The 121,896-nt window shown below is 38.9% G+C and overlaps 2 protein-coding genes and 1 long non-coding RNA gene across 15 annotated transcripts; 2 read left to right on the top strand and 1 right to left on the bottom strand.

The window, feature by feature from the left end:
- Positions 1-1,068: 1,068 nt before the first annotated feature.
- On the top strand, positions 1,069-9,377 carry LOC121393340. The gene is made up of 2 exons (XR_005960995.1): positions 1,069-2,652; positions 4,693-9,377. It is a non-coding gene; the product is annotated as an uncharacterized LOC121393340 (long non-coding RNA).
- mrtfa.S (myocardin related transcription factor A S homeolog) lies at positions 7,953-76,708 on the bottom strand. 13 transcript variants are annotated; one of them, XM_018259481.2, is made up of 17 exons: positions 76,556-76,708; positions 70,799-70,856; positions 57,604-57,868; positions 32,424-32,489; positions 27,780-27,835; positions 27,126-27,201; positions 24,723-24,884; positions 23,993-24,162; positions 20,636-20,758; positions 19,999-20,249; positions 18,997-19,165; positions 16,136-16,915; positions 13,396-13,479; positions 13,059-13,190; positions 10,649-10,801; positions 10,506-10,566; positions 7,953-9,338 (listed from the first exon to the last, which is right to left on the bottom strand). In XM_018259481.2, exons 2-17 carry the CDS (start codon positions 70,826-70,828, stop codon positions 8,854-8,856), a joined length of 3,063 nt encoding a protein of 1,020 aa, XP_018114970.1. In that variant the 5' UTR covers positions 70,829-70,856; positions 76,556-76,708; the 3' UTR covers positions 7,953-8,853.
- A 14,142-nt stretch (positions 76,709-90,850) lies between these two features.
- On the top strand, positions 90,851-109,766 carry LOC108715728 (protein shisa-9). Its single transcript, XM_018261144.2, has 4 exons — positions 90,851-92,031; positions 99,539-99,660; positions 101,210-101,359; positions 108,226-109,766. The coding sequence occupies exons 1-4, from the start codon at positions 91,520-91,522 to the stop codon at positions 108,585-108,587; spliced, it is 1,146 nt and encodes a 381-aa protein (XP_018116633.1). The 5' UTR covers positions 90,851-91,519; the 3' UTR covers positions 108,588-109,766.
- Positions 109,767-121,896: the final 12,130 nt, after the last annotated feature.

Here is a 121,896-nt window from a genome sequence, read left to right as displayed (position 1 = left end):
TGTTGAGAGACCACTCGCCGTGGTCTATGGTTGTTCTGCTTAGGTAGTCCGCTTCCCAGTTCTGGACTCCTGGAATAAACACTGCTGATATTAATGGAACTGTCCATTCTGCCCATGACGGGATGCGTGCTACCTCGTTCATTGCCCCCCTGCTGCGAGTTCCTCCCTGTTTGTTGATATACGCCACGGCTGTGGCGTTGTCGGATTGAATCTTGACTGGCAAAGAAGTTAATAGTGGTGTCAATCCCTCTAGTGCTAGGGCGATAGCCCGCAGTTCGAGCACATTGATGGGAAGTTGACTCTCCAGTGGAGACCAAATCCCCTGAAGATTGTTTGCTCTGTAAACTGCTCCCCAGCCTTTGAGGCTGGCATCTGTAGTTACAATCTCCCACTGGGGAAGAGACCAATTGCGGCCTCTTTGTAAATTTTCTGGTGGGGTCCACCATGTCAGTTTTTCGCGTGTTGTTTCCTCTATTGGTATCATTTGTAAATCCTTGTGGTTCTTGTTCCAGTGAGTTAGGAAGTTGTGTTGAAGGGGTCACATGTGGAACCTGGCAAAGGGAATGGCCTCAGGCTGATACCATGAGGCCTAGTAGATGCAGGCAGTCCTCTGCTGACCTCTCTCTCCTTGTTAAAGGAAAACTATACCCCCCAAACAATGTAGGTCTCTATTAAAAGATAGTGAGTAAAACAGCTCATGTGTAAAACCCTGCTTCATGTAAATGAACCATTATCATAATAATATACTTTTTTAGTAGTATGTGCCATTGGGTAATCCTAAATAGAAAATTGCCATTTTAAAAAATAAGGGCCTCCCCCTGAGATCGTAAGATTCACTGTGTAAACATACAAACCACATGTAAGGTCACATGAGCCAATTAACAGACAGAGTTCTGCCTTTTGCTTCAACACTTCTTCCTGTTACAGTTAGTGTTGTAGTATTTCTGGTCAGGTGATCTCTGAGGCAGCACAGATAGAGTCACGAAATGGTGGTTCAAGGCAAGAGATGTAAAAGGTTAATATATTATTTATGTAAATATATATTCCAGTTTGGTAAGATTCTTTAATATGTCATTCAATTTGATATAAACAATCTGTTTCTTTAAGTATTCATTTTGGGGGTATAGTTTTCCTTTAAGAAGGTCTGAGTTGTGGAAATCAATTTGATGATCTTCTCTTGAGTTTAGGACACTTTTTGTGAGTTGAACAAGAGTCCCAGAAACAGAGTTGTCTGGCAGGGTATTAGACAGCTCTTGTTGGTGTTGAGAATCCACCCATGTTGAGTGAGTACTTGTATGCACGTGCATACGTGTCCCTGGCTGATTGTACCTCTGATGGTGCTGTTATCAATAGGTTGTCTAAACAAGGAATGACGTATATTCCCAGGGATCTGAGGTAGGCCACAATTGGTGCTAGAATACGTGGTGCAGTACAAAGGCCAAAGGGCAATGAAGTGAATTGGTAATGTTGGTCGTTAATGGCAAACCGGAGGTACTGTCTGGACACCGGGTGTATTGGGATGTGGAGGTAGGCTTCTTGTAAATCTATTGACGTCATGAATATGTTGGGTTCCATGGATGCTATCATTGATTTTATGGACTCCATCTTGAATTTTTTGTTGTGAACCATGCTGTTCAGTGGTTTCAGATTTAGGATGGGTCTGAAGGTTCCCTCTTTTTTTTGGTACTAGAAAGAGGTTGGAGTAGACAGCAGTTTGAGTTTAGAAGCAGTGTCACCAGTCCAGTGGCAAAGCCAGAGTGCACGTCTTTCTACTGTGGTATTAGAAGTTGCCTTTGCTGCCAGCTTGACTACTTCAATGGCTGCCGCCCCTAGGAATGCCAGTGCTATTGCTAATTTGTCTACCTGCAACTGAAGCTGTTGTTGTGAGGATGGTGGTTGGTGTGCTAATTCTAGGGCCCAGTGTCTAACTGTATGGGCTAAACCCGCTGAAGCAACTGCAGGGCGTAATGTGGCTGCAGTCTGAATATAAGCCTTCTTTAATGTTGATTCCATGCGTCGGTCTAAAGGGTCCTTGAATGCGGCCTCTTCTGCCGGTAGTGCAGTCTGCCTGGAAAGGTGAGCCACCTCTGAATCAACTTTGGGAGCCCTATCCCCTTTCTTCTCGTATTCTTCTGGTACTGGGAAGGTGTTGAAGAATCTCTGTGTGATGGCAATGCATCTATCTGGGTGGCTCCATTCAGCCGACAGCTTGGGTAATTGACTTAAACACTGGAAATGTTGATTTGGACTTTTTGTGTCCCCCTAGGAGTTTATCTGTACTGTTTCATCCTTGATTTCAAGTGTCTCTAACATCTTTTGAGACTTCTGGGTTTACTAGTGATTGTTTCTCTTCCTCAGAGTCACTGTCTGATGTGGTATTTGAATTATCAGATTTGTCTGATGGTAGCTGAGGAAGTATCTCCTCCTCTGAGTCAGAAACCAACCCATCCTCTGAGTCTGATGAATCAGAAGGGATAGTTGTTTTACGCTTTCGCGGTTCTCTGGATGTGGATGGCGGAATCTTATTCATAATCCATTGGATAAAATCTACAAATTGATGTGGTGTTGGTGGCCGTGACTGGGGTACAGGACTAGGGTCCCGTAAGGTGGAAGTTAGAACGTCAGTGATCCCTGGTGGTAAAATTGATGTATGTAAGGGGTTTGGTGCGCTCAGTCGATACTCTGTCCCCAATACCTAGATAAGAAAAAGGTATATAGTGCAGTACAGCCAATGTTTCCTTATTCAAAAATGCTAAACGGAGCTACTCACAATTTTGAATTGATTAATAGGCATTGGGTTGGCTCACTCGCGCTGGAATCAGTCTTTGGTTCACACCTGCGACAGACAACTATAATGGTGCAATATTGTTACAGTAGCAAAGGTTTTTTTGGAGTTGGTAGTACTCACCGAGTGTCGGTTACGTATAAGCGTTTCTTAGGTGTGTGTTTGCAGCGCAGAATGCCGTCTCGCACTAGGTGTCTAGCGCGCGGTGATGGAGTCTTCACTTTCCGTGTTGTTCCTTGGCGCTATGGATGTTATTAGCCGCAGTGTTCCGGTATGATCGGTGAGTGCAGATCGATAGCTCCAATTTAAAACTTGGCTGTCAGCACGATGAATGGTGCATTCCTAGATGTCACTTACATGCGCCTCTGTAGCTGGGAGTCTTTCGGCGTGCTGGTGTAGATTCACCAGCGGTGTATTTGAAGCAGTGTACAAAAATTCTTAAGACTTCAAGGGGGATAGTAATCGACTTGGCTAGCAAATATAATAAAATTATTTATTTATTTCAACAAATAAAAGCCCAACGCGTTTCGTATATCATATACTTCATCAGGGGTAGACGCCATGTTTTTTCTTGGTGTATAAGTAGCTTCCATGATTGCTCATTTGCCTAATTACATAATTGATTCAATGCAGCTGTAATGGTATTAACAAATTGCATATAAAATTGAATTAGATTTATACATTATTGAAAATAGTAAAAATGTTAAATATAGTAAAAATATAAAACTGTTGTAAACTTCAGATAATAAGTCAGTCAGTTAGAAAACATTTCAAATCGATGTCTATATTTGAGTCAGTTAGAAAACATTTCAAATCGATGTCTATATTTAGACCTTGTGGGACCACAAGGTCTAAATATAGACATCGATTTGAAATGTTTTCTAACTGACTGACTTATTATCTGAAGTTTACAACAGTTTTATATTTTTACTATATTTAACATTTTTACTATTTTCAATAATGTATAAATCTAATTCAATTTTATATGCAATTTGTTAATACCATTACAGCTGCATTGAATCAATTATGTAATTAGGCAAATGAGCAATCATGGAAGCTACTTATACACCAAGAAAAAACATGGCGTCTACCCCTGATGAAGTATATGATATACGAAACGCGTTGGGCTTTTATTTGTTGAAATAAATAAATAATTTTATTATATTTGCTAGCCAAGTCGATTACTATCCCCCTTGAAGTCTTAAGAATTTTTGTACACTGCTTCAAATACACCGCTGGTGAATCTACACCAGCACGCCGAAAGACTCCCAGCTACAGAGGCGCATGTAAGTGACATCTAGGAATGCACCATTCATCGTGCTGACAGCCAAGTTTTAAATTGGAGCTATCGATCTGCACTCACCGATCATACCGGAACACTGCGGCTAATAACATCCATAGCGCCAAGGAACAACGCGGAAAGTGAAGACTCCATCACCGCGCGCTAGACACCTAGTGCGAGACGGCATTCTGCGCTGCAAACACACACCTAAGAAACGCTTATACGTAACCGACACTCGGTGAGTACTACCAACTCCAAAAAAACCTTTGCTACTGTAACAATATTGCACCATTATAGTTGTCTGTCGCAGGTGTGAACCAAAGACTGATTCCAGCGCGAGTGAGCCAACCCAATGCCTATTAATCAATTCAAAATTGTGAGTAGCTCCGTTTAGCATTTTTTAATAAGGATACATTGGCTGTACTGCACTATATACCTTTTTCTTATCTAGGTATTGGGGACAGAGTATCGACTGAGCGCACCAAACCCCTTACATATTAATTTAGTATAACTTTGCGGATCAGGTGGACCCGCATAAACCCTTTGGTGCAGAAAGCAAGAACTTGTACATAATTTGGACTGAGCGCAGCACTCACAACTACTGCATATAATAAAATTGATGTAGATAGAGTGATAGCTGCAGGTGGAGTGATACCACGAGTGCTGGTCCCTGGGGCAGGTGTGTTTGGAGCTGAGTCTACCCCATCAGGTTGCTGAAGGGGGTGAGGAGATAAGATTGGTGCTTCCAAGGAATCTGAACTCCTAGTGGTTCTGCAGTCAGAACAATAGTTCTTTTCAGCTTTTCTCAGGGAGTGTCTACATTTTCTGCATTTTGGCAACTTGTCTGTTTTTTTTTTTTTTTAAAAAAAACCCTTGGCTCCCTTTTCTTGACTGTGTGTATCTCTGCCCTTAATTCAGTAAGATAATCTGCCCTCTCCATGATCTTGTGCGGAAAAGGGTTAAAAACAGTGTAACTCGCAGTGCCCGCTGAATCCTGAGAAATTATGCCTGTGAAACTGGCCTCACGTTGCTTCTTCTGTATGGATATGCTCTTGTGCGGCTAAAACGAATGACCGCGTTACTGATCGCAGTTAGTGTAGTGCCGCGAGTGACATAAGTGCGTTATCTACGTGGTCTCTAGTTTCAGAGTGAGTTTAGTTAGACGCACCGCCCAATGACGTCAGTGCAGCTTTACCCGGCTCGCGCCAGGAACTATATCCCGGTACACTGGGGAAGAGTATTTACAGCTGCCTGAAATATGGATACCGTGCAGAAAGTACCCGCTTGTATCCCTTACCTAGTAAGTCTCCCTTCAGAGTGTCATGGGAATCTACCCGTGTTGAGTACGGTGGAGGGAGATAATGCCATTTTTACCCTGCTCTAGGCAGCATCAGCGTGCCCCAGTAGTAAATAGACTTGCATTTTCCTCTTTCTGCTACGTGAACAGCCCAGCGTGTTCAGCAGAAAATGGGCTCTAATTATGTGCCACAGTCTAGACAGCTCTGCGTGTCTATATATTTGCCCAAGTGTAAGTGTCAATTTTGCTCCTGTCACACTCCTATGGATAGCTCAGCATATCCTGAGTGTAGGCACTAGCTCCTCCTGTAAAGAAAAGTAAATAAAAGAAAATAATAAATGACAAAAGAACAAAAACATTTTTTTAAACTGTCCTCCACCTCCGAAGCAAGACAAAAAACTGGGGGAAGATGGTGGAGCCAACTCGTATATCATGGAGGAGGAGGAGGAGCCAAGAGGCATCAATCTTTCTGTCCTGCCTCCAGAGGTGAATCAAGACAAAACCCTGACGTCTGCACTGACAGGAGGGCCGACTAGAGAAAGTCATTATTTTTATAGGCAATCAGTGCTGTGTGTAAGTTCCAAACTAAAACCCCAGCATGCAACATCGGCTCTCCAGCTATACACCCCTGTAGCCTTTTAGAAGTGAGGAATTGCACTTTAATCCCCATGAGAGCAGGAGCTTTCAAACTGATGGAAACCACAACTCCCAGAATTCCACATCAACTTGCAGGTGAGGGAGAATGCTAGGAGTAGAATAGGTGGAGGGCCATGCGTTTGATACCACTGCTGCCTGTGTACCTGGCAGTGGGTACCAGAGTGGATCACAGTAGCGTTTTTACATGATTGCAGGGTTGGACTGGAGCAGGGCCCCCCCCCGCATACCGTGCATCTGTTTATTTGGGGCTCGGCCGATTAGGGGAACAGGTCTGGGCAGGAGAAGGCCCATGAGGGCTGGGGCCCAGTCCGACCCTGCAAGGTTGACCATTATAATAAATCATCAGTCATCAAAGGGGAAATATGAATACACAATATGTGACTTTTTGGCCCAAAATGTATCTGTACTATGTAAAGTTCCAGTGGAGACCTAGTTGGGTAACAATTTGTTTCTGCCTTAACATTCTAGCATTTATGTACATGGTTCCCTGACTACAGATAGGATGCAGGTCTTTAGCAATGTAAAGAGTTATCAGCAACTCCACCTCAGACTTCGTCACTTAGGGTAATGTTCCAATTGCTGTTTGTTTTACTATAGACTCCTGGAAGCTTAGTTTCAGCATTAGTTAAGGTGGATCTCTGTGACTACACTTTTTTACTTGGAACTATGGCTGAATATTTTAACATATATAACGTTGGTAGTAGCTAAGCTGGCATTGAGAAGACGTTGGGCTCTAAATATCCTGTGCAATCCACAGTTTACCAGATATTCATCACGTGTATAGCGAGTTCCCTATAACCTGAGTTCTGTGCTGCCCAAAGAATGAAGCAAATTAAAGATCGGATGGTAAAGGGGCCTCTGCAGATCTTAACATTTGCTGGAAAATGTCACATTTATACCTAAAGAAGTGATGCAGAGAGACATTGTATCTGCCCCATTGGCCCCTAGAGTTAGAAAGTGGCTGAACAGAAAATGGTTCATTTGCACCATATTCTGTATTTGTGCAGCTATTGGGGCCAGTTTGTCTTCCATAATTTACTTTAAATGGTTCTGATTTTGTCATTTTAACTAATACGTGAGCTCTCTGTAACCCAGGTGGCCAAGGGACAAATATGTAACTCAAATATTATATAAATATATTCCCCCAAACCACAATCTTACGACTAGAGGCCCAGTATCTCAGTATGGAAACCACAAGTGCTAAAGTAATTCAAGAAACTAGTCATTTTAGGAATTGTCCAAATACCAAATTTCTGTCCCAAATATGAGTAAATCTGTCCAAGAAAATACCTTTTTTAAAGGCTTTTTAAAACTTCACTGCTTGGTGCTTTGTATTTGAAAATCGTGTCCCAAATTTGAGTAATTAAACTCCTATAACTTTGCACAATCTGAAAATATATGTGTTGGCTTCAGTTACCCAAGGCATTATAAGTTGCACAACGGAGTCGCTACTCTGCATTTTTCAGCAGGTAAAGTGACGGCTTCTGTTTGGCGAGTCCCTGGTGAAACAGTTCAGGAGGCCTGTAGAGGGAGCCTGGCATTGTCTTTATTGTGTTTTATTCTTTTTTAACTTGGAAAACAGCTTCTAAAACAAATTCTAGATATAGCAGCCAATGAAGTAATATCCTAAACATAAAATATACTCAAGTTATATAATGAGGAGCCCTATATTTATCTGTCAAGGGGCATTCTCAGCAACACAAAGGTAAGATTTAGGCTGGTATAGGTTTAGTATACAATATCATGTAATATCTCCACATCAGACAGATTTTATGGATGGTGAAGACCAGAGCAGCTGTACGAGCTTCACAGGACTCCCCTACAACACTGTAATATTCTGTAACTTATACAAATTTAGGATAATGTTAACAGCAATGACACAATACTTTGTCTTGCCTTCCGGATAGCTCTTTATTCCATGTTGTTTATGCTTTTTTTTTTTGGTATTTTTCTTCCTTTAATGAATTTACTTATTTTTTTGCCTGTGCCTCACAACATTACTCAGAAATGACAGATGGTCATCTGCATTTTACATTCATTTCACGGATATGAGCAAGGATTCCAGGTACCCAGCATTTATGATGGGAAAACATTAAAAAAAATATATATATTTTGTTCACCGAACCAGAGGTTGATCTATAGTGAAAGTCCCCCAAACCTTTTGCAGAACATACCAAGGATATAACGGTCATGAGTTCAACAAAAGTTCATGTTGGGTGAACTGAAGTGCCATAGATTGAACATGATATGAGCAGCTTTAAAGGGAAAGAAGAGGGGTTTTGTTATGTCAAGAGTCATCACTAAACTTCTCAGCAGTTTCAAGTACCTGGGAAAGGGGACCAAAGATTTATCCAGCAGCTCTAACCAGTCTTTGGATATGGGATGCGGATTTCCCAGCAATGTAGTTCTACCCAAGAGTTACTTATGGCAAGATAACTTCTTCTAAAAGACTTATCATGGATAAATTCCAGCACTGGAGGGTTAGTTAGAAGTGCTTGGTTAAGTGGTTTTGACACAGAAAATGAAGGCAATCAGGAGGGTATCGGGAGTGGAGGAGGTTGTGGCACATCAAGGATGAACAACTGGTTAGACAAGGCTTAATTCTTGCTTACCCTCAACCTCATGTGTGTCTTTAATGAAGGAAGTCCGGGCCCTTCTGAAGAGTAGCAACCAAGGATTCTCTACAATTTGGCACCCTAAATGGAGCATTTTCATTCAGTTTACATATGTACCACCCAAGGGGATAAAGAAAGAAATTCCTAAAGGAGTCAGGAAAGTGCTGAACTAGTTCTTTAACCACATTTGTTTCTTAATGCCCAACAAAGAGCTAGGTTATAAACAGGAATCCCAGTGTAAGTGCAGATCATGGCTGTCCAAGAAATCCGTGGAAAAGACACTGGGGGTAAATGTGCTAAGTGGAGTCAGATTCATAGCTGGAGGCTCAGACAGCTCAAGCCAGTCCATACCATCCAAAGGAGGCTCTGAAATGTCTAATCCTAGGGAGTTTCCTATAGGGGAGAAGTGCAGATCGGATGTGTCCATAGGGGAGGGTGGGTGATCTAGGATGGCCAAGCTGCTCAGCATCTGACTATGGAGGTCATCAATAAGAGGCATAGAAGATGGACCATCTTGGTGCCCCCGTAGCAGTGGTGTGCCCGTTGAGCTCTCCAGGAAATCCTCCAGCCTTCCTAGTGCAGAGTGAATGGGTGAAGGGGGTGGGGCCATTTCAACCTGTGGCACCATTTGTGCAGCTTGGTGACTTGGAGATGTCTGTTTAAGACATGGCACCAGATAATCTTTGAATTCTGAAGGGATGTCTGTCAAAAATGTACAAATAAACAGTTTATTGGAAGGTTCGCCGGGATTCTGTCATGATTTTTATGATGTCGTTTTTATTTCTAAATGACACTGTTTACACTGCAAATAATTTTTTTTAGTTGTAATATTGGTGTGTAGGCAGTCATCTCAGGTCATTTTGCCTGGTCATGTGCTATCAGAAAGAGCCAGCACTTTAGGATGGAACTGCTTTCTGGCAGGCTGTTGTTTCTCCTACTCAATGTAACTGAATGTGTCGCAATGGAACCTGGATTTTACTATTGAGTAGGGATGCATCGAATCCAGGATTCGGTTCAGGAGTCGGCCAGGATTCGGCATTTTTCAGCAGGATTCAGCCGAATCCTTGTGCCCAGTTGAACCAAATCCGAATCCTAATTTGCATATGCAAATTAGGGGCAGGGAGGGAAATCGCGTGACTTTTTGTCAGAAAACAAGGAAGTAAAAAATGTTTTCCCCTTCCCATCCCTAATTTGCATATGCAAATATATCTTTCACAAAGGATTCGGGGGTTCGGGCCAAATCCAAAATAGTGGATTTGGTGTTCCCTACTATTGTGCGCTGTTCTTATATTTACCTGCCCCCGTGAGGCAACTTCGGAAAAAAACAAAGTGCCATCCTGTTGGCGATTTATATTTTAGCAGGCAGGAAAGCAGTTCGGGGAGATTAGTTGCCCGAAGAAGAGGTGATTCACGACTAATCTCCCTGAATCTCCACTTGTGTCTCTGCCCTTAGGCTGCTGGGTAGGAAAGGGAGGGGTAATATCACTCCAAACTTGCAGTACAGCAGTAAAGAGTGACTGAAGTTTATCAAAACAGTAGTCACATAACCGGGGGAGCTGGGAAACTGACAATATGTCTAGCCCCATGTCAGATTTCAAAATTGAATATAAAAAAATCTGTTTGCTCTTTTGCGAAATTGATGTCAGTGTAGAATTTTGCTGGAGCAGCACTATTAACTTATCGCGGTCTACAGCATACATGATTTGCAAATTTTATCTTTCGTATTTCTGTGGTTTTCAGTTAACACTTTGTTCTGCCACTGTCTTACCCTGACACTATCATGCGACTGCTCGAATGTGGCGTATGGGTAAAACAGGTTGTGGACCCCTACTCCAAATAACCAATTCTGAAGTGTAGTAACGTGCTTACCTAAATTCTTGATCAAAACATCAAAAAAGTCTACTGCTTGGAGGCATCCTGGGCGACCATCCTTAAATATAAAGAGAAGAATGAGATTAGAGCACAGCCCTGGGTACAGTCTGATTTCTCAGTGGTTCCATCAGGATGATTACCTCACAACTGTTGGGCTGCTGTTTCATGGCTTCATCATATCCAGGGGGATTTTTTGACCATTGGGGTGAAGAATGGGTCAAAAAAATACTGTGTGGTGGGGGCTCAGGCTCTGGTTGTTGGGGTGGGGTTGCTGGAGATTCATTATGCACCAGCTTCTAAGAAATATAAAATGTTACAATTGAAGACGGAAGTGTAGTGCATTAGAATCTCAATCATTAGGAGACAGAGATGATCGATAACTAAAAGCTATAAAATGGGGGGGGGGAATTACATCAAACTGCTGAAAACAAAATTTACAGGTGAAGAGAAAATAAATGAGAAGTTGGAGAAGAAAACAAACAGAAATAGAAGCACTGATCAATAAAGGAAAGGGAGCAGTCGAGTACAGGTATGGGATCCGTTATCTGGAAACCCGATATCCAGAAAGCTTGAATTATGGCAAGGCGGTCTCCCATAGACTCCATTATAATGAAATAATCCAAATTTTTAAAATTGATTTCCTTTTTCTCTGTACTAATAAAACAGTAACATTGTACTTGATCCCAACTAAGATATAATAAATCCTTATTGGAAGCAAAACCAGCCTATTGGGTTTATTTAATGTTTACATGATTCTTTTAGTAGACTTAGGTTAAGGGCACACGGGCAGATTCGGTCGCCCGGGTGACAAATCGCCTCTTCTTCAGGTTGACAATCTCCCCAAACTGCCTTCCCCTACCTTCCCGCTGTCTATAATGAAAAATTGCCAGTGGGATGGCACTCGTGGCACTTCGTTTTCCGAAGTCACACGAGGAAACTTTGGGAGACTTCGGAAAACAAAGCACCGTGAGTGCCATCCCGCTGGTGACTTTTTATTATAGTCGAGGGGAAGGCAGTCCGGGGAGAATGTCACCCCAAAGAAGGAGATTTGTTGCCGGGACGACTAATCTACCCGTGTGCCCTTACTCTTAAAGGGCATGTAAAGGCAAAAATACACAAAATCCCATTTTTACTTTTTTAATGAAAAAGAAACCTATCTCCAATATATTTTAACTAAATAATGTGTACCGTTTTTACAAGAAACCTGACTGTATGCAGTGAAATTCTCCCTTCATTTACTGCTGTGGATAGGAATAGTCAGACGGTCCCTAACTGCTGAGCAGGGAAACAATCATACTTATGAACAGCAGGGGGAGCCCCCGCCTTACTTCCCAGCCATGCAGAACTCAAGCAGCTTTGTTTGTTTCCATGTAGGGCAGTTGGCGACTGTGTAGAGATTTGTGTTGGATTTTATTTTTGCCTTTACATCCCCTTTAATGTTTCCAACTCCAGCTGCAGGGACAGAGATCATGGAGTCAGATTTAAACAGATAAACTGGGATTCTATTTGGAGGATTATTTTGCTTCAGCCACTGGTTCTGCAGAGTTGGAGAAAGTTTGTATCAACAATACAAAAACTATAAAATACACATTTGGTTACATGACAACACAGGACCCAGTGCAGTCTGTATATTCTGATTATTAATCAGTCTTGCTGTATTGGCTTCTGGCAGATATTATTTGACTTGTGCTGTTTTGATCATTTATGACGATCCCTAAGCAGCCCAGACCACACTGAGCATGTGCACAGTCTCGGTCTTGCAAAGATGTTTAAAGGAAAACTATAGCCCCCAAACAATGTAGGTCTCTATAAAAAGATATTGCATAAAACAGCTCATATGTAAAACCCTGCTTCATGTAAATGAACCATTTTCATAATAATATACTTTTCTAGTAGTATGTGCCATTGGGTAATCATATATAGAAAATTGCCATTTTAAAAAACAAGGGCCGCCCCCTGGGATCGTAGGATTCACTGTACTCACAAACATACCAACAAACCATACATGTTAGGTCACATGAGCCAATTAACAGACAGAGTTGTGTCTTTTGCTTCCTCACTTCTTCCTGTTACAGTTAGAGTTGAAGTATTTCTGGTCAGGTGATCTCTGAGGCAGCACACAGACCATCACGAAATGGTGGCTCAAGGCAAGAGATGTAAAAGGGCAAGATTTACTTAAATATATATTCCAGTTTGGTGAGATTCTTTAATATACCACTTAATATGATATGAACTATCTGTTGCTTAAGTGTTCATTTTGGGGGTATAGTTTTCCTTTAACAAAGTTACGAGATGGTGACCCCCTGTAGCCAACTTTGAAAGCATAAATCATTTGTTTAATTAGGCTTGTGGTGCAGTAAGTTCATGTTTATATTTAGTATACAAAATACAGCATTTCTAGCCTTATTCTATTTTAGACTTTATACATGCCCTTTAAGGTATGAAGATCCAAATTACGGAAAGGTCCTTTACACGGAAAGCCCCAGGTCCATTCTGGATAACAGGTCCTATACCTGTACTGGGAACAGGGAGAATAAAGGGAGACGTCACCTGCTTCTGTAAGGAGTCCGAAGCTTCCCCATGCCATTTCTGGAATCCATTCATGTTTAACATGGGCTGTAGATTAGAAGGGGACAATGACAAAACAGTTCCTGGCACAAGCTGCAGGGCAGGCTTCTGATTCTGTAGGAAGAGAATAAATCAAAGTACATTTACATGCTACATTTTTACTGCATCTGTCCAAATTTCTATGCACTTATTCACTCTTAGAAGATTTGCAATTATGCCGACAGAACAGAGCGAGTTGTTTTAGCAACTCCCTTGTATCTTTGTTTCTGTAGAAATAGCCCATGTTTAAACATGCAGCATTAAATGCGGGAGGGTTTACCTGGAGTGCACAGCAGCTGAGGAGCACCTCTTGCTTTGGCAGCGAGTTGTTAGGGTGGAGGGATGATGGGGGGGTCGGAACTTTCTGTGTAAGTTAGAAAATACCACAAGCTAAATAACAGCGAAAGCACAAATAGGGACATGAAATGTCATGTAGAAATATAATGACTGTTTCACCAAATAACCCCAAAAACGCGATATTACATCACAAACAAGGTTTATTGTTGTCCAGCTGGATACAAACATGAGTGGTGCCCTAGAAAATCCTACAAAATCCTGGATCCCTTGATCTGTAACTCCTTCACTAGGGCAAAATCTGAACTAGTACAAGTTACCCATGGCAACCAAATCTCAATTACCGCCCATGCCAAAATATGTCCAGTCTTAATAAATGAGTCAGAGCGTGTTCATTATTCACCCGTAACCTGTAATTTGAATTATAATGGAAGCTGTAGACACATTAGGGGTTTATCCCCAAATAAAAAATGTCCATTACGTTCAACCATTTGCTCAAATTATTGTTACCTAATTTCTAGCAGATCCAATGAAAGTAGCAAGACTGGCCAAGTGTGGTTACGGCATGCAAATCAATTGTACCTCATTGTTTTCTTGCTTTTCTATTGTAAGTGATATAAAAAAAAAAGTCCAAATATGGACACCATAAGTGTGTTAATACTACTAATACTACTGTTAATACTACTAGTCTAGTCTAGTTGACTGGCTGGCAGGATGATTTAATAATGTAGTCACCAGAAAAATGTTCTAGTGTTAAAATATTTCAAATAAATGCAGTGGTGAGCAAAAATTAAAAAAACAAGCAATTGTTTATGTGAACATGGCAATTAGGGCACTAATTAATGTTTTTTCTGTACTTTTGCTCTCTCATTTTTCACCTTGTAATGGTCAGGGACTCTGTAAACGGATACATTAGTTGATATATCTTATCTTTGGTGCTGCTGAGCTGAAATCCTTTCCGTTTCATTAGGGCAGAGACACACCTGGAGATTCGGGGAGATTAGTCGCCCGGCGACAAATTGCGACTAATCTCCCGAACTGCTTTCCCGCCGGGTAGAATCTAAATCGCCGGCGGGATGCCACTCTGAGTGCTTTGTTTTCCGAAAATGCCTCACAAGGAAACTTTGGCCGACTTCAGAGAAATTAGTTGCCCAAAGAAGAGGTGATTTGTCGCCGGGCGACTAATCTCCCCGTATCTCCACATGTGTCTCTGCTCTTTAAGGGCTGGGACACACTGGGCGATTTGGGGAGATTTAGTCGCCTGGCGACTAATCGCCGCGACTTTCCACGACCAATCTTCCCCTCTCTCTGCGCCTGGCTAAAATGAAAAATCGCCTGCGCTAATCACACGCGGCGATTCGTTTTCCGAAGTCGGCCCGAAGTTTCCTCGTGAGGCAACTTCGGGCGACTTCGGAAAACGAATCGCTGCGTGTGATTAGCGCAGGCGATTTTTCATTTTAGCCAGGCGCAGAGAGAGGGGAAGCATTCGGGGAGAAAAGTCGCTGCGATTAGTCGCCAGGCGACTAAATCTCCCCAAATCGCCCAGTGTGTCCCTACCCTAAGGCAACGGATATATTAATATAATATTTGTTAATAGTCCACAGATGCTGCTCATAAAACAGTTTACAGTCTGCACCTTAAATGACATGTCTCTGGGTTAAATTAAACCCATATCACCTCCATGCATGAGATTATCTATATATAATACACAAAAGCCATGAATATCCTGTAAATTATATCCTTATAAACGGTGAGTTCTGATGTCATCAGTTATAAACGGTGAGTTCTGATGTAATTTCTGTCACATGACTCACTGAAATTTGTGTATTATAATAAATAAAGTACCCCCAGTTGCAAAATATGAGGATATTAGAAGTTACCTCGGAGTTCCATGACCTGTATAAAAACACTCGGCCTTCGGCCTCGTGTTTTTATATGGTCATGAAACTCCTCGGTAACTTATAATATCCTTATATTTTACAAGAGGGGGTACTTTATTCACTATATATTAGAATCAAATTATAGACCAAACCCTGCAGTGCTTTTAAACGGCAACTCTCTCTTTATTTGGTACTAGTTGCACATATTTCAAGACTAATGGGCAGATTTATCGAGGGTCGATTTGAAAATTCAAATTCTCAAATTTTTTTTTATGTTCAAAACTGTCAAATTGGACTAGGGAATTATTCAAACTCGATTTTAATTTTTAAATAAATTCTAATTTAATTTTCAAGATTTATCAAACTCTGGCCCTTGAAAAAATTGAATTTGACTATTAGCCACCCAAAACCTACCGAATTCATGTATAAGTCAAGGGGAGAGGTCCACTGACCAATTTGGAGATGTTTGTAGCTTTCCTGTCATTCGATTTTTTTTCGGAGAATTTAAATTCAAATCTAATAGAGTTTTAATAAACTCACATGAATACGAAATTCCACCTTTGATAAATGTGCCTCTAAACACTTTTTCAAGTGTTCACTAGAAACAGAGCTAGTCTCGAAGTATGTTGTTTAACTCATCCCAAATAAAAGTAGCTGCAGTTTAAAAACAGTGTAAAGTCTGGTCCATTATTTGGTTTTCATAAATTAAAACAAAGTATATTTCTGATGAACAATCAGATAACAACTGAACTAAAAAAAAAAAAAAAGGTTTGTAAGCTGAACAACCCCTTTAAATCACTATAATAAACAAATATATTGGATGGCGAGGTCCAGATGGCAACTCACCTGTAAAACTATTTGCCTGTTTTCTTCAGGAAGCTGGCTGCTAGGGTTGGTCAGTGTAAAGACTAGTTTTGTTCCTGCAGAGTTGTCTACTTTCCCTTCAATGCCACTGGACACAGGACCTATTAAAAGCTGTGGTTCTTGCTGGCAAATAATAGCCGTGTTAAGCTCCTTTTTCACAATACTGCTTGCCTTTTTATTAATGGAGTCAACGGTAAGGGGTAGAGGCTCCTGTTTCACTGCAAGAATTAAAGCTTGCTGGTCATCGGTACTGTGTTGCGGTGTCCGTTTCTCCTGCTCAAGCTGCTGTCTGAGTCGTTCCACTAACTCCTGCTTTTGTTTCAGCCTCTGAGTCAACTCCTCAATCTGCCTGTCCTTCTCACGCAGCATAAGATCTTTGTCTCGAGCGTCTGGTGGAGACTTCTCAGCTGCAGGATTTTGCTGAACTTGCTGGGTGACAGGACATGCAACGGTCTCGCCTAAAGCATCGCTGATCATTGAGACCTCGTCCATGCTGACTACAGACACTTCTGAAGGACAAGGTGATCCAGGTGGCGTTGAGCTGGTACTGCAGAGCTTTATGGGCTCTCTTGTAGTAAGACAGGAGCTGGAGACAATAGGTACTACCTCAGGTGGCTTTGCCTGCTGCACTGGTGTGGGCTTTGCAGATGCTGCTGTGGCTGTGCTGGGGTCTTGTGATGCCTTTAGCCTCTCTATAAGGTCAATCTTGGTCCCAGACACAGGAAGTCCACGATGTTTTAACTCCAGCTTCAGCTCCGCTACCTGAATACGAAAAAGTAAATAAGGTATACACTGTAGAATACATTGCATAAACTAAATGATCATTCTTGTGATTGAAGGAATCATCATTTGTACCGGACAACTATATCAATTAGCTAAAAAGTATTTCATTCATATTTTTTTTTATTATATTTGTCAAATTAGCAAAGTTGACATAGCTGTTACGTAGAAATGATGATCCCTTCAATTACAACAATGACCCTTTATACAAATACTATCATCACAAAATGCGTCTCCTCTTATATAATATTGTACAGACTTCTGTAACAAAGTCCCATTCTTTACAACTACACATTCTCTTCGCTGCTTTCCTTTTCCATGTGCTGGGAAGAACTGCATGTCAAAATTAAGATTAAAAAAAAAATCTCTTTGCTTTTTTGAAAAATTATTTCAATGCAGGATTCCGCTGGTACACAATAACAGAACAGTATTAATTGATCCATTTAAAAAAAAAAAAAAAAAAAAAATTATATATATATATATATATATATATATATATATATATATATATATATATATATATATATATATATATATATATATATATATATATATATATATATATATATATATATATATATATATATATATATATATATATACATACATACATATATATATATTTTCCCTGTGATAGAATCCCTTTAAGTATGGCGTCTCCTGACAATTCAAAAATAATTTTCATGGTGGAGTACAGATCATCTATATACAACTAAAGATACTGCTCCTGTTCTCCATGTTCTTGGCACTAGGTCCTAGGCACAGCTGAGTTAAGGTAGAAACCAAGCCTGTAAGCAAGTGTGGGGAAACAGGAACAACAGGACAGCTGCTCCACCTAGGAAGAGATATGAGGAGCAAAATGACCGGGGCTTTCCAGTAGCACAGAACACAGTAAGGAAGTATTTGGAATATTCATTCTAATTTGTGACTGATCTCTTTGTACAGTGAAACCTAAATCTTTTAGATTCTAATGTGATAAATATCTCTAGAACAGACTTAATGACTTCCTCATGCCTCAAATGGTTGGAAGGATTTAAAACCTTGTTTCTAGAAATGTTATGTGTGTCTACAGGGAATGTCCATAAATCTATCTTCTGCACGCTAGGCTAAAACATTTATTTTCATACAATTTTATTTTGACGAATCAAAGATTGAACAAGCCCAACCCACTGTACAGAAAATAGGTAGGAAGCCTATAGATACTACTATTTTACGCAGGGGGGGGGGAGGTATTTTTGCGCCTAGGGGGTGGAATTCTCCTTTAATAACATTGTCCACAAAATGGCTCCTACGTACTTGCTATAATTAGGACATCCCAGACTGAAGGAAGCAAGATTCAAATAATTTATACAGTGTAATTAAAGTTAGTTTTGCTTGACTAATGTGATATAATATGATTTGGAATATTTTTATTGGGTGATGGGTCCCCTTTAAGGATGTTGCAGAGTGGGAAAGTTGGCACAAGAGCTTGCATTATTTTAGCTAAGGATTTGACTAAGCCCTACTAAAATGCTCAGGATCTTAAATGGAAAAAAGGCCTGATTAAATCCAATTCAAACAACCCACGTGACTAGATTGGAAATTGCTATCCCCCCCCCCCTTTTGGTCATGGTTTGTAATAATTTGCATATGCAAATTAATGTGTGGATTTGGTTTGTAATAGGGGCATGTTTACTAACATTAGAGATAAATATCTGGAGAGATTTCTGGAGATGTTGCCCATGGCAATCAATCAGCAATTAGATTTAAACTGCCACCTATAAAGAAAACAAAAGCAAAGATTGGTTGCTATGGGCAACATCTCCAGAAATATTTATATCCAATGTTAGTAATCATGCCCCTTAGTGCAAAATGCATCCCTCAAAAATGAATGCCTTAGAGCTGCAAGTTATCAAAATGGCATTTTGGGGTGGGAATGAATGGACTTCTCAAACTCCTGGAATTCCGCAGCTCACTTGCTGAGGTTGAATATGCAGAACCACTAAATGAGTGAAAATGCAAAACATTAAAATCAATCCTTAGTTGGGCCTAATCTGTAATAAAGATAAAAACAAGATGCCTACCTTCATCTCATCTAAATTGTGTGGCAATGGCCCAGTTCTTCCACCAACTGCTACATTGCTGTTTTGCCTGGTTATTGTTGGTGTGGCCAAGGTGGAAGGGGCAACTGTAGACATGGAGCGCACTGTGGTAGTGCTGGAGCTGTTTGTGTTCTGCTGGTCTGGCAGAGGCCTGAAATAAAAGGGAGCATGTGCCATGCATTTACTTTACTTTGCAAATTGTAATTTGAGAATCAGAAAAAGTAATATGGCATTTTAGTTTATATAGAGAATACCGTATGTCAAAGTTATTATAAAAGACCAAAGCTATTAATTCACAGTAAAAACAGGCAGTGCCTTTTACATATCACTATGCTTATCATACTGATGTAGAAGATCTGATGTTCAGGAGACATATGCTGGAATTGGCTCCATTATACTTCAAGTATTCATTAATGTTCATTCATAAGAAAGCAAAAAGCAGGAGGGTGAACTGATGGTAAATTTAGTGAAATAACTTCACTCCCTAGCAAGACACTGGAAATTGAAGAATTTCCAGCTTTCTAAACCAGTTCCTCCTTCCTTTTCTTAAAGGAGAAGGAAAAGTTAAAACTAGGTGAACTTTATCAGAAAGGTCTATATACGGTAAATACACCAGTAAACCCTCACAGTAATGCTGCAGAGTCCTCTGTCAAAAGAAACACCACATTTATTTCCTTCTATTGTGTATACATATGACCTGAGTGAGCAGGGAGACTCAGGAAGGCAGTGATGTCACAGCAAGCTAATATGGCAGCTGCTATCCTAAACAAACAGAGTGTCTAGAGCGGTTTAGTCAGGTATAGAAAAGCATTCTAAAGAATAAAAATGGCATTCTAACTTGCACTGTTGTGGCTAATGTAACTGCCTTGGCAGCTGTCCTTCTCCTTTAAATAACAAAAAACATAAGTAGCATTCAATAAAACAGAGGATAGTTTCCAGCCTGTGCTTTTAGCATTTAACTATGCTATTGTATAGAAAACTCACTTTGGAGGGGCAGGGAGAATAGTTTGGTAGTTGTAATGCTGATGTTGCTGTTGGTTTATGATCTGTAGCTGAAGGAATAGTTGCTGCTGTTGTAAGAGTTTGGCATAGGAAGAGTCCATGGCTGGAGTCCCCTTCTGCTTCTGATCAGGTGGAATATACTGATGATACTTCAGCTTCTTCACCTTGGGCTTGGGCTCTTTTGGTTTCTTGATGCGCTGGGACTTTTCAAAAGATGGTTTTGGTTGGCTTTGCTATGGACACAAGGGAAAGCATTTTGTTAATTTTAAAATGTAAAAATCTGAAATAGATCAATACAAAAGTACGTTTTCCACATTGTTGTTACAACAATGTGGAAATAAAGAAAGCCCTGATCCACCAAAGCATGCCTGTGAGTCACTTTAGCTCTGATGAAAGTTACTGAACACGTTAAAAATGTAAAATGACAGCTAGCAAAACAGGCAGTATGTGCAGAGATGATAAAATGTATTTACCAGAGAGGAGGGAAAAAACCATACCCCAAACAATACAAACCCCCCACACTCTCAACAAAACAAATATCCCCCTAAAATAGAAACTGTAAATGGAAAGTTGTTCTTATATAGTATCTCCTATATGCTCTTTTTGGTGGTCACATTACCTTTACTAGTGCTGGCAGAGATTTGCAGATAGAGGCAGTTAGGCCATTGCTGATGGTTTTTGCGGTGCTCTGCAAGGAATCTTGGTTAAAGGCGTCAGTGCCAAACTGCACACAGGAAAAAGCCTGCGAAGGGGAGACATGGATGTGAGACATAAGGCATGCTGTACATTACATTTAATACATGGAATATACTCATTTTGATTTATAATTGGAAGTTTGTGCTTTTTTTGGGAACACAAACATGTGAGATTAACCAATATAAGACCATAGCTATGACACCTGTACACAAACAGGAATAAATACATCACTATAATGGACCCAAGTCCTTCCTGAGAAAATCTTTTGTGCAGTTTAATCATTTACAAGGAGCTCAAATATTCTACTTGTAATGAAGTTATCCATATTGTGGGCCAATACTGTTAGCATGGATTTTGGCAATTCCTTCCACGCAGGGCTGATCCTATCAAATGTGGGGCCCAATTGGGACCATGTTGGCGGGGCCCCTAGACAAAGTGTTGCTGGCTACTGACACACCAAGTATTTAGGAAAATAAGGGCATACAGGCACAAAATAGAAAGGAAAGGGGCAGACAAGGTAAGAGAGTGAGAGGGATAAAATAGGGGCACATAATAGGGGCACACAGGGTAAGAGAGAGAGGGAGGAAATAGGAGAGTGGACTGGGTCAATTAGTTTGGGGCAGGCTGGGCAGATTCAGCTTGAGAGCAGGCTTGGTTGGATTGGGGGCAGGCAGGGCCTATCAAGGTTGGAGGAAAGCTGGGCCTATGAGAGTTGGGGGCAGGCTAGACCTATGGAGTTGGAGGATAGGCTGGCTTATCAGAGTTGGGGGTGGGCTGGACCTATGGATTTGGGGATGGGCTGGACTCTCAAAGTTGGGGGCAGGCCAGGCAGCATCATGTGCTGAGGAAAATATTATCTGTGCTGCCCTGTGGTGCGGGGCCCCCAGAGGTGCAGGGCCCTATTGGGCCCAATTGGTCCAATAGGCCTAAGGCCGGCCCTGCTCCCACGTGGGATTTCTCCAACATGCCAAAACCCAGAGGCAGCTTTGCTGTATATGTGCACATGTGTGATAGTTCCTACACCTGTGAAACTTACAGGTTATGGTTTCTAAGTACAGTTGTGTTCAGAATAATGGCAATCTAACATCACTAACCTGATCAATCACTGGTATTGGTATTATTGGTATAAATTATATTTCTACATGGCAAATAATTTAATAGTAGGTGCAGTAGAGAAATTGAAAACAACAGACCCAACAGTCATGACATCCATGCTGCTGACTGTGTAATTGAATCATTAATTGAGGCTTGTTCAAAATGATAGCAGTGTGGAGTTCAATTAGTGAGGTCATTCATTTCGTGAAAAAACAAGTGTCAATTACAGCCCTTATTTATATAAGTTTTTTTTTTAAAAAAAAGTTGGTGGTCAGGGCCCCCGTACAAGTTAAAAAAAAAAAATATTGGTCACCAGGGCCCCCCTATAAATTAAAAAAAAAAATTGGCACCAGGGCCCCCCTTGCAAATTAAAAAAAAATTGTGGCCCCAGAGAATATTTTTCAAAAAAACTTTGGTGGCAGGGGCCTATAGAGTATTAAAATAATACATTGGAGACAAGGGGATTAAAAAAATTAAAAAAAACCACATTGGTGTTCAGTAGAACTTGTGGCTTCAGGACTTTAATTTCGTCTGTTTTCGTGACTTTGGGTCTTTTCGCCGGTTCAGGACTTCAACTTCGGCTGTTTTTGGGACTTCAGGTCTTTTCGCCGCTTTGGGACTTCAGGAGAGGCGGCACGGCTTCAGCTCTGTCAAGAGGGGCCCGGCTATTTCCCAAAGTGCAGCACAGCCGGGCCTGGTACAGCAGTACCTCCTGATGGCAGCCCTGATCACTATATGGGGATGTTTCTCATACTATGGCGTTGGGCCTATGTATCAAATACCAGGGATCATGGGTCAGTTTCAATACATCAAAATACTTGGAAGAGGTCATGTTGCCTTATGCTGAAGAGGAAATGTCCTTGAAATGGGTGTTTCAACAAGACAACGACCCCAAACACACCAGTAAACGAGAAACAACTTGGTTCCAGACCAACAAAATTTACGTTTTGGAGTGGCCAGCACAATCCCTGGACCTTAATCCAATAGAAAACTTGTGGGGTGACAACAAAAATGCTGTTTCAACCAGTTCAACCTGTTTTCCAACCAGAAAATGGAGAATAACTGTAGTGTAACAGGTGCCAGAAGTTGGTTGACTCCATGTGCAGCAGTTCTCAATAACTCTGCTTATACAACTAAATATTAGTTCAATGATTCAAAGGAAAGCAAAACGTTTTTAGTTTACATAAACTTGATGTAAATATATGCACTGCTGCTAATCATTGAAATGATACAGCTAACATGACTTTGTCAGGAGATCCATCAGACAGAACCAGGAAAATTGTGTGATAATACACACACACACACACACACACAACCCTGTTGCTTAGAATCACTGTTTGCCTAAAGTAAGTACCAGCACAAAATGTTCAATAATTGCTAAAAAGAGTGTCTGTGCATATCTGTGCCAGGCATTGTGCTGTCATGGGTGAAACACAGATGGTTTGTGCAGTGATGAATCTGAAGAGGTAAGCCTTTGTAATGGGTGTGGCTATTCCAGTGTTTCTAAGTAGGGCAGCCTGAAAAGCATAGCGTGCATGCACTGTACTAGTAAAACTATCCAACCTGAATATGGCAGGTAGGAGTAGTGTCTTAATTTTGCTAAGGGCGAGGCAGTGCAGTAGTGAGCTTTCACCTGCAGATAACACATTCCAGTTACATTGTGGGTGTTTTCACAGGAAGTGGAGACTTAATTTTTACTTTACTTTAGTAGCATGGATTATTTTAGTACTGTGAAGTAAAAACACAGATGTAGGGCTGGACTCAAACAAAGAACATAGAGAAAACCAAGTAACTGTTTAAAGATAGCAGCATCGTACAGTATATACACAGAATGGGAAACATTGAATACCCAAAAGACTAATAATAGACTGCACCAACCAACGGAAATCTTCTTAAAAGCCTTTATTAATCTAAGGGTTCTGACCAGGGCACCAGCAGACCAACACCTGTCTTTTATCAAGCTTGAAAAAGATTAGCTTGACCGGTGTTGGTCTGAAACATTGCTGGTGCCCTGGTCAGAACCATTAGCTTAATTAAGGATTTTAAGAAGATTCTATTCAGTTGGTGTGGTCTATTATTAGTCTTTTGGTTATGCAGATGGACGGGCCATCATGTGACCTGCACCCATTACTGGTATGAAAAAATAGGTGCTGACAAGTTTGTTGTGTAAACCTCCACATCTTACATGGCTTGGAGACAACGCTGGTATCTGGGTTGTTTCACTAGGCCTGTTTTCTATAGGTGATGGTATGGATCCCTGGGACTCCTGGCTTGCTGGTTGTTCAGGAGAAAGAGCATCACTGCTGTCCTCATCGAAAGAAGAGTTGTCTACCACCTCGGGATAATCCACATCTGCTAAGCAGAAGGAAATGCCACACATTTACTAACAAAAGCCAATTAGTGGAAGTTTTGTTAAAAAAAAAGAGAAAATGTCTAACAGGAAAGTGGAATAATATATTCTGTTGACATTATTAAGCTTTTCACTTTGCATTTTGGCTAGATGAATGGCAAACTGTCAGATTTTATATAATTCCGTTCATGAGTACAGCCTCAAAAACTAGGCCCAGAAATGCGGTCAGGAGCATTGTTTCTCTAAATGCACACTCATAGCACATTACATTACATATACTTATTCACTGCACACAATGCTCTTCTATACTTAACTTTTAAGCATCAATCAAAACACATAAAAAGCTTACAGAATTTTCTGCTTGACAAGAGCCGATTCACATTGCATAATGGCGAAAAGATAATTAAAATATCAATATTCCTATTCTTTTTTTTTTTTTTTTTTTGCATGACATCACTTCTTTACACTTGTTGTTAAGACTAAATATAAATTCAAAGGAAAGTAAAAAAGCTGGCTCATACATTTGTCTGTAGAACATAACGTGTGTTGCCCTGTGCTTGCTCACCAATGATAACTTCTTTTAGACTAGTTTCCACTGGAAGAATGTTTTTCACCACTAATTCCATGGGACCTGGGCGCTGCGAAATCTTTTCATTGAGGTCATCAGCCAACCGTGCCCGTTTCAGTTTTATCTGCTTAGCTTGTAAAGAGGGTTCAGCGGAGGTTTCTGCAGAGAGAATCATAGTAGTCAGGATTTCATACACCAAAGTCTAGAGACTGCAGAGGGTGCTTGTATCAACACACAGGACCCACATTCATACAATTCCACTGAAGTTTCCAATCACCACTGCATAAAATTGTGCTATGCTGCAATGATGTGAGCAAAACTTCATTGAAAGCGAGTTCTGTATGCACCGGCATCAAAAGTTACTTGTAAAGTTTGGTAGACTGCAGTTGCATATAAAGTGCAGAAAATGAAGAGGCCTCTAAAACACAATCATTCAATTTAGAGTGCAGATATTTTCAGCATTAAGTGGGTGCTATTGCTTTAAGAAAGCGGTCATACCAATATGGTAAAGTGGGACTCTGAGGTAGGGAATCAAAATATGTTTAAAATTATGTTCAGCAGCTGCCTTGCTAATCCCCACCCATCCCTGGACCGCAAGTATTTAAGGATATGCCACAAATAAAAAGTGCCAATATAGTAGGAGAAGCAGCTGTGCATGCAGAGCAATTTAGTAAAGATCCCAAAGCTCATTGCATGCCTTTAGATCTGCCTTCAGTGGGCAACATAAATCAATGACAGATAGGGTGAGTAGGAATGCAGCTTTATCTTTACCTCACAGATATTTACACAGGGATATTTGGTGCAATATTCGGAGGATTGTCACACAGAGCTGGTTTCCTTCTGGCACAAAAGAAGTTTGCTGCGTATTGTCTGGATGCATGGAAGGGGCACCTAGCTTTCCCTCCTAGTTTACTATGCATAACTGCACTCTTCCAAGGTCGGCAGAGAAGCGATGTGTAGCATACTGAACTGGGCTTGCACTTACTTTCATGCACACTGGATACACTACACACTTCTGCAGCTAAATGGTTTTATTCTGTTGAATTAAATACTAAATAACAGTGTTCTTCTGCAGCAGCTTAGAGGAAATAATTTGTCTAAGGGTAATGCCAGACGAGTAGATTCAGGGAGATTTTGACGCCTGTCGACTTATCGCCACGTCTTTTACGCGACTATCTCCCCAAACTGCCTCAGCGTCTTTTCCTCATAGGCTACAGCGCAAAATCGCCTGCGCTAATGCACACGTGGCGATGCGTTTTCAATAGTCGCCCAAAGTTGCCTCAGTGAGGCAACTTTGGGCGACTATTGAAAACGCATCGCCGCGTGTGCATTAGCGCAGGCGACTTTTCATTCTAGCCTATGGGGAAAAAACGCTGAGGCAGTTCGGGGAGATAGTCGCACAAAAGACGTGGCGATAAGTCGCCAGGCGACAAAATCTCCCCGAATCTCCTCGTCTGGCCTTACCCTAACAAGTAGATCCATTTTCTCTTGCACTCGCTTCAGAATATGGCTGTATTAAAAAGGTAGTTGTGTTGTGAAGAGAAACAGTAAGCAAATGTACTATATAAAGCCTCTGCACAAGTTTGTGTTGAGCCAACTATGGCCACAGTAATATAATTTGCTTAGCATGCAAAATTTTGCTGTTTTTAAACTGTACATAGTTTGTATCTATACTGGTTGTATTTTATAGCTGTGCTTGTTCCTCATGGAAACAAAGTTTGGTGCCTCCTAGAGCAGTATACCTTGGGAATATACCCTAAATAGAGGATAATATCATGTAATTGCTGCTCAGGATCTTTATTAGTGTAAGCCCCAGTCGGACAAAGCATCTTGTAGTGCTCGGACAGGATTTTAGGTGAGCCACAGCCAATACAAGTCTCTATAAATATTAATCTTGGTAACGAAAAAAATATTCTACTTGCACCTCCTAAATGTATTACAGTGGTTATCAAACCCCCTTTGGAGATCCAACTTTTGTTCAGGGCACCACTTCACCCCAAATCTCAGCCTAACTGACCTTGCAAGTGCATCTAGCTCAAATATATCTGACCCTAATGGGCCTTTATGCTATGCTCCACTAGCCTCTGAGGAATATAAGATGATAAAATCACATTAATACCAAAAAATATATTTTCCCCCTTGTAATTGCAAAAGTGACTTGACCAAAAGAAAGTTTCCCAGAACTACAGTACTCTATAGAATATTACATAGGGCTTTCAGACATGTAACATTATCTTGGGTCATTATTTTGAATACAGTATCGCTTTAATAGGTTGTTTCCATTTACCAGTAGAAAAGCTGGCTAAATAAGGAAGGACAGTGATTTTTGTCAGGATCTTCTATCGTCCTGGTTACAAAACAATGTAAGGCAAATTTTAAAGACACAATCAACAGCTCTACCTTCTAATATGTGCATCCTAACCAGCTCTGCACGCTCAGGTCGGGATCGGATCTTGCGCTTTAGGTAGTCTTCAGTCTAAAAATGCAAAAAAATAAGTAAAAAATAGATTTTAATGGTAATGTAAGCAAAGAGATAAAAATGCTGAGCACATTTGTTTGTAAATGTGCCCCAGTAAATAGGAGTAATGGAATATCAACAAACTACACAGTAACTTTCAAGCAATATGTGAAAGCACCCACTTCTAACATTTGTCTCTGTATAAGGAAATAAATATATATACATACATTGCATATATAGAATATTAGACAATGCTTTGATAAGCAAGGAAGTAATATAAGATATGTTAACAAGGCACTAGCAAAAAATCAGCAGGTTGCTAGACCTGGAACAAATACAATTAAAGCACTAACTATAATATATATTGATGAGTGAAATTTTTCACCAGGTTTGGCTGCGAAACAGATGCCCATAGACTTCAATGGGTGAAAAAAATTATTGTGCATCAAGAAAAAAAATGTTACAATACATTTGGAGAATTTTTTTGCCGTTTCACAGGTCAGATTCGCCCATTACTAATAACTATCTATCTATCTATCTATCTATCTATCTATGGGTGCAGCATTTTGGTCCTGGAGATTCTCCTCTCAACTTACCCGTGCCCTCTCCAAGCTACGCCTCTGTTCATGAAAAGCTGCAGGACTCTTCAGAGCTGAAGAAAAACACAAAATAACTTTTACAAGCTCATTTAACCATGTAATATTAAATATCCGTTACTTATATATAGTCTTAAAACATTTGCTGGCATTTCCTAGAAGTAGGGCAGTTCCTCCAACACTCACACACAACATGAAAATGTTTAGTTGCCAAGAACTGCTACATTAATTCAATTATCTTAAATATATTGTTCAGAAGTAATTACAATACAAATGTGTTTCTGGTATGTTTTACTGCAGCAAAAATTGTAATGTTTTGTACAGTTATTTATGGTGTATAAAAATGGCTATAAAGAAGAGAGATCTGGAGAATAAGAAGCTCCACCAACCACAGGCACACACCCATAACTGACACACACCACTTCCTATGTGTGAGCTGCAGGTTTTATTAAACATTTTTTAGGTGTGTAGGGCGATACTTTTCCAGAAATGGTTTAGGAATACACATGGATTGCCACTATATGTGCCTGAGTGACATGATTGTTAGGGGTATAAGTGCTGCAGCTGTATACTCTGTACTCTACATATACTCTGTACTATAGAATTATTAAAGGGTTGATTCACATTCAAGTTAAGTTTTAATATGTTATAGAATAGCTTATTCTAAGCATTTTTTCAATTGGTCTTCATTATTTATTTATTATAGTGTTTGAATTATGTGCTTTCTTCTTCTTCGGACTCTTTCAAGCTTTCAAATAGGGGTCACTCACTGTATCTAAAAACAAAGGCTCTGTAAGGCTACAAATGTATAGTTATTGCTACTTTTTATTACTCATATTTGTATTTAGGCCTCTCCTATTTATATTCCAGTCGCTTATTCAAATCAGTGTATGTTGGCTAGGGTAATTTGGAGATGAGCAAATGGATTGCTGAAATTACAAACTGGAGAGCTGCTGAATAAAAAGCTAAATGACTCAAAAACCACAAATAATAAAAAATGAAAACCAATCTCTACATCATACTAAAAGTTAATTTAAAGGTGAACATCCCCTTTAATGGCTATACCTACTCCTCTTGTCCAAGGGTTTCCATTACAGATACATAGCCTTCCTGGCTAAAGGTGGTAGGACTTCAGATCAAGCTTCCCTTGGAGGTAACAAGGTTACAGATATAGGATTCTCTAGTAGAGCAAATGACCCCATATGAACTAAAAGATCGGCTGTCACATGAATAAGAGTAAACAGTCTTGCTACATTAACGTTAGTACTGATAAAATCGCAAGAAATAATGTTTCTGTGTTTGTGTGGTTGCATGTACTGCTGCGTGTATGTGAACGTGACTGCCCAACAATCCTGGCTGATATCTATATACTATAGTAGACATTATTTTGTTTACCGATATAATGTTTGAAAATCTTATATGCCGACACACAATATCTGCCAGTGTACAAATAAAAACGAATCTCCCAAAAAAGCTTTCCTGCCGGCTAGAATCTAAATCGCCGGCAGGATGGCACTCCGAGCGCTTCGTTTTCCAAAGTTGCCTGACAAGTAAATTCAGAAAACAAAGTGCTCCGAGTGCCATCCCGCTGGCGATTTAGATTCTACCTGGCAGGAAAGCTTTTCTGGGAGATTAGTCGCCCGAAGAAGAGGCCATTAGTCGCCGGGCGACTTAATCTCCCCGAATCTTCCCGTCTATCTCTGCCCTCAGGGCACAGGAAAACAGTATTTCAGAAAAGATCAAGACTGGATAAATGAAAGGGAGGAGGAAACCGAGTTAAAAGATGACCGCACATTTTGTTTTTACTGTTCTTTTGTAACCAACAGCATTTGGCTTTTGCAATATAAAGCCATTTTCCCTTAAAAAGGGAAGGGGGGTGGCACCTTGTGTTGTACACACCAGCAGCCAAGAAAAGTCAATTACAAATATTTAAGATGGTTTTGCAATACATTTAGTGAGAGTTGGGGGGAGGGATTACGTATTTTAGCTTTAGTACACCGACAGGACTGGCACTTGGCCTATGTCTGCACACACAGAGCAGATAGTGTGTGAATGTGCATTTTCACTTTTATATGTGGATCAGCTATTCCTGTACCTGTGTTTAGGGATTAATCACCCTGCAATTAATCTCCACTAGCACAGGCACCTAATCTCCTACAGATGCTTTCCCACTGGCAAATTGGCCTGGAGAAACACACAGCCAGAGTCGGATTGGTGTGCCCAGGGCCCACCGGTGGCCCCCTCCGGAAGCCCCCCCCCCCCCGCAGTAGTCACGGGCACACCTGTGTTTTAGAATCAACTTGCCTGGAAAGGGAGGTCGGCGACTGGGACAGCGGACTTGGACACAGAGCGACTTGTAGCAGATACTTGCCACCAAAAGATACACTACAACTATTATTCTCATCCTATACAGCACATTCATTTTTCACAATGCTTTAGAGATCATACTTCGTTCACAACAGTCCCTGGCCCAGTAGAGCTTAGTTTCAGGAAAAAGGGAACACTTAAATCTACCAACAAATCCCTGGGTTTCCTCAGTGAACAATGCAGAAAGGTTCTATTTACCTGGTGTACTCCAAAGAATGAAAGAAAGAATAGACCAGTCGTATAAACATACCCATATGTATTTACATACATACACACACATCTATCTCTCTATCTCTCTATCTCTCTATCTCTCTATCTCTCTATCTATCTATCTATATATATATATATATACACACACACACACACACCATTTCTATATTTTCAATTGCAAATTTTATGGTATCTATTATCCGGAACAAATGGGATTAAGGAATTTAGATTCCTTAGATTAGATTTAGATTATATTTTAAATCTACTAAAAAACATTTATACATTAAAGGAACAGTTCAGTGTAAAAATAAAAACTGGGTAAAAAAGCAAAATAAAAAAATGTTTGTAATATAGTAAGTTAGCCAAAAATGTAATCTATAAAGGCTGGAGTGACTGGATGTCTAACATAATACAACACAACTTCCTGCTTTTCAGCTCTCTAACTCTGAGTTAGTCAGTGACTTTAAGAGGGGGCACATGGGACATAACTGTTCAGTGAATTTGCAATTGAATTAGCATTCAGCTCAGATTCAAAAGCAAACAGTCATGACCCATGTGCCCCCCCCCTACCTTCACTGATTGGTTACAGACTGGTAAGGAAGTAGTGTTCTGGCTATTATGTTAGACATCCAGTCACTCCAGCCATTGTAGATTATACTATTTTTGCTAACATACTATATTGAAAGAAAAATCATTTTACACAGCCTACAGTACTTATCCAGTTTTTATTTTTTACACTGAACATTTTCTTTAAGTAAACCCAATAGGTTGGAGATCAAATACCTATATCTATCTGTAAGCCCCTTGCTATTCTGGTTCTGACTACTGAAACAATGTAACAGAAGACAGATGATTAATGTGAAGATACATGAAAGAACATTGATGGACATGCGTTGACTGGGGGAAAGTTGGTTTCTGCTACATTGTTTTCAAGAGTCCGAATCCACACAGCAGAAAAACATATTACCATTAGAAATTTGTAATAAATATATTTTGGAACACAACACTAAATTACATTTTCTTTCATTAGAAAATATTATTTGAGTTAACATTTCCTTATAATCTATTTTAAAATTCAGAACTCCAAAGATAATTTGGTCTCTTATCTGTTTCCATATTAGCTTTCTAAGGGTGGTGGCACAAGTAGTGTTGCCCATCGACAAATCTCCTCTTCTTCAAGCGACTAATTTCCCCAAAATGCCTTCCCACCGGCCAGAATGTGAATCGCCAGCGGGATGGCACTCGGCTCACTTCATTTTTGGAAGTCTCACAAGGAAACTTCGGAAAACTGAAGTGATCCAAGTGCCATCCCGCTGGCGATTCACATTCTAGCCGTCAGAAAGGCATTTCGGGACTACGTGTGCTACCACCCTAAGGCCATGGCCACAATATAATATGTAGGGCAGGGGGGTAGGGTTTTTTTTTGTATTAAGGGTTTGTTTCTCCTTTAAATGTAAAGGCATGCACAGAGAGTCTTCTTACCCTAAGCACTGTGTTTTTGTTTGTTTACATGCAATTGAAGCTACTCTGTTTGGTCCTTGCTAGGTGGATTATTAGAATACTAGTGCACAAAAAGTCCCCTGCATAATGCTTTCCTGCTAACAAAACACAAGATGAGGGGTGGGGAATATACAGCATACCAGGAATATAATAAGTATACACTACGCAAGCACCAAACATGGAGTAGTTTCAGTTTCGTTGTGTCCCCCGTTTAAAATAACAAAATAGATGTTTTTACAATTAAAACAATAGGCAAAAAGTACAAATATTTAGATTCATGAAAAGCCCCTACAATTCCTATGTAACCAACAGAATAGCACAAGCGATTCAGATTCTAATTGAGTATAATTATGTGGCTTGACAGAACCACTGAACTCTTTTCAGTCAGCCATTTTTTAAAAAAACACAAGACTTCGTGATTCTGAGCAGTGACAAATGTGACTGCTATAAATATACTCTTGATTTCTTAAACAATCAAAGAACCATATTGCCTGCTGAGTGAGAGCTTTTGAGACAGCCCACCTTTATACCAAGCAACACTATAAAGAACTTCAAATAGAAACTCACGTGGCATTATTCCTTGATTCACCAGCTCTTCTCGTGTCCTCCTCTGCTGGAGCTTGAGCTGCAGAACTGAAGCAAGAAAAAGAGAATGTTCAATATAGTACCATATTTTTGATGCAGCTCCCACAGCCTGTTGCTGGCTTTCCATCTACATATTATAAGTGTAGTGACTTCCCCACCCTCATTGAGATAGCAGAAGTGGATCCCCTATTGCAGTTTCCGTCTCTGTGGGTGCTAGAGGAAATTGCAGACAGGCTTTTAGTGCGAGATAAAGAAAAAAAGAAACTTCATTTATACACACATTTCTTTTACAAAAAAACAGCACATACCTATTACTAAGCCACAAAGTAAGAAGGAAACATCTACAAGCATAAATGCAGCAAGTAACACCTTTTGCTACTTTTTGTTGGGGTCAAACTAATGTACTGTGTAAGTGCAACTATAACACCCGGGACACTGAAAGTATCTAGTCCACTTCATGCCTTCAATGTTAAATAAACTGCAGTTATCCATACCTCCAAACATTTGAAAATTGTAAAGAGGGACAAAAACAACAGTGTGTTGAATTTTGACCACTCCTATTTTGTGGCCACACCCCCCTAATTACCACATTCATTTTACAAAATGTTGCAGGTTATGAAAGACTGAATACATTTCTGGAAGTTTTGGGTCATGTTTTATGTGATATAACAGTTTTGCTGATGAAACTGAAATTGCCTATTAGGGTGGTGACACATGCTAAGATTACCTGGGAGATAATTCGCCCAGCGATAAATCTCCTCTTCTTCGGCCGACTAATCTCCCTGAAAAGCCTTCCCGCCAGCTACAAAACAAATCACCTGCCAGATGGCACGCTGAGCGCTTCATTATTCCTCATGAGTAAACTTCGGAAAACAAAGCGATCAATAGAAATTTACATTCTAGCCGGCGGGAAGGCTTTTCGGGGAGATTAGACGCCCGAAGAAGAGGAGATTTGTCGCTGCACCCTCTGCACATGGTAGTGGGACAGTGGGACAATGCACACAGTAATCCGTTTGGCAATTCTCTGTCACCATCAACTTTGCAAAGAAATCCGGTTGATCGCTGGGGGGGGTCGCTTTGGCGGAATGTGCGCTGCTGGGAGACAGGGCTGTAGTTGTGTCTAGGCTTATACTCGAGTCAATAAGTTTTCCCAGTTTTCGTAGGTAAAATTAGGTACCTCGGCTTGGCTTATACTCGAGTATATACGGTAGTTACATTTGTGTCTTTTATTATCTTAAATTTTTACAAAAGTATCCAAGTGCAGCTGCTCAGAGTTCTGGGCTCTCTGCCAAAAAGCCACTTATTTGAATTAAGTTTCAGACACTTTGCATCTTTATTTCTGCAGGAGATCAAAGAGAAAGTCAGAACATTTCAGTAAGAAACACAGGACATGCGGACTGAGCTGTCAAAATTGGGACTGTCTCGCAGAAAACTGAACAGCTGGGAGGTATGGTTATCTGCCAGATTTCCATTGCCAGCACGTTATTGAGCTCCAATTATCACTTCTGAAGTCATGAATCTATACATTCACAGATGTAAAAGATGCATGCATTTAATGGCATAGAATCTATTACCCAAAACAAGGGGATTTTCTGAAATTTGGACCACCATTTCCCAGGGCTACTAAAATATTACAAACATCAACTACAATCTTATTATTACAACAGAGAACAAGCTTATCAGTTTGTGTGTATGTATCTTTCCACTTGCACGGGTTAAATTAGAACTAGTTCAAATGGCAGATAAATTTCCCAACATTTTCCTTTCAATCACTTGCTGAACAGACTAAGCTGTACCCCAAAGGGAAATTTCACCCTAAAGCAAACTATAGCTATATTCCTATCATGAAATTTAACTTTCAAGGGACCAGCAAACATTTAAAAAAATATACAGTATATATCATTTGAATTGGGGTTTTCTTTGGTGCTTAGAAAACACTATTGGTCAATAATCTCTCTCTCTCTTTCTCTCTCTCTCTCTCTTCATAACTTAGGCAAGAAAGCCATACAAAGCAAAACAAGGCAGATTAAAGAGAGATGTGTAAAATGGGTAAGCAACAGACAAATTTCAATTATTGTACAGTTAAGTTGACAAAACTTGCATAAAGACCAGCGACATTGAAGATGATCGTAGAAAATTAAAATGGAAGCAAAAATAGTAGTAGAGGGAAGGGTTTACAGTTAAGGGAGGTAAGCCTTCCATAGATAAGCATTAAAATAAACATTTAATTTGTAGATCCATCTAAAACCAGAGAAGAAGTGGGCACTGCCTTATTGATAAGAAAGAAAGAAAGAAAGAAAGAAAGAAAGAAAGAAAGAAAGAAAGAAAGAAAGAAAGAAAGAAAGAAAGAAAGAAAGAAAGAAAGAAAGAGAGAAAGAAAAAGAAAGAAAGCACAATAAACAAAACATATAATACAAGAACATGGGCACCATACACAATTTCTCGTGAGGCAACTTCGGCGACTTCGGAAAACAAAGCGCTGCAAAGTCGGCCCAAAGAAGGGGCGATTAGTCTAAAACCCCCAGAATCTCCAGGTGTGACGTTACCGTAAGGTAAATTGACCCACAAGGAATTGTGGGAGTTTTTTTAATTTTTCCATTCCAGACCGCTAAAATAAAACGGAGGCATAAACAGTATACAGAACCAAAGGCTATGTGTACAGGGAAGGTTTTCTGCATTGTTAAGACATTTATAACACCTTCATAAAGTAATAGTCTATCTCTGGCAATAAAGATTTTACTTTTCCCTACTCATGTTCTAAACCTATGACAATTCAGCAAGCATTTTAGCAGATTATTCTCAGGAAACATAGTCTGGTTTGTCTGGAAATTACCAAGGTTTTTAAAATGGACCTGCTGCACAAAAGAATCTGGATATAAATCATGTGTCTGCTCACTAACTTCTAATTATAACATAGGAGGTCTTAAAATACAATTGTATGGTTATAATCACTACTATTCATTGTCTTTGTACATTCAGTGTGTGGCAGCATTATGGGAACCATGCATAAGGAAAAGAAAGTAACAACATAGTAATGAATTTTGGGTGAGGGTTTAGTTGATTCAGCATTAGATGTTTTGTTGCTGTAGACCTATCTTTAAATGTCCCAGAAAGATTACAATAGGGCAATAGCACAAACTGCAGAAGAATACCTCTAGGTATCTCTAGGTGTTGTTACATTTTATAGCGCCACCAGCAGGTGGAATCATCAATCTTCTCAGGTGGAGTTAGAAAAGGGGTTTCTGCAATTTGTAAATCAACCTCATCTGGAAGTGTGTAGTTTGGCTAAAGGTGGCCATAGACCTTAAAGGGTTGGTTCACCTTTAAATTAACTTTTAGTATGTTATAGAATGGATAATTCTAAGCAATTTTTCAATTGGTTGTCATTAATTATTTTTTTTATAGTTAATTCATTATTTGCCTTCTTCTGACTCTTTCTGGCTTTCAAATGGCTCTGTAAGACTACAAATGTATTGTTTTTATAAATCATCCTTCTTTTCAGGCCTCTCCAGTCTCCTATTCAAATCAATGCATGGTTGCTAGGGTAACTGGAACCCTACCAGACAGATGGCTGAAATTGCAAACTGGAGAGCTGCTGAATAAAAAGCTAAATAACAAAAAAAACACCAATAATAAAAAACAATTGAAACTTGTCTCAGAATATCACTCTCTACATCATACTAATAGTTCATTTAAAGGTGAACAACCCCTTTAAAGGGCATGTAAATGCAAAAAAATAAAATCCCATTTTTACTTTCTTTACTGAAAAAGAAACCTATCTCCAATATACTTTAATTAAAAAATGTGCACCGTTTTTATAAGAAACCTAACTGTATGCAGTGAAATTCTCCCTTCATTTACTGCTGTGGATAGGAATTGTCAGATGGTCCCTAACTGCTGAGCAGGGAAACAATCATACTTATGAACAGCAGCATAGTTTATGACGATCCCTAAGCAGCCCAGACCACACTGAGCATGTGCACAGTCTTAGTCTTGCAAAGATGCTTAACAAAGTTACAAGATGGTGACCCCCTGTAGCCAACTTTGAAAGCATAAATTATTTGTTTGATTAAGCTTTGTGGTGCAGTAAATTCATGTTTATGTTTAGTATACAAAATACAGCATATCTAGCCTTATTCTATTTTAGACTTTACATGCCCTTTAAGATTTTTTTCTCCCTAATGGCCAATTTTAGTGTGATCCAACAAATCCATCAAATTATTGTGAGGTAAGTGTGCATGGAACGATCATAATTTTTCATCCTACATCGTTCAGAAAATCGGTCAGATTAGAAAATTTTCATCATTCACAGTGAAATGTTTCAATGAAAGTCTTTGATCCACGGAGCACCAAGCCAGGTCGAAGATTAATAAATTTTCATTTTATTGAGGATTAAATATTGTACATGATAGTAAAACACCAACAGTGCATCAAACGCAGTCCATGCTTAACGCGTTTCGTAGCTTCAACGCTACTTCATCAGAAGCATAAACGAACAACTTCCCATAATACCCTTAAATAGTGCAACAAACCCCTTTAGGCTAATTAGAATCATCAATTAAATTAACCCTTAAAAAGGACACCCACAAGTTAAAAACATTCTAGGAAAATGCACTAAATGAAAAGTTTTTTACAAAAATCCACAAAAGGGGTTAAACATGACAAAACATATCACTACCTCCTACAGTTAGAGTAAAAGGGGAGGGAGAGAAAGTACAAATATAAGTACTATAATAAGGCAATATATGATTAGATAAAGTATTAATTAAAACAATGCCAAATATTCTAAGGATATATAAATATACCATTAATAACATTAAATACAAAAGCACGAGAGCTCACACTCCCTATTCAGGCCCCCATAATCCTCAGTGGTTTTCAAATGATATATCCAGAAGGTCTCCAGCCTACTTAATTTGGTTTCATAGTCTCCCCCTCTAACATCTCGCACTGGCTTATCTATGACTTGGAAATCAACCCTTGCATAACCATCATGTTTCTCAACTATATGTTTAGCCACTGCGGATCTAAAATCCTTTCTGTCCACCGCCGACAGATGTTCCAAGAAACGGGTGCTTGCCATACGGGTAGTCTTACCCACATATTGGGATTTGCACTCACATGTAATTAAATATATAACTCCCTTAGACATACAGTTGAAATATCTATTTATCGTATAATTAGCCCCTGTCACGGAACTTGAAAATATTTTAGATGGTGTCACACTCAAACAGGTTTTGCACCTCGTTCTTCCACACTTATATACACCTTTAAATTTAATCCAAGAAGGTTCAGTTTCCCTGGTTTTGGAAGAATATAAGCTTTTAGATATATGCGTGGCTATACTTTTGCCCTAGGAGTTTTGCCCAAAGTTTTTCTCAGTACTGGGTCTTGTAATAAGATCCCCCAATGTTTACGCACACTACTCTTAATTGAGTTGGCATCTTTGCTGAAAGTGGTGCAAAAACGCACCTTTGTTTGCGAAGCATCATGTCCTTTTTTGGATTTGGTTTTGGGCTTATAGTGTAGAAGGGTTTCCCTATCTAAACTTACTGCTCTGTCATAGGCATTTTTTAATATCTTAAAAGCGTAGCCCCTCTCTAGGAATCTATCCCAAAGGATCATGGCCTGATCCTGAAAGGCATCCCAGGAGGAACAAATACGTCTCAAACGCATAAATTGTCCCACTGGGATCCCTCTCAGGCAAGATGCTGGATGCCCACTGTCGGCATGCAAGAGGGTATTGCGTGTGATTGGTTTTCGGAAAAGATTGGTTTCCACCTTGCCATCCTGTATGTAAAACATCACATCAAGGAAAGGTAATTCAACAGAATTGGTCTCATGGGTAAATTGAATACCCCTCAGGGTGTGATTACAATAATCAACAAACATGGCTAGGGATAACTCATCTCCCTCCCAAATCCCTATGCAATCATCGATGTATCTATAGAATTGGACAATATGCCTCTTGAATGGATTATGTTCACTAAAGACAAAAACACGTTCCCACCAGCCCATTACCAAATTAGCATATGTGGGAGAGAAAGAAGCACCCATCGCAGCCCCCCTACATTGAAGGAAGAAGCGACCATCAAACATAAAATAGTTTGAAAATAATAAAAATTTTACTGCCTCTAAGATGAAATCTATTTGTCTCTGCGGGAACATGTTAGTCAACTGCAACCAAAATTGTATTGCGTGGATTCCCACCTCATGCTCAATTGACGAATATAGGGATACTACATCCATTGAGAACCATCTGTACTTTGAATCCCAAACCAAACTTGACATTTTATTGAGACACATAGTGGTATCTCTCAAATATGTGGGTAACTGTAACACCAAGGGTAATAATAATTGATCTATATATTTGGATAAACCTTCCAAAAGGGATCCAATACCAGCTACTATTGGACGGCCTTTCACATTTACCAGTGTTTTATGCACCTTAGGACGGACATGAAAAATTGGTAAAACCGGATTCTCACAAAAGATAAAGTCAAATTCTCTCTGATCTATTACACCATCATCAAGCGCCGACAAAAGTAAAGTTCTTAATTTGGACTGGAAAAACAAAGTTGGATCATTATCCAAACTCTTATAAGTGTCTTTGTCTGACAGTTGTCGCAAAATTTCTGATTCATAGGTAGTAGAATCGAGAACGACTACTGCCCCCCCTTTATCGGCATTTTTCACAATTAAATCTTTATTCTTACCCAAATTCTTTAAAGCTTTTTGTTCACCAGGGCTCAAATTTTTATCTTGCCTATATCGATTTTTCACTGAATTTTTATTTTTATTTTTCCAGTCCAAAGCTTCAATATCTCTTTGCACCAATTTATAAAACATTTCAATATGGTAACTTTTGGATTGCATTGGATAAAAATTCGAACCCTTTTTTAAAACTGTATGTCTTACTGGCAAATCAACATTGTCACCCAAAAAATTCTCATTTTTCAAATCATCAAGTGTTTGTAACGTTACAAAATCCCTAAAATCAAAATCATTTGAAACAGCAGAACCACTTTCCATTTCCTTATTCACATCTAAACCCCCCAAAACCTCTATATCAATTGAAGTTGCATCCACACCAGTCTCATTAGGGCTCTGAGTTAATACATCAGCCTTATTATCATTAATGAGAGAAAAATGCCTTTTAAGGGTTAGAGTTCTAATAAATTTGTTAAGGTCCAAAATAGTAGAAAAAGAGTCACAGTGTATCCTTGGAACAAAATTCAGCCCCCGGGCCAATAAGGACCGTTCATCTTCCGATAGAGTATACGAGGACAAATTAATAACATTATCTGTTTTAGGAATAGAGAGTGTTACCGTTTCATCGCCGGTTCCTCGATTACCCAGATCAACAGCAATAGACCCAACAGATAGATTTCGAGTTACCACCGTGTCCTCCGGTTGTAACCCTTGGATCTCGTTGTGCGGTATCCCGATGGTTCTCCTCCTACCGCCCCTGGTACACTGGTAAATGTGAAAGGCCGTCCAATAGTAGCTGGTATTGGATCCCTTTTGGAAGGTTTATCCAAATATATAGATCAATTATTATTACCCTTGGTGTTACAGTTACCCACATATTTGAGAGATACCACTATGTGTCTCAATAAAATGTCAAGTTTGGTTTGGGATTCAAAGTACAGATGGTTCTCAATGGATGTAGTATCCCTATATTCGTCAATTGAGCATGAGGTGGGAATCCACGCAATACAATTTTGGTTGCAGTTGACTAACATGTTCCCGCAGAGACAAATAGATTTCATCTTAGAGGCAGTAAAATTTTTATTATTTTCAAACTATTTTATGTTTGATGGCCGCTTCTTCCTTCAATGTAGGGGGGCTGCGATGGGTGCTTCTTTCTCTCCCACATATGCTAATTTGGTAATGGGCTGGTGGGAACGTGTTTTTGTCTTTAGTGAACATAATCCATTCAAGAGGCATATTGTCCATAGATACATCGATGATTGCATAGGGATTTGGGAGGGAGATGAGTTATCCCTAGCCATGTTTGTTGATTATTGTAATCACACCCTGAGGGGTATTCAATTTACCCATGAGACCAATTCTGTTGAATTACCTTTCCTTGATGTGATGTTTTACATACAGGATGGCAAGGTGGAAACCAATCTTTTCCGAAAACCAATCACACGCAATACCCTCTTGCATGCCGACAGTGGGCATCCAGCATCTTGCCTGAGAGGGATCCCAGTGGGACAATTTATGCGTTTGAGACGTATTTGTTCCTCCTGGGATGCCTTTCAGGATCAGGCCATGATCCTTTGGGTTAGATTCCTAGAGAGGGGCTACGCTTTTAAAGATATTAAAAATGCCTATGACAGAGCAGTAAGTTTAGATAGAGAAACCCTTCTACACTATAAGCCCAAAACCAAATCCAAAAAAGGACATGATGCTTCGCAAACAAAGGTGCGTTTTTGCACCACTTTCAGCAAAGATGCCAACTCAATTAAGAGTAGTGTGCGTAAACATTGGGGGATCTTATTACAAGACCCAGTACTGAGAAAAACTTTGGGCAAAACTCCTAGTTTTGTCTTCAGAAAGGGCAAAAGTATAGCCACACATATATCTAAAAGCTTATATTCTTCCAAAACCAGGGAAACTGAACCTTCTTGGATTAAATTTAAAGGTGTATATAAGTGTGGAAGAACGAGGTGCAAAACCTGTTTGAGTGTGACACCATCTAAAATATTTTCAAGTTCCGTGACAGGGGCTAATTATACGATAAATAGATATTTCAACTGTATGTCTAAGGGAGTTATATATTTAATTACATGTGAGTGCAAATCCCAATATGTGGGTAAGACTACCCGTATGGCAAGCACCCGTTTCTTGGAACATCTGTCGGCGGTGGACAGAAAGGATTTTAGATCCGCAGTGGCTAAACATATAGTTGAGAAACATGATGGTTATGCAAGGGTTGATTTCCAAGTCATAGATAAGCCAGTGCGAGATGTTAGAGGGGGAGACTATGAAACCAAATTAAGTAGGCTGGAGACCTTCTGGATATATCATTTGAAAACCACTGAGGATTATGGGGGCCTGAATAGGGAGTGTGAGCTCTCGTGCTTTTGTATTTAATGTTATTAATGGTATATTTATATATCCTTAGAATATTTGGCATTGTTTAAATTAATACTTTATCTAATCATATATTGCCTTATTATAGTACTTATATTTGTACTTTCTCTCCCTCCCCTTTTACTCTAACTGTAGGAGGTAGTGATATGTTTTGTCATGTTTAACCCCTTTTGTGGATTTTTGTAAAAAACTTTTCATTTAGTGCATTTTCCTAGAATGTTTTTAACTTGTGGGTGTCCTTTTTAAGGGTTAATTTAATTGATGATTCTAATTAGCCTAAAGGGGTTTGTTGCACTATTTAAGGGTATTATGGGAAGTTGTTCGTTTATGCTTCTGATGAAGTAGCGTTGAAGCTACGAAACGCGTTAAGCATGGACTGCGTTTGATGCACTGTTGGTGTTTTACTATCATGTACAATATTTAATCCTCAATAAAATGAAAATTTATTAATCTTCGACCTGGCTTGGTGCTCCGTGGATCAAAGACTTTCATTGATACAAATTGTTACGCTCTATCCGGAGGCGTGTCGGCGTTGTTAGCACAGCCTAATCTGTTTGGTCGGAGCCTGTTCTCTGGAGTTCGGGTGAGTGCTCTCCTTACGTGCTATTTATTGACAGTGAAATGTTTCCATTGTCTAATTGTTTGCAGGGCCAAGCGGGCAGCTACCCACAGTTTTGACAGCTTCAACTAGACGATATCCCTTGAAATGGTCTTTTTAGTGGATTGCCAAATTGTACATTTAATCATTACAGGATAAGCTTGGTTTTATGATAAACAGAAAGATCTTTAAAAAAAAATCTTAACTATGGCCACCTTAATACTAATTTACAATCTACCGTGACCCTCAGATCTGCTAATCACTGTTGTGTAAGGCCTTCTTCACCTCCTGAATAAATCAGTGTTGATATATAATCTGTATTCTTGATGTACATACCCATGTATTGTACAACACTGCAGAATATGCTGGAGCTTTATACAGAAAATAATAATAGTAATGTTTCTTCCTGTGGACCTTCCCATGTTACGGTCTCATTTTAAACACAGGCAACATTCCGTTTCTGTTTTAAGCAAAAACATTCAGTTTCTTTATTTTAGGGGTAAAAGATAATACTTAAGACTTCCCTATTTTATGGGGAAGTAACCAAACATTGAAAAAAAATACAATGTTATACTGCAAATAACAGTGAAAACTTGGCACAAAACTAATAGGTCTTAAACATGTGCTCCTTAGCTCAAAACAATGTTACAGATTTATGAATATATGATCATAGCAGTCATTATCTACAGTACTTATCAAGCTATCAGCCTATGAGGGTGCCCTCATCATCCCCATCTACGGTTTGGTTAGCTGTACAGTTTGAAACCTCTGGAGGGTCTGGTTTTAAGCCCGTCTAAGGGTTTGGGCAGACAGGCAAATTTAGTCGTCTGGCGACTAATCGCCTATTCTGGGTGGCGACAATCTCCCCGAACTGCCTCCTGCCTGCTTGAATGAAGGATCAGCTGCACATATGCACTCGCGGCGCTTCGATTTCCGAAGTCGCCCGAAGTTTCCTCATGTGGCAACTTCGGAAATCTAAGCGCAGCGAGTGCATTAGCGCAGGAAATTCTTCATTCAAGCAGGCAGACGGAAGGCAGTTCGGGGAGATTGTTGCCACGCAGAAGAGGCGACTAAATCTTCCCGAATCTGCCCGTCTGCCCCAAACCTTAGAATTTGTGGGATACAAATAGATTGTCAGAAGAGAGTCGCACAAACACCAATTTTGTTGCAGGTGGGGAGCTTGCCCTTTTATTGTCACCACCCGTGCATTAATGTTTCGGGAGGGGGGGGGGGTTCCGGGGGGGTTCACCCTCCCATCATCCCTTCCCTTCACCCCCCCCCCCCGAAACGTTGATGCACGGGTGCTAACAATAAAAAGGGCAAGTTTCCCACCTGCAACAAAATTGGTGTTTTTGTGACTCTTTTCTGACACTCTAAGGGGCCAATTCACTAAGCTCGAGTGAAGGATTCGAATGAAAAATACTTCGAATTTCGAAGTATTTTTTGGGTACTTCGACCATCGAATTGGTTAAATTCGTTCGAATTCGAACGAAATCGAACGAATCGAACGAAAAATCGTTCGACTATTCGACCATTCGATAGTCGAAGTACTTTCCCTTTAAAAAAAACTTCGACCCCCTACTTCGGCAGATAAAACCTACCGAAGTCAATGTTAGCCTATGGGGAAGGTCCCCATAGGTTTGCTAACCTTTTTTTGATCGAAGGATTTTCCTTCGATCGTTGGATTAAAATCGTTCGAATCGTTCGATTCGAACGAAAAATCCTTCGATCGATCGATCGCAGGATTAGCGCTAAATCCTTCGACTTCGATATTCGAAGTCGAAGGATTTCAATTCGAGGGTCGAATTTCGAAGTATTTTTAACTTCGAAATTCGACCCTTAATGAATCTGCCCCTATATGTATGTGACTGACGTGTGCCGACCAGAAGGATCAGCACCACCAGGCAGGAGAATCATAGGAAAGGTGAGATGCGGTATTTTATAATATTAGAAATTGTGGGAGACATAACTGAGAAGAAAAGGAAAAATAGCATTTTCTACAATTTTACATACAGTAGAAACCCCGGTTTAAATTTTTTCAGGCGACCAGAAAAAAATGGTGGAAAATCAGGGAAATGTATTATGCAATAATATATGTGTGACCCCAAAACAACAATGTAAAATGAGGGAAAAGTTAAAATCAGGGGATGTAAAATTGAGGTTTCACTGTATTACATCTACATCCATCCAGTTGTGGTTTTTAAAATGTATAACTCTGCAGGCTAATCTCCTAAAGAAGAATAAGCATACAATGCTGTATTAGTCAGTTGTCCACAGCCTGAAGAGTAATGAAAACAAGCATATAATTCCTCTGCCTACATACACGTCAGCCCCCGCTTGCAAAAGATTTCATTTGTACCATTATGGGTGCGATTACATAACTGCCATATTGACACTGTTCTAGCATTTAGAGAACTGCAGTTCCCCAGCCAACAGCTGATGTACAAGATTAGTGCGTGGAATAATACATTGTGGTGGATATTTTTAGTCCGTAATTTTCTATCATTCCAGCACTGAGTCATAAAATGCAGTATTGAGGCAATTAAAGATGTTGTTGGTTTGATGCTCCCAGATTTGGAAGAACAGAAATGGAAGCGAGTGGAGTTGTATATTACTGGCACAGTTTTTCCTCTAATGGGTAAATACTTAGGATCTAACTTTATTCTCACCAGTAGTTGGCCATATGTTAAACCGACATACAAGATTCTGGGAATTGCCCATCATAAACAACAAATAGTTATTAATATTGAGACTGAGCATGTCAAGTAAGTACAATAAGCAAATGTTACAAATACTATAATGAAAGTTTACATTTACATATACTACATATATAATTTCTAACTGAATTCTATATTCTGACCTTGCAGTTCTTTTCCCCCCATTCACATTTTTGTTTTAAGGGGAGTTATCTTTGCAGGTTTTGTATCCTGAAACAACCATACACCTCAAACATAGCCCTGCAGAGACTCAAAGGGCAGAGCATAGACCACTTCTCAGAGTATTTGGGAGACAAGGCAGCCATAAAAATAGATTGGGAAGCTTCATCTAAACGGAGTTTCTTTTTATACTTGCTGCTACACTCATGAAAGGTTTCGAGTTGCTGTGGTTTAAATAGTAAAGAATTCATCTTTTTATAGCATTCCCAGGATTCATTTCCTTGGACAGTACCTGCGACAGATCTTTGGTTTCCAGAAAAACTTATGTAAACTTAGCATACATACAGGCCTAGGTCTAAAGGTGGTATGCTTGAACAAAACATTCTTCAACCAATAAAAGAGCCAGGGCACAGGTTTATCTGCAAGGAAATCCAGTCTAACCTGGTATGTTAAAATCACTCACAACTGCATATCCTCAACTTCCATGTGCTATTGGGACATCTGCCAGAGTCTCCATTCAAAGTCCAAATTAACGATTGTGTCAACACTAAAACTCACAAACTATTTACAGGAAGAATTAATGTGGCCACAGCCTATAAATCAATACAATGCTCTCCTTTATACTTGTTTTAAATGTAAAAAGAGTAATTTTTAGCATAACCCTTGTTTTCTGACCAAATTACCACTTCCCTTCTGAGCTGAAAAAGGAGGGTAAACAGCATTTCTTCTAAGTACCTACTGGTTACGTAATCATGACAAAACTATTTACAGCACACAACACAGCATATCCAGGTAATTTGTGTGTTTTTTTTAGATAAACATTTACTAAAGATTCTGAAGCCTGTCTTTCTCAGAAAAGAAGGGGTTTCCACTGAACTGACCAACATGCCCTGAATTCAAACCTATTAAATCTGTCACAATGGTCATCAAACTTGCTTAAAAGTTAATTATTAGAGCCCCGGTCATCAGATAGGAAAAAACTTAAAATCTGTAAGAAGAAAGTGGTTCTAATGGACATAATGAGTAGGAGCTATGTTTTTGACATATGCAGTGTGCATGCTCATAAACATACCTTTGGAGTTAGGCCCAAGAAAGCAAGGGCTGGGCTGCAAAACTTTTCCCATTTGTAGAGATGGTTTCATTTTATATTTTATTTGCAATTTTTTCTATAAATTAAAACAAAGCATTTATCTGGACAACCAGGCTGCTGCTGTACTACAACACCAATATGACTTATGCCAGCAACTGTCCTGCCCTGTGTTATGCCTGGTGTTTTATCCTTGCTTTACAAAGTACACCATTTGTCCTTAACTGCCTACTAGGGAATCACAATATATATGGAGGGTGAAAGTTGCTGATCAATGACTTGTATGAGAGCAGCCGTGTCTGCAAAACAAAGTTCAGTGTAAGGAAAGAGAATTGTAATGTAAGAGGAGTTTGACTCAAGCTTTCCAGAAGCAGAAAATGTTTGATATTTTGGCAGGCATTTCTAAAAGTGTATTTGAGTTCGAACGGACTACAACAACTGCTATTAATTTTGGGCACTTATGGGCAAAAGTGAACATACATTCCAATTGTGATTGAAAGACTTATTCTTTGTCAAACAAAATATGCAGACACTAAAGTACTTTATTGTAACAGTTTCTTTAGAAAGTATTTTCACATTTGGTTCACACAGTCAGCAGTAGCCACATTGTGTATGTTTTTCCACCCACAATTTACATTATTGTCAGTGAGAAAGCATTTTTGGGAGATTTATCACCACAAGTTAGCACATTTTTATCACGGGCAACAATTCTCCCCAAAATGCCCTAAAGGTAATGGCCCTTTCAACATTTACTGAGGATTTGTATCAATATATCATGAGCCGATAATATATTGTGGTAAAGTACTGAAAATTTCAAATCTCTTCAATTGCACTTCCCAGTGCTCCAAACTATATGGTTCAAATCTAAATGATTGGAACTCAATATTTGACCAATTAAAGAGAAGCTATTTCTAGTTCCAATATACTAAAAGTAATTTAACATTTTCAGTGTATATGTAGTCAGGATTAAGCAAATGTGCAGTGTAAAAGAAGCAATGAAGACAGAATTTTACTCATTGAAACATTCGTTTTTTTTTTCTTTTATTGCTTTGTTGGTGTGCCCCTTTAATTAAATATGCATACCACGGCCATGTCATCTTGCCGTTATCTAGTAGAGTCAAATCACAGTAATGTAAGTAATTGTTTAGATGTGGTGCTAGACAAAGATCATTAAAGCATTTTGTGGCAATCCTACTGGGGTTGAACAGGCCTAAAAATTTTATTGAGCACTGTTGCTTTTAAAGACCCACCCCATATGTTAATAGACTATTGCTCCCACGATGCTTGAACCACTGGGAACAATGCTGAAATATGCCAAGAGCTGCAGCCTAGGTGCAAAAGAGCAAGCCCTAGTTGCACAATAGATACTCAATAGTGTCCCTAAAAGCATTGATGGACGCAATACTTAATCAGTTAAGTCTGGGTCATGTTTTGCGGGGCAGTGTCACTTGCAGGAAACCCCCCTTCCCACAGGTGAAAAAGCTTTATAAAATACTAATAAGAATGGGGATTTTTACATGTTAAGCGGACGCAGAGATCCCCATTCTTCTGGATTAAAAGGTATTTTCAGGCACTTTTTCTCTTTGGGAGAGTCGATATCCTGCAGGGTGTGACATCACATTTAGGCTACTGCCACATGGGAAATGGGATAGATCCTTCCTGCTCTGATCCACTCTCTGTAGTGTCTGCATCAGAGCTATAGATAGTGCTAACCTTACTGCAGACACACAGAGCAGATTATGGAGATAAAAAGCATGATTATGCATTTTGGTGCTGAAATTCGCTACATACTGTATGTCTGCACATAGAGCCACTGCGTCGACCCAAGTTCAGACACATAAGAGAATGGATTGGAAGGGCATATAAGTGCATGCCAACAACCAGCCTCATGTGATCCTTACAGATTACATACAGATTAAATCTGGTCATTAAACCAAATTAATATTATAGATACGTTTGTGTCAGACAAGTAGATACACAGCTGCATTTTAAATTCAAATTTGCAATTTAATCTTCTATTAACTGAAGTCTGCAACCGCGCCTTGCAGAATTGTAGACTGAAAGATAAATAAACATTCTATCAATCTATAATCTGAGGATTATGCTAAAAAGTTATTTCTCTATGGGACCAAATTGTAAATTACATCATTAAAGAAGTTGTTTATAATGTCTAGAACTTTCTCCCCTTGCACACTGCATGTCACTTGTCCTACCGTAAGCAATTAAAAAAATTAAAAAAAAACGCTGGAAAATCACTCTATGCCAAACTTGTACCAGCCATTTTTTCTACAGCAAAGAGAAAGCTCTAGACTAACCTATATACATTTACCTGTATATTATAATTTTACAATAGGGGGTACTTTATTCACTTTATTATTATTATTATTATTATTATTACCATGTATTTTTAGAGCGCCAACATATTGCGGAGCGCTGTAAAATAAATGTGTTTGTACAAAGAAATCACATAAATTACATACATACTGTAGAACATACAGAGTTATAATGACTAGTACCAGTACAAAAGGTGAGGAAGGCCCTGTGCAAAAGATTTCACAAACTAAAAGGACAAGGTAATGAGACACAAGATGTGGGAGTGGGCAAGATCAGAAATAAGCAAGGGGAGAGTTTGGCATTGCATTTGGTAGCTAAACATAGTGAGGGTAGGCTTCAATAAAACGTGTTTTTTAAGAGATCTTTTGAAAGCAGAAAGGTTGGGAGAAAGTTGGAGGAAAGTAATTAAAAAAATACTACAGGGCACTATGAAAATATATTGTGTATTTGCACTGAAAGTATGTCAGCCTACATATTTCATTTACCAAAATGTCAACATTGCCCGGAGTTGTTGCACAGCAGCATGGAAGGTTCTATTTGGACTACTACAACTTATAGAGCTTAAACTTTAAATTGTTTTTACAGCAGTAAAACAATAACTGCCTTTTGCATTTGACACAATTGTTAAATACTTTTGCTTTGCTATATTCTAATTTTAAATACAGTAGAACCCTGATACATTTTCAATCTATGCCTGTGGGGATAATGGGGGAAGGGAATGTAAATTGTTGGAAAAACTTAAAACCCAGGGTTGGTACACTGTGGTTCTACTGCATTCTGTCTGTCTGCAGCAAATGTATATTTATCCTTAAATTCATTGTTAATGTGAAGTTTCTGGGTACCCAGTTATGATTTTTTTTCCATACAGAAAAGGTAAACAGAATTTAGCACAGTAATATATCAATAATTTTATAATTCTACAGCCAAGGGCATAACATACGAGGAGCAGAGCCTGTTACAGCTTGGGGCCTAGAAGTACAGATATGAAATAAAGCCCTAAGAGATTGGCATTTCAAAATATGACTGCAACAAGGTTGTGTTTCCCTGAGCTGTGTGGCCCAGTAACTTCTAGTTACTCCACGGTCTACAGAAAGGCTTACTAACAACTGCCCTTTATAACAATCAGCGTGGTTTCTCTTTTGCCTAAACTTGTCCCCCTGACTGGAGGGGAATTCCTGGCATTTAACAACCCCGATGCCTTGTTTTCTACTGGCATACATAATATACACAGAATGTCCAATCTATCGATACACACTTATTATATAACTGTTCTGATGTATAGGCTTATGTCCCCCTCACTCTTGTTGCCTGCGTTAGTGCATGCAATGGATAAACCTCTGCTGAATCTTCCCTATACATCCTAGGAGGTGTACACTGTTAGACCTTCAACCCACAATGCATCAACTACAGCATTCCAGATTTAAATGTTGTCATTTTAATCAATTCTCACAAATAAGAGCATTATTAAAAAAAAGGGTGGGACACCTTTCAATTAACTTTTAGTATGAAGTAGACATTCATATTCTAAAACTATTAGCAGTTGGTTTTGTATGCTCTTTAAATTTGGTTTTTGTTTAGCAGCAACAGAAAGAGAAGTAGCAAGTAGTAAATATAATCTGACGGGTAGAAAGAGGCAGAAGAAAGACAAAAAAAAAATGAGGCAGAAGAAAAAGACAAAAGTCAAAAATGAAAAGCATTTGAAAAGTTTCTATGAAAGAGATATGATAAAATTCTAAACGTGACCAACCCTTTTTTTAAAATACACAATCATAAAGAACTAGGGCTTCAGACTAAGCTTTGTGTCTGAATGTATAATATAGTCTCCTTCCGCAGAGACCAGCTTAATCCATAGAATTATATTGCAACCATCCAGCATTGTGTTTGTAAATAAGAAAAGAGAGAGAGAGAGAGAGAGAGAGAGAGGAAATTAAGTCCAAATATAACAGAGAAGTATCTAAAAACTGCAACTGCATACAGAACATACACTCATAGCTTTGCATGGTGACACTCAAGTGACTGCACTATTAAGCGAGAAAGCTTAATATATTAATTGCACATTCGATTCCACATTAACTTTTTTTTAGAGAATAACAATCTACTAACCAATGATAGTCAAGACTCCAATCTCCAATAGCATGATCATTAAAGGAAAACTATACCCCAAGCAATGTAGGTCTCTATAAAAATATATTGCATAAAACAGCTAAATGTAAATAAACCATTCTCATAATACTTTTTTAGTAGTATGTGCCATTGCGTAATCATAATAAGAAAATTGCAATTTAAAAAATTAAGGGCCGCCCCATAGAATCTTATGATTCACAGTGCACACAAGCAAACCAACATTTTCCTTGTTACAGTTAGAGCTGCAGTATTTCTGGTCAGGTGATCTCTGAGGCAGCACAGAGAATATCATAAAATGGGGATCAAGGAAAAGATGTAAAAGGGCAATATTTACTTAAAGAATCTTAACAAGCTTGAATATGCCACTTAATATGATAATCATTTGGGGGGGGGTATAGTTTTCCTTTAAATGTGTTGATTCAGCAAGCTGCCTGGGGGTAAACTTAGCCTCTTACCCATATTTTTCCAACCATATTAATGCTACTGCCAAAGCTGCTGATTTCCCATTAAAATTCAATGATCTGTCTCTTTCTCTTTGAAACAACTACTAAAAACACTCATGCCCGTATCTTATCCTGCTGAAGGAAATCTACTAGTAACCGGACTGCCACCATACCCCACTTAGACATGTTTAAACCCTGCTAGAATTATCCTGCTCTCAGATATAGAAGAATAAAAATATACAAGATCTGCTTGGCAACCAGTATGTACACCTTGATAATGGGCTGATTAGATTGGATCGCAATACAGTTCAAGCAGGCCAACGGGGAAAGGACCTCAAACTGACATGCCCCTCACTCTAAATGGGATTTTTAAGCTTGCCCGATTTTCAGCCCGATTGCTAGGGGAGGGCGCCATATAGGGCCAATAAGTGGACAGTCTGTTGACAGATTTTATTGGCCCATGCATGGCCACCTTAAGAGAACCAGCTGGTCCACATTAACACTTTTTTATCATAACTGTATCTTAAAAGTCCATTCACAGCTCACTACATCAATGTATCCTCCATTCCCTTCAAAGCTACCGTTATTTTCACACCAGCCACTGCCATCTTAGAATTTCTTCTCTTGTCAAGTGCATCCCTGAATTCTTCTTTATGGAGCCTTTACAAAACCAAATTCAGATACAACTTTCTGAAGCTTAAAACAGTAGTTGGCACTTATGGCAAGTGCGCTAGACACTGCGAATAGCAGCACTTACTACTTTCCTTGCAAGCTGTATGGAGCAGGGATTTCCTTCCACTGGTGTTACATGCTCTATTGCATCTTTGTTGCCATTGAAATTTATTTTTAATTTATTGCAATGTTTGTCCCTTTGTCTGTACTATACATGGTAGTGTAATACAAATAAAGATATACACACATACAAATAACGGGTATGGTTATCCGGAAGGAAACCTGTTATCCAGAAAGCTCAGAATTACGGAAAGGCCATCTCCCATAGACTACATTATAATCAAATAATCCACATTTTTATAAATGATTTCCTTTTTCTCTGTAATATTAAAACAGTACCTTGTTTTTGATCCAAACTAAGATATGAAATTCTCCCAAAGCAAGTGGGGCAAAAACAGATTTAGGCATGTCAAATGTGTGTAAAAGGTAAATCAGCATAAATTTATTATTCCAAATTAAGTTGTAATGGATACGTTACACATTATATGATTTAACAGTACACCCAAATGACAAATGAGGGTTTTCTGTTATCTCCACTCATGCCATATTAACCCATTTGCAGTATAATACACACATAAGCTTCTCTGGATGTAGGTATTAAAAAAAATAAAAAATAAACAACACAGCATCCAGAGGAAAAAGTTGCTCATCCCTTGATCTATATATACAAATAGATCAAGTAAATATTCAAAAAGTAGAAAAAAGAATATGATAGAAACCTCCCCCCAAAAGAGAAGAAACCTTACCTGTATGTATGGCAAGCAGTGCTTGCTCTGTGTCTAAAAGAGTCATGGCCACTTTGATGAGGTTTGATGAAAGATTTTTTGGGGTGACTTCTGGATAAGCCCTGCTACCACTCCACAATGAAATAAAAGGTATAATGGCAAATGAGAGAAATGGCTAATTTCCCCTTCATAAGTTACTATCAAAGATTACAATTTTTTGTGGGAAGAGGAACAACTGTAGAAATTCTTTTTGCAAACCTCCAAACATCAGAAGTCTTATTGCGGGGTAAAAGGAAAATCCAATATAGGTTATGTAACTGTAGATAAAATGGAAATAAAACTTAAATCCATTTCAATTTTCTAGAAACAGCAATATCGTAAAAAGAAGAAAAATCCATAATGGAAAAAGGCAAATCCACAGGGCGGCGGAAGGCTTCCTGTCAGTTCTTGTAACGAGACTCTGCTTGCAGGAGCAGGAAAGGACTTCAGCATGTTTGTGCAGCCAGCAACTCCCTCACATCTTAGTGAAGTCAGGACAGGGGAGGAAAAGAGAAAGGCGAGGGGGAGCGGCACAAGAAAGTGGGTGTGGGAGGGACAGTACAAGCAAAGGAGGAGAGGGAAGAACCGACAGAATAGAAACGGGTGTGGGGGGGGGGGCTAATAATGAGGTAAATAGAAAATGTAAAGTTTGGTGATACCTTTTATTGTCTAAGCGAATAAGTAACAATTGCAAGCATCAGGCAGAATACCTGGAAGGGGCCTGTGTGCTTGCAATTGTTACCTATTATAATAATAAACATCAGTATCCTCTAGGAAAGCATTTATTCTTAGCAGCAGGTTAAGTGTGTAAATGATAATAATCATATGCTATAGTGCCATGTCAGACTAAAACATGTACAAAAACATGAAGAGGGTCCTTTAATCTAACCACACTGATCTTAGTAGCGGAGATAAAAAAAAAAAAAAAATAGCTACGGGTGGAATGCAACAGCCAGGCTGTGGGGGCGGCTTCTGCTGTACAATAAACATAGATCTCAAACTCATGACTCTCAAGATGTTGTGATGACTCTCTGCATTGTCTAGAGAAGCTGGGAGTTGCAGTTCATAGACAATAAAGGGCCAGTTGTCTAATTTCCTCTCTTTTTCCCCACAACAAACTGTCCCCTCAACCATTTTGGATTTTTCTGGAGCCTAGTGCAAACACACATTAAAGATCCGTGTAAAATTGGCCACCTTCTGTATACTTCTCTGGGATCCTGAAGCAACAGTCTAAGTGAGAGAACCCTTATACATGTTCCATCACAGGGACAGACTTTCCCTAGCGTCACACCTCAGATGAGGGAGCCTGAAACAAACACATGTCTGTTTATCAAAAACGTGCAACAGTGGGAATTGCAATTCCAACCGATATCTGGCTTACGATTCACCGGTTATCACTTCAGAATCCACTCACAAAACAGAAGCTACAAAAACCCTGCCCTGCGGGCTGCTATTCCCTATAACCTAAGCCCTATAATTCTCCTTTGTCACATTCTGGTATCTTTGGGCAGTCCCACCTCCTCAAGATGAAACAGGACAAAACAATTTATCAGAAATTCCTCACATGCAGACAAGCCTTGGGCCAAAAACTTCAGCCAGAGAACATTTTGTAACAGCGTTTTATTAATCAAATAATAAATTGCATTTATCACATTAGTCAAGCAAAATGAACTTTAATTACACTATATAAATTATTTGAATCTTATTACCTTCAAACTTGGAATTCATAATTATAGCAAGATGGCATGAGCCATTTTGTGGACACTGTTATTAAGACAAGCCTTGCATCATCTCAGAATCTTGTTTGTGCACCAGAATAGGGGACCCAATGTCCATCCCCATGCCCTGGCTACACAATGAAATGGTGAAGAGAACAGGGGAATGTTGGGAGAGCAGTGACATGTAGGAAGTGCTGAATGGAAAGTGAAAGTAATTGTCTGCCCCGCCTCTATGCCAAAGGCATAGAGGAAGGGCAGATAATATTTGATTGACAGCTGAGATTTTTAAATGATCTTACAACAGCTATGAACACTTTTATAAAAAAAAATTAGAAATTGGATTTCATGTTTAATTTGAAAAGGACAGTTTTTTGTGTCTGGGTGACAGGTCCACTTTAACTTTTAGTATGTTATAGGATAGTTAGTTGCCAAGCAACATTTCATATATAGTTTTTGAATTATTTGCCTTGGTCACTGGTACCCCATTTAAATAATACACATGCTCTGTAAGGCTACACATTTATTGTTATTTCTACTTTTGTTTTTTAACTTTGTTCTATCCAGGCCCTCTCTAGTCATAGTCCAGTCTCTTATTTAAATCAATGAATGGTTGCTAGGGTATTTTGGACACTAGCTACAAGATTGCTGAAACTGCAAACTGGAGAGCTGATGATTAAAACCCTAAATAACTTAAAAACCACAAATAATAAGAAATGAAAATCAATCACAAATCATCTCAGAATATTACTCTCTAAATCATACTTAAAGTTAATCTAAAGGTCAACAACCCCTTTAAAGGGCACTTGTTGGCAAAATATATTATCCCTAACCAAAGGTAAGCCCGCACTCTGGGGTAACAGTTTTGTTTTTGTAATTTTTTTTTTTAAATGACCCTGCCAAAGCTAGACCACCCGCACCGTGAGGGAGCTCCCAGTTTAAGCAGCCAACTTGAATGCGCCAACTTGCTCACTATGTGCATGACGTCAGAAGCGCATTATGTGCATGCTCTGACTGCATGGGCTCCCTGCTGATGTGCCCTTACATTTGCAAAAGCAAGAGGTGGGAGCACTAGTAACTTAATGTGAGCTTTCAAAGTTTAAGGAGCGGTTAGTGTTTATCACAAGTGGAGCGAATTTCAAGCCTACATATTTTGTACCTATATATACACCTCTTTACTGAATAAACAGCATTCTTTGGTTTTGCAAAATAAAGGTCATGGCTAGCATGAAACAGCACAGGCAAGCTCTGCATACTTCCATCACTGGGGCATGTATGTCCCAGCAGCAAGAATGTAGGATCTGTGCCAAAACAGCATTGGTTACACAAACTAATGCAATTCATTCAACTAAGTGTGTGTAAAGTGGCCTTGCAAAATCCCAGAAAGCTTCCAGATGTTCTAATATAGATCAAAATAAAAAGTTAAACTAGAAGTAAAAAAAGCTACAGGTTGCATAAGAAGTAATAGTAGCATGAAGGATCCAGCTGAGCTGCTTATCACATAGCCTTTAGATGCCATTTATGCTGATTTAAAGCACCTTCCTGATAACAGAAGAGCCAATTCCTCAGCAAGTCTACACAGGAGTTGCCCTCCCTCCTGTTGCCCGGAACACATACAGTAGAACATATCTCTGGGCAAGAAATAAGGGCAGCATGCAAACCAGTTCTGGCAGGTATATACAGGTATATATATATCACTGGTACAAGGGTGCGTCTAGAGTGGGTTAGATCAAGCACTGACAAATACAAAAGTTCCTCTGCACTCAACCCATTATCAATATATTTAAGATCAAGCACTGGCAATTTTGTGTACAAATTGTAGCCAAATATTGCCTATAGCTGCCATTCAGTCTTTAAAACAGGGAATTATTTACAGCTCCCTACACTCTCACTAGAGCTCCTGAGTTAAGGTTAAGTGCACTATGGTCTGACTATTGGTCACACTGTTTGCTGGGGGACTTGATTTTAAATGCACTACAAACTTAGAATGCTAATGGATAGTGTAAGATTTGCACACAATGAGGAGCCTTGTCGTGGCACGTGTGCTTATGTATTTTGGCCAAAGCGTGGTGCAAATCTAATTTTTTTGTAATAATTATTTTCAAAGGCAAACCGTGCCCTGGAAATCTCTCTCCTTTTTGTGCACAAATATTGGCTTTTAATCTTTTATTGCAGTGCTTCTAGCAGCTGTTCAACCACACAGAGTTAGACCGAGCGATCTCTTTCTATATATTCACTTTTCTTTTGCAATAATTAGTTAGGAACCTGTACAATGTGCTCACTAAACTGTATAGATCCATATTGGTGCCAAGAGAATTTCTGGTGAGTCACATTTATATGTAAAAAGTGTTGCAGAGGAACAGAAGCAAGAAAAAAAATGGCACTGATTGGGTAGCACCATGTGAACTGGCAGTCTGCAGCAGTCTTTGTTTTGGTAGTTAACATGGTAGTTAACATAGTTTCTAATCATAGGCTGCTGTATTATTAGTAGATCGCAAACAAAAGCCAATTTGTTTCCAGGCAAACACATAGAAGTATATAATAGGCCAGTTAGATCTAAACTGCCCAACTATGGTATGGCTGCCAATACATTTACAATTTCATTAGTATTTCCCATAACTGACAGACACATTCTAATCATTATCTTTATGGAGAATAGAAAAGGACAGTCAAACACTGATTTAAATAGCAATACATATACAAATAACTTAAAATCATTGAAAATTTGTAATGACTGTACAGTGGTGTGAAAAACTATTTGCCCCCTTCCTGATTTCTTATTCTTTTGCATGTTTGTCACACTTAAATGTTTCTGCTCATCAAAAACCGTTAACTATTAGTCAAAGATAACATAATTGAACACAAAATGCAGTTTTTAAATGAAGGTTTACGTTATTAAGGGAGAAAAAAAAACTCCAAATCTACATGGGCCTGTGTGAAAAAGTGATTGCCCCCCTTGTTAAAAAATAACTTAACTGTGGTTTATCACACCTGAGTTCAATTTCAAAGGTTATAAAGCCATTTCTAAAGCTTTGGGACTCCAGCGAACCACAGTGAGAGCCATTATCCACAAATGGCAAAAACATGGACCTGTATATTGCAAGGTTTATTAGTATCACATGTTATTTTAGTAGGCCATAAAAAATTAGTTTGGCTTGAAATTCCCTTTAAGTTTAATGTGTGACTGCAAGGAGGCTGCCAAATGCTTTAATGTTCAGTTATGGCATTTAAAAATAGGATGGTTCTCAGCTACAGCTTTCACAGTTTTCACGATATACTAGAAACCAATGGAAGTGTATAACAGCTGCCATTGACCATGTTCTGGAAAATATATACATCAGTTCTGCTCTGCAATCATTTTCCATTTGTCTCAATGCTACTCACCATTCTTTCTCTCATTCAGAGGTGGGGTATTGGGACATGGCCTGGAGAAGGGGATCTGAACATTGGCCCCAGACTGAAGAGAGAGTTCTTGCAGATTATTTGTGACTGCTTCACTCTGAGGGCTGGGAGCAGAGGCTCCGCCTGAGGTTGATGCTTCTTCATCAAGCTCATTATGTCCTCCCCCACCATGTCCGCTCTCAGAGGTCGATGGGGGCAGTAAGCGGGAGAAGTTGGAGAAATCCACCCTGGTTTTGGTGACTGGGACCTGAAACAGAAATGTATGGGTAAGTGAATTTGCTTTTCAGATTTAATAGAACAGCAATAAAAAATAAATAAGACTTTTTTTAAATGTATTTAACGTTGACATTTTCGGAGGCATTTTTTTTGCCATTTTTTTTGCCATTTTTGTTGCTTCTGGGCCATAACTGCAACAAATCAGATGCTTTTAGTGTTGAACCTGCAGCTGGTTGAAAAAAAACATAAATAAAAAAAAAGCTAAAGTATATTTGCCGTTTGCCTAGTGTTCAACCCCTCCAAATGAAACCCAGCATCCATACACACACCCCTCCCTACTTCACAAATTATATATACTCATACACAAACTATAGATTTTAGTGTCACAAAAGCCTTGGATATTATGCTTGTCCAAGAAATCATCCAAGCACCTCTCTAAAGGCATTAACAGAATCAGCCATCACAACATCATCCGGCAGTGCATTCCACAATCTCACTGTGAAGAACCACCTACGCTGCTTCAAGTGAAAGTTATTTTCCTCTAGTCTAAAGGGGTGGCCTCTGGTGCAGGGATCCATTTTATGTAAAAAATATATACATATTCTGCTGCTGTCAGTCTATAATGCCCTCTAAAGTACCTATAAAAATTAATCATGTCCCCTAGCAAGTGTATTTTTCCCCAGAGAGAACAACTCAAAAAATGAAAAATCTACTCTCATCTTCCATCCTTCTAACCAGTTTAGTTGCACGTCTCTGCACTCTCTCCAGCTCATTTATATCCTTCTTAAGGACTGAAGCCCAAAACTGCACTGCATACTCCAGATGACGCCTTACCAGGGTCCAATAAAAAAAAATTCGACTTAACCCCCAAACACGATTTGGGGCAATTACAAAAAACAAACTACCATTACCTCCAACCAGAGTGCGGGCTTACCTTTGGTTGGGGGATAATTTTTTTTGACAATAGGTGACCTTTAAATAGGTTTACAAGTTCACTGGAGATAAGCAAATCAATTATCACACATAGTTTTGCTATCTTCCCATCCTTGCATAGTGAAAATAAATAGTATGGGAGGAATACCTGTTTGGTAACTTTTATACAGACAAATGGTTCCCAAACTCAGTCATTCAGAACCATGACAGACAGCAAACAAAGGAAAGGAGGGGAAGGGGGGAGATGCGATTCTTCTGAAATCTGAAAGTTCAAAATGTTAGAGGAGCCACAACCAAACCTTCATGTATAAAGTTTTATTTTTTACCAAGAGAACAGTTATGATATAAAAAGGTAGCGCAATTATTTCCTGGGTGCCAACAACAGGCATTTAGGAAAGAAAAATAAAATGCCGCATACATGGGCTGAGATGTCTAATAAGAATTTATTCACATTTATAAATGGTGACCATATGTGAAACGGGATCTCCACTCAAGAACTTAACTTGCGCAATGGAAAGTTTTTTTTTTTTAAATTACATTTAATTAATTTAATGTGCAACAAATGACCCCACACTGTGTAAAGTGTAAACAAAAAGGGATGCCTTGCAAATAATTTAAAACCTATAGTTAAATGTAAATGTTACAAAGACAACATATTATTGGTCTCTTTAAAAAAAGATATATATATATATATATATATATATATATATATATATATATATAGTTGTGTTCATTAAAACAACAGTGTGAATAAAAATAAAAATCCTTATAACAGCTTTTATTTCCATACATGCAAATGCATTGGTAACACTACACATTCTATTCCAAATCAAAATGAAGAAAGAAAAAAAAAAAAGAAATGGGATTATTGGACTGTTCAAAAAAAAAAAAAAAAAAAAAAAGTTTCTGCATTCTTCTTTACAAACTCAAACATTCACTTTATGAACTTCAAAATGTTTCAAGACTTTGCTTTCCTAAACTAATATTTAGTTGTATAATCAGTGTTTCTGAGAATTGCTGCACATCTGTGTTTCATGAAGTCCACAAATTTCTGGCACCTGTTACTTTCCACAATTCTTCTGCATTTTTTGATGTCCACAAGTTTTCTATTGAATTAAGGTTGAGGGATTGTGCTGGCCAATCCATAACGTCAATCTTGTTAGTCTGGAACCAAGATGTTGCACATTTACTGGTGTGTTTGGGGTCATTGTCTTGTTGAAACCCCCCATTTCAAGGGCATTTCCTCTTTGGAATAAGCCAACATGACCGCTTCAAGTATTTTGATGTATTGAAACTGATCCATGATCCCGGTATGCAATAAGTAGTATGAAAAACATGCCCACGTTTCCTACTGTGTTGCATCATCTCTACTTTTAACACTGTAAACACTTGGGAGCTAAAGAGAGCAACTGCTGTAGTTTTTGAAAGTGAAATGATTTTACCATTATTGTCTAATAGTATTATAGCTGCGCATTAATTCATGGCTCTTGGTTGCTGAATTTTTAATTTCATAATGGGCCTTTCATCCAGGCAGGACCGTTTAAAACCTGGACATGATCTTGATGAAATAAGCCTTTCCTGAAAATGCATCATCTGAATAGCAAAATATGTTGCTGCAAAACCTGAATAACGTTTATGGTGCCTTCCCAGATGTGCAAGCTCCCCATGCCATGTGCACAAATTCATTTGAACTGCAGATAGCAAGCTGGATAGTCCTACATTCATTCATCTCACCACAGGACAGTTTTCTACTTTGCCTCAGTCCATCTCAAATGAGCTTAGGGCCAGAGAAGGTGATGGTGGTTTTGGATCACGTTTATAAATAGTTTCTTCTCTGTCTGAGGGCCCAAGGATCATAGAGATCCAATGTTGGCTTTCTGCCTTGTCTCTTGCATAAAGGGATTTATCCTGATTATCTGGATTACTATGTATGGTGCATGAATTTATTTAAGGAATGGTATTCTTAAATATTTGCAATATTTGGATACGCAGTACAAAGACCCATTTTTTTGGGAAGCTCCTTTTAGCATTACATACATTTTCCAGTCTTCTGTTGCTCCTGTCCCAACTTTTTTGAAATGAGTTGCTGGCATCAAATTTAAAATGAGCAATATTTTTCAGCTAACAACATTATTCAGTGTCAACATTTGATATTTTGTTTTTGAACAATTTGCAATTAAATCCAGTTTCAATGATTTGCAATTCATCCCTTTCTTTTTAATTACATTGTATGCAGTACAATTGTAGTTTGTAGATGTCGCATCACAATGTGAAAAAAATGTATTTTAAGAAACTCTCTGTAATAGTACACAGTGCTCATAGATTTAGTTATTTCCAAATGCATCTGCTGTTTAAAGGGATAGCGGTTTGCCCATTTCTCCACTTCTGACTTCAGCACTTAAAACAATATGGCTGAAGCCAGATGATCAGACCTGAAGAACAGACTTCACTTGTATTGTTTCAAAAGTTTAAACCAGAGAACAGAAAGGGATTTTATGGGGAAAAAAACAAAAAAAACAGTTCTTTCAACAATCCAACATTTTTTGGATTTAAACTCATGTATATATGAAAATTAGATTTTATGATGAGGATCTCCTAAGATTGCTTCTCTTGCATGAAAACAGCACCTGTGCAGACAGCTGCAAGTGTCAATGTCACCCTATATCAGCTGTTAATGGGCACACTGCAGCAGCCCTTGGCATTCCCAATTCTGCACCTAGAGGACACTGCTATAAGTGAGATTGAGTCCCAACATCAGATTTATTTATAGAAGGGGGGGTGAACAAAGACATTTAAAGGACATGTAAACCAATCCCACAATAATTTAATCAGTGAACAGTCTCTTTGAAATCTTTAGATAACTGCCATTCTGGTTGTTAAAAGGTTAACAGTAAGGCTGCAGCATCCCCTTAATCACTTAGAAATCCTTCTCCTTCTCTGGAATTTACTTTGGCTGCTGGCTCATGAGCATGCTCAGTTCTCTCAGCTCAGATTAAATACACCCTCCATTCTAACAGCCAATGATTCTATTTTTGTCTACTAATCACCTCTCCTGAGCTCAGCTTAACCATTACAGTGCTCAACCCCGGCAGAACTTTTTATCAAAGTATGTTGTGCCTGTGTAAATCTGCATTTTGCATTGCATGAACTTTACAGCACACATGTCCTGTTTGCAGATGTCAATGTTACTGATGTGTCAGAGAGCGCAAAATGGGCGCTGGGTGAAAGCTGCTATTTGTTTTAGAAAAATGTGATGGCACTGGCAAATATAGGGGGTATATGCAGTACAAATGATGTGGCTTGGGTGGGGGAAGATCTGCCCAACTTATATAAATGGAGGGAAAAGGTAGGCTTTACATGTCCTTTAAACTAGTTTTTATTCCATGGTGCAGTTTGCAACATTCATAACAGACTTGAAAGAAAGAAAAACTGCATAATAACATCAACTTTACAAAAGGGTGAACTTTCACCCTTTGATAAATATGCCTTTAAAAATCCCACAGAAATGAATGGAAAGAGGCGGTATGTCACTCTAGTGGACTGTGGTGATCTCGAACTTCACTCTTTGATTATTATACCCCACAAGGGTCTGTGATTTCATGGTCTCTGCAGATTTATAGGCGCAATAAACAAAATTCTTAATCCAATGGCAGGTCTGGCTTTGCCTCTATAGAAACGCAGACGGAGAAAAGGCCAATGTAAGCCATTGCAATGACAGACATCAGCCATTGGCATCAGATTTTGGTTAAAAAAATGTATACTTTTCCATGCTGAAATCCACTTCACACACACAGGCCAACACCAAGCCCAGTCAGTGCACTTATAGCAGAGAGCGAATGGGAGTAGATCGACTTGTTTCAGCTTCATCTCCACCTGGTCAGAAACAGTGTGGTGTGCCATTAGCCTAGCCAGCCTGGTACTGGAAATGTTCTGATCAACACCTTTTATTTGTTGTACTAAATAGATAATATATGTATTTTGTGCTGGAAATGTTTTGATCAACACCTTTTATTTGTTGTACTAAATAGATAATAAAAGTGCACTTGAAAGACTTAAAGAGAGCAAACCCATTATCAAATCTTTCCTGGTCAGACAAGCTTTTGCCAAACCCCGCCCAAAGGCACTGCTCTAACCAGAGTTGGAAACCATTAAATAAGGACTTTCATCATCACTTTATGCAGCCAATGAACAGCATTTGTTTTTGTAGGGAGGTCAAACTTTGTGTGTCATATACCTTAGCTATTCTCTAAGCTACCGACATGGTCCATTTCTCCTTAGTACAGAAAGCAGCTGAACTACACAGAACTATCAAAATTCATTGTATACTGGAAGGCACATATGTAGAGTTATGTGCCACAGTTCACACAAATTGTTTGGCAATGTGGCCCCTTCATGCACACATATCATAGATTCTTTTAGCTCTATAGATTATTTTCAGCTCTCGAGTAGGGTCCATTCATCCTATTTTTAATCTGAAACCCTTGTTTCAGAAATTGTAAAACCCGTCATTAATTATAATAAATAGTTGCATAATATTCTGGCTCTATATAAATAAATATATGATGAAATATATGATGAGACGCACATAGACATAGCAGTTGCTCTGGGTTGGACAAATGCAGACATGGAAACAGTATTGACTGATTTTTGCCCAGTACAACTAGCTCAGCTATAAATTCACTACATAATATACGGTTGCATTTTCAGTTCCATATTCCTGCTTTTGCAGATTGCATATTTGTGCCAGTAAAACATCGACTCTACTGTAAGACTAGTAAGAGCTGGGATTTTCCCCTACCGACCTCACAGTGTAACATCTATTTGTTAGTAATTTTATTGGATTCTGTGTTGTTCTTGATTTCATTTCTTTGTCTGTATCATTTTTTTGTGTGATATATTGCCACCTTGGAATATCTACATATTTGGTATAATTGTATAATAGTTATTAAATGGTTTAGGAATTAACTGATGTCATTGTGTGAGTTGAATAACAGCTGGTGTGTCACAAGTTGAGGATAAAAAGAGTAGTGAATTTGATCACTAAGGTGAAGGTACTGTAACAATTGTCAAGCTGTAATATAGACCTGATAATGCACAGGCATAAGCTTATTAATAGAGTTGGTTTCTGTCAGCGAAGCCCCACAGACTTCAGAATTACTGAGCTTGTCCTGGCAATCTCTGCAGATTCAAGTCTGTGGCACAATGGGACTTTAGGGATCGGAGTTTGCCTAACGCAACAGTGTGCATATGGTCTGGTTTCATTTTAACCGTTTGTGTTCTGATGAAAAAAATGCAGTTTATTAATGCCCCCCACAGGCTTCACTGTGTTTCAACAGGCCTAACAACTCACAGCTTTGCAAATATGGGATGATGTATAATTAAACAAATTCTGTTAGGTTCTCAGTAATTTATTACAATCACAATATAAAAAATCAAATTGATTGGGGGGCGTGGTTATGATGCGGACGTGAGCGGTCGCAATTCTTCTGGGCTTCGCTCCTGGCGACTCCTATCAGCTATATTAAGCAGCTACCCGGACCAGAAATTTCTCGCAAGGTACCAGTAATTTTTCCGGAACACGACTAGAGGAGGAAGATTGAGACAAGTCTCTAAAGATAAAGACTCTCCCTCACAGCCGCCTACGCCACACGCGACTGCAAAAACAAAAATGGCCGCCAGCGCGAAAACTTCTCCCAAGGCCTCTTCGCAGACGGCAAATCAGAAAGGGGAGACTCAGACGCAGAGGCAACTCCAACTTACTCAGGCGATGCAGTACTCATCAGCCAATTCAAACAACTACTGCAAACAGAATTATCGGCAGTGGCGACTAAGATCACTGACCATGTTACGCAGGAGCTGCGCGACCTAGGCAACAGAACGGAGGCGGTGGAAGATAAGGTAGACGAAATTACAAACAAAGTTAATTCGCAAGACCACCTCATCACTGATCTATAAAAACAACTAGCGGAATTACAACACAATACAATCAGATGGGAGCGGATATTGTGTTCCTCCAGGAAACACACTTTTCCAGTACCTCAGCACCTAAATATTTTCATTATGCATACGTAAGGTTTATTTAGCATCTTCCCCTAAAAAACAAAGAGGAGTAGCGATAAGTATACAGAAAAGGGTAAACTTTTTATTAAACGAGTCAAAAGCAGACCCAGAAGGTCGTTTCTTAATACTCAATGGTCTAATACAGGACTCCCCAGTTACACTGGCAGTTGTCTACGGCCCTAATGAGAATCAGAAGTCCTTTTATAATTTCTTTTTTCCTCTCCTGGAGAAGCACAGTACAGGCCCAACCTTGCTAGGTGTGGATTTTAATGAGGTGATCAACCCTCAAGTGGATAGACAGCCGAAAACAAGGCAAGAAGCTACACCAAGAACGCATGGCCCTCATTATTCTGCTAAACTTTTGGAAAAATGCATGTACTGTACTGGAGGGAATGTCATCCATTACGAAAAGATTTCACATTCTTTTCCGCACCACATGATTCCTTCTCCAGAATTGACATGACATTGTTCCAGCAACACTTAATCCCCCTAATAGTTCACTCAAAAATCCGTTCTTGTTCCTGGTCTGATCACTCAATGGTAATAGAACAGCTATCCAACCTACTTATTAAGACAGACTCCTACAGGTGAAGATTGGACGATTCTACGTTGTCTGACCCTCTGATAACGAAACATCTAGAGCAGGAATTGACAATATTTTAGGACCAATAATACCCCAGACATCTCTAGCCCTACTTTGTGGTCAGCCCATAAGGCATATATAAGAGGTATAATTATACAAACTAAAGCGAGAATAAAAAAGGAAAATACTGAACAAATAACCAATTTGAATAAGCGATTACAGATTAAAGAAGATTCAAACTACATCCAAAAGATTTCTCCCTTAAAAGACACACAGAGCAGCTAAGAACCCAACTAAATTTATTATTAACAGAAAAAGAAATTAAGAGATTACAATGGATTAAACAGAAATATTTCCAAAAGGCGAATAAGGCAGACACTATGCTAGCCCGCCGCTTATCTAACAAATTCTTACAATCCCCATTTACCCAGATTAGAAATCATAAAGGCCACCTTACAGCAAATCCAATTAAAATAGTTCAGGAATTTGCTGACTATTATCAGTCCCTATATCAAGAGCAAGCTACGGCAGATGAAAAGAGAACAGAGGCCTTTCTTAAACAGCATAAAATCCCACACCCATCAGAAATCCAAATAGAGAGCTTATCCACCCCAATAACTTCACAGGAAATACAACAAACCATTAAAACCTTAAAAGTTAGGAAAACCCCAGGTCCAGATGGCCTCTCTGGGAAATACTATAAAACCTTCGCTCCAATTCTTTTACCATGGCTCCAACATTTATTTAATGAGGTCCTACTAGGTAATCATAAATTTCATCCTGAGTGCCTTATCTCCCAAATCGCTGTTATCCCCAAACCTGACAAGGATCATACTAATTGTAAGAATTTCCGACCAATATCAATCCTGAATCTAGATATTAAACAGTTAGCTAAGATTATGGCCACCAGACTGAACCATTTTCTAGGGGAGTTAATACATCGAGATCAATCAGGTTTCATCCCAGGAAGACAAGTCCCTGACAACATACGCAGAATATCTAGCCTGATAAAGTTACGCAAAAGAAAACCATATTCCCTCAATGTTGTTGTCATTAGACTTGGAAAAAGCTTTTGATACAGTATCCTGGAAATATCTGCATAAAACACTAATCAGTTCTGGATTCCCAGTGCAATGTCTTAATGTAATTAAAGCTTTATATGAGAAACCTATGGCATCTGTGCGCCACACGGAATTTCACTCCCCCAAATTCCCCGATCGGGAGGGGCACACGAAAGGGGTGCCCTTTGTCCCCCCTGTTGTTTGCCCTAGCAATCGAACCTTTGGCTATAACAATTAGAGAACATCCTAAAATAACAGGCATCGAGGTGGGTAATGTGGACTATAAAAGTATTCTATATGCCGATGACATCATGCTCACAATCTCAAAGCCTACAGTGGTGTGAAAAACTATTTGCCCCCTTCCTGATTTCTTATTCTTTTGCATGTTTGTCACACAAAATGTTTCTGATCATCAAACACATTTAACTATTAGTCAAAGATAACACAAGTAAACACAAAATGCAGTTTTTAAATGAGTGTTTTAAATGGGTTTTTATCATTTAGGGAGAAAAGAAATCCAAACCTGTGTGAAAAAGTAATTGCCCCCTGAACCTAATAACTGGTTGGGCCACCCTTAGCAGCAATAACTGCAATCAAGCGTTTGCGATAACTTGCAACGAGTCTTTTACAGCGCTCTGGAGGAATTTTGGCCCACTCATCTTTGCAGAATTGTTGTAATTCAGCTTTATTTGAGGGTTTTCTAGCATGAACCGCCTTTTTAAGGTCATGCCACAACATCTCAATAGGATTCAGGTCAGGACTTTGACTAGGCCACTCGAAAGTCTTCATTTTGTTTTTCTTCAGCCATTCAGAGGTAGATTTGCTGGTGTGTTTTGGGTCATTGTCCTGCTGCAGCACCCAAGATCGCTTCAGCTTGAGTTGACGATCAGATGGCCGGACATTCTCCTTCAGGATTTTTGGGTAGACAGTAGAATTCATGGTTCCATCTATCACAGCAAGTCTTCCAGGTCCTGAAGCAGCAAAACAACCCCAGACCATCACACTACCACCACCATATTTTACTGTTGGTATGATAATCTTTTTCTGAAATGCTGTGTTACTTTTACGCCTGATGTAACGGGACGCGCACCTTCCAAAAAGTTCAACTTTTGTCTCGTCGGTCCACAAGGTATTTTCCCAAAAGTCTTGGCAATCATTGAGATGTTTTTTAGCAAAATTGAGACGAGCCTTAATGTTCTTTTTGCTTAAAAGTGGTTTGCGCCTTGGAAATCTGCCATGCAGGCCGTTTTTGCCCAGTCTCTTTCTTATGGTGGAGTCGTGAACACTGACCTTAATTGAGGCAAGTGAGGCCTGCAGTTCTTTAGATGTTGTCCTGGGGTCTTTTGTGGCCTCTCGGATGAGTTGTCTCTGCGCTCTTGGGGTAATTTTGGTCGGCCAGCCACTCCTGGGAAGGTTCACCACTGTTCCATGTTTTTGCCATTTGTGGATAATGGCTCTCACTGTGGTTTGCTGGAGTCCCAAAGCTTTAGAAATGGCTTTATAACCTTTGAAATTGAACTCAGGTGTGATAAACCACAGTTAAGTTATTTTTTAACAAGGGGGGAAATCACTTTTTCACACAGGCCCATGTAGATTTGGAGTTTTTTTTCTCCCTTAATAACGTAAACCTTCATTTAAAAACTGCATTTTGTGTTCAATTATGTTATCTTTGACTAATAGTTAACGGTTTTTGATGAGCAGAAACATTTAAGTGTGACAAACATGCAAAAGAATAAGAAATCAGGAAGGGGCAAATACTTTTTCACACCACTGTATGTCATCCCTTCCTTTTTTATACAACAAATTACAAAATTTTGGAAACGTTTCAGGACTCAAAATAAATGCATCAGAAGCCCTTAACATCAATATACCTAAACACACTGCTAAGCTGTTGGAAATCAACTTTCAAGTGCAGTGGCAACCAAACAGCATAAAGTATCTAGGGGTTCATATACACCAAGACCACAATGCCTTGTCACCAATAAATTACAATAAAACTTCTCAAAAATACTAAGGATGATCACTTCTTGGAGAAATCTTAAGTTGTCTTGGCTTGGGCATATTTCCGCTATCAAAATGTCTGCACCTCATTTACTGTACCTGTTCCGGGCACTCCCGGTCTCACTACCTGCAGGAATTCTGACCTCCCTACAAAAAGTGATCAACAACTTTGTATGGGACAGGAAGACGGCCCGCATAAATTTCTCAACAGCTACTAGGCATAGAAGTAAAGGTGGTCTAGGAATTCCTAACCTAAAGAACTATTTCACTGCAGCACAATTAAGCTTTATAATAAACTGGCACCGCACAGCGGATGCCCTGTCTTGGGTACAAATAGAACAAGATACACTACAAGAAGGTGCAATGCGAAACCTTTTGTGGTCCAGAGCAAAGGCTGGAAAATTGATATCTAACCCCTTTATCCTACATTCGCAAAAAATTTGGAACTCACTATCTCCATCTTGTGGACTTTACTCACCACATAAACCAGTAGCATGTTTTGAAGCAAACAGTGATTTCCCCCCAGGGAAAAAAAAAGGATCATTCCAATGGTGGACAGATAATGGCCTGTGTAGTATACATTCTTTGACTAAAAGTCAGCAACTCCTAACATGGGAGCAACTCCAAAAAAAATACAATATTCCTCAACAGGAAATTTTAAGATATCACCAAATAAGACATTACACACATTCCCAATGGAAAGAGAAAAAATTCTCAAATCCAACAATATATGAAAGAATGTGCTTACAAGATATTCCTCAACAAACGACTATTTAAAAAATATATAATCAGTTAAACCATTTGACACCGTTAAAGAAATGGATCTGTATGGAAGAGGACCAGTGGTCTGATATTATTAAGGACACAATGCACTGCTCAGTTAACATCGCAATTCAAGAGACGTCTCAAAAAATACTACACCAATGGTACCTAGTTCCCACCCGATGGTATCCAACGAGCTCCCCATTATACTTCAGAAACTGTGGTCAGCAGGGTAGCTTTTTACATGTTTGGTGGGAGTGCCCAAAAGCTGTCAGATTTTTGATCCAGGTATATACATTAATTTCAAGTGTCACTGGATTAACACTTTTGAAAAATCCAGAGGAAGCTTTAATACACGAGGAGGATAACATGAGGTAATAAACATCTTAGAAAACTGATTACACATATCTTGCTGCACAACAGGTTATTGCATCCTCTTGGAAATCACCAGTATTGGACTTTTCAAATGGTAAAAACCAAATTAGACAACATATTAGTCCTGTAAAATATGACCAGCTTTAAAACAAACTCCCAAAAACATTTTAATAAAGTCTGGACTCCTTGGATGGTATATAGGAATGTAGTACCTAGGTGACAAGTTCTTATCTAATCAGAAAACATGAAAAGCATAGAAGCTACCTCTTACCCACCTCGAGGCCATTCCCATTTCCAACCCCAGGACGTACACCATTGTATAGGTACAAATGACAGTAAACTAATAGGCTGTGATATTAATGTTTGTTGTTTATTGTTATTGTTTAGTGGTTCAAGGCAATAATGAATATTATCTTTGTATTTACATCCTGCGAGCTGGGATTTGTCCAGTACTTGCAGTCTTGATACCATGTCTGTATGTATTTTATCTTTTATTTCATAAAAATAAAAATATACAAAAAAAATTAAATAAAAATCAATTAATTGATTTTTACCATTGTGATTGTAATAAATCACTGAGAACCTAACAAAATCTAATGTTCAATTTCAAATTGAGTTTGTGGGTTCTCCTCTTTACTGTTCTATTTCTACATGTTTAACGATGTATAATTACGGATTGTTAATTGTATAGCTGAACGGTTATTCACTTAGGCACTGTGCTAGTAAATGTGCAAATATTACAGTTCTAGTCCATGGAGGTGAATTATCAAAGTGTCCAAAATACACAACTTTCTCGACTTTAATCTGTCAGATATCAACAGGTTTGTGTTTAAGGGTAAATCCACACAGGGCATTTTGGGGAGATTTGGTTGCCTGGCGACTAATTGCCTCGTTTTTGCGGCGACCAATCTCCCCAAACGCCTTCCCTGAATATGCGCAGCTAAAATAAAAAAAACGCTGGCGCTAATCACACGTGTCGGTTCATTTTCCAAAGTCGCCAGAAGTTGCCTCACGAGGAAACTTCGGAAAACGAATTGCCGCGTCTGATTAGCGCCGGCGTTTTTTCATTTTAGCCAGCGCATATTCAGGGACGGCGGTCGCCACAAATAGAGGCGATTAGTCGCCAGGCGACCAAATCTCCACAAAACGCCCTGCGTGGCCTGGCCCTAACACTAGTAAAACTCACCTGGTTTATTTCCCCACTGAGAATTGGCATCTCTCTTCCATGCCACCATTCACAGTTACTGCAAAAAGAGCATTAGGAAATGTTAATGTGGAATACACAAAGGAAAAACACTCTAGTTTTTATAGAACATTTTAACCTGTAGAGCAAGCCACACATGGCTAGTAATTAAGATTGTTTCTTTGGTAGTTTTATGTATATTCTATCCCTGGCAGATCACAACAGGAAAAATGTTAACGTATACATGTTTAAGCATTAATTTTTTTTAGTGGAATATATCAAAAAAATATACAAAAAATATACAAAAACCTATGCATGTCATACATGGTTATTATTCAAGGTTGTTATTTATGATTGATATGGGATATATACAATAATATGGTTTCCTTAACTTTAAGATGGGATGCATCGATCATCGATCATCACGAGTGAAATACCAGGTACATAAGAGTGTATTTGGGAGGGGGTACTCCACCTCTAATGAAGTCCCCAAGATTGGATGAAACACATTAATCAAGTGACAAATTTCGAATTCATGTAAGTTTTTAAAAACTCCCATAAACTACCATGAACTCGAAATTCGACCAATCGATATTTATTAAAAAAATTGAATTGGGTGAATGGGATTGACCCAAAAACTCAAGTCAAATTCTCTGAAAAAAACTTAAATGTTAGGAAGGCTGCAAACAACTCCAATTTGATCCCAGGACATCTACCACTGACTTAAAGGAAAACGATACGCCCCAAGCAATGCAAGTCTCTATAAAAAGATATTGCATAAAACAGCTCATATGTAAAATCCTGCTTCATGTAAATAAACCATTTTCATAATAATATACTTTTTTAGTAGTATGTGCCATTGGGCAATTATAAATAGAAAATTGACACTTTAAAAAATAAGGGCCGCCACCTGGGATCGTATGATTCACAGTGCACACAAACATACCAACAAACCATACTTGTTAGGTAACATGAGCCAATTAACAGACAGAGTTGTGTCTTTTGCTTCCACACGTCTTCCTGTTAAGGTGGCCATACACGGGCAGATAAAGCTGCCGATATCAGTCGTTTGGACCGATTTGACAGCTTATCTGCCCGTGTATGGGGGCTTCCGACAGGTCTTCCCGATCGATATCTGGCTACGATATCGATCGGGAAGGTTGGATTTTTAACCGACCGACCCGTCGGAGCCCCTTGGCACATCGTAATTCGATGTCGATAAAACGAGCGGATCTTTGAGTCTATGGCCACCTTTACAGTTAGAGTTGTATAATTTCTGGTCAGGTGATCTCTGAGGCAGCACAGACCATCACGAAATGGTGTCTCAAAGCAAGAGATGTAAAAGGGCAAGATTTACTTAAAAATGACACTTAATATGATGTAAACTCTGTTGCTTAAGTATTCATTTTGGGGGTATAGTTTTCCTGTAAACAGCAATTTGGCAGATTTTAGGTGGTGAATAGTCGAATTTGAGTTCTTTAAGGGCAAGAGTATGATAAATCTCGAAAATCTAATTTGAATTTTTAAAAAAACAAATCGAATTTGAATAATTCCCTAGTCTTTTCAATTCGTCCCTTGATAAATCTGCCCCTAAGCGTTACCCAACTTGTAGGAAGGAAGGATAAATGTGAATGATTTAGACTGAATTAGTTACTTTCATTTTAAATTTGCAATGCCTACTGGGTTTGAAGTGGAAGAAACCCCCAGTGACTAGCGCCTGATTATCTATACCACCACAGGTTTATGTAAGCCAGCAGTGAGGTAAGCACATTAACTTTTTCCCACCTTTTTTCTACCTTCCTTGCGCATTACCATAGCTGGGAAATAGGTTCCCTTTACTGTATTAAATTATGCTCCTTGCAGTTCAGGAACTTTGCAGAGTGATTTGTTGGGAAACTGGGCAGCAAACTGGAAAATGAGGTTTAATGTTGATAAATTCAAGGTTATGCTCTTTGGCAAAAATAACAAAAGCAAGTTATACACTAAATGGCAGTGTGTTGGGAGTTTCCTTAAATGAGAAGGATCTAGGGGTTTTTGTCTAATTCTGGGCAGCGTCATTCTGTGGCTACTAAAGCAAAAAAAGTTCTGTCTTGCATAAAAAAGGGCATTAACTCAAGGGATGAAAACATAATTATGCCTCTTTATAGGTCCCTGGTGAGGCCTCATCTGGAGTATGCAGTGCAGTTTTGGACTCGAGTCCTTAAGAGGGATATAAATGAGCTGGAGAGAGTGCAGAGACGCGCAACTAAATTGGTTAGAAGTGTGGAAGACAAATTATGAGGGTAGACTGTCAACGTTGGGGATGTTTTCTCTGGAAAAAAGGCACTTGCGAGGGGACATGATTACACTTTACAAGTACATTAGAGGACATTATAGACAAATAGCAGGGGACCTTTTTACCCATAAAGAGGATCACCGTACCAGAGGCCACCCCTTCAGACTAGAAGAAAAGAACTTTCATTTGAAGCAACATAGGTGGTTCTTTACAGTGAGGACAGTGAGGTTGTGGAATGCACTGCCGGGTGATGTTGTGATGGCTGATTCAGTTAATGCCTTAAAGAATGACTTGGATGAATTTTTGGACAGACATAATATCAAAGGCTATTGTGATACTAAACACTATAGTTATAGTATAGATATGGGTATATATAATTTATGTGAAAATATGGAGGGGTGTGTGTATGGATGCTGGGTTTTCATTTGGGGGGGTTGAACTTGATGGACTTTGTCTTTTTTCAACCCGATTTAACTATGTAACTGGACAGCGGGTGTTAAGTAAATCAGCTGGAGCAAACATGTGCTCTGAGCCAATGTGGTCCTCAATCCAAACTGTCACATTTACATCCGCCTCATTTTTGCAAGGTCTAAAGGGCTTAAATTTGCCCGTCATCTTCAGGGAATACGGTAGCTTGCTTAGGTCCCCCCTTTAAGAGGACAAAATAATCCTCTGTTTGATGTCTGACACTGAGGGGCAAAGTAATGAATGTTTGAAGATATATCCATGAGTATATACTGACCAGTTGTAAATTGCGTATCTTGATTAATTCTCTGAAAGCAGTGGCTAAAATACCATGGTTTCATATCTGACATTTTCTGTGTTCTGAGCAAAGAGATATGATTAAAGGTAATATAAATGTAACTTTTTTCCATGAGCAGCGTAAGAGTATGAGAGTACATGCCCGAGTTCTCTTAAAGGGGTTGTTCACCTTCCAAACACTTTTTTTCAGCTCAGTGGTTTTCAGATTCTGTTCCTCAGCAATAAATACTTTTTTTCAATTACTTTCCATTATTTATTTTTAACTGTTTTTCCAAAATCTAAGTTTAAAGTTGAATGTTCCTGTCTCTGGTGTTTGAGTCTGGCAGCTCAGTAATTCAGCTGCAGACTCTGAACTGTTACAATTTTTCAACATTTAGTTGATACATTTCTCAGCAGCATCTCTGGAGTATTAGCAACTATTGTATCAATTCCAACAGCTGCCTTTAATGAAACCCAGAGATTCTGCTCAGCAGGGACAAAGATAAGAAACATCAACTAAATGTATCAATTTAGAACAGTTTACAGGGTGAACCCCCCTCCCAGAGCTGCTTTAGAAAGTGGAAAAAAATACACTTTACACCTCAATATTAGAAAAACGGTGATACGTAGAAAATAGAAAGTAACTGAAAGAAGTTGTTATTTTTGGTGGAAAAAAACTAGTTGTTTGAAGGTGAACCACCCCTTTAAAACCAAAGCAGCCCACAGAGCTTTTGATTTTGAAATTAATCAGTTTCCACTGAAAATTGGGAAAGGTTATCAATAGCCATAAGCTCACAATTATGACTTTACCAACTTCAGTTAGCATTTTAAGGCAATATTGGCAGTTCACTGGCTACAAAATAGCAGAAGGGCTGGCCTTTAAGCAATTATTGTAGAAGGGGCAGAATTTATCAACATATTCCACAATGCGAAGAGAGGCAAGGCTGGCAGATCATCCTTACACAAAGAACAGTACAATAAGCAACTGCAAAACAGCAGGAGACAATCATTAATATAACTATCCTCTTCCAAGCACAATCTGCACGCGGGCTCCCCACCCCTCCAGACGCATATTTTCTTAAAGGGCAGAGACTCACGTTGCTATTTCGGGAGATTAGTCGCCCAGTGACAAATCGCTTCTTCTTCAGGCAACTAATCTCCCCTTAAAGCCTTCCCGCCAGCTGGAATCTAAATTGCAGGATGGCACTCGGATCGCTTCTGCTATCCGAATTCGCCCAAAGTTTCCTCATGAGGAAACTTTGGACGACTTCGAAAAACGAAGAGTAACAACGGTTACACATACTGGGAAGCAGTACCTTACAGGTAACAAAGGTGATGTAAGAGGAAGATGTCACCTGTCGTAATAAAATAAGAAGCATTTTGTTTATTTCGCAATTCACATACCCCACAAATATACCTTCAGATGCTTTTCAATTCAGCTGTAGTGCCCCCTGGAGGGAAACCTCCTTTGCAGAGGCAGCTGTAAACGCCTGCTCTCAAGACTTTGACCGCATCAGATCCTTTCAACTCAAACTCGCAGAGTCTTGTTTCAACAATCCACACACCCTTGTCTCCAAGCAAAACAGATAAATTTACCTGTCATATCAGAGGGAGTTTCCAAACAAAAAGCCAGTTACAAGGCCAATCATACGAGGGACGCCAGGCTGTTGCTAAACTGCAAATCCCTGAATTCTTCAGCTGCTTCATGTGACAATCAACAGCTGTCAGATTTCTGAACATAAATACCAGCACTTGATTATAACCTATACATCAACCCTTACCCTCCCCCAAAAAAGCACCCAAGCCTGCAACATGGCACCCAAAAGGGGCTGAATTTCAGAACCAACTACTAAACCTGATGTGTGGCTTGTAGTGTCATTTGTCCTCATGTAGGGTAGCACATGTCTCTCCCAACCTTACACAAAGAACAGTACAATAATAAGGGTAGCACATGTCTCTCCCAACATCAGGGCTGTCACCTGGCTATATATTACACTAGATGCACCGATAGTAGTGGGCAACAATTGTAGCCTCAGACTCCAGGTTTCCTGCCCACTCACAGCAGCTGCAGACTAGAGGTGTCTAACAGATGCCTCCCCATACCAAGGCTAAACAAGCTTTGCCTCCTTCTTGTCCCTGAGTCACTGTATCCAATGGCTGTCTATATGCACCAGCAAGAACAACATCACCTCCGCCCAACGCTGTCACAGTGCGCAGAGAGATAAAGCGAATAAAAGAGTTGGCGACGCAGGTTGAAAGTCCTTGTGCAAAAATTGGTCGCTTCTTTACAGCGCTTTAGCGATCATTATCGCCCGCTAACATCAACAACAACAACAAGAAAGAAAGAGAGAGAGAAAGTTCAGCATAATCCCCTCCATAGTGGCCACTCATATACACACCCTGGATCCCATTTAGTCGCTACTGCTCCCGCTCGAAACCCTCTTCACAGGCCTCTGCTGGACCTGCTGAGTAGACGGCACCGGAAACAAGACATATTGATGCACCCAACAGCAACCAAAAAACCCCCTCAGCGGCCGGCGTCCATGTTGCTACACTTTTAATGGAAAGCAGGAAATGCGCTAATAACCACACACCCCTGCTCAATGTTATTATAGCATTTCAGCCGCCATATTGGTGCACTCGCGGTGTGCTCACTGCGATAAACTTTTAATGAGATTGCATACACGCTAATCACACCTTAAAAGCGAGGCACCAATAATAGTATTATGTATTTTGTTACCAACCTGCATAAGTACTAAGGACGTCACCAGCGAAGGCTATAGTTGTCTTTGTCTCATGAAGAGCCGGCCCAACAACAATCCCTAACCTTACACTGAGACAGCCGCAACATCTGGGTGCAGCAACATGGCAGTCCCAGCTACTTTCTAGCCCCGCCCATTCCCTCCTGTCCACTTACACGGGCACTTTTGTTATCAGTGTCAGAACGAGCCAATGGGAAGGCTTTACATGCTTTGAGCTTGCGCAATACAGGTACCTTTTTTATAAATTGCATCCGCAGTTGGGAGGTTTATTGTTGTTATTGAATACTCAAATTAAAGGGATGGTTCACCTTTAAGGTAACTTTTAGTATGTTAAGGAATGGCCAATTCTAAGCAACATTCCAATTGGTTTTCATTATTTATTTTGTATAGTTTTATAGTTATTTGCCTTTTTCTTTTGATTCTTTTAAGCTTTCAAATGGGCGTCCCTGACCCCTTCTAAAAAGCAAATGCTCTGTAAGGCAACAAATGTATTGTTATTGTAATTTGTATTACTCATCTTTTTTTATTCAGGCCCACTCCTATTCATATTCCAGTACTTATTCAAATCAGTGCATGGTTGCTAGGGTAATGTGGACCCTAGTTACCAGATTGCTTAAAATGCAAACTGAAGAGCTGCTGAATAAAAAGCTAAATAACTCAAAAACCTTAAATAATCAAAAATGAAAACCAATTGCAAATTATTTTAGAATATCATTCTCTACATCAGTGATCCCCAACCAGTAGCTCGTGAGCAACATGTTGCTCTCCATCCCATTGGATGTTGCTCTCAGTGTCCTCAAAGCAGGTGCTTGCGTGGAAGAAAGTTTTAATTGCATAAAAACTAAGTATAGTGCCAAGTAGAGCCTCCTGTAGGCTGCCAGTCCACATAGGGGCTACCAAATAGCCAATCACATGCCTTATTTGGCACCCAAGGGACTTTTTCAGGCTTGTGTTGCTCCCCAACTCTTTTTACATTTGAATGTGGCTCACGGGTAAAAAAGGTTGGGGATCCCTGCTCTACATCATAGTAAAAAAGTTATCTCAAAGGTGAACAACCCCTTTAATTTGACATGTTAAACATTGGCCAGTTTTGAGGGACTTTTCATCTAGTGTTTCTTTCTTTTCATACTTTCTCCTTCTTAATCCTCTGTCTGTTTCCAACCTGCTGTCAAGAATCAGAGACTGACAATAAAAGTTCACTTGTATTGTTATTGTTCATTGTTTCTTTTCCTTTCTGGCCTTCTTTTGTTGATTTGGCAATCTGACTTCCAAATTGTTACTTTGTTGCTATGATAAATTAGCCCTAGGGAACCAGATAGCACTTGAAATTCTAAAAACACAGAGCTACTGCACAAAACGTCTATTCAAAAGAACTACAAAAAAAGACCAATTGCAAATGGTCATCGAATAATATCCTAACGTTTGCTCTGTTGTCGAGTTACTTTTTATGTGTGCCTGGGTTTTTTGTTTTGGTACTTGTTTAATGGTAAGTCAAAATGCAGCCGGGGCTTAAAACAATATAATAAAATATAATAGATATCATATTTAAATATGAACTGTAAAGTACGATTAAGGGAATTGTAAAGGTAAAATTTGCAGAAAATATGCATGTCACAGGGAATGCTTTTGAAATGATCTAAAGGGTATGTGTGTTTTAGAGAAGGAAATCAGAAAACTGCTCTGGCCCGGGGTCCTTCTCAGTGAGCAACACAGTGTAGCAGATTTTATTGACACTCTAGTTGCAGTAAAATCCTGGCTTGATCAGTAAGGCTCAGACTGACCTCTAGTGGATGGTGCAATAATATTCATTTGTATGATTCTTACATGCTCTTCCCTGAGAGATTATTGATTGCTTTTCCCCCTTCCTCTTTTGCTATTCTCCAGGACAACCAAAAAAGTTTACTTACTGTCGAACAGTAAGTGCAGCTGCGTTGCAAATTCATTATATTAGCAGTATAAAAACAGCTAATAAATAAATGATAAGTAGATTGACCAAAACAAATTGCTGATTAGTTAATACTGTAACTGCTCTAAAGTAAATGTTCCAGTATTGATTAAATTGAATATGTATTATATATACATAAATATATATTTATAAATAATCACTTTTGCCATTGTTTGTTTTGGAGTTTATGTTGATATCATTAACCTAGTGCAGCACCTTTGTATATAATCTATGTATATTTTTTTCCTTTTGCTTATTTATATCTTTTAATACATTTCATTTAATCAAAAACAACTATTTCAATTCAGAGCTGTAAACGCTTAAATATAACGGTTTAACAGCTCCATCTACTGGACTTTTGTCTATAGCAACCAATCAGCAACTAGTTTTGATCAGTCTATTAGCAGTTATTCTTTTACATGCAACCTAAATAAGTAAAAAATGAAAAGTAAGTAGAAAATGAGCTTCACGTCTCAAAGAAGCTGATGCTACATGGCTCATTATTAAATTTTCATACAAATTGTGCTGTTTTCTGGTCTGCCATGTAATGAGAATTTGAATTAATTACTAAGTAGCTTTATATTGTGACATGTATATATATATATATATATATATATATATATATATATATATATATATATATATATATATATATATATATACACACAGACACACAGTATATTGTCTGCCCCTGAGCTCAGGTAACTGGTAGCAGCCCAGATCATGTACTGTGAAGCTAAGTGCTTGTGCTACTGTGGGAGGCACAGATCTTCACTGCTGAAGGCCTGTAGTTGCCGTTGGCTGGTCCAGAAACCCAGAGCACAATGTGCAGAATTTCTACCCTACATGTTTGATAGGCTTTAATTGTCCTTTAATAAATGCTGCTGGCTGCTGCCGATAAATCAGTATTTGAGTCATAGTGGTGTGGTCACATGGCCAGCAGACGGGGAGGGGAGAGAGGGATTTTTGCAAAGTATAAAGAGAGATTCATTTGTGTGTGTTTACAATCCACTGAGCTGCCTCTTGGTGGCTTGTTTGTGAGGGGATCTGAGTTTTTAGGGGTTTAAGAGGGATGTTCTATCAATATGCAGAGTTGTAAAAATCCTGATCTGACCATAGAAAGATTTGGGGCAATAGTGTACAGCCTGAGGTGAGAAGAATAAGGGAACCAAATTAGATGTGATATACAATTCAACCATGATACTGATTGTAGGGATTAGCCAGATAGGGCATATGAAACCATTGTGAACATTATTAGGCATAACATAATGCTTAAAACAGCATATTTTTTCATATGTAAAACCCTACTTCATGTAAATAAACCATTTTCATAATAATATACTTTTTTAGTAGTATGTGCCACTGGGTAATCGTAAATAGAAAATTGTCATTTTAAAAAATATAGGCAGCCCCCTGGGATCGTAAGATTCACAGTGCACACAAACATACCAAACAAACTATACATGTTAGATCACATGAGCCAATTAACAGACAGAGATTTGTCTTTTGCTTCCACACTTCTTCCTGTTAGTAGTATTTCTGGTCAGGTGATCTCTGAGGCAGCACACAGACCATCATGAAATGGTGGCTCAAGGCAAGAGATGTAAAAGGTCAATATTTACTTTAATATATATATCGGTATGACAAGATTCTTTAATATGCCACTTAATTTGATATAAACTAAATCTGTTGCTCAAGTATTCATTTTGGGGGTATAGTTTTCCTTTAAGGAAGAGAAAGGCGGTGTGCCATTGCCAGGGGCATGATTTATTACCATTAGTGCTCTGCTCTTCTTTCACCAGTCTATTGGAAATGACAGCCATAATATTCCAAAACTCTGTTTTCACCATTTGATAAATGTGTCAGTAAAATCCTGTACTTATTGAAATGTCACTGAATGCTGCAAGCTTTAATTTCACTTTTTGATAACGAAAGACACATCCTTCATTATAAGTGTAGTCCTGGAATTCACCAGCTTGTTTGCAGAATACTCTGCATATCAACTGTTGCTAAATATAAACAGGTAAAGTTATTTATGTTGAAAAAAGAGACATTTTGGCATATTTATCAAAGAATGAAGTTAGAGATCACCACAGTACAATAGAGTGAAATTCTGCCATTCTCCATTCATTTCTATGGGATTTTTAAAAGAGTATTTATCAATGGGTGGAAGTGAAAGTTCACCCTTTGATAAATACACTCCATAGAAATTAATGGAGATTGGCAGAATTTCACTTTAGTGGCCTGGGTAATCTCTAACTTCACTCTTTGATAAATATACCCCACCAGTTCAACAATCTTATATAAATGAAACTTGCCTAATTGCTAGTTGAAGATAAAAAAAAACATATTTGAAGCCTTTCTAATTTGCCTCAGAGGGGAAAAACGTCTTTCCTGACCCTAAAGATGATAATTGGGCCAGTCCCTAGATCAACTTTGTAATAAAAGAAAAATGTACTAACCCTGTTTTTTCACTACCAAGGCATCCAACATTATCTAATGTATCTGCCAGTACAACCACTTCAGGGAGAGAATTCAACAATTTACCCGGGGGTTCTAGTACTTGCACAGTTGCTATACATTTTGGGTTGTTCGAGATGACTATATCCAGTATAGCATGCTTTCTGGTTGGATCCTCAACAACCTGAGACAGAAAATTGTCATGGAATTTTTAAACTTGTTTCCATTAATGTTTTGGCAGTACTGTTGCTCCAGTCAATATCTGGGTAATTAAAATCCACCATTGGGTAATTAAAATCCACCATTATTAAGACTTGCTCAAAACTAGCAGCCTTATCTATTTGCAACAGGAGCTGAACCTTGTGTTGTCTCTGTGGTTGGAAAAGCCTGTGGAGAAATGTGATCTGATAGTCGACCCATCATCTGGATGGCCATATCATGCAAACATCTGCTCACCAAAGCATTAAAATGATACTAGCACGAGATTAGTTTTGGTGCAAGTCGGTTGCTTCTGCTGCTGTCTGTAGGTCTCATGCAATTACCACTACATCTGTGGTGGTATTAGCTCAAGGCAGGCCCGGACTGGCAATCTGTGGGTTCTGGCAAATGCCAGATGGGCTGCTATAAGGTGCCATAGAAAGTCAGTATTTAGTGGGCTTCTGTGTACCTGAAATGCCAGGGCCTGTTTTAATTCTCAGTCCGGACCTGGCTCAAGGGTTCCCCAGCCTCAATAGATGCAATTGCGCACAATACATCAGAAGAGGTAGGACACAATGATGCTCAGTGCAACTGTAGCTTTTATTGAATGTAACATTATATATTTTGTGATCTTAATACAATGTTTCTACTTTCATTTAGTATCAAGGTATTTTTTTGTAGTTGCAAGATTTTAAATGTGTCTGTATAGGGTGTGGGATTTGTTCACACTATTTATCATGTAGCATAAAATGCCTTATTTTAAGCATGTCTAAATGAAATGGATTGCATTAACAGCGTAGGTCTTTGCAGTGATAAATAGTGATGAGACTGAAAAAATTTGCAAAATGGCAAAAATATTGCGAAACGCATTGAAGTAAATTTTTTCTCACTCCAAATGCATTAAAGTCAATGGGAGTTTTTTCTTATGGTGACTTTTTTGTCTGAGCAACAATTTTATTGTGGCGACTTTTTTGTCCAAATGCATTAAAGTCAAATGGCGTTTTTTATTATGGTGACTTTTTTGTCTTGGCGATAATTTTGTTGCGGCAAAATTTTTCGCAGCGAATTCTTGCCATAGTTTCATAAAAAAATTGGTGGCGAAGTGCGGAATTTTACTGCAAATTCATGCCTGGCAAATAAATTTGTTCATCAATAGTGATAAATTAAACACTCCTGTATTCAAATCTCTTCTTACCTGCAACCCCTGCTTAGAGCCCCCTACAGAAGACAACTCTGCCAGGATAACATCTTTCAATTATAATTCTACAGGCCTCAACAGCTAAAGTAGTACAAAGTCCCACTCATTTTGCACCCATGTGGTAAATCCAACATTAGTTGTGTTCATCAACAGGGGTTTTTAATTAAAATAAAATTGCTAAACCAGATCTGCGGCAAAACAATTTTATGATCATAACTTTATAACTAAAAATCCTTGTTTTGAAAATACATGCATTGCATAGATACTAAATTACTTAATAATAATAATCATAAAAACATGGGTCCAGGGAATGTGCATAACCCCCTCTCTTTTGTTTGTTTGTTTGTAGCCAATTTGGCCAGATCAGTCGCATTCCCATTGTATTTATATTTTTTTTTACTTAGCCTAAGGGTGCTCCCACAACCTGACTTTTTTGTATTAGTTGTGTCCATCACTTTGGACATGCCAGAGCTTGTGATACCAATAATGCTGTTGTTACCAGTATTATTTGGATCCTGTACAAGTGTTTATTGGCTCAAGATTCAACAGGACCACTGGTGTTACCACCTGCCCAATAATTAATTAAAGGGTGGATTAACCTTCCCCAGAACATACCAACTGCTACATATAATCATACAGTTATGAGGTTTCCCCAAATAAAAGTCATCTAGTGATTGCTTCCCCCGAGCAAAAAAGTCATCCTCCTCCCAAGGCAGATGTAAAGGACTTGTAAGTTTGCTGCACCTTGTGTCTGCATATCAGCACATGTTGTATATGCAAGCACGATGGACTATGTTTCAACAGAATGGAAGGAGTTATCTTAAGGAAATATCATTTGTAAATGAAATCCTTCATTACCTTATACAATTCAGTTTTTGGAGGTCTGCTAGATAATTTTCTTACCCTCCTGAGTATTAGACCAATGATTAGAAAATTGGTTGATGTATTAGAGCCACCCCACTGATGTTCAGTCTGACATTTAAATATTTAATAATAATAATAACTTGTCTGGACTTATAGTATGTTTCCTGTATACAGTGTTGGTTTTCTTTGTTTGTTTTTTGTTTTTAATCTTGCATGAGCTAATGTTAACAGGTTACTATCAATTTCTGATCATTCCTTACACTTTCAGTTTATTCCAACATCTATTTATTTTGAAGCAGCTTGAAGTCACTAGTTACTATGTGGAACTGACATTTTTTAACAACAGGTTTGGGAAGTGGATATACCAGATTTTGCCGTGCTTCATAAATTAGATGTTTGCCACTGCTGCCTTTACAGAGGTTCTGCAGCAGCTTTGGCCTTTATAGCAGTTCCCTCTACAATGTACATGTAACCTTCTATGTGCAAATCATTATAGTCTCACCAGCCCGGGGCTACTTGCCTCTGTGCCACCCAGGCTGGCCTGTTCCAGCTGCTACTCTCCTGTGCTTTTCACACACATATGTGTCAGTGAGTGCTCCCTGTCCATTCATGTTAATACGCTCCGACAGCTGGACACTGATAATTAAGGTTGCCTGGATACCGAAAATGACAACCAATTGTAAGCAGCATAGTCAGAGGGTTGGGACTTTACCCCGCGGTTAAAGAGTGGAGTGTTATAACTGGGCTGCTTGTACTTAGGAATCCAACAAACAGGGCTTTTAATAACAGCACACTCCCTCTTATATTGGTACTTCTTACAAATAATATCCCCCACTTACAACAAATAGTTTTAAAGGGGCCACATGATCCCTGGAAAATACAACAATTAGTGACCTATGTAAGTCATCAACGCAGGTCATTTATCAAGATGAAAGTTCCCGAAGGTTGTATATTAATATCCTATTCACTCTGGCAGAGATATTATCAAAGTCACTAGTAAGATAAAAAATTAGTCATGCTCTTGCCCCGGCATTTTCAGATTTCTAATATTTTTCTCATATTATGAACATCATCTATAATTCCATAGGGCATGTTCTGCTGCACCCATTAATAGAAATGGTGCGTGTGCTGACCCAACACTTTGCCATACTTCCTAATGCTTAGATCACCGCAAAAATAAAAAATAAAATATGACTGGCTCACTAACTGCCTAACTCACTAAGTTGATACCAGTATAATAAATAGATAAAGAATAAGAAAAATAAATATAAACCCAATGTGATTCTGGTAATGGTAATAGTGTGGAATACTACTAGAAGGATACAAACACCCAACAATGCTACTTGATCAGATGAACAAATGCAGCTGGAGACTTTAAGGGGCAGATTTACTAAAGAACGAAGTGGCTAACGGTAGCGACTGACATTGCCAATTTACTAACAGGCGCCAATTCGCCTCGAATACGCCGCGAATTCACTGAAGTGCGGATTTTACTGAACATTACCTCTTTCGCCAGAGTTGCCTTCTCCACCTCAAACCAGGCGAAGTGCTATAAAGCAGCTAGATCTTCCTCAATCTTCTGTCATACATCATATCCTATGAGCCGAAAATGCATCAAAGTTCTTTTTTTAAGCAGGCTTGGCTGCAAAAGTCCTAACTTACTTTTTTGGTAAGCGGTTTTTTTCAACACATTTTAATAACATATGGAACATTCATTTTACAGTGGGCTCATGTGTAGGGCATTATATAAATTCTCTTGTCTTTATTAAGGTTCTCTGGACATGTGTAATATAAACCGGTAACTTAAACCATTTGAAGCGACATTTATAATAAAGACGTCCATACAACTTTAAATTTCCCGCCCTATGCAAATTGACCTAAGTGCAAGATCACTAGTGAAGTTTCACTAGGTACAAATGAATGCTGGCGCATCTTCACTATGAAATGCTTGCACAGCGTAGTAACACTAGCGTTCGACGCCCAGGGCGAAACTTTGCATTTTAGTGAATTTGCGTATAAATAGCATATTTGCGCCTGGTGAAGTGTTACGATGGGTGCGAAGCTGATGCTGGCGAAAATTTGCCCATTAGTGAATCTGCCCCCAAATGTCTTTGGTTACTGTAGCATTTAAGTGGTTGTTTAACTTCTATTTATTTTTCATAAGCAGATAAAATGTACAAAAATGTAGTTTATTCATTTATACTTATATGTGGGTGTAGCCATGTGGCTTGCTCACTTGAATCATTAGGGTTCATTTACTAACTCCTAATGCAGGATGGAATATGCCATAAGGAAGGTGCAAACGTTCATGTTTTACTCACTTTGCACTCTGTCCCCCAGCAAGCCCCAATGGTGCAAAATGTATGCTTCAGAATGTATGTACAAGGAGTAGGCAGGACACTTAGGTGTACCCTCTCCAGCCCCCTACCCATGTCCTGTATATAGACACCCAAGTTAAAGGAAACTATAACCCCCGAACCATGTAGTCTCTATAAAAAGATATTGCATAAAACAGCTCATATGTAAAACCCTGCTTCATGTAAATAAACCATTTTCATAACAATATACTTTTTTAGTAGTATGTGCCATTGGATACTCATAAATAGAAAACTGCCATTTTAAAAAATAAGGGCCGCCCCCTGGGATTCTATGATTCACAGTTCACACAAACATACCAAACAAACTATACTTGTTAGGTCACATGAGCCAATTAACAGACAGAGTTGTGTCTTTTAGTTCCACACTTCTTCCTGTTAGTTAGAGCTGAAGTATTTGTGGTCAGGTGATCTCTGAAGCAGCACAGAGACATCACTAAATGGTGGTTAAGGCAAGAGATGTAAAAGGGCAATATTTATTTAACTATATATTCCAGTTTGGTAAGATTCTTTAACATGCCACTTCATTTGATATAAATTATTTGTTGCTCAAGTATTCATTGTGAGCGTAAGTTTTCCTTTAAGGTGGCAATACAAGCTGCAGGCAGATGTCGATTGGGCAGGGAACTGCATCTGCATGTTGATGTAGTCCTTGATCCAACTGGCAATTATAATCCAATTGTTGGTCCTGAGGCCAATGATCAGACAAGCCCAATATTTTCCACCTTGGCGAGGTCGCGAAACAAGCAGATTTTCAATTGAAGGGCCAGTTTTAGAAAGTGCTGGCTGCAAAGGAGCCCTGTACTTATAGCCACCTAGTATCTTTTGCCTCATTATTAGAGAAGAATCAGCCAAACACATACATGAATCCAGAGGTTTCTGATGCTGCTGAGGAAGGTGATGAGGTCCATCTTTCAATGTAAAAATGCAGAGAAGAGATTCACATCTGCATCCCAATATGTAAAAATGCAGAGAAGAGATTCACATCTGCATCCCAATAAAAAACTATATTGCCACAGAACAGTTATCCCGATCAGACTTAGAATAACAAAAACACATTCAATATATTAAGTAATAAACAAGTGATCCAAGAGTATGTTGTTTAAAAGATTCCTTTTATATTATGTTTTCTTTGTATTAGATTTTTCTGTACTTCCCAACATACTGGCAAATGTATAAATGGCACATATCATATTGTAGAAGATGTTTCTGTTACAATCCTTTTGGAAATTAGTTTTTTTATATGTTGGGACAATAAAAAACTAAATTTCTAAACGATACAATAAAATAAGTGACTTTAGGTACAAGTAATTTGACACAAATAAACTTATAAAACCACTGGATGCAATGAAAAACACTGGATACCGTGTATTCAACGAGCTTTCGGAAATAGATACTGCAATGCACTGGAAACATCTGAATGACTTACCCCATTAAAGAGCAGGAATCCCTTTTGGAACACATTTAAAGTAAATGCATCATACGTTGAATGCAGGAAAAACACTTTAAAATTTCCATGAATCCATGCCCTAAGGGATTCACCAAATGTATGTATGCATGTGTCTATATTGTCATTGACACTGTCACTGTGCACTTGCATACAGAGCACTGTACATTCTACCAATAAAGTAATACAACAGAATGGGAACAATACAACAGTAGAACATCAATATATACAACATATGTAATTATGTTTAGGATTAAGGGGCAGATTTATGAAGGATCGAATAGTAAATTTTAATTCAAATTAGAATTTTCGAGATTCAAAATTCACACATTCAATTTCAATCCCTTTATTCAAATGTAAATTCGAATGTGAGATTTATCACACCTTGACAATGGAAACAGTCCTAATTCGAATATTTGCCATCTAAAACCTGCCGAGTTCATGAACAAGTCAATGGTAGAGGTCTGTTGAGCCATTTGGAGATGTTAATAGCCTTCCTGACATTCGAGTTTTTTTCGGGAGAAAAACTCGATTCGTACATTTCAAACACGAATTGAATACGATAAGAATTTTCTGGTCGGAACCATTCAATCAAATATTAGACATTCAAATATTTTCTTAAATAACCTCCTAGTCGAATTGTGAGTATATTCGAATTAAAAAAAAATTGATTTCGGAATTCGACCTATGATAAATGGGCCTCCCCATGTTACATTGTAATAGGGAGTATGTCCTTGCTCTGTAGAGCTTACAATCTAAGGGACCCATTTAAGTGTCAAGTTTTTTCCTCATTCCTAAAGCCTGTTTGGGGAAACTTAGGAAGATTGTCGAGCTTTGATATTGGGGTTCAGGGCTGGCTCACAGCCAATATTCCTGTGTCTTCATAATTCTATAAATTAGAAGGGGCATGTACATATTTGTGGACATATAGTTTACATTTAATATGCATAGCACATGCCAGGCAATGAGAAACTTAAGGAATTACATCTCTGTCCTAATGAACTGTCTAAATGAGTTGTGAGTTTACCAATAAAACATGGGGCAAGAGAATTTGCATTGATTACGGCGCTTTTTAATATGTTTAAAACAAATTTAGCCAGATCAGTCACACTTATACATTGTACTTTAATTTGACTTAGCCTTGGAGTGTTTCCACAATTTCCTTTTCTATTAGAGTTGTGGTGTTTATACAAATGGCCTGTAGCTGTCACTGTACACAATAGTTATACTGTGAATACACAGTACTGTCTAGACTGCTTAAAAGTGAAAAGTAATAGTTGCTTCCTGTTGTGTAATGGCTGCATGAGTCTCTGATAATAAAGCAGTTATACTCTACTCATCCTCGGCTACCCAAAACATAACAAGAGTAGTCGCAAAGTACTCTTTGACCTAGAATCAATGTGTGCACTTCATCTTAAGTTTTTCTTTTATAATTGTATCTCCTTTGTACACTGTCTCTGAGCCTGAAGCAAGTACAATGTGTGCATTTGCTGCATAAGATCGCTTTATGTAATTCACTACCCAAGTATTTTATTGTACAGTGGACTGCACTGCCAGACCTTCTTGTTCAGTAATATTTCTTTATTTCAACCTGATGCTTTCCAGCTATTTATTTTCTCTGCACCATTAGCTGCTCACTGTGGATGTTGGTAGTCGAAGTCTGAAAACCATAGTATCACGTTCCCTGACAGCTGGCAAGTATATATGATTATAACTTTGTCATTAAAAACTCAACTATAAACCCATTGTATTGTAAATTTTAGCTTGGATTAAATTGCATTCCATGCAATGGAATTCAGGGTGAACCATATGAGAAGGAAAGGATAAAGCAAAGTTAAAAAGATGTGGTTTCGTGGCACACTGACTGTAAGCTATAGGGATATGTGTAGTGAAGAAGTCAAGGACAAACAAAGCCTGCAGGAGGGAGGGGGTGTGAAAGCAGAAAAAGCAGGAGCTTGCAGTCAGAGACCTTTCATACAGCAAAGGGGAAAAATACAGATTTTTATTACACAGAAACTCAACTCTCCTGTTTGGAAGGAATTTCTTTTACTTCTCGTAACACTATTCAGAAATAAAATCGAGCAGGACACCGTCATTTTTGTTTTCTGCATTAATAGAATATCCTTTGTTCTTGTGCAAACAGTCGATCTTTTATTTAGCAGACTTTCCCTTTCTTTAACACCACATTCTCCACTATTAATCAGCTGTAATTAAATTTAATGGCAACATTCACAAAGTTATACTATATGTATATACATATACCACAGTTGTGCAATGATATTTTACACAAGGCAAAGATACTTGTGTAGCAATAAATATAAGTGTGATCTAGACCTTAAATTATAATGCTAGCAAAAATAAAAGAGAAAAGCAACTGAATTAGAATCAACATCACAGTACAAACAACTCAGAAATTGGACAAAGGCAATATAAAACAGAAGTCTACTGAATCAATAATATATCATGGATGCTTAATGGAGAATGCATATACTGTAGATAAAAATACAATGTTTTATGTACTGGACTTAATTAACCAGTCTAAATGTTCAGCATCTCTGTAATAATAATTATCCAGGACTTTAAAGTTGTGCACATGACCTGATCATCTTGGATTTTGTTAGGAGTGTCAGTGACACCAAACATGCTCAGTGTGTTCTGGACAGATATTAAGAATCAAAGCTTTGGGGTTGTTGCAAATCATCAAACAGAAAAGGAGGCTGACCTGTCATAGATTATGATGCTACAGGGCTGAGTATTAAATTCTGAATTTAATTGAGTTGGTTTCAGAGCTGTCATGAAATGACAATTACTAATCATCCGTATATTGTGACATTTATATTCTGTATATGTGCTACATATTGTCGGTTCCTAAGTTCAGGTCTCAGCAACAGCAAAGAGCATGTGCAGTGAATCAACAGAAAAGAAGGTGCAGAGCTATTGGGTGCATATTAGAGGCATAGATTATCCCTGCTAAAGGGCTGTGGTGGCCTTAGCTGGTACACAACCCCCAAAACCCCCAAAACATAATGTACAACATTAACTAGCCTAGTTAATCTAATATACTAAACATACATACAGCCTAGTCTCCTGGATAAAATAACCAATGCAGGGCCCTATGTTTTATAAACCTATGACTGGCTGTGCACACTGGGAGTTATAGTTACTGTCACCATCTCACTTTACTGAACTTCCTACCCAGCAGCTACAGTCTCTTTTCTGAGAAGCAATTCTGCACTTCTACAGGCATTCATGTGCTGCTTTTACATTTATGGAGCTTGACAGGACCATATACAAGTACCTGTACAGTTAATACAGCCCTGGTGCTCCACTGAGCTTTTCCAAACTCTTTCTGCCCACATCTGCTGATCTGGGGAGCCAATCCTTGCCCCCAGTAGACACAGATATGTTTAGGACCTTCTATACTGTACTATTTGTCAGAGCATTAAGTTCAGACTTGGGATAAGTGGGTAAGTGTGTGTAAAAGTTTCCAGTCATTGGGCAAAAGTTAATACATTGCTACATTTCAAAATATTGCAAACATATAACACAACATATGATAGAGGCTAATCAAAAATCTCCCTCCCACACATCTTTCTCTAGTTTTTTCTCTCTGATCAGTTCATTTTGATCCACTGGTTTGCACTAAATAAGTATAAATCCTTTTTCCCCACACCATGCTATCCTTACTCCTCACTTACATTGTACATGCCCCAATACCAGTATCTGGCTGGTCTCTGTCAGATCCAAGCAGTGTAAAGGAGCAGCCAAGACCCAGCGAGCTGCACATACTGGTTTCTCCCTGCAGATGGATCAAGCTCCATCCCTCCACAACCACCTCCCCAAACCATCTCCCTCCCTTCCTATCATCCTCCCATGAACAGAGCTCACACTTGCTCACAGAGTTTGTTGAGAGAGCACATCCCTCCCCAAGAAGACTGCAGAGCACATCCCTCCCCAAGAAGACTGCAACAACAGGGAAAAAAATGTGTTGAACCCAGAAGATTGAGTAAGGAGGCACACAACTGTAGGACAGCAAAGAATGCAAGCAAGAGAGGATATTGACTACAAGAAGGAAAACAAAATTTAAATCATGGAAAATGATTTAATAAGAAAAAAAACACTAATTTATGAATCAAGTGGAAAGTTTAACCTTGAAGAATTTGAAAAATAGTATAATTATAAGAAGATTCTTATGATAAGGAATAAAAAGACCAAATCAAAGGAAATACAGATCACAAGGGATTGTATCTTCCTCATTCCTGTTTCTTTTTGATGCTTCAGGATAAAGCATTTTCTCTAGAACCGAAATTGCGCCCAAGAACATTCTGTTACCGACTTACTAAGGAGAAACATTTAAATTTCTTGGATTCATATTTTTCAGACAAACAAGAATATTTTAAGCCGGCTTTCTATCTTAAAAGTTCTGTTCCCTGTAAAACTGATACTGAGGACGTTCTGTATGGAGTGGCTTATATATCTGGGATTTTGCTGGCTTGTATTATGGGACCCTTGGTTGGTGAAAGCAAGAACGCCAAACACAAAATCAGGTCTTGGTGATGAAGTGGTGCAAGGAACGCCCAAATCTTTGGTGCCCACAGACTTACCACAGGTAGTGGCAGACCGTTGCCGAGGCTATTATGATGTCATGGGTCAGTGGGACCCACCATTTAATTGTATTGCCAGTAGTTATTTGTACTGCTGTGGAACATGTGGATATCGCTACTGTTGCCAATTCAAACATGATAGGTTAGATCAGAGCGTCTGCTCAAATTATGATACCCCAAACTGGGCAAACACTGGAAAACCTCCTGCAAAGGGAGAAGAATCAAGTGATGACCCAAGCAAAGACAAAACCAACATGATTGTATATATCATTTGTGGGGTAGCTGCTCTCATGGTACTTGTGGGGATCTTCACTAAGCTGGCAGTAGAGAAGACACAGAGGCCTCAAACTGATATGAGTGTATCCAGGTAAGAAAACACAATTTGCTATTTTAATGTGAGGATAAAGGCTGAAGGTGTATGCATCTGTCTTTCTGTAGCATACCATTAGTAGCAGCCACTACAGCATACTACCAGAATATATCCATCCCATGGTGTGCTAAGGGCAGAGACAGATATACAGCATCTATAGCCTGGAGGCTATGTCAAACATGTTTCAACAGGAGGCAAATAAGTAAAGGGTAAATGAGATGGCCAGGCATTTTAAATGAAGTCAGACTGCTCTTATATGAAAATTATTGTAGTAATATAGTTCCTATATCAACAGAAAAAGTAATATTTAAATCTATGGTCTATTAGCAGTAGGGGGGGGCACTTTTCTCTGTTTCTTTCATTCTGTCTTGTTTTAATCACCAAGCACAAATAATGCTTTAGAAGATGCACGTTGAATGATGTTGGGAAGGAATGAACAATATAGGTAGAATTATACCTTTTACTGGGCAGCTCTGCTGTTATAATTACAACCTTACAATGTTCTTCAGAAGCTACAATTGTAGGGAATACTGTGAGATTTAAAAACCTGTAATTTTTTATCAATATGCTAGCAGGTCCAATAAAAAGCTATAATTGAACCTGGAGCATTCTAGCTTTCTGCATTTGCATCATTTATAAGAAAGGACCACCAGGGCTACAAGTCATTTTCTCTCAGAATACTGCTGGGTCTATGAAAAAGCAACAGCAAATGTGTGCTGTGCCATTGTTCCCTTTGAGTGCTACTAAGACATGGAAATGTTCCATACACGCCTGTGATTTTTGCACTTTGCTCTTTCACTTGAAAATACCTCGATCTAGTTTTATTATAGCCAGAAAGTGCCCAGAGGTGGCGTTACTGCATGCCAAAACTAGTGCCTCCAAGGCAGCAATGTGCATCACCAATCATTCTCTGTAAATTCTCTCCCATTCCATGGGCTGGAAAGGCAGGTAAAAGCTATAAAACTGTTCCTTGTTGAAAATATGACATGGTATTGTTTGCTCTGCTTGTTTGCAATAAAAAAATCCTACCAGCACATTAGAGGTGGCTGACTGCAAATTAAGCACTTTATGGGCACTGGAAGCATCATATTGTTCCTGGATGCATAAGCAAATATGGATTTGTAATATAACATCAAGATATATAATAGATATGCTCAATTAAATGCTATTTATACTGCAGGCGGTGCTAGATATAGTTATGCCTAAATTATAAAGAAACACTTAAAACAGATTAGTAATATAAACTATTAACAGAGGCAGCAGATTTGGTATGTTTACTTGTCTAACAAACCTCATCACTGTAAAGCCAGAGGGCTTTCCTATCATCTCAACCAGAAATGTAGTGTTAGATTTTGGCGTCTGCATTATAAAGGTGTTAATGTTATTTGTGTATACTCTTGCTAACACCTGTTGCTTTTTAATAATAATACAAAATTGTTGTCTTTAAAATATCTGCTAATCAGTATAAAAAAGACCATATGAAACAGGGAATGAAAAACACGAGGCTTTGGAAAGGTTGGCGTATGACTGGTTTATGGCAATAGTGATAAAACAGACCAGGATACTGGATAAGATATATAGGACTTAGTTACATAGTGAATATTAAAAGATGTAAGTCAGTTAAGTTTAATTGGACAGTGCATGGTGTTCTTTGTCAAAGTACTTTAAATTCTGTGAAGGTATACCTTTCATAGGATATTGGTAAAAGCAGCTTTATGCATCTATGTTCTGTGGTAGAATTTCTACATGACAGGTGCCTATGGCTTTGACCACTGATCATTCTTTTTCCTTGCCTTTTATTGCTGTTGGGAGATGTGGGCTGGCATTCATGGGTTTAGTGTTCAGCTGAAGAGTTTCAGTGGTTTTTATGATTTATTTTTGCAGCACTGACCTAAATTCATATTCACCACCAATGCAACATGCCACATGTGTTGTTAGAGGAACTGCAGTTTGGGAAATAACGCCTGTGACTGTAAAATGAGTTGAAAGTTCCATTCTCAACTGAGGCCCTTGGTTATAGAGACTCCAAAATGCATTCTATATTCCTCCTTGCCCTTAGCTAGGGTTAGCAGGGCCGGATTTACATAGTGGGCGTCCCTAGGCCCACTGCCGTTCGTCGCCCCTGTCCTGCCCTTTATTGTGCAAATTTTCATCATGGGGATTGGCGCATGGGAAATTTAAAAAATGATTGTATCTCCAGCACATCACCAGAGTTTTTGAATCAATGTGGGTGTGGTTGGGCATCATGACGCCCCCCTAAAATCCTGCCGCCCTAGGCCCAGACCCAGGTGGCCTTTCCAAAATCCGGGCCTGAGGGTCAGGGTTGGACTAGGTCAGTGGGGCACCAGGAAAAAACCTGGTGGGCCCTGACCTTCATGGGCCAGACCAAGGATCTCTGCTAGATTGGGATTTGCAGGCCCTCAAATCATATTAGGCCAAGGAGGTACATGATGAGTGGGCATGTGGGGGGACTCGACACTGAGGATAAAGGTGGTGGGCCGTTAAGGTGGTGGTCCCCAGACGTTGCCACCTGGCATAGCCAGAAAAATGCCAGCCAAGCTCTCTATTACATATTTACAGCCAATTTCCTCCCAATGACCCACCAACCTATGTTATCGCCCCACACTCTTTACATCACCAACCCCCCACGCACGTGACTGGCTTTATTTGATGTAAAAGGTAGCAACCCTACCCTCAGTACCAAATTATGCAGTTTATGTCCCAAAGGTGTCCTACATTTAACAACTCAAGCAGCCTCCTCAGTAAACACTTCTTAAGCCTGAGGTTACCCAGAAACCATAGGCTAATACTGGTGAAGTGTTGTTGCTGAATGTTTTCCAAATTGACAGCTGAGCAGGGTTTAACGATGCTTATAAAACTGAGAATTACAATGGAGAATTGCCAGCAAAATATTTTAGTTTTTTATATAGCACCATAGCCTCCTGCAATGCTTTACGGAGCACAAACACAAGACATAGCAGTTCATCTCTCTGAAGCATATCCTGTACATATTGTTGCATTTGTGTAGGGTTAATAGACTGTATGGGGGGACAATAATCACTAAATCCTACTTCTACACAAAATCCTATGGTGGGAGTGATATCAGTCGCCTATACCCTCTGGGAAGGGGAGTGAGCTATTTAGTGTAAGTGACTGGTGTGGTGGTAGAGATCCTGTTAGTGTAGCTTTTGATGTATATGTAAATGTTTACTGAAAAAAATTGATAAAGCAGTAGCTTGCGTGTATTGTTAATGACTCAGATTGAGAGGATGAGGGTGAATTTTAAATGAGTTTTAAAGGCTCTTGGAATGGTGAAATATTGAAGGTTTGGGGCTGCATGTGGATATGGAAATCTTGGATGTGGAAATGTGTAAAGAGGTAGTGGCCAAAGAGGAGAGATGAAGTTCATGTGCAGACAGGGATGTTATTAGAAAATTTGAGTGCCATGGCAAGTTACATGTCTAGTACCAACATTTTTGGTCACACCTTTTATGTGCTATACAAAAGATCAACTAGCAGGTTTAACTTGATGGATGTCTACTGTTATACAACTCACAAATCATTGTACTGGAAAGCAGGGGTGTAATGTCACCCACCCAGCCCCCTGATATTCCCTGCCTGGGTTTATGAAAATGAAAAGGTAGCAACCCTCCCCTAAGGTCATACTTCCCAACTCTTCCATTTTGGTGGGACAGTCCCAATTTTCAGAGCATATCCTGATGTCCCGGAATGTAATTTCAATATGCTGCGTTACCTGGTTACTCTTCTTCCCCGCCAGCTTCCGCCTGCATCTCAAGGAAAAAAATCCAAGATGGATGTGACATGTTTGATTTTAATGGAGTGCTCATTGGCATTTTTGCAGCTATCTTACTGGTTTGTCTGGGGTTATTGGAGTGTTCAATGGCCCTTTCTACAGTGGTCTTACTAGCATGTCTTATTATCCATTTTCTGTAGTAATTATGCTGGTGTGTCTGGAGTTAATATTGTTGTTATCCATTTTTTTTAGTGATTATACTGGCACTTCTGGAGTTATATGCCCTTTATCCATTTTATTTAGCAATCATACCGCACGACTGGGCTTAATGTACTGATTATCTACTGGCACGTCTAGGGCTAATATGCCCTTTATCCATTTTGCTGGCTCTTTTTAACCCTCTTTCTATTTTTTTAATGTTGGGAGGTATTACTCAGGTCAAGATCTGCCCAAGCCCCGAACCAGTGGGGGCCCTTTGTGTAGAGTATGAAGCAAATTATGTTTATGGTGTGTAGACAGTGTAGGGACTAGCAGAAAGGCTCGGCTCTTATTGGGAGGGAGGAGACATTTGAGTAATATAGCAGTGTTCATGACGGACTGGACTGGGTTCAGTTTAGACTGGCAGAGTCCACAGAACAGTGTTGTACAGTAGTTTGCAGTGGTGTAAGTATAGAGGGGAAATGGGGCCCACAGGGAGTAGCAAGTAACCTATCACAGCTGTGAAATTGTGGGTCACCTGCATTTTCAAGGGTCCCTGAATGTACACCACTAGTAGTTTGTAGAGATATGATGAGAGCATGGATAAGTGTTTTGGTTGTCTCTTGCATGAGGAATGGAGGAATACAAAAAATGTATCTAATAAAATAAAACTAAAAAAGTGGAAGACAGGAAGATTTTGTGAGCATCTGTATGTGAACTAAGAAGTGAATTTGGGGAACTGGGAATATATAGTTCTTTTAAGCAGGAGACCAGACCTACAGTAAAAGGCAAAAACATAACCATCTCAGTTTTTTTCATGTTGGTTACTAGATGACATAAATAAAGAGATTGCTGTGACAGCCAGTGACGCAAACTAGGAGGGAATACAGGACTGGAGGGGGGAGGTAGAGATGTCAAACTCAGGGCCATCCATCTCCTTGATCTATATAAATACTATTACACACACACATATATACATGCACATACTTACCTACACACAGATATATATAGTGTAACTTTGTTACTAAAAAATTAACTCTGTTGACCACATGAATCTGGTCATGGTTAGTAGATTTGGAATGCCTTAGTTCTCTACTTCAAAGTCACAGAATTTTTCCACTCTATACTTTCAAAAAATTCCTCTTCTAGTGAGTGGGTACTGTCATTATTCATTTTAAGGGGGAATTTTGGCCCTGTGGGTAGGCTATATGAAGCAGCCTTAGGTACTACTATTGTATGTAATATGTATAAGTATATATATAAATTTGTAGCCCAATTAGTCCCACCAAAGTGTACTATAAAGTTTTCTCATGCATCCTACCCCTGTACTATGAACTGCTTGTTATTTATTTTGACTGTGAACAATTAAAAGACACACAAGGAGAGAAGCTCATTGTACAGTCCATATTAGTAGGTACTGTATAAAGTAAGAATAGATTTACAAATCACAGCGTATGCAGGCACTGAAACAAAGCAAAGTTTTGTAAAAATTGTTTTGATTGATTCTCCTCCAGTATAAGTTTTGGGTATGACTCCCTTAGGCCACAATAAGGCATATATATATATATATATATATATATATATATATTATCAAGTCATACTATTTACTGTGTATACATTTACACTGTATTGTCTCTTGGTAAAACCGCTATTTTAAATGGAAGAGCACAAACCAAAGCTGAGTACAGATAATGTCAGCAAAAATGTCCTCCATTTGTTCGTATTTAACTGACCCAAGCCAACTAGCTGAAATGTACTGGGAATTTTTCCCATTGCAATCAGACATGCTTGCAAATCCATTTAGCCAGTGATAGTAACAATGGGTGCATCTTCTGAATGGGTGCATCTACTGAACATGTGGATGTGCTTAACTGCCTTATAAAACGAGTTGGTGACTGTCAAACAATGGGATCAGTTCTGGTCCGGCTGATTGGCTACAAGTGTGTGTAACCAAACTGACCAAATATCTGCTACTAGAGTATGTACCCATCTTATGACTCTAGTGTCGGGCTGATTCTGTTTAGTAATGTCTAAACATACACTGCATTTAGCACCTTCTTTATGGTGGGCACATTGCAAAGAAGAGCACATGAAGTGAATTTGTTATAGAAAACTACAGCTTCTTGTAAAACATTAGAGAAGAAGATCATCAAAGAGTTGTTTGAAACCATTTGCTAAGCTAAAGACATGCACTATAATTTAATAATACAGGTATAGTATCCATTACCCAGAAAGCTCTGAATTACAGGAAGGTCAATTCTCATAGCCTCCATTATAATCAAATACTTCAAAATATTTAAACATATTTCCCTTTTTTCTGTAATAAAACAGTACCTTATACTTGACCCCAACTAAGATTAATTAATGCTTTTTGGAGTCAACCCAACTGTACTGGGTTTATTTAATTTTTAAATAATTTTATAGCATATTTTTAAAACTATGGAGATCCAAATTATGGAAAGACCCCTTATTCGGAAAACCCAGGTCCCGAGCATTCTGGATAATAGGTCCCATGCCTGTATACTATTTTGTAGTATACTTTATAGATTTGGAGGAAAATATTTATTTTTCTTGTTTTCAGAAAGTGAGTATATGGGTGCAAGGTATCTAAGTGAACAACCTATAGTTTTTATTAAGGATAAGCAACAAAAGCTCTGATATACTGCATATATACTGTATCCCTTGATACAGGGCATGGAGAAAAGGCTATTTCATCTTTTTTTTTTTAACTTGTGTTTTTCTATCTGTGAATTTAGTGAAAGTGGTGGAGACAACAGGAGGCTCATCAAAGCACACAGCTCCTTGACTTACTGCACAAGTAACCACAAATGGGTATTGGTTTAGTGAAATGGTGTCCTCTTGCATAGGGCCATCAGTTTATTTTAGATGTACATGTGTGCAGAGAGAGAGCAAAGGTATGGCCTTGTGTTCTTCTTGTTTTGTATAGGGTTAGTACTTGGTTCATAAAAGACCACCCCAGTGTACATCTACAGTTTGTTTCTAAGTTAAATGTTTTTTACTGGAAGAGTGCTGGGAATTGTTCTATCTGCATAGTGCATTTTGGGGCATTTTCTATCCTGTCAAACATGTCTGCCTTCTCTCTTTAATGTGTGCATACTGGAAAATCCATTGAAATGTACCAAAAACATAGTATAGTGAACTCTAAAATCAGACATAATATTATGATACAGTATTTACCAGAAAGGTTTTTGAGTCAAAATACTATGTGCTAGATAAATTAGACAAAAAGATCAATATTGCCATCATATCTTCAGATTAAAGGATACTGAAGCTATATTGAAATACCTTTGTGTTTAGGAAGAAAGGCCAGCGGATGTGAATTTGAGATGACAGCATTAGTCATTAAGATGCACCTAGTCCATTTATTTTGCAGGAGTATAAAATATGAAAAATAGATTAAACTGAATTGGTTTATTTCTACATGCTCCAACAATGTATGTATTAACATGTTCTTTATTATTGTTTCACTCTTCTCAACCCTTAACCATATTTAAGTGTCTTCTTGAACCAACTGTATTTTTTTTATTTCAGGACTCTAGCAGAACTCCTAAAGCAACCAGCCCATGTGGACCTTTTGAATTATGGGCGTAGAGATAGTATCCAAGTACAGATTACAGAAGTTATACCAAGAGTTTCGCCAAGGAACAGCATTGGTAGGAACTTTCACACATCCAGTTGTACAGTTATAGAATCCATTATCTGGAAATCCATTAACAGGGGTCCCCAACCACCAGGCTGTGGGCTGCAGTTTACAGTAGCTGCATAAACAATGAAAAATGCCCCAATTACCTGCAATCCCAGATCACTAAGGCACCATTGCCATGACAACCCAGGAAGCTTTCTACTGATTGTGACAAGGCGCAAAAAACTTTTTCCGTAAGCCTGAAATGTGCCCACCTATTCCATTTTCATCAAATAATTAAAATTTTAAAAACATATTCCCTTTTTCTCAATAATAATATAAAAAATAGTACCTTGTATTTGACCCCAACTATAATATAATTAATCCTTTTTTTTAGTAGATTTAAGGTATGGAGAATTACAGAAGGATCCCTTATCCGGTAAACCTCAGGTCCCAAGCATTCTGGATAACAGATCCCATACTATTATGGTTTTCTGGTTTTTAATAACATTATTTCCATCATTAAACATCACTAAAATTCATAGCAACCTATAATTGCACTCACTACAAAAATCACTGTCTTTTGGGCGCCTTAAGATGATGTGCTGGGAGAGTGCGAAAAGCAAACAGGCTCACCAGGACAGGAGACCCACCATCAGATTTTATCTTCTCGTATAACATTTGACAGAAGCATGCACTAAAGATGACAGAACCCTAATTCTAATCAACGTAAATAGCTCTATGGTCACTTTATACATTATGTTTTAACTACATGTTCATTTTTTATTGGAACATGTGTTTCTAAGTAATCTGTATCTTATGCAAAGCTGGTATCTTTAGAGGAGAATCTTCTTGTGGTGGCCCCAATTCCTCTGGTTGATGGTTCATGATGGCACCCCTGGGGATCATGTCTGCTTTAGTAAGCACATACCAATTCTTCATTCAAATATCCATGATTATCTGCTTGAGGGGACTTTTATAACAAATTTCTTGGGGTTCTCAACTATATTTGGTCTGGTATGTCCCAGCCTGCAGTGTGATGATCTCCTGTGCAAACTCCCTCTGCTGAAGGTCTGGGGCAAGTGTACCCAGAGCCACCAAGCTTAGCGGTAAGCTCTTACTTCAAAAGCCACAATACTGGTTGTACTGTTTTTATAGCATTTGAATAGGCAGTTTGCCACAGTCTGTACAAAGCTTTTCCAGCTTTGTACAGGTACTGGACTTGTTATACAGAATGTTCAGTACCTGGGGTTTTCCAAATAGGGGTCTTTCCACAATTCTCCATTCTTAAGTCTACTAGAAAATAAAGTAAACATTAAATAGTATTAAATAGTTGGGGTCAAGTACAATGTACTGTTTTACTATTACTATCAGGTTTCCAGATAACAGATCCCTTACCTGTATAGGACTTTTGTGGGGTAATGTAATACGTGTTGCAAAGTTTACCCCAGGTCTGTTAATCAGCAGGTAGTATGCACTGTACACTAGTGGAATATCCAATATGTAATAGGCTATGAGAGTAAATTGAATTTTAAAATGGATAGGCATTTATTTCAGGTAAGTGTCTTCTTTGTCCACAGATCGCACAAGCTTAAATAACATTGGCCTGACTTCTCCCCTGGTGACACCAATTGGTCTTTCATTACCTCATACTAACAGAACACCGCTGGTTTCTGGAATCCCAGTACCAGACCAGGACTTTTCTAAGTACACCACCATAAAAGGTGTTGGTAAGTCTATTATGTTCATAATCAAGCAAATAAATAAGATGAAGGAATGGTCTGGTGTTAGCAAACAAGTCCTTTAAGACTCCACTTAACACTCAGCCCCAGTTTCCTGCCCTCAATTTGGTAAATGGTAAAAGCAACTACAAGAATTTGCAATCAGGAGAGATAATAGTTATGAAAACTTCAAATGGGGTTTTTCCTTCCAAGTACTTCCCTCACTCCTTTACAAAGGTAATAATAAAATTGGCCTGTGTCATCTTTATTAGACTTCATTCTTTATTTGTTTAGTGCCAGCAAAGTATTCAGTATTTTATAATAAATATCATTAAGGAAAAAAAGGGATTTGCAATAAACTATCAAGTGTGGAAGAGTGAAACAGGAGAATTAAAGGAAGAACTTAAAGAATAAAAGAGTATGGATGACAGTTTCTGCACGAGAGTGGTACTTGGTTATGATGATCCATGATATGTCGAGAGGTGAGATAATCCAGAATGTGTCATAGAGGTTCTTCAGGGAGCGTATGACTAGAGCATTGGGTTTGCAAAACTCAGGAATAACACATGCTATCTGGATATAACATGAGAAGAAAGCATGCACGCATGCCTGTTATTGGAACAAACACTGCCATACTGTGTATGCAATACTCTGTGCACAAGCAAGCTTTACTGAGTCACTGTTAACTGATAAACTTTGCCGTAGGTGGATGGTGGGTTTGGGAATCACTGATCTGCTCTCAAGCTATTTGTATCTTCTGATTCAGGAATAAATACAGATTAGGGAGCACCACCCATCACATGAAAGAAACAGTAAGATGGTGTGCAGGGTTAAGATATGAATGGTAATTGAAAAAAGAGAAAAAGTAAACTAACCCTAACGATTGCGCCTCCCCATCATAGGATCCGATAATTCAAAGAACAAATTAAAACTTAACTGTTACTAATAAATTACATAAAAACCATGCGTCCAGGAACTCGTTAAAATTATTGTTAAGATCAGGGAGATAAACGGACTGCAATTAGGTTATGCGATGTGTACAGGCAGTAAGGTAGAATTTAGACCAATCAATTGGGTCTGTGATGGAGCATTGGAATAACCACGGAGTAGGAAGAGGGGCAATTAACCAGTTACCTGGAAAAAAGTGGGTGTCAAACCCAATCCCCGCTGATTTACTTTCTCAGTCCAACAGCCACCCCTTCACCCTCAGTTTGACCCTCCCAATTTAAAGGAAAGAGAAACGAGTAAGTAAAGTGCCAATAATCCACGTATATACTACAAATAAGGGTCACAGACCCACACAGTCCACCTACGGCGCACTTTCCAACCTCAGGTATGTGCCACCGCTTCACCCCCAAGTGAGCCCTCCCAGTTACATAAGGGAGACAGCAGATTTGGGTGGCGTCAAAAGTTGACCCACTGTATGCTTAAACAAGACACCTTGTGTAACACTTAATATGCACACAAGTAAAGCAAATTCTACCCCAGAAAAAGGCTCAGTCGATCGCTCTCCCCTTCACCCACAGAGCTTCCCTCCCGGTACAGCTGTAGAGCGAAGGCCTATAGTAAGCCGTATTGGTTTAGTCCCCCTGCCTAACTAATCTAAAAAGCGCCTGACGCGCGTTTCACCCACTAATAGCTTTTCACTTTTTATATGGCTTGGATGATTATTCATCTTCAATTATTATGCTTCCTGGCACAGAGATTTGCATCTGGATACTATACTATTCAACCACATCTCAAACGAGTCTCCATAAAACCATTCTATCAACATGTATTGTCCAATATTAAACCCCATTCAGTATTTGTCTAGGTCTGAAAAATAATAAATTTTTTTCCACTTTCATTTTTCTTTTTATTTAACAATGTGTTCAGAGGCTTACCTTATCCTTACCAATGCTGTCTAGTATAATTAGTATGCTGTCCTGTTCACTTATTCACACTTATTTAAGTCTGTATTGTATTGCTTCTATGAACCACAACCTGAATGCTCTCATATCTGAACTGTTTTGTATTGGTTTAAATGGATGAGCTGAAAAAAATGAAATGTTCAGAAGTCAGTAAGTAAAAGGCCTAAAACAACCACCAGATGAGAACTGCGTTGGGAGTGTGGGCCCTCCATAATAGTCTGCACAGTTCCCCCATGTCATCTGCTTATTTGAACTGGGGGCCAAACATCACAACAGACTGACTTGATTCACCACTTAGGTGTCCAGGTGTTCACTTAAGGTGGCCATACATGTAGGATTGCCACCTTTTCTGTAAAAAAATACCGGCCTTCCTATATATTTATCTTTTTTCCCTATTGGGATCAGCCATAATTTTTTAACGCCAGGCTGGTAAAATACCTTTTATACCCTTCATACACAGGCATATTAAAGCTGCTGCTATCGGTCCTTGAGACTGATTCAGCAGCTTATGTCCCCGTGTGTACTTCCGACAGGTCTCCCCGATCGATATGAGGCCAAAAATCTGCCTGATATCAATCGGGCGGGTTTGATTTTTCCTGCAATCGAGGACCTCATTGGGTAGTTGATGCGGTTGGTATTGGTTAATTGTAGTAACATGGGATGCAATAAAATTACATCATTATTATCAAAGACAATAGCCAGTCATTACTCCAGGCTTTCAAGTCAATTTAAGGGTGTGACCAAACCTATGGTAGTAATAGGTTAGGCTTTGGCGGTAGGTTTATGCCTTATAATGAGAAAAATGAAATCAATAACCTCTCCAAATGACCTCAGGGTTTATGGAAGGCTGATCAATGGCATATTAACCCTGGGTTTTGCTCAGTGTGCTGCTAGTACATCTCCTCTCTCTCTGTTCAGATGTAGGGCAGCTGTAATTGAAGGTATGTGCAACAAAATTAAACTCTAAAAAAAAAAAAAATTTTGCTTGATGCAGGTAATCAGTATATTTTGATCTGCAGTTGGTAGAAAACTTAACAGAGATAATGAGCATGATCACCATGCCAGCAACTTGTGACCTTGTCACTTTATCTCCTGCACCGTGAGCATCGATGATTACAGAGAGTGAATGCCAAGACTGAATGTACAAGAATAAACACGGTGTAAGGCTTAACTTTAGCCGTGCCATTTAAGAATAACACTAAATTCATTTGACAGTATATCCTATTTTCACTGCTTTGTTTCACTGTGTTTAATTCTCCATCATTTTCGTTGGGGAAGGGGAAACAGATACAGTATGTCCTTGGTAACCATTGTGATACAACTAAAATATTGTTTAGCATTTAGAACTGTATTTCCCAGTAGCCATCCAACAACCAAATGTATCAGGAAATGCAGTACAACAACCACTGACAGGACATGTGTTGAAAACACGAGTGGGCCATAGCCTTCTTGCATTTTCATGGGCCATTATATTGAATGCTCAGTGAATTACCTCCACTTATAATCTGGTATGTAACATAGTAACATAGTAAGTAAGGTTGAAAAAAGACACATGCCCATAGAGTTCAACCTTTTTTTTTTTTTTTTTTATTAACTACCTATCTGCCAGTTGATCCAGAGGAAGGCAAAAAAAACCCATCTGAAGCCTCTCCAATTTGCCTTAGAGGGGGAAAAATTCCTTCCTGACTCCAAAATGGCAATCGGACTAGTCCCTGGATCAACTTGGACTAGGAGCTATTTCCCATAACCCTGTATTCCCTTACTTGCTAAAAACCTATCCAACCCCTTCTTAAAGCTATCTAATGTATCAGCCTGTACAACTGATTCAGGGAGAGAATTCCACATCTTCACAGCTCTCACTGTAAAAAACCCCTTCCAAATATTTAGGCGGAACCTCTTTTCTTCTAATCGGAATGGGTGACCTTGTGTCAGATGGAAAGACCTACTGGTAAATAAAGCATTAGAGAGATTATTATATGATCCCCTTATATATTTATACATAGTTATGATATCACCCCTTAAGCGCCTCTTCTCCAGCGTGAACATCCCCAATTTGGCCAGTCTTTCCTCATAGCTAAGATTTTCAATACCTTTTACCAGCTTAGTTGCCCTTCTCTGTACCCTCTCTAATACAATAATGTCCTGTAAGAGTGATGGAGACCAAAAATGTACGGCATATTCTAGATGGGGCCTTACAAGTGCTCTATACAGTGGAAGAATGACCCCCTCCTCCCTTGATTCTATGCCCCTTTTAATACAGCTCAAGACCTTATTTGCCCTTGATGCTGCTGACTGGCATTGCTTGCTACAGCCAAGTTTATCATCTACACGGATTCCAATGTCCTTTTCCATAATGGATTTGCCTAGTGCAGTCCCATTAAGGGTATAAGTGGCTTGGATATTTTTACATCCCAGGTGCATGACTTTACATTTATCAACATTGAATCTCATTTGCCACTTAGCTGCCCAGATTGCCAGTTTGTCAGGATCATGTTGCAAGGTTCCACATCCTGGATGGAATTAATTGGGCTGGATAGTTTTGTGTCATCTGCAAACACTGATACATTACTTACAACACCCTCCCCTAAGTCATTAATGAACAAGTTAAATAAAAGTGGACCCAATACTGAGCCCTGGGGGACCCCACTAAGGACCTTACTCCAAGTAGAGAATGTCCCATTAACAACCACCCTCTGTACTCGATCCTGTAGCCAGTTTCCTATCCACGTGCAAACGCCTTCATTAAGCCCAACGGACCTTAGTTTAGAAAGCAGTCATTTGTGGGGCACAGTATCAAACGCTTTGGCAAAATCCAAATAGATCACATCTACTGCCCCCCCACTGTCCAGAATCTTACTTACCACATCATAAAATGCAATCAAATTCGTCGGACATGACCTATCCTTCATAAAGCCATGCCGATTGTTGCTCATAATGCCATTCATTAGGACAAAATTTTGAATGTGATCCCTTAACAAGCCTTCAAATAATTTGCCTACCACAGATATCAAGTTTACTGGCCTATAATTGCCAGGCTGAGATCGTAATCCCTTTTTAAATATTGGAATAACATCAGCTTTTCTCCAATCCATAGGCACCATACCAGATGACAGTGAATCTGAGAAAATCAGAAATAAGGGCTGGTCTAAAACTGAACTAAGCTCTCTTAGAACCCGGGGGTGTATGCCATCAGGCCCTGGAGCCTTGTTTACATTAATTTGTATTAAAGCTTTTTGAATTATAACCTGAGTCAGACACTGACTAGATTGAGCTGAACCATTCGTGCAGTTATTAAGTGAGCCTGTGAACCCAGACTCCTCTATTGTATACACTGAAGAAAAGAACTGATTTAACACATTTGCCTTATCTGTATCTGTTACAACCATACTGGTACCATTATTTAATGGAGCAACACTCTCAACTATGTGAGGGGTTACAAGTTTCCATACTGTACTGTGCCAGCTAGAGTTTCATATTGTGCATATCATCCTTGGTTTTATTCTCTCCTGACTGAGGTTAAAATACACAAAGTATGTTCTTTTGCTCTGCTCTTTGCTCATAATATGATTTCCCCCCATACATTATGCTAGATTGCTTTAAACACTTAGGGGGATATTTATTAAAGTCCAAATGCAAAAACTCGAAAAATTCAAGGTTTTTTTTTACTATAAAATCCAAATTTTAAGTGGTGAAAAAAACTAAAATTTTTCACAATTTATTATACCCCGGGGATGGAAAAAGCCAGAATCCGAAAATCCTCCATCTCAGACCTGCCAAGGTCGTATATAAGTTAATCGGAGAGATCCCTATCCTATTTGGAAGTTTCTGTGTTCTGCATTAGATTTAGCTCGACTATTTTATCAGACTATTTTGGGCTTTTTGGGCAAAAATCTGAACAATTTGGACTTTTCTGGAAAAAGGCCCAAAGAATCGATTTTATCAAGTTAATCCCCAATCCGATTTTTTCTTGATAAAAAATAAGATTTAATGGTGGATTCTGGTTTGGTCGAACTTTTTCTATTTAAATTCGTATTTTGATAAATAAGGCCCTTAAAGTGAAATACCCCCACCAATGTTCCCTCTAACTTCTACTTGGTGATTTGCACACAAAAAAAATATTTTTAGAATCCTGTGTGCACTTTTAAAAGACTGGTGTGTGCACATCAAAATGAAGTGTTTTCACACAAAACTTGGCAGGCACCTGGGGGTACAGGTCTTTGTGTGCCATCAGTACAGTGCTGCCTGCATTTGGCAGCACTATATTCAAGACAGACAGGTACCTCATGCAAATCTTCTGCATTATGCCAGACATGGCAAGGCTGCAAATTAAAGGAGATTTTATTTATTTTAATGCTGAATATTTATGTGTGGATGAGGATAGGTTCTGACCATAGATCAAAGAACTGGCCTAGGAGGACATTGCTAAACTGATCTATGTAAAATACATAATTTATCTGCGTTCCTTTCCTGACTGTATCCTGGCTCCTATAAGCTGCCAGACCCTCCTAGGTACAAATGTTATATCTTTATATGGAGACACTTCTTCTTTAAAGATAGTTTATTGAATTTCCAGAACATTTTCCCCATATTATGTTGTTTGCAAAAGCAAAAAAAGTCAGTTAAGCAGCATACAAAACCTGTTTAGTGATTAATGATTAGATACTCTAACAGGTACAGTACTAAATGTGTTATTGTAGTTGACATATAATACACATGTGCATCTGGCGATGAATATTCTCAAGGACAAACATGTAAAGATGTCAGCCTGCATTGTTAGTTATTGGGAAGGAGAGTTAGAATGTGGCCATTCCAATGCTCTGAAAAAATGCAGACTGGTTCTACCCACATCAAACATGGCTGCATAGAGGAATAATATATGATATTATCTATTGTATAATGCTTAAAAACCATGTTAAAATGTAAATAAATTTGAGAAAAAAATAAAAATATATTATCTCCTTACAGAAACGGCAACAGAGAATTTTTTCAAGAGATTCCCAGTGGTGGAGGTTACTGGAGGTTCCCTCTGTTACAAGCCAGCAGGGCTCCATGCCCAGGACAGTTCACCTCTACCTGACACCTCCTCTCTCAACCCTTCCAAGCCAAACCACAAGGCCAAAGTGGCTAAAACCAATACCCATCCACTAGCAGGCGCTGGATTCCAGGGCTGGGATCCAAGTCATTATGACAATCGAAGACATGTCTATGCCAATAAGAGGCAGTACAGCATTGAGAAGCTCCCTGAACTGTTCAGCCAGCAAGGCCAATATACCAACACACCCCAGCGACAGTTTTCTAGCAACAGCAAAACTGAGGTGACTGTCTGAAAGGTCCCATATCTACCTTCAATTCCCATGAGGCAACAACAAGTGGATGGTAGACATATAAAAGAAGCATGCCTGCTGCCTCATCCTAAGTTTGTGGGACCACAGAAAGGCAGAAGGAAGCAGTGGCAAAGTGGTTCTTCTGCTCCGGGCTAGCTGAGTTCAGTTCTTTGAAGACAGAAATAGGTCAAACAGCATAAAATGGACACTAACAAATGTTGCAGTGAGTGATTCATTTGCTGACAAAGAACCTGTGTAATTCTGATTTGTCCATCTGTTCACCTAAAATAAAATGTGCCTGCAAAGGCTTCAGAACACAGTTTGCTGCAGATTAGGGGTCTAGAACAAGATATCACATGTTCCTGTTTTCTCTTTCAGTGTTCTCTTGATAGTACCTGCACAGTGAATGTGTTGTCCTTTTGATATTGTTGAACCGTTTGTTACTGGTCCTAGGTTAGCATGATAAAACCTGATCTTGCTCCATGACAGCAATCTAACTGTCCAGAACTCCTTGCACTGTTCATGCAGACTGGATCTTCTCAGTTCTTTGACTTTACTATGAATTATAGTAACTCTGTCTGATCATTAACTCCATACAATTTTCAGGCTGGAATGCTGTAACAAATGCCACCAAATTGTCAGGATTATAGCTGTTGTTGTGAATGTTGGCATACGTTCTCCTGATCAGACAAAGGAAGCATTTCTTAAGCCTTTGTCTTCAGCTTTAGAAATGTAATTACATAAGATCGCTGCCAAAGCTTCTCCCTGAGGTGATAAAAATGACATGGGTAGCAATGCATATATTTCTATTTTACCCTGCCCATCCCCTGTGTTAACAGCACTGCTATTTGTCAATAAATCTATCTGGCTTAAAGGAATCCAAAGTAACTCTGAATTAGATACCACTCAGGGATAAAGACAAAGGCACTTATAAAAACAACATTAGTTATGACACATAACCTGCTGTCATGTTAGAATTAACCTTACTTTTCCCAGAAAATAACTGTGTTGTTTAGCATTATGGATTTGCTATACATCTATGTTCAACATATGCCCAGTAAATAGGGTATGTATTGGAAATGCATTCTGTCGTATTGTTTTAATTCTCACTATGCTAATGTTAATTATTTGCTGTACTAAATAGAACAGTGCAAATGAAGAATGTTTTTTTTTTACTCTTAAACCACCTTCCTTGGTTTGTTGGAGATGAAGAAAATTCTTAATGAGATGTACCTTCTAAGTTAATGAATGCAATCAATAAAATAAATGAAAATAATATGTGTTTTTATCTGAAAATTAGGGTTCCATTCATATTTCCTTGTAAATATAGGTCTACCCAGGGTTGGACTGGGGCAGTGGGAGAAAATGCAATGGACTCCAGACTTCATGTGCCCCACTGACTAGGACCACTAGCTGCCTGGGATCTGCAGGCCCCTTCACCCAATTGTTTTGGAGTTGCTGCACTGGGACAGAAAGGATGAGGTGTTGTGGACAACTTGGTATTGCAAAAGTAGGGCCGGGCCCATGATATGGTGGCCTTGCTGGCCCCAGACACCCCAGTCCGACACTGGGCCTACCTCCATTCTTTTCATCATGTGTTTCAAGCTTTTTCTCACCCAAAAAGGTCTGCAATCCCTGAACAATGTGACTAACAGAATTTTAATAACCACTAATAATCCTACTGCATGAAATATTAATTAAACTGGAGAGCTGCCGAATAAAAAGCTAAATAACGCAAAAATCACAAATAATAAGAAATGAAAACCCATTGCAAATTGTCTCCGAATATCACTCTCTACATCATACTAAAAGTTATCTCAAAGGTGAACAACCCCTTTAAGAGTGCAGCAATAAATGCACTATTTTACATGGGGTAGATAAGGGGTAGATGCAGGATTTTAGTCTTAGAAAATTCTGCCTTGCTCATGAGCCATTTCAAGGCATAAGGTATTTCCTTTTGCAAACAGTTTGGTCCAGTCACTTCAATGAGGTCAGACAAAGTCTGTAGCTTGGGTTGAAATTGTTCTGGATTAAATTGTCCTCTGCCTGATTACACAGATCAATAGCCCACTACCCCTCCTACACTTCCCCAGTGCTCCCAACCCTGCAAGGCTCCCCCCTTCTCTCTCACACAATTCTGTCCCTGTCATTGAAAAGCTTCTGCTAGCTTTTGCCATCGATTTAAGCTTTAAATATCTCCCTGCTGCCCAGAACTGCCAGAGAAGAGGGGTATGAAGGGCACAAGACAAAATCTAAGGGCTTTATGCCACCATGCCCATTTAAACATGATAGGTCTGCATCATGGTGCAAAGAGAAAATGATAATAGTAAAGTGGCGTCTTATTTTTTACCCTTCTTGTTTGGATAATGTAGCCCTGTTCTATAAAAGGAGTTGTAAGGTGAAATGCTAGGGGATCTTTACATCTGAAAAAACGCATGCAGAGTCGTGTCAATGCTTTCAGTTAATTCAGCAGGACTATTTAATCTAGTTAAAAATGGAAAGAGCTGCCCTATAGACTCAACAACTGAAAGGCCCAAATCACTGACCAATTTGTCTGTACTCACCTGCAGCTAAACTGGTCAGCACAGGCTGTGATTCAGACCCAAGCTTACACCAAAATACAAACAGACATACTTCAATTGAAGCTATCTCCTCTGAGTAAAATCCAAAAACACAATTTCTGTGTCCTGTAATGTTTGTTTCTGACATATGAGGGAACACTCAAATGTTAGCTTTATCATTAACTTCTTAAAGTAGATAAGCAGCAACATTTAAGTAACTTGAAACAGAAATGCACCTGTTTATTCACAGCAGAGTTTTCAAGAGTGAAGTGAATGGAAACAGTGTGTAACAAAACTAACAGCAACTTATTTTCAATCTACTTTGATTATTGCATGCAACTGCACAGGGGGACTCTGGAATTACCGTTAGCCTGGACCTACCAATAATTCTGGAGGTTGTAAGCAATAAAACATTCATTAAAGATTTATAAGTAAAAACAGATTACATTTTTAAATTAAAAAAATGAATTTTCAGCAAAACTTCTATTTATGTTGCTCATGAGTATCTGTCCCTCAGAGAGGGAGAGCTCATGAACCTAATGGCTTATTTTATTTATTGTGTCTGAGTCATTCTCTCTTGCTGTTGGCAAAGCAAAGATGGAAGGGAGGGGTGCAGAGTGGATTTGCCCCTGTGGGCAAAATCCACTCTTAGGAATAAAACATAAAATATCATACAATTCTTTTACAAGACAACTTGTATTGTGATTTTGCTTTGCAGCAGATGTTTGTTTTTAGACTAAAAAGAAAATAGCGTCCCACTCAGTCCTCCAGCTGCTTGAAACTACAACTCCCACCACCCACAGCTAGCTGTTGTCAGGCTAAGGACCCCAGGATTTGTCATTCATCAGCTGGAGAGCTATAACGCAAGAAATGGAATATTGGAATGTGCTTTATATAAGTTAAAATCTCACCAAAGTGGTTGGGAGGTCCAGATGGTATTCCTTTTGGGGTGTAATTTTCATTAAACACAAATGCCAGATGCCTTACATTTCCATGCTATACTGCCCTTAATCATAAGCTGTTTACATTGCTTTTGTGCTAATATATGTTAAACCTTTATTTGACACCTGACTTGGTAGGATTCCATGAGAACCTGCCCTTTTTCCTTTGTTCATGCTTTTTTTTGGTCTAATTAGTAGTGTCTCCAGCAAATAAACCACTACATTATCATTTTTTACAGTACATACAGCACTGAGTTACACATTGCCAGCTGGGTGTAGTGCACAACTGATTTTCATACTGGTTTGACTAGCTGCCCCATGCTTACTCAACCCCTATCTCTGTTAATAACTGTAATTATAGAATGATGGGATGATCTTCTCTGTTCAGCTCTCAATTCCTTACCAGCTTGATTAGCCCTGGACCTTTAATCTACTAACACAATGAAGCGTGGCTAATTATTGGCTTAGTGACAAGACACGATAGCTAGGATTTTCCTTGCATTAAAACCACGAATAACTGTATTTCTGCACTTAATTTAATGTTTTATTTTCTCTGTTATATTATGCTGCCCATGCAGCAGTCAAATTTCTCCTTTATTCTAGTCATGTGATTAATTAGGTGCACCCTAAAAATGTGAAATCCTTTATTGTATTATTATATTTACTATAGCACATGTAGTTGTTTACTAGTTTACTATTTTTCTCTTACCAGATTTATGAGAATGAACAGTTGGCACAAAGCATTTTTAACACACACCTCTTGGTATTTTTAAATAAATCTATAATTTGAAAGGGATGTCTAATTACTCAACTGCCCATCAGCATAGATTTAGAGATACACATCTGGTATTCTTGGAATTAAGATATTTAAATATGGAGTAGTTCATGAATCTTTATTAGGAAGGAAGGTGCTTAATTTGTATAAAAGTTGAGGTAAAGGTGTTCACTGCATTTCTCTACAAAGGAAACTATAAGATCTTCCTGTGCTTGCAGGGAATATTTTCTCAACCTACTTTAGGATAAGAGGCTGCTGCACTTCGTTTACAGTCCCTTTGCTTTGCATAGTGGGAAGGGTTGCCACCTGGCCGGTATTTTATGGCGTAGCTGGTAAAATTATGGTTGATCCCAATGTTATTAATACGGAAAAAAGATAAATATATAGGAAGGCCGGTATTTTTTTCCAGAAAAGGTGGCAAGCCTAATAGTGGGTGGTGTACAGGTTTTCTGGAAAGTAGAAGGACTTCAAATTCTTAAAATATATTGCTTCATAGTGGAGCAGGGCGAGGAAGGGGTTGCATGATACTGTGAGCCTAAGGGGGGTTATAAAACATGTAGGTTGCCTTTCCCTGTGATTACCCACACTAGAAAGTTATTACACAAGATAGGCCCTCCGCTAGCTATGTTTCCTACCTCTTCCTGTTTGATTTGCCTCTGGTGGTCAGGTGACTTCCTGTATTAGTCTTCTTCCCATGAGGTATTCTCATTATTCGCCTGACTCTCCCCTTTTTTCTATACTTTCTATTAGTGATGTGCAGGCCGAGTGGGTTTGGGGCGACATTCGCACACAATTTGTGGACCCTGGTTGGGTTCGGGCTGAGCTCTCCCTTCTGCACTCCCCATGTCCCTATGTTACCTCAGAAATGGGCAGGCATGGGTCTATAAAGTACCTAGTGGCCAATTCAGTGTTCTCCTTGAGGCGTGGTCCCCAAACTTTTTTAAATGTGAGCCACATTCAAATGTAAAAAGAGTTGGGGAGCAAGACAATAATGAAAAAAGTCAAATAAGGACTGTGTTGGTACCCCAATAAAGAATGGCAGCCTACAAGAGACTCTGTTTGGCAGTGCACCTGGTTTTTATGCAACTAAAACTTGCCTCCAAGCCAGGAATTGAAAAGGAAGCACCTGCTTTGAGGCCACTGGGAGCAACATCCTAGTGGTTGGTGAGGAACATGTTACTCATGAGCCACTGGTTGGGGATCACTGCCCTAGAGGGCTGTGTCAATGTGCGCACCAGACGTAACTAGTGAATGGGAGGCGAACTCTGGTTTAAACATGCACTCTGGAAGTGGCACAAAGACCTTTTAAACGGCATGAACATTTCTAGAGAGTGGGCAATATTGCATGGATGTCTCAGCTTTTAAGTAATAAGGGCTTCATGAAAGGGTTGACAAAAACTAGCTTTGCAGCAATGGTTTCAAATTAAATTACATGAATGGTCACAAAATGTAAAATGCATCTGTGAAGATTATGTAATTCTGTTTCTGATGAGAAGTTGCATTTGTCCAGTGATGGTGTTATGCTGACTCCTAGTGGGAGATAAAGTGTAGTGTATTGTGAATTTATGAATTTACAAAATCCAGAACGTTAATAAACCAGATATGCAGAGGAAGCCAGCAATCCATTGGCCAATGCAATGGCCTGTGCTCATTAGATTAGATATGCCATTGGAGCGAGGATGATGCAAATGATGAACAATATGTCAGCATTCTAGAAAGGATATTAGTTTCCTAGAATGGGTGCAAATTTGCACTAGTGTGTTAACTAACAAACAAGTGAAGCCTTCAATGGTAATGAAAGAAAATATTTGACTTTATAACTTACTGGGGATGAAAAAAGCATGTTAATTTAATTTAACCCAAAAAAATCCTGTTCAAACAGGAGGGTTGGGACAGGGACTTGGCCGGAGCTGGGTAGGTGGTAGTGCGGCCGGGCCCTCTCGAATATTTCTTGTGTTGTGGGAGGCCTGCTGGGCCTGTAGTTTAGAATTTAGTTGGATGACACTTTTAAATACTAAATTATGCTGTATCCTTTTAAGGAAATGCTCCTGTGGTTTGGAAAGTTTCTTCTGAGTTCTCTAAATTCTAGGGTGTCTTCCTTTATCAACAGCTAGAGGCATAGGTTTGTTCATATTTGTGGATCAACAAACCAATAGTTGATGTAACACCAGGCTGTAAACTGGACTGTTCCTTTACATCTTCAACGAAAGATTCCTCAAGGAAGCAAGGCAAAAAAAGAGCTTCTTCTTTCAGGAAGTCCTAGTGCCTACATTTTTTCTAAACCCAGTCAATCACAATTGTGTCATGCCTAGACACTTGGCTCAATAAATTGTCAGTTCCATGTTTTTTACATCTCCAGCAGACACTAGATCTGTTCTGATGTCTAGGAAGGTTAGAAATAGCATCAGATGTCTAATGCATCAAATATAACTATCTTGACACACAAAGTAGCCTAAATCCTTTAGCCTGGATACATATTATGAAAGATTGCAATTGTTATAATTGCTGTGCGAGAAGTCATGGCAACCTCCTATGTGTCACTCAGGTTTTAAAAAAATCTACTATGAATAAGTAGCATTCTTTTTACAAAATAAAAAGTTGGGGAGAATTTTACCAACACCAATGAGCCCGGGTTTCAGGTCAGGAGTGTACTGTTCTTGCCTTTCTCTTCTTTTGTAGCCATAAAGGAATACTCTTGGTCTGAAACTCACCTTTCATACCAAGAGCATCTTAAAACTATTTGAGGGGCATGCCACATTTGTTTTAGGGTGGGCTCATGTCTAGGGCATTAGAGGATATCTTTTGTCTTTATTTTGCTTCCTTGAACATTTTTAACAATTAGTGACCACTTCAAGCATTTGCACCAACATCTCTAATAAAGTCAAATTTAATACCTATAGGTACCCCTTTAGTGAATTTGCCCCCTTGAATTCAACAGGAATACAGAAACAACAACTTAGAGATCTTAAAGGGGTGGTTCCCCTTTGAGTTAATTTTAGTATGTTATAGAATATCCTATTTCTAGAGACTTTGTGATTGGTCTTAATTCTTTATTTTGTTTTTTTAATTATATGACCCTCTTTTCTGCATCTTTCTAGCTTTTAGATGGGGGTCACTGACCCCCATCTATGAGCATGCCATTTTATTGTTATTGTTACTTTTTATTACTTATATTCCTATTCAGTCTTTTGCCTTTACATATTCCAGTCTCTCATTCAAATCACTGACTGGATGCTAGGGTACATAAGTCTCTAACTGCTGTCTGCTGAAATACCTGACTGGAGAACTGCCAAACAATAACTGCATAACTGCAAAACTGCAACAAATAAAAAAGTAAAGACCAATTCCAAATTGTCCCAGAATATCATTAGCTACATGATAAAGGAACAGTAACACCAAAAATGTGTGAAAAGTGTTCGTTTATATCAAAGTGATATAAATATAAAGTACATTATACAGTATATATTATAATAGTACACTATATATAAAATATAATACACTGTTGCCCTGCTTTGGTACAACTTGATTTTTGCTTCAGAAAGACTACTATAGTTTATATAAACAAGCTGCTGTGTAGCAATGGGGGCAGCCATACAAGCTGGAAAAGGAGAAAAGACACAGGATGCACAGCTGATAACAGATCTGTAGCTCTGTTGTTTACAATGGGATTCATCAGAGGTTATCTGTTATCTACTGCTTATCCTGTGCTTGATTGGCTGCCTCCGTGGTTTGTTTATATAATCTATAATAGTGTTTCTGAACAAAAACACATCAGATTTTCCAGTGTAGGATAACTGTACATTATATTTTCATTAGTTTAAAACGCTGATGATAACTGGAACAATTCTATTGCTCCAGATCCACCCCCGCCTTTTCTAGTAATTATATGTATGTAGGGGACTGGTAAATTAGTTCCCCAGTATTATTTAGCAGGCAGTCCCCTAATGTTATAGACACCTAACTGGGTCCTAAAATACAGTTAGCAGGGGGAACTGTTTCCTATTCCTGCTTAAAGCTATGCCCCTTGTTGTTTCTCACAGTGACCAATAGATGGCACTGTGGCAAAGTATAAAACCCTCTGAAGCCATGCTTTCAGGGTCCATCTTGTGCTGGCTCTATCCTGAGCAGGCAGGCAGAGTTCGAGTGGAACCTAGACAGGTCAAGTCTAGCAAGGATAGCCTACTCACCTTCATAGGTCACGCTAGGAGTGACAGATAGACAGGATATTTAGCTGAGCAGCTTGAGGCTCCTCCGAGGATTGTGAGTGGGATTAAGATCCCGGGTATTAATTGCCCAGAAGTAGAGACATGGGGGCAGATTTATCAAGGGTCGAATTTCGAGGGTTAAAAAACCCTAGAAGCAAAATCCTTCCAATTCCCTAACATTGGACTTCTGTAGGTTTAAAGTGGCGAAGTATGAAGTCGAAGTTTTTTTAAAGAGACAGTACTTTGATAATCGAATGGTCGAATAGTTGAACGATTGTTACCTCAAATCGAATTTGATCAAATTTGACCGATTCTATGGTCGAAGTACCCAAAAAATTACTTCAAAATTCGAATATTTTTGCATTCAAAATATTCACTCGAGCTTAGTAAATCTGCCCCCACGTGTACAGACCTAGGAATGATAGTTTCTCCTCAGGTTCCACTTAGGGAAAAGGTTGAAAGCTGGGTGTACCTCCTCAAGGCTGCATACATTGTCCTCGTTTACGAGGGGACTTATATTGACCAAAGGTGCTGTGAGTATTGCCTTCCAATGTTGATGTATGATCCTGCATGCTATCCTTTATGTACACTCCACTGAGGATTTTATTTGTTCAATAAATCTGTTCATTGGTTAAGTTATAAGAACCACTGGCGCCCAATTATTTGCACCCTGAATACAGTTACAATTGCACTACACCCTGCCTCCACACCGTTGCGAGGGCATACTCCCTAAGATTTTAATGTCTTATCCGGAGCACAATATTGGGAGTGGAGTTCATAGAGAAAGGTGCACTCATTTAACTATAGCGCTACAAGTAGGCAGAGTTCTGTAATAAATAGACCCTACTGTGTGTGTAGAAGTGTATATGTACTAGGGATGCACTGAATCCAGGATTCGGTTCGGGATTCAACCTTTTTCAGCAGGATTAGGCAGAATCCTTGCGCCTGGCCTAACTGAATCCTAATTTGCATATGTAAATAAGGGGCAGGTAGGAAAATCATGTGACTTTTCGTCACAAAAGAAGATTTTTTTCCACGTTTTCCTTCCCTGACCCTAATTTGCATATGCAAATTAGGATTCGGATTCGGTTTGGTATTCGGCCGAATCTTTCATCAAGGATTCGGGGATTCAGCCGAACCCCAAATAGTGGATTCAGTGCATCCCTAGTTTGTTTTGAATCAAAATTGTAATTGCTGCATCAAAACTGTATTGCATGTCTATTCAATACCATTCTTCACAGCACAGAGGAACATGTTTTTGTAAACATGTGATTTGTAAAAATGCAATAATAATAAATGATAAAATATAACCTTATTTAAATTGTAAGCTCTATGGTTGCAGGGACCTCCATATTCTTTTCTCCTTGACACTAAGCTCTTATTCTAAATGTACTTTGTATATTGTACTTATTATTTTGTATTTATTATTGCAATGACCCCCTATTTGTCCTATTAATCTATTGTTCTGCTGTACGGTGCTTCTTTCTCAAGTAGCACTATATAAATAAAAATATACATACGTACATACTGTATATTTTGTGCTGTGGTTGGAATTTTGGAACAATTTCAGCCAGCCAGTAAAGTTGTTTGCACGGTAAACCGCCACTTATTTGTTACATGGAATCTGCTATACTTAATATTTCATGAAGGAAAAACAGGTTGTTTTGTCGTTTAACCCTTTGTTTGGTAGATTTTGTTAATTCAAGTGTCTCACTAATGAGATTCTTGCCTTGCCTAAGAATTTTTGCTGTTTCTCTGCCGTTGTCATGACAACTTATGACCCCCTTCTCTCAGTCTGATCATATTTGCACTACAGCCGTCTCACGATCTGCAATCCTCCCTCATTTCTATTGTTAGAGCAGGGGCAGGCGGAAAATATAAGACCTCCAAGTGAGAGGGAAAGACAATGGGGTGGATGGATCCCACTGTTTAAGACTGCAATTCCTTTGCTCCATATTCTCCAGCTCTTCATTATAAACCACAGTTCCAGTTCTCACTAGTATACAACCATCTTGTGAGGGGAGAGCATTGCTGATTGACCCCAAGAGACCTTCACACGTCCTTAGCATTGCATCCTGGGTCCGGTGAAGAGAAGTGCGCACAAGGACTATGTGCTCAGATACGATAAACAGTTGTGTTGTACTCAGCAAGACTACAAGACGTATATTCTCAAGAACCAGATTATGGATTAAATGAAAGCTTTGACTGGACCTGTATGGAAATATATAAATGAAAGAAAGCAGTGTGAATAGGACTGGGAGCTTTACACAGAATACACAGAAATTATACAGATAATGAGTGGACTGCAGTTCTTTGAATTATTTCTCAGCTTAGGTTCATTGAGGATGCCTGAAAGCTTCTGGCAGTGAGGACAACTATACTGGATTCAATTTTGTGTCCGGATTCATTGTCTTACTAAGACTGCTTTGCAGGAAATTGTCTTTAATTCTTTAGATCCGATTATTCATAATTTTTTTTGAAATGTCTCAGTTCTTGGACTGGTTCGTACCATGTTATCTGTTCCTGTCAATTCTTATTTTGGTTGGTTTTGGAGCTTGTATCTACTATTTTGAGCCAGGCCTCAAGGAAGCTCACAAGTGGAGGACTCAGAGGCCCCTGCTGGAGCGAGATCTCCATAAAACTTTGCTTATGAGGGACAATATGGCATACAGCCTCCCCGATGTATAGGATAAAGAAATCATATACTATTCTCAGCGGAGATATTTATATTGTCAGTGTGCATGCTAAATATCTATTTGTTGTTGTATCTATGCTAAATATACTTCTCAACCATCTAAACAGTACTTCCATGCACTGATGGACATAATGTTTCAGCTGTGTAATAATCATGTAACTGTATCTGAATGGGGACTGAATGTTTGCAGCACTTGTTATTTGCTTAAAGAATGTTTAGCCTATTCTTATAGTGAGTGCATGGAATAGAATACCTGGAAAATCATAACTTTTCACAATAGAAGATATTTCCATATTAATATAGTATTTTTTGTCACACGACAATTTTTTTTCACCCATTGGAGTTTATGGGTGTCATTTTTGCGGTGAAACTTGGAAAAAAAATTGCTCACTACTATTTATGTTTTCCTGAGAAGTCTGGACAATGTTAAACACTTTAAAATCCAAAAAAACATTTTGGGTCATTCACATATACTTGGACAAGTGCAATTTCCTAAAATGGACACAAAATTGAATGCACATTGATGCTGTTAAAGGAACAGTAACATCAAAAAAATGATGTGTTAAAGTAATAAAAATAGTAAAGTAATAAAAATATAATATAATAAACATATAATGCAGTGTTGTTTTGCACAGGTAAAACTGCTGTGTTTGCTTCAGAAACACTACTATTGTTTATATAAATAAGCTGCTGTGTAGCAATGGGGGCAGCCTCAGGCTCAGGTTAAACATCAGATAATCTCAGTAGAACATAATGGTATTATCTGTTATCCACTATTTAACCTGTGCCATACAGCCTTTTTTCAATTTCTGCCATTGATACACAACAGCTTGTTTATATGAACTATAGTAGTGTTTCTGAAGCAAACACATCAGTTTTACTAGTACAGGGCAACAGTACATGATATTTTCATTACTTTAAAACATTTTCATTATTTGGTGTTACTGTTCCTTTAAGAAAGTACTTGCATCAATATATGCACGGTTGCAACTTGCATTGTGTTCAGATGTGCCCCTTCAGCCTCCTCAGATGAATTACATACAAGTGCACATACTGACACAGGGAAACCTTGGAATTACCATCAACCTAGACCTGAGGCTAATTTCAGGGTTATTTTAGCAGGTTGTTTTAATAGCCACAACTGAATTGGCAAAGTATGCTGGTGCTAGTAACGTAATTAACACCATAAACTTATGTAATTCAAACAAAAATGTAGGGTGAAAAGCATGTGCCCACGAATTTTGTGCTGTGCATGGTTTCAATATTACAGTTACAAAATGTTTCCCTATAAAAGAAACCTGCAATTTATATGTAGTTGCTATATCTGAAATGCAATAATAAATAATTAAAATAAAAAATAAATATTATAAAAAAATAATAATTTTATACTGTAAATACTTTTATTAATTTGATTAAAATGGACCCTCTTCCTGTAATGTAATTCACAGCTTTCTGGATAACCTATTTACAGATAAGGGATCCCATACCTGTATCTCTAGGGCACAAAAATAGTAAAGAAAATATTTACCTTGAAATGTATTTTTTAGTGTGATTGTTATGTTCTAAGTCAACTATCAGCTGGTCTTTACTTTTTGTTGGTTTTTAAATGGTTTTATTTTATTTCCTGACCCTTTCGTTTAGAATTTAAAGTTATCTGGTTACTAAGATCCCCAACCTAGCAACAAGGAAGACTGAAAGACGAATAAAAGAGAGGGATATAGAGATGTGTGTTTCCCCAAGGGGTGGAATTGTAGAAGTAGCAGCCAATCTAGAAACAGATAGATCATAAGGAACAGAAATATGGGTTTCTATACCTGGAAAAACCATACAGCTTGGCCTGTATCAATTCTGTGGGGCTTCTGCTCCCCTTATAGACATACAAATCCTCATAATGACTAGAAGCCTGACCTAATGTCTATAGAAGGGAATAAGCTTATATTTTGACAAAATGTTTTAGTGCCCAGACAAATATAGAGCACATAACATAAACAATATGAAAGGATTCAAGTATGTTGATTTGCATATGCAAATTAGGGGTGGCAAAGGGGAAACATTTTACTTCCTTGTTTTGTGAGAAAAAGTCATGTGATTTACCTTCCCACCCCTAATTTGCATATGCAAATAAGGATTCGGTT

This window comes from Xenopus laevis, chromosome 4S (genome assembly GCF_017654675.1).
Source record: "Xenopus laevis strain J_2021 chromosome 4S, Xenopus_laevis_v10.1, whole genome shotgun sequence".
Classification (NCBI taxonomy): Eukaryota; Metazoa; Chordata; class Amphibia; order Anura; family Pipidae; genus Xenopus; species Xenopus laevis.
Note: the sequence above shows the minus strand (reverse complement) of the source record. Positions and strands in the feature narration are given on the sequence as shown.

Coding starts and splice junctions, on each gene's coding strand:
- mrtfa.S (XM_018259478.2), bottom strand. CDS start 70,828: ATGCCAATTCTCAGTGGGGAAATAAACCAG. Junction 20,759..23,992: donor CAGCGTTGTCTCCAAGCCAT/GTAAGATGTGGA, acceptor TCCCCTTCGCAG/GCTTTTTCCTGTGTGCAGTT. Junction 20,250..20,635: donor CTCTGCCAGCACTAGTAAAG/GTAATGTGACCA, acceptor TTGTGTCCATAG/CAAAGCCAACCAAAACCATC.
- LOC108715728 (XM_018261144.2), top strand. CDS start 91,520: ATGGAGTGGCTTATATATCTGGGATTTTGCTGGCTTGTATTATGGGAC. Junction 92,032..99,538: donor ACTGATATGAGTGTATCCAG/GTAAGAAAACAC, acceptor TTTTTATTTCAG/GACTCTAGCAGAACTCCTAA. Junction 101,360..108,225: donor CACCACCATAAAAGGTGTTG/GTAAGTCTATTA, acceptor ATCTCCTTACAG/AAACGGCAACAGAGAATTTT.